The sequence below is a fragment of the Alligator mississippiensis genome, chromosome 6, assembly GCF_030867095.1.
Source record: "Alligator mississippiensis isolate rAllMis1 chromosome 6, rAllMis1, whole genome shotgun sequence".
NCBI classification, from domain to species: Eukaryota; Metazoa; Chordata; order Crocodylia; family Alligatoridae; genus Alligator; species Alligator mississippiensis.
This window is the reverse complement of record NC_081829.1, coordinates 99,572,252-99,708,228: the sequence shown is the minus strand read 5'-3', so window position 1 is coordinate 99,708,228 and position 135,977 is coordinate 99,572,252. Positions and strand designations below refer to the sequence as shown.

Sequence of the window (135,977 nt, the reverse complement as noted above, 5' to 3'; positions counted from 1 at the left end):
GGGTCCTGAGGCCCGAGCTGTCAAGGCTTCACGGGGCCCATGGGGAATACATCATCAGGTAATTCCACGCTCCGCACAGCCAAAGAGGCCAAGCCGACACTAAGTAAGACATATTAATGTACTAAAGACTTAATGAAGTTTGGGGGGGGGACGGGTGTGGAGGGGAAAGTGCTTACTTTATTAGTTTATGGCCGATTAATGGGGAAGGTCATTACAATGATGGAGATAGATTGCTCCCATCAAGATACCACCGTCATCCTCTTCCTTAAGGTAGTGGGGTGCCCCGGTGTTAAGGTTTCCGCCGAGACCTCTGCTCTATGGGGGAAGAGGGGGTCCAAGGTGAGGGGGTCTGGGGTTTGCAAGGGTGGGGGGCCTAGATTTCAGCAGGAGGATGGACGGGATGGAGAGCAAAGGCGAGGCTGGGCTCGCAGAGCGGCCGCGCGAATCAGAACCGGGGAGCTGGGGAAGGGGGAGAGAAAGGAGCCTGGCAAGGCCGCTCTCGGGTGGGATGAATGCCCCAAATGCCAAGACCTGGGATCTCCCGGAAAGGTGGAGGGTCTGCCCCTTGGGTCCGATGAGCCGTGAGGCATCAGCGCCGTGTCGGAGGTGCACGCCAGTGAAGGTGAGGTCCACGCTCCGCTCTCTGGAGACGCGAGAGACGATGGGCACCGGCTGCTGCATCTGGAGAAGGGACAGTCCCGGGACCCCCTCCTGCCTGGATGGGAAGGGCACCATGAGCACAGAGACCCCCAACTCATTCCCCTTTTGCACCGAGAGCTCCCAGGACAACCAGGGGCTTCTCACGGATAGAGACACCCGGGCCAGACCTCTCTGGAGCGAGGACCCCCTCGTACGCCCCATGGCAACAGCGCAGGGAATCCCCGAGTGCCCTGCGGTAATTAGAATTATCCAATAAATCTCTGGCCGCTAATTGGTCGTTACCCTTTAAATCCCTGGGTACAGGGGAGTCATTCTCAGCCGGCACGAGCCAGGCTGCTGAACGGCGTTCGCTGGATCTGCAGGGGGATGAATGCACTGGGAGCATCCTCCAGCTAATGAGGTGCCATTAATTGGCTGGAACAAGGCCCTTCTGCTGGTCTTCACCATTGTCGGTTTAAGCCAATGCTCTTTTTGGCCAGGACGTTCATAGATGGACAACGAGTGATCCACCTGTCTATTCAGGCGTGGGCCAATCAGGGAGCAGAAATAGTGTCATGTGAGTGGAGAGACCAATGGCAGAGCAGATGGGGAAACTGAGGCATGGCGCAGTCGAAGAAGCAACCTGATTTCCAAGTGTGGCTATTGGTTCCCATCCTCCTCCCAGAGCACAAAACCAGATCCCTGCTGCGAGGACTTTCCCAGTGCAGGTGTCCTGACCGGATCGGGAACAGCAAACCCCGCGGCGAGCCAGCGGTGCAAAGGGACTGTCCTTCCTGACCCCTTCCTACAACACCGCCGTGCCCTGAAGCATGCCGCTTGCACCCACCTCTCTGGGCTCACCCGACCCCATCCGTTCACGCCTGCCATCCCATCAAACGTCAGGCCCCTTTGGGATCAGGCCGCACTGGCAGTGCACACGGAGACGCCATGCGGCGTGGTGGGAGACTCATTTACCTTATCTTCTCACGCGCAACATGCCCCGGACATAAAACACGCTGTTTTTTGAAAGGCAGAATGAAAAAATAAAGAAACTCTTTCCTTGTAGTAAGTCAATGAATGGCAGCAGCAAAGGAGCCTGGATTGCTATGGGTTTTACTTAAATTTTTGGCCCCTATAAGGCAGAAATGGCTCTTATCGTATTTCTTACATATAATGTGCACTTCAAAAAATTTGGAGCAGCTGTTTTTTTGGGATAAGAAATCACAGTATTTTATATGCATTTACTGTTGCCTCTACAGAGCAACCCTTTGGGGTCCTCTTATTCATCAAAGTAGGAAAAAGATCTCCAAGCCTGGCTAGGTTTCACCAGAAATGAACCCAATCCCTGATCTGCCTCCTGATTTGGAAGGCCTCCCCAAGTAGGGGAGGATGGATGTAGGTTGCTCGCTGGGCTTATCAGGGCCCTGAAACCATGGTGCCGTCTTGCCCCTTTGCTCTCTGCAGCTTTACGGACCTCACCGTGCCTCCGCGAGTTCAGCACAGTACGGTAAAGGGACCGCGCCAGCTGCAGGGACCGGGGCAAAGCCTTGCCTTTCTGTCCCTTCCCGGCCCAGGACTGGTGCCGTTCTCAGTGGGCGTGTCTACACATTCATTAATGCACCTAAGTTGCTGCACATTTAGTTAGTACCTCTAATAAATTCGCTGCCGAATTTGCCCAGAAGGAAACTTAAAAGGACAATTCCTTGCAGCTCAGTCTCAACCCCATCCTACGATTTCCATCTGCCCCTGGTTAGCCAGACCGAGGTTACTGAGAATTGGGTGATTTGTTCCCATTGCAGATGACCACGGTTTGCATGCCGGCACGCAAGGGGCTGCACATACGAACACGATCCTGCCCCCGGTCCGAACAGACAAAAGGAAGGAGCTGCAAACAGAGTGGTAACCACCAACATATTGATGGACAGTTCATAGGATCAGAGGAAAGTCAGGCTGGAAGGGACCGCACAAGGGCATCTAGTCCAGCCCCTTGAGGGGCTCAGAGGGGGTAGGATCCCCGCTGATAAACCATCACAGCCACGTGCCTGTCCAGCCTGGTCTTGAAACCCTCCAGGGATAGAGATCCCACCACTTCCCTGGGCTCCTGCCCCAATGCTCAGCCACTTTCATAACCAGGATGTTCCTCCTCATCTCCAACCTCAATTTCCAGCTTGAGGTCATTGCTCCTAGTCCCGTGCCCTGCGGCTGCAGAGAAAAGCCCATCTCCACCCTTTCCCGTGCCACTCTCCAGGGATTTGAAGACTGTGATTAAATCCCCACTCAGTCTTCATGACTGTTAATGGGCTACATTCGTCCATCCGGCTGTTCCCTAGTCTGAGGGTAGCAGCAGAGGCCGTGAGCGCTGCCTTGGGTTTAGTGTCACGGGCAGAGGCCGTGAGCGTGGCCGGCTGTCTCCGCTCGGTACGTGCCGGTGGAGACACGGCTCTTTAGATCCCTTGTTCCCTTCCAGGCTCTCATCAATTTTTGAATGATGAATATCCCCTCTAATGAATGGAGGGAAATTGGATTAATGCTGAACACCCGTGCGCTTAAACGGGGCCTGATTAAACCTCCATCTGTGCGGATCCAGCCTCTGACGGGTTTATGGCGACTCGCATTGACGAGCAAGGAGGCAGGAAGGAGGCGCGCGCCCTCCCAGCTCCAGCCTCCCAGGTTTAGCTGCTTTTCCCTTCCCCAAAGCCACAGAAATCCCTGAGCCGTGCCTCAGTTTCCCACCTGCAGCTGATAAGGATGGTGCTTCCTGCCTCCTCCTTTCTGTGTGCTCAGATCAGTGATTCTCAACCGGGGTGCGCGGTGCAATATTAGCCTTCGCAGGTGTCTCGGGGGCTTTTGAAAGGATCCTCTGCCCCGGGTCTCCCCAACCTGAATTCAGTCTCCCTCTCCTGCAAGACCTCTCTGAAGCCAACCTTGGCACAGCTTCTTGAGAGACCAGCCTCTGCCTTGAGACCCTGGCTCTTCGCATCCTAGAGCCGTGGGTCTGGAAGGGACTTGAAGGGGTCACGTCTAGTCCAAACCCTGCCTGAGGCAGGATCAGCCCTGTGCAAACCACCCAGACAAACCCAGCGTCGAAGCTCTGCATGAAACTCTTCTCTGTCCCATAGCACCCCCAAATAGCACAGCAGACTGCTCCGAAACAGACAGTCCCCTTGGACTCGAATACAAGCCGATCCTGAATATAAAACGATCCCCCAATGATTAGATTCTGTATATGGGGAAAAAATGTATAAATGCATTACCATTTTCCAGGTATCAAATCTCATTTTTGGAGCTTTGCCGTGAATTTTTCCCCCTTCCCACTGCTACAGCAGAGGAAATAAATTGGGGCACCAGGCAGACCCTTGCCCTCCAGCTCCTTCCCCTCCCCTCCCTCCTGTTGGGCCCTGCTCTCCCTGAGCACGTGGAAGCGGGGTGGGGGGGATTTGAAAACACTGACTTTGCAATAACCATCTAGGCAAGTAACTATAGGTACCCACAGACTTAGTTCGTCCAGAATTGGTGCATTTTACCTTCCTTTTTTCCCTTTGAAACTGCTACAAGTTGTAGCTCAGATCCTCCATGAATGTGCTTTTAAGCAGCACTTTGGTATCTACTAATATGTAAGTGCAAACTATGCCTGATATTAACCCAAAGCCAAACTGCTCAGGATTTTCTGTATGCAGTAGGTCACTGAGCAGAGCCAACAGCGTTCAAGCCCTGGTGACCCCATAGCTCAGCGCCGCTCGGTAGGTGTGTGTACTCCAGACACCCCCTCCAAAGGAGCCGCGTGTTAATTAGCCTCCCACTGATGTCTGGAACGGGGTGCTCTTGTGACAAGTCCTGGGATCCTCCAAAAATGTATACATAGGTGAGGCGCAAGGGAACCTGGTCCAGCTCCACCTCATCGAATGCAACAGGCTGAAAGAGCAGGTGACAGAGGGATGCCAGGTAGAGGCCATGGCCCTGCTATAGAGGAAGGCAACACCCCCCCGCCCCAGTCCATACCAGTCTGACCAGGGGGCAAATCCCTTCCTGATCCCAATGCAGCATCGGTGCGAGCCCGAGCAGAGGGGAAAGACCCTCTGCCCAGGACCGTGCAAGGTTGGTCCCAGCAGGAGCCCCATCCCTGTCCCCATTATTCTGCATCACCACCATCATCCTCTTTTTCTTCTGAAGAAAAGCTCTGAAAGGCAGGAAAATGGGCCGGGAATAGGCAGCTCCATAAAGAGATCAGCTAAAAGCCCCATGTCTTTAAGCACACTTTTTTTTTGAGAGAGAGAGAGAAACACATGTAGATTTTTCTCCTGGTATTGCAGAAGCAAAGGAGAAGCCGGAGGCAGCTGGTTTTGTTCTGCCAGTTAAATGTCCTTCCATCTCGCTCTCCTCCTTCATCACTGATTTCTTTCCCCCTAAGCATCCGGCCCTTTTAATCCAACGTGTCAGCTTCAGTCCATGGCCAGCCGGTCCCTTCCCCTGTTAAATCACCGCTGGGTTATTGCAGTGTTGACTGGGCTGGCAAGCTGCGCATTTCTTTGAGCGGGCTGACGCGTGATGCACAGTCCCTGGTAATTAAAAGTCACTGCCTGGCTCTGGGGACTGATCAGGAGGAAAGGAGCCAACATGATCTTCCAGCTGCAGGTTCAGATCCAGACTGAGTCAGGGACCATAGTCAAAGCATCTGGCGGTGGTGGGGTAAGAGGAACGGGTCATTCCCAACGCGGCATTGCACCGACCACCCTCAAACCCAGAGGGAGGGTTGCAATAGGAGCAGAAAAGCTGAGATGTTCACAGCCCCCCTCAGATGCCTCTGGCCAGGTCGGGGCCGTGCACAGCTGATGTGCTGTTGCATCTACACCTGCCGTCCCCAGGGACTAGCAAATCCAGCCCCTCTCCCTGCTGCTGGGGTTTCACTGAAGGATGAGGGAAGAGACAATTATTGAGTTCCCACTTTACAGTGCAATGCCTCTGGGATCTGGAAACCTGCTGCACTTCATGTCAAGTCATAGTTTACTTCTCCAGAATGAAGGGGGAGATTTCTCCCTCTGCAGGAGTCGACCTTAATTCAAGGCTACTGGGGATGCTTCATCGAATGGGTCCAGCCTTGGGTGATAGTTCATGAGCCATATTAGTCACATACCCATGCCCAAGGGTCCTGCACCTTCTTCCTTGGGTCTCTGGACAAGGAATAAAGACATTGGGCTCAGCTTGGAGATTTTTAAAGCCAGCCGGGACCATCTCACCCACCTTCCAAAATAGCAGAGGTCTTCCAGTTGCACCCAGTTCCCCCTTCTTGGAGCCCAATAAGCTGCATTCGATTCTCAAGGCATCCGCTCTTGAGGACACCAAGAGATGGAGGATCCACATCTGGTTTCACCCTCGCCATTAAAAACCAAATGTGCCTGATTTCTAATTGGCCTGGCTTTCACTTGCATGCATTGGGCCCTGCTTGCCTTTGGTTGCTAGTTTAAAGATGCCATGAATGCCTGGTGCTTCTCCTTGGGAAGGGAATTAGACACCACGATTGAGTCCCCCCATGCTCTTCCTTTTGAAAAGCCAAACAGGATCGATCCCTTTATATCTTGCATTGTCAGGCATTTTCTCTGGGTCTCAAAGCAGTTTCTAATGCTCGTCACCATCTCCAACCTCTCCATGGTGCCTTTTCCCAGTGGTGGACATGCAAACCCTATGCAGCACTCCAGCATTGCTCTCAGTCTTTATGGCTTTAACAAAACGTGGGGAAATCCAGAAGGGAAGCCGATGAGATTATACAAATCTAGGCACTAGTTTCTAGCTTCCAGAGAGCCTAAAAAACCCCATGCATTCATCTGATGCCAATCTGTTTGCTTGACTCTTGCTGGGATCCAATTATCTAGCAGCTTGGTCTCCCAGGCCTGCTGACTTATGGGTGGAGGCTGAGGGAAATGGGCTTGTTTAGTCTGCAGAAGAGAAGACCGAGGGGGATTGAATAGCAGCCTTCACCTCCCTGCAGGGGGGCTGCGAAGAGGACGGAGCTGGGCTGGTCTCAGCGGGGGCAGATACAGGACAAGGAGCAATGGGCTCAAGCTGCAGCAAGGCAAGTTGAGGTTGGATATTAGGAAGAATTTTCTCATGAGGAGGGTGGTGAAGCACTGGGACAGGTTACCCAGAGAGGTGGTACAATCTCCATCCTTGGAGGTTTTTATGAGCCAGGTAGACAAAGCCTTGGCTGGGATGATGGAGTTGGGGCTGGTCCTGCTTGGAGCAGGGGTTGGACTAGATGTGACCCCCTGAGCTCCCTTCCAGACCTCATTTTCTATGATTTTATGAAGTGGTCGCACCTCCTGAGCTCATCCTGCAGCCAAAAGGAGGTAGAAGCATCCCGGGATCATTGAAAGCAAGAGCCATTCACGCAGCCCTCCCTGATCTGCTCCAGGGAGCTCAAGGCACCGCGCGGTTCACATTTCAGGACCAGGGACAGCCGCACAGCTGGTCTTAATCTAGGGCAAACCATGACCCTTGTCCATGGGAGACGTGTGGTTGTCTTGCCGGGGGCCAGGATTTGACCCCAGCAGGTGGACTTCCCAAGAAGAGAGAGAAAAGTCAGCTCGTTCCCTTGCAAAATAAACCAGGGACACAGGTCGTTTGCAAGCCGCACCTCCAAGATCCAACCCGGCCACCGCAGGACGAAGCAACTGCCAGATGCAATGCCCCCGGCCCACGCTCTGTCTGCCCAAGTGCCACCTCTGATCAGCGCTGCCCGGGATCCTGCTGCCAATCTGCTTTGGCATCGATTTCTCTCTCCCGTCCACGTGAGGCGAGGCTGCAACATCTGCTGAACGGGAAATAGCTTTTAATGAAATGCGCTCGTTGCCGTGATGGACTGTCCCAGCAAGCTTGCTTAATACGGCTCAGGAAGAATTGAAAACAGCCCTTGGATTTCTTTCCATTACATGTATATATAGATATAGATATATATAAAAAATAAGCCAGAGGCATAAACAGATGTGCAGCTGTGTATAGGGCTGGCTTTCCCCTGCCAACTCCACCGGTGAAGTTATTGAAAACAGGCCATTATCAGTGCAGCTGATTGGAGTCCAGCCATTATTGCCGGTCTGATTTCAACCACTCACTTGCTACGGGGTCTGCAACAAGCAGATGTGGATTTGCTTTTGTCGGGGACCCCGCGTCATGGGGGCCTCTGAGGCAGGCTCACCTCCGTGCCCGGGTGGACGGCTAAGGGGCGCTGTGCTGAGTTGGTAATGCATGCCCCAATGCTTATTGCAATGTCCCAGCCTCAGGACTATAAGCTGCTTTGTGTCTATACGGGCCTGCGATCTACTATGGGGATTTCCCAAGTTTCTGGGCTTTGCTGGCTGTCACATAGGGCTGGGAAGGAATTTTTTCCCCCTACTTATGTTGCAAGTGAGGGGTTGCCTTCCTCAGAGGCACTGGGTGCTGGCTGCAGCCCCAGATAGGGATGGGGACTGGGCTGGGCCAATGCTCCTGCTGGGACCCAGACCCAGAGGTCAGGATCGGGTTGATGCCAGCTCTGGGATCAGGCTGAACTTGGTTGGGGGTTGCCTTCTTCTGTAGCAAGGGGGCACAGCCTCTGCCTGGGGTCGCTTGCGCATCTATTAACAACCTTTGCAACAGCAGGATGTTGGTCACCGCAATCCCCTGCTTTCCTGGAGGAAGGGGCAACTGTGCCGTGTTGCTCCGAGGTCGCACGTGGGGTTTGTCTGGGCTGGTTTGGATGGGGCCGATCCTGCCTCAGACAGGGGTTGGAGTAGGTGTGATCTCTGTAGGTCCCTTCCAGCCTCACCTCTCCAGGACTCTGACTCCTTTCCCGCAGATCTGGCCCCATAGCCCACAGCAGGGTGAGGAGGGACTGCATGGCAGGGGGCTGCACGACTGCATCGGCAACTCTTTCCCCTTTGAGCCTTGATTGAACCAATTCTCCAGCCAGGAAAACCTCCAGAGCCCCGCAGTGGAGAGAGGGTGAACCCCTCCGTCATCTGGTGCAGCCTGTCAAGCCGCTTCCAGGGGGGTGAAATCCATCCTGCCCCCTGCTTCCTTCCCTGGCCGCAAAGGGAGGGTCTTTCCTTGCTGGTCCAGTCCGGGGCCTCTCCGGCAAGTGGCTCTGAGGCCTTCATTGACAAGCTTTTTTTTCTGAGCCGGACTTGCTTTTAATCCACACGTGTCCCAATCTCAGCATTCAAGACCTTTTAGTCACCTGCAGAAGACACTGGGTTGCTGGGTCTCTGCCACAACTGGCAGCCTCCATCAAAGTTTTTATTACAGGGAAACAAAGAAACCCTAAAAGAAATCAGAAAGGTGAGTGTTGTTGGCCTTTTCCCAGCTACGGCATCACCTGCGCTTGCTGGAGACCTTTTCCAGGGACACCAGGGATGTTGTCAAGTGCATCATTAGCTGGGTCTGGGTCTCCCAAGGGACAGAGTCTTCCAGCCACTAGCCAAGGTATGTAGCAGCCGAAAAGACCCACTAGCCTTTTGGCCCAACCCAGGAGACGAGGTGATGGTTTGCTGTTCGTCCCATCAGCCCTGTTGCTCTGGCTGAGCAGAGGTTTTATGTCCTTGGACTCAAAAGATAACCAGTGTCGCCCCAGGCAGGTCCCTTCAGAGACGAAGGGCCATGGATCCCAGGCTCGAGTCTCACCAAACCCTTCCTCCAACAGGCCCAAGAGTGGCCAGGTAGTTGCCTGGGCAGTGCCTAATTCACCTCCGGGTGAAGGGCTCAGGGCTAATGCCTCACTTGGCCTCATCCAGCCTTGGTCTCCAGCCCGCACACCTTGCTAGACCCCTGTTCAGCCAGAACGACGGTCTTCCAGAGCCCGGGACCTCTCCACGTTCCCGTTCCTCCTCTGAGAGCAAATTCCCCTTTGCTCATTAGGCTCAAAGTGTCTCAGGATGGGGGGTCCTGCCCGCTCCTTACCCCCCAGCCCAGCGACAAACCAAGGATCTTTGGGGCAAAACCCCAAGGCCTTCAGAAGACAAATCTCACAGGAAATCTCACATCCGCCCAAGGGGGGAGCATTCAAGCCAGGCATTGAAGAGACCGGGCAAGGCAAAGTCTTGGAGGCAGACACTGTCTTTCTCTTCCAAGCCTGTACAGAGCCTAGCGCGCCCATCCGGGTGCTATCACAGTGCAGCGGGCTATGAGGGGTATCTTTGTGGGATGCTACTGATATGTTTCAGCAACTCCATGCCCTTCCCATGTGGGTACAGAAGACCCCCCCACCCCCCCCAACAAGCTGACACCCCCGATCCAACCCTCCCAGATCCTGTAAAGATCCTGCACTTGCCCAAAGGCTTCCCTGCTAGACCCATTCCACAGCCGGGGACCGGGCAGGCCGGGGAATTGGTCTCTAATGGGCTCCGGCAGGGAAAGGATGCACATGCCAAGGCTTCTGCAACCAGTAATGAGAGTCTCAGGTATCCCAGCCCCACAGACCCTCCTCCTCCAGGCAGCACCCGGCACTGGCGCAGCAATAAAAGTGTCAGGGCCGTCTCCTCGTCTGCGGTATTTCGGGAGCGGGCTGCACAGAGGTTAATTATTGCTTCCCTCCTTCCCAATTGAAGATGGATCTGACTGTCAGGAGGGGTGACAGATGAAGACAAAGCGCAGGTACAGCTCCCATGAACTCTGGGCCTGACTATATCATCCTGGAGCAGCTGGGAGTGTGTGCAGCATGGGGGGGGCTGGGCTAAAGCAAATTAACCCCCACCGCTCCGCAGCCAGCCAGCAGGGCTCTGCATTTGCAGGGGAGAGAAGCACATTCGGCTCCAAAAGGATTCGTCGGGCAGATCAAGGAGGCATGGAGTAAGGGGGGACTGGCAGCCTGGTCCCTGCTTTGCTCTGGGATCAAACTCCTTGGGGATCTGAATTAGGAGCAGGTACCGTCAGTGGAGAAAGGGGTCCTGGGGAGGGCGTGACCCCAGGCAGAGGATCAGGCTTCACCACTTTCTCCCCTTTCTCACCTCTTTGGGGAGTCTCTTAATGCCTTGCTGTGAATGCAGCCCCTGGTTCATGGAGGCAGCTGAGTCCCACGCACACATACCTCCTCCCCCCGGCTTCACTTGCCTACCAAACTAGCCCGCCCCTGGAAAACACCGGTGGGGAATCCAGGTTCCTATTCACGAGTATGCATGGTCTCAGCGATGGCCAGGAAGGGCACCGGGCAACCTTCCTATGACCCAAACTCTTCCAAGTTTGACCTGGACCATGCACGGGTCTCTTGGGCAAACCGTGACCTGCTCCCAGCTCGTTCCTGGCTGGAAGCACAGGGGTAGCACCTCCTTTCATAAGCCACTCACGTGCCGCTTTGCACAGCTCTGGCATGGCGGGGGCGTTGAAACCACCCATGCCAGCCAAGCACAGGGAAAGGGAAAGACCCTTGTTACAGGTCCAAATGGAAAGGCCATCTTTCATGTCTTGGCCCCGGCGGAGCTGTGGAACGAAGCTGGCTCAGGTCAGGAGCAACACGACTCCCCCTACAAGAGTTATGTTAACATCGACATTTTTCTGGGGGGTTTTGCCGCTTCGCTGACTTTTTTCTTTACATAGCCATTGCTGAAAGCCTCTATTTTTGGGATGGAAACTCCCATTTTGCCTCAAAAGCCATTTTCTTCCATAAAAAAAAAAATAAAAAATCAATCCATCATCAGAAGGTTTTTGCTGCAAGGCTGGGGGCCTTTCCCTTCTGGCCATCGCTGGCTGCCTAGCACTCGAGCTCCGGGGGATGCCTGGAGCAGGGGCCTGCGTTTGCAGTGCAGACAGGGTCAGCACAGCTCCACATTCCTGCAGCCGGAAGATGGATTCTTTCCTCTCCCTGCGGAGCCCGGCCGGGGTCTGGTTTAGCTCTGGCATGTGCACTGGGGCTAGCCTCAAGGAAACCTGGCAGCCCCATAAGCCATGTCTGTCTTCATTAGGGCCTCAGGGCCGTCCGCTGTGGGTCCTGGGCAAGTCAGATCCCTCCTGCTGCTGCCCCTTCTCTCTAATTAACACCATGCCCTGGTGCCTGGTAGCAGCTGAGCGCTTCATGGGCATGAACGTGGGGTAGGGAAAGTGTTCCCCATGGGCAGCTAAGTGACATGCCCGGGGACATGCAAGGAATCAGTAGCGGAGCAGCAACTTGCGCTCAGCCCGCCCAAATCCTGTGCTAGCACCCTAAAATAGAGCAACCTAGAGAACCACACCAGAGATATGCTGCCTTTCTTGCAAAAAGGGATCCCACAGTGTTTCCCAGCAGAAGGTCACAGTTGCTGCATGGTTAAGAGTGCATTTTGTTGAGGGGGGGACTAGGCCGGACCCGTGGTCTGTGAAAGCCTGGGGCTGGTAGTGGCCAGCCTGTCCCTTGCAAAGGGACCGTGTGTCGCTGGGATCTCAGCCTGGCTAGGAGAGGAGAAAGGCGGCGGTGATGCGAGGTAGGAAACGATCATCCCCTCCCACAAAAAGGACTGCAGCTGTGAGCTTGTGCCCATCCCAGAGGGGAACCAGGAGGCTGAATCCCAACAGTTCCCATGAGCTGATCATATAAAACTAAATCAAACCATCTTCATCCTCTAGGTCTCTTATGCCAGTAATTCAAGCTATTTCATTCCCAACCCTTTTGTAGCCTCTTCCCAGCAGGCCGCAGCTGCCATTGAAGGATCCACAACCAGTTGGAGTTGGAAAAAAAGGGAGTGTTTCATCTAAAAAACATATACGTGGGAAAGGCTCAGCATTTTCACAGCTTTTTTCCCGACCAAAAGGGTCTCCAGTGGGCAGATTCAGTGTCACCGAGCCCGGTCTGTAGCCAGCGGTGATTTCAAACCCATGAGCATGGAAGAGGCTGAAGTCTCCCGGCAGCTAAAAGCCTAGCCCCAACTCCAAGCCCGGCGCGAACAAAGCAGCACTGCCATGGGAGGTTTTCCTTTAGCTTCACTCCAAGTATTGGTTTCAGAGCCAGCTTCACAATGAGCTGTCCTGGGGTGCGATCCTGCAGCTCCTTCTCTCCAGACCAGACCCTAGGCTACCGCGTCCTGTATATCCCCTCCTGGTCCAGCTGGCCCCAGCGCCCGCTGTTCTGCCCCCACCCCGGGAGCCTGTGAGCAGTGTCTGAACCACATAACCCACAAGCTAAAGAGTGACTGTCAAGAGGACGACACTAGACAAGACCGTAACGACCCATGGTCCACGCAGCCAAGTCACTGGACCTGAAAGAAGTGGACAGCCTGAGCCCCATGTACATGGGGAAATCGTGACGTGTACAAGCGCCCCAGGATGGTGGACCCAGGATCACTGCCTTTCCCACTCTCCCTGCTCACATCTGATCACATGTCTGCTATCAAAGGTGGCAAAGCCTTGGCCAAAACTCTCTTTATAAAGCACTAGGGTGTTTGTGACTGGCGTGGGCTGTGCTTTCACCCAGCAGGGGAACCAGGCACCCTTCCAAAACCACCGGAGATGCTTATTTCCAAAGTGCAAGAGAGGGAAAGGGGTTTTTGAACCACACTGACAGGTAACTGAGGCAGGCCTGACTGCCTGAGCTACCTTCTAGATCCCAGAACAGCTCCCTGGAGAAAGCAGGTGGCATGTCTGAGCTTGGGCTGGCGCAGCACACGCGTGCACACACACACGGATCAGAAGGACCTCACCAGAAACCTCCGTCACAACTCCGCGAGTTCACTCCCCGCTCCCAGACGGCCAGCGAATGAACCAAAGTAATTGCTTTCCCATTTGAAAGGCTGCACATCGGAGCTGGAACTTTCCCGTTTTAATAACAGCTCTGTTTCGGGAAGTCACTCAGGCTGCAGAGAGGGCGGCAGCCAGAGAAGTGCCGGAGCCTTTCAAAGTTAATTAAACAGGGTGCCAAAAACCACAGCATGTTTGCAGTCCCCTCACTCGCGCTCTCCAGCAAGCACTGGGCCGGGAGAAGGGGCCGGATTGACGCCCCAAAGTGCTGACATCTTTCTGCTAGAGGTGGGCTGGTTCGACCACAGATTACCAAGTGAGATGCCAGGCTCGCTGGGGGAAATGCTGCCTGAACCATGCAGCTGGTCAGACCGGCCATTGCATCGTGCCACATCTGGGGTCAGGAAGGGATTCCCTCCCGGTCAGACCAGTACACAATGGGTGTGTCTACACACGCGCATTTCCTGCGCAATAACTGAAATTACTGAGCAATACGGGCACGTATCTACACGTGCACGCCCATACTGCACAGTAAATACGGTGACTTACACAGACTTGAACGTAAATTTGATACCTGCATCATGCAGGTATTAAATTAACACCCGTTCAGTAACCCCCGTGTAGACGCCCTTCCTGCACAGTAACACTATATGTGTGGACTACCTTTAGCCCCAAGTTGGTCCGCACACAACTTTATTGCACTTTAATGCCTGCATGTGTAGATGCTGGCCTAGTCCCACTTACTGCACAGTAATTTACTGCGCAGTAAATTTAAGCTGGAGTAAATGCACATGTAGAGACACCCACCGGGGAGGTTTTGCTTTCCTCTGTAGCAGGGGCACGGCTTCTGCCTGGGATCTCTTGAGTATATATTAACACCTCCAGCAGGTAGACATCGGAGGCCATGGTCTCCCTGCTTTCCCTGGGGCAGTGTTGGGTGTGATGTCTGGTGCTGTGTCAGGGTGACTAGTTTTGCCAAGAGGCTGGACACGGGGTTTGTCTGGGCTGGTTTGGACGGGGCTGATCCTGCCCCAGGCAGGGGATGGACTAGACGTGACCTCCGCTGGTCCCTGCCAGCCCCGCAGCTCCGGGATTCTTCACCTTCATTCCCGTGACTTCTCTACCCACACCCGCATCAGACCATGCACGTGTCCCCAAGCTGCCCTGCCTCCGTGTGTCCCTGCTACACCTGGGGAAGATTCAAAAACATGAAACAACATCAAGGAACCTTCAAATTACTGCATTGATTGGAAAACCACTGTACACGGCAAACATATAAGCATAGGAACCTGTACGCAGTTTCCCACCACCCCGCCTCCAGATCCTTATAGGGCCACGGTGCAGTCAGTCATGCATGGTGGGAGGGATATCTTTTATTGAACTAGCTACATGGATTTGGGGCAAGGGAGGAATATTTTTTATTGGACCAGCTGCATTAATTTTTTTGAGGGGGGGATATCTTTTATTAGACCAATTACATGGATTTGGGGAGGGATAGCTTTTACTGGACCAGCTGCATGGATTTGGGGGTGGGGAGGCATATCTTTTATTGGACCAGCTACATGGATTTTTGGCCAGGGGGGAAATCTTATATTGGACCAGCTGCATGGCTGGCATAGTCTTAGCCAAGCTTTCTGCCACAAGCTGATTGCTTCTTTCACAGCCCCCCATTAAAACCTCAGTCTCTTGGGCCGGTTGCACTGTGGGATCATTGCCCCGCGGCTGCCCACACTCACCCTTCGAACTAGAGACTCCTGGGAGACAGCTCACGTGCCCAAGAGGTGACCCCAGGTCGTTTGAGGATGGACAATCCATGCAACAGGGAAACCCACTTTCAAATGCAAGCATTGGCCGGTGTCTTCTGAATCCCCTGTGTGCAGGCCACTTCCCCGAGTTCCCTCCTGGGCTTTGGATGAGGATTCAGAACTACTGCAGACACAACCGGCATCATACATCCAGCAATGCTAACCTGGAGGCATTGCCCCTGGGGATGCCAGGGAGCTGGGACGCTCTTTCCTGACCTGCTGGGAGCCCTGCTCTTTGCATCCGTGAGTGTGGGCACCCTGCCTTCTTGTGCACGGGCACGGACCTGCCGGGCTGCAGAACCCGCGTGCACAGCTGGATCCAGCTGCTCTCTGTGCCTCTGGCATTGAGAGGCCTCCACTCCCCCCAAAACCAGCCAGTGTCTGGATTCGCACCAAAAGCCAGGAGAATCCCACAGTCCCCTGGCCAGATGTTTCTGCCCCCGCTCCATCTCCACCCCATGGTGCAAGGGCTGACGGGGCTTTCAAAGCAGGCCTCTTTGCTGGGGAAGCGTTTCACTCCAGTCCAGCCCCCGAGCGGCTGCAGAGTCCGGGCTGAGGCTCATTACTCAGCGGCCCTGTCCAACCGGGTCCCCCAGCCCTGCACACGGTCACGGTTTCCGCCTGCCACCAGCTCTGTTCCCCATCAGAGGCGGACAGGGGAAGTGCCCTGACTTCCCCCCTCTTCACGGCTGCAGATAACGGAGATGGATCACAGGAGCTTGGGTTGTGTTCAGTGCACTTGGGCCCATCTGCTCTTTCCAAGAGCCTCCCAAGTTTAACCCCTCCGTCCCCACGACCAGCCGCGCTGTAGATGCGGTACGGCAAAGCAAGCCGGGGCGTTAGGGAAGGACAAAGGTTCAACAACAGTCTGCTTGGGCTGGGAGGGACCAAGATGACTACAGTATGTGCAGTTCTTGGCATGTCCCCTTGCCTTACTCGTGAGCAGCTCACTGTGGCCAGGGCAGGTAACAGCTTCCCATCACATGGAGACCGCCAACATCAGGGTCAGACTGATGTGGTATCTGGGGTCCCCTGGGGTCAGGTTGGCACGGCCTGTGGGGGTTTTGCCTCCCTCTGTACCAGTGCATGAAATCACTCCCTCCTAAGTGCAGAACTTTGCACTTGTCATCATTGAACCTCATGAGATTTCTTTTTTGGTCCAATCCTCCGATTTGTCTAGGTCTCTCTATGCGCTGCTGCACCATGCCTTATGCACCAGCTTTTCCAAAACCCTAGGTCCACCCATGAAGGAGCAAGTCCTTCACAGCAAAGAGAAGGATCAATTCACCTAGAAAGTTCACCCCGTGATTTATAAATCACCTTGCTGGAGACTGGACGGTCACCTTGCTGGGGTCTGCTGACCCCAGCTGTCTTTCCTGCCTGGACCTGATGATCTTCTGAGGTCCCTTCCAGCCCCTTACAATCTATGAATCAATTGATGAATCTATATAGGAGCCTCTGCCCCTAAGGGATATGTAGTCACCTCTGGGTGGAGCCGGGCAGCTGTTTCAGGGAAGGAAGAACTGAATGTGGGGAGGCAGACTGCAGATCCCCCAAGCTGGGAGGCAGCCACCAGACTCCTGCCTCCAATTCCTGGGGGAAAGGAGCTTTGCCTGGCAACCACTGAGTCAGAAGGGAGGGTATCGGCCCCGGGGGTCATTGCTTCCACCACCTTGGAGGTCTCCCATCCCAGAGATGACCAGGCCCAGCCTCGCTGAGTTCGTGCAGAACCAGGTAGCTCCAGGGGCTGCAGGTGCAGGCAAGCCGGTCTCGCTGCTGGGTGGCACGTGGGTGCAAAAGTTTCCAAGGCTCCCGGGAGTTTGTGTGCAGCCTTTATGAGGCTCGGATGCTGCGGGGGCTCCAGCTTCTTCCACCTGCCCCTGGCTCTTATGCAGCAGGGGGGTGGGAAGGGTGGACAGCCCCCTCCTTCTCCCCCAGTGCGGGGCAATCACTCAGGCCTCGCCCCCACCGAGGAGATAGCGGGAAACCGGGTGTCAGCAGTGACTGAAGCCAGCGCTCTCGGGGCCTTGCAAGCAGACAGCCAGAGGCCAGGCCAGGTCCTGCTGACAGATTGGGGGTCCCCTCACCCCTGCCCTTTCCTTCATCACCGGACACGAGCTCCAGCCCTTATCTCCCAGCTGCCCGGCCCGCGCGGAGCAGAGCTGCTGAGATGCAGTGCAGGCCCGCGGGGAAGCACTCGCCGAATCCCGCCTGGTAATTGCCATCTCAGCATTAACAACCTGCTCGTTAATTAAGCAGAGAGAATCTCATTCCCAAGGAAGAGGCTTTGGAGCCTCGGGGCCCAGCAGTTGGAGATGCCTTAGAGGCAAGGTTATCAAGTAGGTTCATGGAGGAAAAGGAGGCTCCATGCTCCAAAGTTCACCGCCGCCATGAATGGGACCGTGCGGTGTCCAGTTGTGGGCCCCGCGCTACAGAAATGGGAGAGAGTCCAGCGGAGGGCAACGAAAATGGTTGTGGGGCTGGAGTATGTGACTTTTAAGGAGAGGCGGAGGGAAATGGGCTGATTTAGTCTGCAGAAGAGAAGACAGAGGGGAGACTGAATAGCAGCCTTCACCTCCTCTTACAAGGTCCCTTCCAGCCCTAATGTCTATGAAATCCCTGCAGGGGGGCTGCACAGAGGATGGAGCTGGGCTGTCCTCAGTGGGGGCAGATACAGGACAAGGAGCAATGAGCTCAGGCTGCAGCCAGGGAAGTTGAGGTTGGATATTAGGAAAAACTGTCTCCCCGGGAGGGTGGTGAAGCACTGGAATAGGATACCCAGAGAGTTGGTGCAGTCTCCATCCCTAGAGGTGTTTAAGACCTGGGTAGACAAAGCCGTGTCTGGGATGATGTAGTTGGGGCTGGTCCTGCTTGGAGCAGGGGGTTGGACAAGGTGTGACCTCCCGAGGTCCTTCCACCCCCGTTTCCTACAATTCTGTGCTGATTTCCCCCAGCTGAGAATCCGGCCCACACCCCCTTTCCTGGGCCATCACTGCTCTCTCAATCCTGGTCACACGTCCTTCATGGCCAAATTCACAGCCCTGGTCCTGAACAGCACCACCCTCGAGCCTCTGCCACACAAGATGTGTATTCCACAATTCACTGGTGAATCGCGCAATAAATGTAGACTGGCCCGACGAGCAAAGTAAGTATCAAGCCATAAAAATATCTACCCAGCTATTAAAAGAGCCAACCGGCGACAAAGTGAGCACTTGTCTAAGGACTCTAGAACTGGCTTTAATTTGAATGTGTGGGAAGGCCCTAAGTCTCTTCCCAAGCAGGGGGTGAAATCTCACCCCACAAAGTGCCATGTGAAGCCCAAGTTTAGGTGCTCTGGTGGACTCAGGACCTCAGGGAATGGTAGTTTACTATGGCAGGGCTGCTTTGGGGTGCTAGGCCGTGTGCAAACTGGCTGGGGCTTGCATTTATTATCATTTAGCAGCATTGCAAAGCTGTTCCTGGGCTGGCATGGTATGTAGATACAGGCAGGGGCAGGTCTGTGGGGTGCAGTGCTGCAGTCATCCCCCTCCCCACCCCAACCTTTGATTTCTTGTCCACCCCAAATTTAAAACCAACTGCTGGGGAGAGGGAGAGCAGCAGCATTTCTATTCAGGCCCCACCAAGGGAACCGAACTGACTTTGTGGCTTATTGTAATCTACCCAATTCCTGCTAAACACTTCACTACACAAGGGTTAACGGCCCTCTCTCCTTTTTACTAGTCTTGATGCTCTATAATCAAGCCAGCCTTTCTGCTGTCTGTGAGCTGCTCCTGGTCATGTAGCTCCTATTTCACAGCCCTGCAGACTGGTTTTAACTCTAGAGAAAAACAACAACTCTGGGGAATATTAACTCAAGTATAGAAATGACATTGCATCCAACCCTTCACCGAATGTAAAGATGCTCAAGAAGGCTAGATTTTGATTTATGAATCTGAAAAACAGAGGCAGACATTTCATTGCAATGATCGTACGACTGGTGAAATGTCTTTGGCTTCTTTTTGCCTCGTTTGTCGTGCTTTCGTACAGAATACATGCTAGACCAAAGCAGCGCACATTCCAATAAGGTGATATGTATTTTTTCTTCAATCTTAAACTGAATAATATAGCCCTAGGCCCCCAGCATATCAGTGAAGTGTCTGACTTCTTTTGAACCGGAGAAAAATACGCGTTATTTTATGTGTGATAATGCACCCCATCATCTGCACCCCGCTTTTCAAAGTCCTAGGTCTGTCCATGCGTGCATGCGTGCACACACATCCATGCACACACACATAGTGCTGGACTGGTTTGCTACTCTTCAAACTGGCCCTTAAATTTGAACTGCTTCAACCCCAGCCTTAGCCCAGTGACTCCCCAGCTGTGAAGTCGGCTCTTACAAGCAGGGTGGTGAAGGCCAGGCAGGTTCTGCTGGGCTTGCACTAGATGCAAGGTTACCAGCCCACAGGAATCACATGGGATCACATCCCCAGAAAGATGTCCTACACTGCCCTACACTGCTGTCCTGCCCCATCCACTGATCTGTCTTCATACTCTGTTGAAAACACTCCCCGATACAAGACAATCTCTCCAGGACTCAAGGCACCAAGCCGCGGCAAGCAACACAACTTGGCCTACTACCGTCAAGAGAATATCAAGCTATTACACTGCAGCTGCTAGGCATGTGATGGGTCTTACAGATGCCAATGCCAACACCAGATAGCCATATTTCTCAACAAAGTACCGATTTATCCTAAAAGCACCCAGGCACTGCCCGGGAAACATGGTCCAGGCCATACCATGGTCTGATGTGGCTTTGGCAGCATGCACGGGACGACCTCTTGACAGGCTTTCCCCCCAGATGCTGTTAATACAACTAATGTGGCCTGGCTCCAAAATCCCTCCAAAGCATCAGCTCAGTGTGCAGCAGTGACCAAAAAAACCAATAACCTGTCGGGCGTCATTAAGAAGGCAATTGAAAATAAAGTGGAAAATGCCAATCATGGCATTATACAAATCCATGGGGCACCTGCCTCTTGAATACTGTGTGCCATAGCGGTCCCCGCATCTCAACCAGGATGTGGTGAAATTAGAAAAGGTGCAAAGAAGGGCAGCAAAATGATCAGGGCCCCGGGGCAGGTACCAGACCAGGAGAGACTGAAAAGGCTGGGGGTCTTCCGGGTGGAAAGGAGAAGGCTGAGGGGGGAAGAGGAAAGAGGCTTATAAAACCATGAAGTCTGTGGACCGAGTGACCAGGGTCCTGTTGTCCACCGAGTCCCACAAGACTAGAACCAGGGGCCCTGCTGACATGGTGACAGGTTTAAAATGAACAAGAGAAAGTGCTTTTTTAGGCAATGCATCGTTAACTGGTGGGATTCATCGCCGCAGGAGAGGATGGAGGCAGAGAGCAGTGCCGGGGTCAATGAGGGACCGGATACATTCATGGAGGATCCATCTATTAATAAAGTTGGAGATGGCAGCTCTGGACCAGTAATGGTAGACGCCAGGGAGGGTATTGACCAGGGGAGAGATCACTGGTTCAGTGCTCTCCCACTATAGCAGCCCCTTCTGCCACTGTCAGAGGCCGGATACGGGGCTGGATGGACCATAGATGTGACCCAGTCTGGCCCTGCTGTTGTCCTCCCGTTCTTACGTTCCTAACCAGTCCTTTCCTGAGATCAGATCCCAGTGATGCACGAATCCTCCTTTGGCCCCAATAACCCCCCAGCGTGGGACCCTACTGGGGTCCATCTTATCCCCTCAACACATGTTAAGGAGAAAGTACTGGGCTCCCTGGATCCCGAGACCATCATTATGGTGGGGACAGCTGGTGCCCGAGCAGATGTGACCAAAGCCACCTCCCAGATGTCACCAGGCCTGTACGAGTTAACCAGCTGAAGCCCAAACCAAGCAAAAGAAAAGTAACACAGGTTGGGAGGGTTGCTTGCAAGACCACCGTCCCCTCAGGGGAAGGTGTTTGCCCTCCAAGGTGAAGGCATGGGCTACAAAAGTATGGCTGTCTATGAGCGGAGGACACCTCACCGCTCTCCTCTACTACCACGGGGGTGTCTGACTTGCAGATGCCCTCTCCCCCTTCATACCTGGGAGCAACGTGGCTACGGGCAAGGAATGGAGAAAAGGAAAAACTCTGCATCCAAAGGAAGCCCCGTGCAGCAGAGGGAACTCGTCATTGTGCCACTGCTGTTATCACCACGCGGGGAAAAATAAAGGACAAGCACTTGGTGTTTCAACACCCCCGCACTTCAGATAAGAGAGGGAAGCAGGGCTGCGTGCATGGCTTAATCTCACTAACCCCTTGGGGAAGATAGGAGGGTTGGTCTCCGGCGTCTGGAAGGGATGGTGAGCAACCTATGCATTTTCAGGGATAACATCAGCTCGTCCCTGCTCCCTGCATGGCAGGTGAGCCAGGACGTGTCTCTCTGGAGGCTGGCATCCAGGTTGTAGCCGTAGTGGTCCAGAGGAAAAAGCAATCAGGACTCATAGTCGAGACAATACCTTTTATTAGTCTGCAACTTCGCCACAATGCTACTGCCGAACCTATCCCGGAGCCCTGCTCCCATCGTAGCCGCGGTGGCTCTGGAGAAGCGAGCTGAGGAGGCCACGTGGGAAATTCAGATCTGGCTTCTCCTAAAATTCAGGACGGGGATTGGAGGCTGAGTCAGGACGGAGGGTCAAAGTTTAGGAAGAAATGACACCAGGGTAGTGCATGGGACCAGCTCCATTTGATTCAATATTTCATTTGTTTTCATGACTTGCTTGGATTGCCAGCCTCCCCGAGCCATTTTTTTTGTAATGAACAGGCCTACAAATCAAATATGCAACTATTGTCCCCCTGAAGCCTCAGCTGCAGCAAGGGAGAGGATGGGATGTTTAAAATAGGTTCATAGGAGAGTCGGGCTGGAAGAGACTTCATGTGGGCATCTAGTGCAGCCCCCTGCTCGAGGCAGGACCATCCCTGACTAAACCCCGCCAGCCAAGTGTCTGCTCTTGAAAACCTTCAGGGATGGAGATCCCCCCACTTCTCTAGGCAGCTTGTTGCAATGCTCGACCACCCTCAGTCAGAAGGGTCTTCCTCATCTCCCACCTCAGTTTCCCCTGCTGCAGCTGCATGCCAAATCCTGTCCCCTGCAGCCAGAGAAAAGCCCACCTCCATCCTCTTTGCCATCGCCCTGCAGGGATTTGAAGACTGTGATCAAACCTGCGCCCAGTCTTCCCAGAGGTGCTGGGTGCGGACTGCAGCCCAGGCTGGGCTGTGCCAGTGCTCCTGCTGGGACCAACCCTGGCGGTCCCTGGCTGGAGGGTCTTGCCCCTGCACTCATGCTCAGACCGACGTTGCATTGGGGGGTCAGGAAGGGATTTTACCCTCTGGTCAGACTGGTATGGACTGGGAGGGGTTGCCTTCCTCTGCAGCAGAGGGTCTCCCTATTGTCTATTAACAACCGTTGCAGCAGCAGGACTTTGGCTTCCATGCTTCCCCTTGGCAGGGGCTGGGGGATGCTGGTGTTGTACCGGGGTGATGGTAGGGGTGAGATCATGGGTTGAATAAGACAAGGTTGATCCTGCCTCAAGGCAGGGGGTTGGACTAGATGCAATCATCCAGCCCCGCTGCTCTATGACTTCTACGATAACCCAGCCATGCAAAGCCCTGGGCAGCAGTGAAGGCAGGTGGGGAGTCTGCTCCCTTCCCCACACCTGGGTGCTGTGTACCAGCTCAGCCTGCAAAGACTGTCCTCAGGTGAAGACTCCTGCAGTTGCTCCAGCTTCCCATCCCCAAAGCGTGCAAGAGGCGTGTGCTGCTGCACCTGGGGGTCCTGGCCTGGACTGCACGAGACTCAGCCACGTACTAGAGACCCAGCTGCAGCCTGAGAAGAGGGCACTGGGAAAAGGCAGGGAGTGAAACAGCATCTTTCTCCTTCCAGGGAAAAGAGAAGAAGGACGCAGTGCCTAGACCAGTGATTTTCAACCAGGTGCCTCCTCCTACAAACTAAACTCAAGTTCACAAAAGCTTGTGCTCTCTCTACATACATATTATTTAGTTAGTCTATAAGGGGCATGTCTACCCTTCTCTTGTATTTCACAGCCCTGCTGGCTAAATATTAAACATTAACTCAGGTGAACATAAATTGAGGTGTAGAAATAACTGTCACTGAAGTGTTGCTGCCCTGTCCAGACACTCATGGTGGCTATATTTGTATTATGAATCTGAAGAAAAAATGGATATTGAATTCAAATGATGACAGGACTAATGAAACAGCAGCTTCAAAGTATTTCGTGGGGTTTTTTATCCTGGATCTGCAATACAGCAAATGAGTGCACGTTCCAATCAAGTTGTTTTTGCTTCCATCTTAAACTGAAGAGCATAGCCCTAGGGCCCCAGCATATGAGGAAAGCTTCTAGTTGCTTTTGAACTGGAAATAAATGTGTGATGTTGCATGTGAGGATGCCTCACAATAGCTGCAACCCCTCTTCAAAAGCCTTGATGCCTGGAATCGCATTGCTGGAAAGGGACCTGGGGGTGTCTTAGCCCGAGCCCCGAGCCAGTGCAGGATTCACAGCTAATCCAACCCAGACAGATACCTGGAGCCTCTGCTTGCAAACCTCCACCGCTTTTTCCCTTGCTGCGATACAATATTCGCACCATGCGGTGGGTGCTCACCCACGCTCAGTTCACAAGATAAACCCAGAGATTTCCAATAGGAACCCAAGGCATCCAAAACCCTCCGGCCCCGCTGCGGTCAGCCCGAGTCCTTTGCAACAGAAGAACGGCTCTGGGATTTTTCCGTACCCAAAACCTGAGCAAAAGCTCAGAGCCGGCATTTTCCCAAGGGGGCTTGGACTCTAAAACAAGGCTGGGAATCACTGAGCGAGGCTGAGCTGGGGCACTGCTAGGCAGGTGGGAATAAAGCCTTTAGCCCTCCGGTCTGCTCCACAGCTGAGAGGCCTGTGGCCTGTTTTAGACTGGAGACCTCATACACCTCATCCCGAGGCCCCCCCCAGCCCTGTATTTATTTGGTGGAGAAGCCACATGCTGAGGCTGTGGACGAGGAGGACTCGGGGATATCGTCTCCTGCCCAACTTCCAATAAGTAGCGTTTAGCCAAAGCATCTCAGTCCCAGCTCAAAGTGCCTCCCATTGCTCTGGTTCTGGGCCCACTAGACCCCTGCCGGAGTCACCCAGCACCACAGGGCTTAAAGGCACCTGGAGGTCCCCAAATCCAAGCCCCTAAACTCCTAATCCAGCCCAGATGCCCGGAGCCTCTGCTTGCAGACTCCTGCTAATCTGTCTTCGCTCCATAGGTGTTAACGGCCCTCGCTCCGTTTTTGAGTCGTGATAATCAAGCCATCCTTTCTCCTGTTGTCTGTTCACTACGCGCAATGTCTCTCTCCCTCCTGCATAGTAAACTCAAGTTCACAAAAGCTTGTGCTCTCTCTATATATTATCTAGTTAGCCTATAAGGTGCATATCTACCCTTCTCTTCTTGTATTGCAAAGCCCTACAGACTATTTTTAGCTCAAGGTAAACTAACTCAGGTGTAGAAATAATTGCTGGTGAAGTGCTGGCTGCCCTGTCCAGATGCTCAAGGAGGCTACGTTTTATACCATGTATCTGAATATGAGACAAACTGAACACTAATGATGACATGAGAGAGCAACTTCTGATGATTTCTTGCTTAGTTTGTTGCATTTTTTTTTATTCTTGATGTATAATAAAGCAAATTTTATGTTTCAATAAAGTTATATTTCTTTTTGCTATAATCTTAAATTGAAGAGCATAGCCCTAGGGCCCCAGCATATGAGGAAAGCTTCTAGTTTCTTTTGAACTGGAAATAAATGTGTGGTGTTGCATGTGTGGATGCCTCACAATAGCTGCACCTCCTCTTCAAAAAGCCTACATCTGCCCATGCCTGAAATCACAGACCTGGAGGTCTCTTAGCCAGAGCCCTGAGTCCATGCAGGATTCACAGCTCCTAACCCTGCCCAAAGCCTTTGCTTGCAAACCTTCATGTCTTCCCCAAGCAGCTTGATCAGCCACCCCTACTCCTCCAGGAAGAAAGCTCTTTCCTGCTACCTGCTGCTTCATTGCTGGGCTCTCCAGCCTGCACCGCTGCCTTTCAATCCCACCCCTCCAGGCCAGCTCAGCTCAGGTCCCTGCCAAACTGCACTTGCATGGAGCAGAGCATGTGTGTTGGCTGATAGTTTTATAATAGGCACAACTCTTTGCATTTGGGGGTAGAAAAGGCCACTGGAGTCAGGACCTGGCTAACAAACAAGCCCTCGTATCTCAGGAGCCAGAGATGCCCCTAGCTGCCAATGCACCCTGCACCATTCCCTATAGGGACCGGAGGGCCTCCTGCACCAGCTTTTAAAGCCCCTATACCTGGAGCATGCTCCCTGGGGTAGAGGTGGGCTGGGACAAGGCCAGGGAGGGGCTAGCATTGCACAGCTGGGCTGGCTCAGCTGTAGGCAATCAGCACCTGTTAATGGGTGGGAGCTGACTGCTGTGGCTGTGTCCCCTATAAATCTATTGCATCTGGTGAAGAAAGGGTTAAAGTAGGTGATGTTTTGGGGGGTGACTGGTGCATAGCACTGTGGGAGCCCCATGGCTGTGGGGTTTCACTCTAGCTGGTAGTGGGGGGTTGGGGAGTTAGGAGCTAGTTATTCAGGCTGATAGCAGAGGCAGCGTCCTGCTTTCTGGCTGTGTATGGGGGGGTCTTATGCATGGGGCTGGGGAACCTGGGGTGTGATTCCCATCCGTGACACCCCAAAAAGGAGTCAGCCGGGCTCTGTGCAGGCGGCTGCTGGGCACAGACAGCCCCCATGCTTCTCCCCAGCTGGGCCCTTGCTACCCCAGGCTCCCCTGGTCCCGGGCAGACCCCTGCCAGACCCTGACCCGGCCATGTAGGCATTACGTGACACCAGCAAGGGGGTCTGCTCCAAGCAGCTGCTCCGGCTCCCCCAGCGTCTCTCAGGGCCCGCCGGGATAGCGCTCATTAAAGAAGACCCAACTGCATCCAGAGCGCGTGTGTCTGTGCGGTGACTAATATTGGGAGCTGGCGAATGGTTATTAAACTCCCCTCTCCTGGCTTCTCATTGAATAATGAATTGGGTGTCGCGGCACGGGGCTGCTTATTAAAACCCAGCGGCACGTACCCGGTGGCTGCGTTATTGGAAGCGAGGCCAGCGAGAGAGGGGGGTTTCCATTATACTCGGCGCAGGGAAGAGACGGGGCCATCAGCTCCCCAGGTTGGGTCACATCAATGGAGCAGTCCCGGTGGGCGGTGGGGGGGCTGTGCCTCGGGGTACGAGCCCGCTGCAGGACACCTGGGGCCCATCCTGGCTCTGCCACAGATGCCCCATACCACCTTGGGCGAGTTGCTTAATTTCAGCATGCCTCAGTTTACCCCACTTGTAAAGCAGGGGGTGGCATTCCCATCCCTTGCAGGGAAAATAAGCAGTCGGAGACCTTGCAAGGAGAGGTGCTGTCTAATGAGCTGGCTCCCTGTTTAGCAGGAAGGGCAAGCCCATGAGAGCTGGAGAGAGGCCGTGTTGGGTGAGCATTTGAGGTCCTGGAGCTCCTTGCCTTTGAGGATACGCAAGCACTTTACCACCGGGCATGGAATTAACCCCAGAGCCTTCACAGCAAGGGAGGAAGAACGAGCAGCCCCACTTTGCAAATGGGGAAACTGAGGCATGCCTCAGCTTCAGCTACCCTTACAGCTAAAGCACAGGCTGTCTAGACAGGTGGAGCCTGCTTTGCCCTCTCCCCGCCTTACCCGTCGTCCCTCCACCCCTGGCATTTCTAGCTGTGCCCTCCCAAATTGCACGCTGGTGCTGGGCACCTCCCAGAAGGATCCAGGATGGCACCAGCACTGGAAAGCTGTGTTGAGCTCCCGAATCTCCCCAGGCTGGGAGCATCGTGGGGAGGGGTGGGGGTCTGCATCTGGCAGCCTCTAGGCTTGCTTTCTCAACAGGTTTCTGTTGTGATATCTCGGGGGCTTCTGGCTGGGAGTGAGGGGAGCCCAGAGCCTGTCCAACCCTAACGAGGGAGCACAGGGGTTTTGATGCTCGGCCACTTTCCCCTTGCAATGGGGAAGTCTTTCTTCATGCACCGTAGCGGCTTCCAGCCCCGGTGCCCTGCCCTGAAGGGACCCCAGGGACAGGCTACATCTGCCACACTGCAGAACATGACGGGGACACGTCCCCGTGGCATGTGCCCACTCTGCTGCTAACTGCATGGACTGGGCATGCATGCCCTGGCACCAGCCATCCGGGACACATTGAGTAGGGAGCATAGGATCATAAGGAAGTCGGGCTGGGAGAGACTTCACAAGGCCATGTAGTCCATCCGCCTGCTCAAGGCAAGATCCCCCCTGGCTAAACCATCCCAGGAAGTGTCCATCCAACCAGCTCCTGAAAACTTTGAGGGATGGAGATCCCACCACTTCTCTGTGGTCCTGCCTGACCACTCTCGTGGGAAGTTCCTCCTCATCTGCAGCTTTCACTGAACATCTGGTTCACTGAACATCTGGTTCCTCCTCGTCACCAGCTTTCACTGAACATCTGGTTCCCTTAACATCTGGTTCACTTCCTCTGCTGCAGCTGGAGGCCATTGCTCCTAGACCTCTCCCCTACGACCACAGAGAAAAGCCCATCTCCATCCTCTCTGCCATCGCCCTTCAGGGACCTGGCGATGACTGTGATCAACTCCCCCCCCAGCCTTCTCTCCTCCAGATTCACTAACCCTAGGTCTTTCAGCCTGCCTCTATCAGTCCTGCCTCCCAGGCCGCTAATCATTTGTGTTGTCCTGAGCTGGACTTTTTCCAAACTATCCGTGTCCTTCACGAAGTGCGAGGCCCCACAGCTGGACACAGGACTCCAGGTGAGGCCTCCCCGGTGCTGAATAAAGGGGAAGAATCAGTGCCCTGGATTTGCACGGGGCACTCCTGTTAACACAACCCAGGAGGCTGTTGGTTTTTATTGCAAGAAGAGCACTGCTGGCTCCTATTCAGCTCAGGGTCCCCTGCCACCCCCAGGCTTCCTCTGCAATGCTGCAGCCCAGCTAGTCGTTCCCCCGCTGGATTTGTGCAGGAGGTTATTCCATACCCAGTCCCTGTTCAAGCCCATCTGGTTGATTTTGGACCGTTTCTCCAGTCTCTCCAGGTCATTCTGGGTCCCAGCCCTGCCCTGCAAAGCATCTGCAACCACACTCAGCTTGGCAATGGGCTGAGTGAGCTGTTTGAATCTGCAGCCTCTTGCTTTCCCGGTGCAGACCTTATGGAAACCCAGTGCCCCGTAAGCCCCCAAAGCAGGGTTTAGGCCACCCTGCACCACACCAGCGATAGTAGAGGGTGACAGAGGGGCTGCTAAACCTGAGCAGCAGCCCAGGGGTTCTCCAGGCTGCAGCTTTGTATGGATAGGACACATCCACGGGACATCGAGGCAGGTCCATCCTATGATACAGCCACCAGCTTGATAGCCCGCTTCATGCAGGGGCCCTGCGGGGACACAACAGGGACCCCTGGCCTGGCACCACTGCCCCAGGCTGCAGGATTGGTCGGCGGGGGGGACCTGGAGCTGGCCGGCCGGCCGCAAAGGGCCAGCTCGGACGGTCCAGTGCCGTGCGGGGCTTTTGTCAGCAGGTGGCGGCATTCAGCGGCCATGGGCTTCTGTCCCACCCGGCCTTTCAGTCTCCGTCTGCTTCGTTCTTGGCCAAACTTCCCTGCCAAATGTATTGGGATTGCACTGAGAAACCACAGCACCACCAGCAGCCTTTTGGGGGCTGGTTTGGGGCCCTCGAAGCTCGGGTTTTCAGCTAGATTTCAGCTGGGCTTTTGCTTTTCCTATAAATCTCTGCCCACCCCCCGAAAAACGAAAAAGCCAACTAAAAACTTGACATTTCCTGAGGACTTTTCCCTGAGACAAAAAAAAACAAAACAGACTTTCCTCGCTGTCAGCCCCTTCGAAGTGCAGTACGTCGCACGGCCCCGGTCCGCTCTGGTCCCGGGCGCGTTGGGACCACTGATGATCTCCAGGCAAAGGCAGGTGCATTGAAAGGATTCAAAACCCTGGGTGATCTGGTTCCAGCTGGGTCACAGTCTCTGCCCATCTCTGGCCCGAGCTTGCCCCTACGATGGCATTTCACTGTCGGTGCTCAGGGGCAAAGATGGGATGTTCCCCCCCCCCCCGAAAGCAGAAGGCAGGACCTTTGTGCTGGGAAGAAGCTGACATGTTCCCCATCCCCGCCTGACCCCGGCCCCTGACATCATTACACCATCTGGATGGAGCTGTTTCTCTGGCTGCTGTCATGGGTTGGCAATGCTGAGCACGCTGTGGACTGACCCTGCTGCTGGCCTGCACTGGAGCGATCCAGGCTGGGTGGGAGGGTTGTTGCAGCCGGAGACACGAGGCACATAACGGAGGTGGCGCAGGCAGGTCCAGGGGCTCGGAGCATCTCCTGGTGTCCTGCAGGCCCATTCAAGCACATTAAGCAATGCAAACCTGCCTGGGAAGGATAGTCCCCATGTTCCTGTGCCCCGGCAGGGCTCAGCTTCTGTGCTGATAACAGCCTGGCGAACGAAGCCGCCTGGGAGGGTCCCCGTCCAAGGAGCTCAAGCCCCCTGGCACAGCAGGGAGTCCAGAGGCATGCGAGCAGCAGCAAAGCAAGCGCGGGGCAGCTCAGTGCCGAAAGGGTTAATGGGAGCATCTGCACAGCCAGCCCCAGCCGCCTGCTGAACCAGCATCTTACCCCGGAGCAACAAATCGCCTTAATTAAGGCCGGTGGCAGTGACTGATTCTGGACAGCGAGCCCAGCCTCCGGGGCTCTTCCTTTGTAAGCGGGTTGAGCGCATTTCAGCAGGAGAGAGGATTTCTCTTGTGTCCCCCGTCCCCCCCAAGCAACCAGCAGCCCCCTGCCAGTGCAGAGACGTGGGGCAGCTGGCCACAGGCCCGCGACCCCGCTGCAAAACACCTGCTCGGAGACACGGCCACCCAAACTGGGCCCCTCAGAGCCTTGCAAGCCTGTCTCTGGTCCCCCCCCCGTATGGATTCGCGGCCGCCACGTGCTGTTCATGCTTTGCCAGCCTTTAGCGTGCTGCAAATGTGGGGCTCATCCTCCGCTTCCTCCAAGGCACTGGGTTCTGGCTGCAGCCCAGGCTGGGGATGGGGCTGGGGATGGGCTGTGCCCATGCTCCTGCTGGGACTCAACCCCGCAGGGTCCTGGCTAGAGGCTCAGATTAATGCTGCACTGGGGGCAGGAAGGGATTGTCCCCCCCGGTCCGATTGCTATGGACTGGGGTAGTGGGGGTCACGGCCTTTGGCTGGGCTCTCTCTTTGCAGCAGCTGCGGTCCCCCTGCTTTTCCATGTGATGTCCGGTGCTATGTCAGGGCTTGTGGTAGTTTTATGAAGAGTTTTGATTATGGATGGTTTGGGCAGGGCTGGACTAGATGTGACCTCCACGGACCCCTTCCAGCCCCACGGCTCTGGAGTCTGTGATCCCCAAGGGTGGCATCCGGGGCGCATGCTCCAGCTGGACTTTTCCCCCACTGGGTGCACTGGGCGACCGGGACCACCTCTTCGCTTGCAGATGCAGCAAAGAGGCTGCAAGCTCCTTCCAGGAGACAGCGCTTGCCCTTGTTTTCATTCGCTTTAGCCTGGTTGCAAAGCGTGTCTCCGCTCCCTGGACACCCAGCCCCAGCAAGGACCTGCAGACATCACAGACTGGGCTGCACATCCCGTGGGAGCAGCCAGAGGCCCCCGTTACTTCTGAGTGACTCTGGGAAGGGGCAGGAGTGACGTCTATCGCTGCCCCCTGCTACCCTGTTGGCTTCTAATAACCCCCTGGCATGGCTGTCTTCCCATCCCTGCAGCCCACGCAGACCGGTGGTAGCGCGGGGGGGTGCAGACTGCGTTCCCCCAGCCTATCACAGGGAAACTGAGGCACAGAGCGGCAAAGAGACTTGCCTAAGGTCCCACAGGGAGTCTGTGGCAGAGAAGGTGCCCCAAGCCCTAGGCAATGCCCAAACCGCTAGAGCTTCATAGTTTCATAGTCGTTAGGGGCTGGGAGGGACCTTGCAGATCATCGGGTCCTGCCCCCCTTCCACTCCAGCCCCAGCCCTGGGTCTAACTATTTTAAGCTGGGTCCTTGCCCAGCTCCATGCCCTCCCCGGCTGGCTCTCTCCAGCTTCTCCACACCCCGAACCGCCAATATTATTGCTATTAAACACATCTGAGAGCCTGGAGCGAGGCCTGGGAAAGGCGGGCGGAGATGGAGGGCAGGTTTCTCCATCCACCCCAAGGCTCATCATGACAGGGAGGCAAAAAGCTCTCGCTGGGCAACCCCCCGGCCCAGTAAATGTCCCCTTGTTCCAGCTCCCTGCACTGGGGCAGCTCCCACCGAAACCAAGGGCATCAGTTTTGAATCCAGCCACGGGTTTCGGGAGGTCCAAACCCTCTGGCCAGGCCCCAGATGGTAGCGGGTCTTTGTCACAGCCACCGTGGTGGGCAAAGACCTCCAGAGCGAATGGCACTGTCGCTGGGGGGAAAATCGTGGAGGGCTGTAGCTGGGGGGAGACCCACAGCTGCATAGACTGGAATAAACTGGGAGGCACTGGTGGCGCTGTGCTGCTCCCCTAAACCACGGCTCCTGGCCCAAAAGCCACCTCCGTGAAACCAAAACCATGGGGGAGCAGGAGGGAGGTGCACGGCCACGCTGACCCACACGTGGCCCGTGTTCGGTGCCCCACGGCCGCGCTGACCTGCAGCCGCTGTTGACTTTGGCCCGAGGAGCGGGACGAGGGCTGGCCCAGCCTCCATGGCTGCAGGCCTCCTCTCCGCCTGCCAGCGCTGAACAAAACCCTTTTATTTGCCAGGTCGTGGCTCTCAGCCGGCACTTGAGACCAGAAGTGAGGGGGGAAAGCAGCTGAGAACAGCCCGACGTCCAGGCCCATGTCTGACGCAGGTGGCAAGCCAGGCCCTTGCCAAATGCCGGAGGGTGCCAACCCGGCCCCTCCTCTGAGGCCAACGGGGCTGCTCTGGGGCTGCTCCACGCCTGCTAAGCTCAGGATTTGGCCTGGGGCTTGGCCTTGCACCCTTCCAGTGACCTGTGGCAAGGCTCGAGTGGCCGCTGTCCACTGCGAGTCTTTTCTTAATGTGTGATTGGCATAAAGCCCCAGCTCCCGGAGTCAGGGGATGTCCTAAAAAAATCCTTCTCCGCTTGCTTTAAAAGTCAGCGTGTTTCCCTCTTTCCTGGTTGTGGGGGAAAAGCTTGACCCCGGTGCCCCCTCAGGGCTGGAAGATCCCCATGCAGCTTGGTTTTACTCAAATCTTATGGTTTTTAAGTGATTGTTTGGGGCCGGTGGGGTTGGCGGTGCAGAGAGAGGCCCCTCACGGCTGCTGGAAGGCAGGAGCTCGGGTCGTGCGAATGTGCAGCACCTTCATTTTACGTCTCACGCCAGCCCTGTCCAGGGCACGGGTCTCAGCCCAGCTCCGAGGAGCAAACTCCCCCTGCATCCCAGTCGGAGGGACGTAGCTGGGGTTGGGGGCACTGGGAGCCCTGGACTCTTGTACCGGAGGGGGCTGTAGGTCAGGGCGGAGGTGCACCAGCTGAGCCCCGCAGGCAAGGGAGACTGGGGTTGGGATTGAGACTGTGGATCAGGAACGAGGAGCTGATTTCCAACAGCGCAGGTCTCTGTTACAGCTGGCCATCACCCGTGCTCTCATCCTCTCCTTTCCCCGGCTCCAACTCCCCGTGAAACGTCTCTGCCAAGCTGTGAGCAGGGCATCGCGCTTCCTCCGAAGCAGGCACGCTGCATGGCCAGCTAGATCCCAGGGAGCACCCCGAGGCCTGTCATCCAAGGTCTTCCCACAAAATAAACCCCACTCTCTCCTCCCACCGTGGTTTCAGGCCCCTGGCAGACAGCAAACTCAGGCAGACGTTGCCGCATCGATCCCCTGAGCTGTTCCAGGCATCTCCTTGTCTCGTTTCTCGCCTCCTCATTTTTGCTTTTAACTGAAAACTGAGTTTCCAAAGACCAATTGAACCCCCCAGGGAAGGAAGCAGAGCGCCATGCCGCCCTGCACTGGCTCCATCTCACCTCTGGCCCGGCTCAGTGGATAAGAGCACACATAACACATCGTCCAGATAGTTTGTCTGCAAGGATCGCCCACGACTGCGGAGCACCGGTGACCCCTTCTCTCTCTAACGCGGGCTCACCCCCAAATTGCCCGCCTGTTTCCTGAGCTCCGGGGATGTCTCCTTGACTCTGCTGAAAACCTTGTTGTCTGGAAGCAAGTCTGCAAAGACGTCCGGCTGCTGCAGTGAAAAGCAAAGCCAACCTCTCACAAGCAGGGAGGTCCGTCTCCAGCTTGCAAAGACCGCACCTTGCCATCCTGCGATTCTCAAGGGCTCCAGATGTTCAATGCAGCCAGAGGTTTAGGACTTAACAAAGTCTGGCACCACTTCTCAGACACTTCTTCTTCGTGGAGGTTGGATACTTCACCGCCAAGCCCCACAATATTCACTGGGACATACACACGCGCCATCCTGACCCACGCGGAGGGATACAAACCCACGTGTGCTGCTCAAGTGGCATTCACTTCTGAACCCCTCCCGTCCCCCGCATGCCACATGCCACCCTTCGCTTCCTATCCCACACGCCTCTGTACAGCTCCTGCACGGTCACAAACCGCTGCCATCCTCGGCCCAGCACTGGGCACTGGGGCTGCTTCGGGGACAGTGCTGGAGGCTGGTCTGGATGCGTCCCGGGGTCCCTCTGCAAGGGAAGAAAACCCACACATACAAAGAAGGGGGGGGTGGAAAAATCCTTTAATACCCTGGGGAGACTCACATCGTGGTGCTTCTGTACAATGTGGTGGCAGACCAGGAGAAGGGGATCTTACACCACCAGCACCCTGTTAAAACTCAGCCCCCGGGGTCTCCGGGATTGGGATCGCAGCGGTGCAGTAGCTGGGGGAGCAGAGCTGGACACCAGGGCCAGGAGGGAGGAAATGTTTCTCCCATCCCATGAAAAAGCTCAAGAATTCCAAAAACCCCAAATCGGGCCAGAAAAGCAACATTTCTTTGCAGTCTAAAAATAATCAAAAGCACTCAGGGTGGGTCCAGCCAAGGGCTCTGCTGCCAGCGCGACCTTTCTGAAAGTATAATTAGCTTAATTGGGAAATGCCAGCCCCTCTGTAGCTGGGCAGCAAGCGCTGTCCACGTGGAGATGACTTCAGCCAAGCGCTTGACAACTGAGACTGTTTTTCCCCAAATGCTCCGGAGTCGAAGCCGCGCGGAAACCACGAGAAGCGTTGGGGTTTAGACAAATGCGTGTTTTCAGCATTAAAAATAACCTCCCAGCCCAGCTCAGCTGGAAACGCGGAAGCTGCTTGGCCCGGGGCATGTCAGTCCTTGCTGGTTAGCGGAGGGATTCTCAACCGGGGACGCCGTGAGGGCCGTGGAAGGGCGTTGCTCAGGGTCATCAGTCACTGCGAGTGTGCAAACCCCTCCACCGGATTCACCAGGTCAGCCCAGAGGTTGCAGACAGGAATCCAGAGAGTCACACCCCTCCTGCCCTCTGTGTCATGTCGGAGGTCTTTGCAACAGAAGAAAGGCTCTAGTGTTTTTCCGCAGCCAAGAAAGCAAAGAGCTGGCCTTATCTGAGTGGGCCTGGAGTCTACCAAGGGATGCCTGGAGTCTAAAAAAGGTTGAGAACCACCATGTTCCTCTGCTTTGCCAGATCCTGCATGCCGCTCCCATCTGATCACCCCTCCCGGGCAGGCTTCCAGCAGGTCCTTCGCACGGCACATCCGTGGTAGTGAGCCTCCCCTATGCTCGCTTCCAGTTGTGCTGGCTGACGGAGGCTCTTCGTCTTGGGGATGTGGTTTCATGCTTCTCCCAAGCCATTTGTTCTTGGGGGTGGCCAAAAAGCACCGCTGGGCCTGCTCTCTCCATACCCGATTTGGGAGCGGGATGGGGAAGCAATGGCTTGGCCTCTCTGGACTCCCTGTGGATGTGCCTTGCACAGCTGAGACCCTGCCCGGGGTGTCCCTGATGCCTGGGCACCAGCTCCACCCAAGCCCCCAAATCAATAGCATTCCCCCCTCCCTCCTGTTGCCCCCTTCACCCAGCAAAGGGGTGCGTCGAAAAATGACCCCCCAGAAGGACCATGCAGAGGAGTTTTGAGCCGGGGGGTCAGCTGGTGAGATCCCCCCATACTTCCCCACCGAGGTCCGGGGAAATGCTCCGGTGCAGGCAGCCTGGGCGGTGAGGAGGAGGCAAGCCCAGCACCCCCCGGGAGCTGCTAGTAGTAGTCCTCCGGCTCCTCGCTGTCCACGTAATCCTCCGGCCCCGGGCGGGGGTTTGGCAGGAGCAGCCCCGTCATGTTGAGCTGATCTGAAAGTGCAGCACAGACACCGCGGCCGATGGGCCCATCTCCTCTCCGCTGCATGGGACCAGCACCCTTGCCCTCCCACCTTGCTGCCTCCATCCCGCAGCTTGTGGGCAGGTGATCAAACACCTGCCCCGGGGAAGATCCAGGGGGGTTTTGCAACTCTGGACCCAGACCGCCAGGTGCCACCCACCCACGGTGAGCTGTGGTCAAGGGGGTTAATTCGTGCATGCTATGAAATGGCATCAGCTCTTTCATCCTGGCGGGTCCCCAGGCCTGGTGTCAGGTGCTGCAGAGGGTGGTGTAGGAACCCTGCCCCCCTCGCCCATAGGGACGATGCTCAAATTCCCTGCCTACCAGGGGGTCATTTGGGGCATCAGGGAGTTAAGCCCAAAAGTAGGAGGGTTGACTGGCTTTACCCCTTCTTCCTACGACTTGGCCAAAAGGCACCCTGTACTCTCCAGAGCCTGGCATCGCCTCTTGCTAGTGGATAACAACCTAATACTGCTGCCGGCTAAAGCAGCTGTTCCCTTATTCCCATGTGGCGGACGCCCCACTGACTGCCCTGCCCCACGACCCCCCGCAACAAGCCCCCTCGACTGGGAAAGCCTCGCTTACCCGGCGTGAGCACCGTCAGGCTGGCGAGCGCCATCGCCTGCCCAACCTTGTTGCGGGCGAAGCAGCGGTAGGTGCCCTCGTCCGTCACCCGCACGGCTTGGATCTGGAGCCACGCGGTCACCTCGTACTTCTGGGGGCCGCCCCGAAACTGCAGGGAGATGCCGTGGGGTAACGTCAGCAGGGCGTTATGCCGAGCTGTAGGGCCTAGGCCCCTTTTGCATCGGAGCGACTGGAGGAAAACTCCCCCGGTGTCAGGACAGTCTCCTAAGGCTGCTGGAGCATGCACTGTGATGGTGCATCCAACTGGCGTTTTGGGTGCCATCCAACTTAGGGTTATATTGGGCAGTTTTCTCTATCACCACCTCACTTCTCTCCAAAAGAAAACCCAGAATTTCTTTTCCTGAAACAGGAGACCCCTATTCTGTGACTGCAGGAGTCCACCGTAAGGGACTGGAGGGACCCCTTGCCCCTTTTTTGCCCTGCTTCTCCCAGATCCACCGTCTGCTCCCAGGAGCAGCTCGGTCTGGTCACAACGACGAGCACGGGAGAGAAGAGGGATAGTGAGGGCCAGTTTCAAGGGACCTGAGATGCATGGGCCAGGGATCACACCCAGAGCTAATAAGACAACCCTAGGAAACGACCATGGTCATAGGTCATGCCTCCGTTTCCGTGCTCCCTACTCAGTTGGCCAAGAGATCGTTATCCCAGAGAAATGGGCAAGAGTATGGACAGCTATACCTGGGCTGTATCAAACTCCCCCGCACAAAAGCAGAGGGGTGGGAGTCCAGGACTTGTCCCCAACCCTGAGGACAGGCTCCGAGGGGCCTGGGACCTCATCACTGCTGGACGTGGCTGCTCTCGGTCACGTTGCCCGCCTGCTGATATCCCGAGACACCAGTGTCTAGTTCAGAGGAGCTTGTTTGGACTTCACTTGTACTTCTCCAGATAAAATAAAAGCCCCCAGAGTCAACCTTGGGGTAACACCAGGAGACAGCAGGAAGCTCCCCTGGGTGTGCATGAGCCAAGCCCTGCAGCTGCCAGGCCCCGGACAGCGCTCTAAGGAAGCACAACCTCCCTTGGCGTGCACACAGGACCAGCGCTATCCCCGGTGCAACTCAGCAGGGCTCCCCCCACGGGGGCTTTTAGCTCGTGGGCATCACCCGAATGGGAACTGCCACCCAAGCAGAGCCCCAGGCCAGGGGCAGGTCTGTGGGCAACAGCTACACATCCGCTTCCCACCAACGATGCCCTCCGCATCGAGCTTCTGCTATGGGTATTCCCAGGCTTCTGGGCTTTGCTGGTTGCCCCCCGTCCCACACTTTCTGCTCCGTTTTAAGCCTCCCCCAGAGGCGCTGGGTACCCAGGCTGGGGTACCAATGCTCCTGCTGGCACCAACCCCACAGGGTCCTGGCTGGAGGGTCTTGCCCCTGCGCTCAGGCTCAAACCGATGCCACATTTGGGGTCAGGAAGAGATTTCCGTCCTGCTCAGATTGGTATGGATTTAGGGTGGCAGGGTTCGTCCTCCTCTCTAGCAGGTCTCCTGAGCATCCATTAACAACCTTTTACAGAGGCAGGACCCTGGCCACTGCAGTGCCCCTGCTTTTCCTGCTGTGATGTCTTGGTGGTGGCAGGGCTGATGGGAGTTTTCCAAAGAGTTTACATGATGGGTTTGTCCGGGCTGGTTTGCACAGGGCTGATCCTGCTTCAGGCAGGGCTTGGACTAGACGGGACCCTGCGGCTCTGTGCTTCTGTGATTTTGCTACCAACGTCTGCAGGGGTCTAAGCAGCACGGCCGCTCCGGTTGTTGAAGGGTAACAGCCTCCTACTGCTGGGGAAGCAGCTGGGACACACACACACACACACACACACACACACACACACACACACACACACACACACACACACACACACTCTTCCCTGGACTGATTTGGCAGACCTAGGAGATTAGGATACAAGAGGCTCCCTCTAGCGGCCCGGTGAAGGCAGTGGTACCAGCACGGTGAAGGCACTGGTACCAGCACCAAGGCCGGAGCGTCTGGAAGAGGCAGGTGAAGGGGGATAATATGATGCTGAGGGAGCAAAGGGGATGCAGAGAGCCATTCCCCAAAGCCAGCTCTTCCCTGCGTGGCCCTGTCAACGTCCCGGTACCCAAACCCTTGCAGCCGGCCAGGAAAGGAGCTTCTGGCAGCGAGCAGAAAAACAACCCAAATGCTTTTCAGATGTGGAGATCTCTGGCATTCACAAGGGACCAGGAAAGCCCTAGCCGGCTGCCTCGTGACGCCCGGTTCTCCCGCAGGACATGCAGTAGCTGCGCCGGGAAGGCCCCTCCGCAGACCCGCGCACCTGAGCTGCAGCCAGGAAACTGCACTGCCTGACGGTGCCCGGGAACTGTCCCCGAGCCCACCCTGCAACACCGGCCCCCCACCCGTCTGCACGTGCCGCCAATGAGCCAGGGCCTCTGCGGCCAATATGAGCCTCGTTAAAAAAAAAAAAGCCGTTAGCATTTTCTGCTGCTCGCTTGTACAATTTAGGCCAGGCAGGGGGGGAGAGGGGGGTGGGATGGAAAAGTACATTTCCTTCAGTCCCCATAGCTGCTTCCTCTTCTCCTTTCTCCTTACTTTACAGCATCCTAGAGCTGTGGGGCTGGCAGGGACTGGGGGGGGTCACGTCTCGTCCAACCCCTGCCTGAGGCAGGATCAGCCCTGTGCAAACCACCCAGACAAACCCATTGTCTAATCTCTTAATGAGACGACCATCAACCCTGACACAACGCAAGAAATCACACCTGAACCTGCCACAGGGACGCAGGGGGACCGTGGTCTACACTGCAGAATATCCCCGCCGCAGACCACAGGCCTGAGCCCCCACTGTATTTTTTCCCCTAATAAAACCCCAGCTTGCTACCTCCACGTTATAGGGCTTCATTCATGCAACCACGAGCCTGCATGCAAGGGGGAAAAGGGCTAGAAAGATGCTCTCCCCTGACTTCAGACCCTGAGCATCTGCACGCCGCAGGCTAATGGCAAAGAAGGACAGAGACACCCGTAGTTAACAGCACAACCATTTTCGTTGCCCTCCAATTTGCCCACATCCTTTCTGCAGTGGATGCAGCGCTCCAGGGATCCGGCTTGAACCTTGCTATGCCCAGGCCTTCTCAGTCCCTCTGGCCCATGGCTACACTTGAGCACACTTTGGCCCACAGTGCCTGCAGGCCAAGTGAGGAGCACTGAGATAGCCGACGTCCTACATCCCAGCCGGGATTCAGGGGAACCACTTCAGCGGGAGTCAAGCCCATGCCCGGACCCCGTGCCCCTTCCCCCCAGAAAAAGCTCCTCTTTCTGGAGCTGAGTTGCATTGAACTCTGACCGCGCTTTCTCTCCCAAACCATAATTTCCCCCTGCAGCCTTCCTGCCGACCCCGCCGTCGGGCTTCTCCAGCCTGCAGCTTCCGAGTCATCATCTTTTAATAGATGGGTGCGACGCAGCCGCCTGCCCGCCTGTCTCCTGGGGCTGTCGAGGTGGCACTTAGGGCAGGATCTCAGCCAGCTGCGAACCCTCCCTGGATGTCAGACACACAGGAGCTGCTTGAGGGTGCAGCTGGACGGACTGCGGTGTCTACAGACCCTCCCACCCGCCTGCAGATTTCTATTTTTCAGTTAAAAACACTAACTCAGGTGTAGAAATAGCTGTCAGCCAAGTGCTGGATGCATTCTCCAGGCCCTCAAAGAGACTTGATTTGGTTTTACAAACCTGATTAGGAGATGTTCATTTAAGTGGGTGCTTCTACACGTGCATTCATGTTCTTTTCCTAATGCGCATTAAGTTTAGTACTTCCAATGTGAGGTGCTAAATAAATGCACATTAGGTAGCCTTAATGCACAGTATTGAAAACACATGTTTTTTAAGTGATGCTTAATGCTCAGTTGCCTATTTTACTGTGCATTCACACCATTGCAAAATTGTATTTTTTATGTGACACTTTAATGCGCAGTAAAATAGGCTACTGCGCATTAAAGAGCGTGTGTAGACATGCCCAGCGTTTGATAACAGGGCCGAATGAAACAGCAGCTTTGGACTATTATTGCCCTAGTGCACTGTGTTTTTTATGTGTTTTTTCATATATAACAGGGTAAATAAATGTGCATTTCTATAACGCTGTATTTGTGTTTGCTTCTTTCTTGAACTGAGTGTTACAGCCCTAAGCAGGCCCCTGGCGTCTTAGGAAAGCTTCTAGTTTGTTTTTTAACTGAAGAAAAAATAGGTCATGTTATATGGGATGACACAGCTCATCGCCTACACCCTGCCTTTATAAGGGCCTGGATCCAGCCCTTGCCTCCGAGACGCTAAGAGTCGGGGCGTTCTTTGAGGACCGCGCGCCCCACCGCCCCCGCAGCCCCTCACCTGGACGGAGATGTGGGGGTCATCCCCCGGGAGCAGCATCTCCGCGCCGTCTTTCCTCCACTCGATGGACGCCATGGGGTAGGCGAAGACCTCGCAGCCGAAGATGACGTCCTGCCCGGTGACGTTCCAGATGTCGTAGGGAGGGGACAGGATCTGGGGCTCTGCGGGGGCATGGGGGAGAGGGGAGAAGTGGTCAGGAGCCAGCCCAACCCTCACGGGCCCCTGTGACCCCCGTGGCCAGGAGCTCACGGGCTCTATCCCACCGTGGTTGGGTCCCGTGCCCACCTGGCAATCTTGCTAGGTGCCCCCCGCGCCCCTCCCCAATTGCACCCTGCAGCCATGGGACTCTCACGGCCACGCAGTGCTTACAGGCTCCTCTGCCCCATCCATGCATCCCAGGACCCACAGCCCCCTGGCATGGACCGGGCAGGAAAGCACATCTCCAGGGGTCTTTCCTGGCCTCCCGTGACACTGCAGGGACCCAGGGCTGTGGCGGGGACAGGCTAAGACTGGCGGCACGGCGCCAGGAGCAGGGGAGCCAGCGGGGCCGATTAGCAGCTGCCAGGAGCGGGCACGTCCCCCCAGCAGCCGGCAGGCCATCCCAAGGAGGCACTTGATTTGAACAGCCGTGGAGCCCGCGACAGGAGGCGAGAGCCGGTGCCTGGGGCCCCGGGATCCAGCAAAACAGCTGGGCTGGGTTGTTAACGCTGCGTCGAGGCAGTGACAGGCCCGGGGGTGCAAGGGGCGGCATGGTGGGGGCTGCCACGTCTGGCAGCTGGCACAGGGCATGGAGGGAGGTGCAGCGGGGACCTGGGAGGGTCTGGCCCTTGCCACCCTCGGTGGCCAGGAGAACAGCGTTTGTCCCTCTTCTTTCCCATCTTTGCAAACTCCCCCCGACTTGATCTCCAAACTCGGGTACCCCAATCCTTCGTCCTTTCCTTCATGCTTGTTCCCCACCTTCCCCAGGGCCCCTGATTCAGCCGTCTGATGCACCAGCGCATATCCAACGGGAGGCAAAGGAGCTAGCGCCATCGGGCACGGCAGCTGCTGACATTAGGTTCCAGAGTCAACGCTGCGGCACCAAAAGTGGCCAGAGCCCTCTGCTTCTCCAGGGCATTGAGCCAAGCAGCTCAGCGGAGGTTTCCTCCCCAAGAAGAAGAAGGTCAAACTCCCAAGGGGTTTTAATGCAAGCCAACTGTGCAGCAAATACTGGAATGGGAGGGAAGCAAAGCTCCCCCAGGCTGCAGCATGGACTGGGAGCCGGGATTCGCCCTAGAAACAGGGAGGCTTGTCCTTCCCGAGCGGGTCTAGGCCCTTTGCTACGGGTGCAACAAGCAGGCCTGGCTTGGCCCGACCCCGCAGCTCCTTGCTGGCTTCCAAGCGAGGTCTGTGCCAGGTAGAGCCAGCTCCGGACCATTTGGCTTCCTCCAAAACCTGCCCCAAGAGCAGAGCAGGATGAAACCCTCAGGAAGCCACACAGCTGGATGGAGCTGAGCCACGTTCTCCCCCGGCTGGAGGAGGGGGAAGAGCTGGAGGGGACGACACGGAGCCGGGGCTGTTTGCAAAGACGAGCAGAGGGAAAGCTATCAGCTCTGTCTGGAACGAAGCTGTCCGGAGGCCAAGACGGCACTGGCAGCCCCGCATACAGTGTCCAGCTGCTCCCGGCTCGTGCTGTCCTGGCTGCCCTGGGCAGGGCTTGTGGCATTACAGCCAAGCAGCAGGGACCTGGGACAGGGCTTCAACTCTGCCAGGGCCTTCTCAGGGGTCCCGGCCTGGGCAGGTCACCTCTCCAAGGTGGGCTCCTCCACCTGCCTGTGCCTGCCTTGTCTGCTGGGGTTGGCACCTCCTCGGCGGGGGCAGGACAGCCTCCCCGGGTGTGTGCAAGGGGGCACATGCACATGTGTGTGTGTACGTACTCAGAGCCTCGCACAATGCAATTTGTGGGTGCTACTGAAGTACAGCTCATGCCTCTTGCGGCCCCTCCATGAAGGACATGGACCAATGTCTTGAAGTCGCAGCAAAGCAGGTTTCGATGGAGATCAGGAAACATTTCTGCATGCACTGCTGCTGCAGCCCGGGCTGGGGATGGGGCTGGGCTGCGCCAATGCTCCTGCCTGCACCCACCCCGCAGGGTCCCGGCTGGAGGGTCGTGCCCCTGCGCTCTGGGGGCAGAAAGGGATTTGCCCCCTGCTCAGACTGGGTTGCACTGGGGGGGTTTGCCTTCCTCTGCTGCAGGGGCACGGCCTGGCCTGGGGTCTCTCCACACCCCCCACCCCCGGCAGCAGCAGGATGCTGGTGCCCGCGGCCCCCCTGTATCCTGGGGGAAGGGGTGATGCCTGGGACTGTGTCATGTGGCTCCGAGGTCTGACACGGGGTTTGTCTGGGCTGGTTTGAACAGGGCTGATCCTGCCTTGGGCTGGATGTGACCCTGCAGCTCCCCGCCCACCCCACGGCGCTGGGATTTCATGCAGCAGCTCAAGCAGAAGATGCTGCATCGGGGGCAGAGCCACTCTCCGGCTTATGGAGCAGATCCACTTCGTGGACCCCAGGCTCTGCCTCCCGTGAGCCCAGGAGCCCCTGCAGCTACGGACAGCCCCACATTCGGGGCTCACGAGGGCAGGGTCAGCCCGGACTCTACCTGCTTCGCAGGGCCCCTCGTGGGCCACGGAGAGGTTGGCCTGGGGCTGGGCCCGCGCCGCCTCCTGGAACCGGCAGATCTGGGCGTAGGTCTTGCCGTCGGAGCCGCACAGGGCCTGGGCGGAGAGGCAGGTGCACTGGGGCTCGGGCACCTCTCCGCGCCGCAGGTCCCCGGCGTCCAGCTGGCACTCCAGGTGGTCCCCGCACCGCCCGTAGAAGTGGTTGGTGTTGTCCAGGTCGCAGATCTGCCCCTCCAGGTTGGCACACTCCCAACAGCAGTCGCAGGCGTCCCGGACCAGCCCGGCCAGGCAGCCACGCGGTGCCGGGCAGTCCTCGGGGCGGCAGGTCGTGCAGCCCTCCCCTTCCTCCAGCAACCGCTGCCAGCCCCGCTGCAGGTAGTCGGGCACGCTGGGCAGTGCCAGGGTCCCAGGCAGGGACAGCAAGAGGAAGAGGAGCAGCAAGCAGGCCCGGTGGGCGGCTCCGGACATGGTCACCAGCTCTGGGGGTCTCCGAGCACGGACGCCACCATAACCAGACCCCCTGGCTGCCGTGGCCGCCGGGCCCTCCGAGCTGGATGGAGCTGCGAGGGAGAAAGAGCTGCATTACTGGGCCGGGTTTTGGAGGCCCCCCCTTTCCGCTCCATGTGCCGGGGGGCATTAAGCCAAGCTGAAAGGCTCTGCTCCCCCATGCAGGTTTCCCAGACACCGGCGCGGCTGAGCACGGGAGCAGCTCGGTGCATGAATGAAGAGGGGTCTTCCCGGCCAGTCCAGCTGCAATGGGATGGGCGGACAGCGGAGGGTCTCCCCCCACCCCTGGGGCATCCCGCCCCCCGCCCGGCTCTGCCAGCGCGGTGCAAAGGCCAACAAGGGACCCGGGTTTACCCAAAGGCTGGGGACAGAGCCCAGGTGTCCTCACGCCCAGCCCCTTCGCTCTGACCACTCGGGCACACTCCCCTCCCTGGCTGGGAGGCAGGACCCCGGGGGTCCAGGCCCCTGCTGCTCCGGCCCCCCAGCCCCCCGGAGCACAGCGCAGCGCCTACCTCGGTGCGGCTCCGGCGATGCCTCTTGCAGCGGGTCGGCCCGGGGCGGGAGCGCTGATGTCAGCGTGAAATGTGACTCCTCCGCCCCTGCCCTCCCCTTGGCCGGCCCCAGCCAGCTGCACCGGGGGGCTGGGGCAAGAGGGGGCAGCTGGCACTGGGGGCAGGCCCTGCAGGGGAGGCTTTGCAGGGCTGGGAGGGAAAGAAGCCGGGGGTCTGGGGCAATCCCTTGGGACGAGGGGACGAGCTGATGATGGGGGCAATGCACCCAGGAGGCCTGGTACCCAGAGCTGGCCGGGGCATAGCCATCCCGGAGAGAGGAGTCCGGTGCCAGCCCCCACGCAGCCTCCTCCCAGCTCCGTTTGGGTCCAGCAGGACCCGGCTCTGGGTAAACTGAGGCAAGCCAGAGCTGAGCTGGGCTAGCGGCCAGGTGGGCTCTGGGCAAGGGAGAAGTCGGGGCTCAGGTCTGGGCTTAGCGAGCACCCAGGAAGGAGGGGATGCAGGCGGGGAGATGCATGTTTCTGCCCCCCAGCTCGGGGCATGGGGAAGGTTTTCCCTGAAGCCCCCCAGGCCGGGTCTCCGCGCCGCGCTGCGCCGCGCTGCAGGCCTGCCCCGAAAGCAGCCCCCGCCTGGGCCTCCCGCTCCGGCCTGCGCCCTTTGCAAGCCAGGGGCTTTTCCCGCCAGCTCTGCACGCCGGCCCCTTCCTCCCCTCCCGCGGCTTGGCCAGACACTGCCTTTCCTCTGGCCTGAACCTGCAGAGCCCCCCTCCTGCTTCCCATCCTGCCTCGCACTCCTGCTGCTCACACAGACAATTCGGGGGGCTCGAGGGCAGTGCCCGTGTCTGGCTGGAGCCTCAGAGCAGCCCCCATCCCGCTCCAAAATGAGGAGAAGCAGTGCAGTCCATTAGTGGGAGCAGCCAGTGAGACCCTGCTCCGTGCCTCAGTTTCACCACCTGCATAATGGGTATGAATGGGAGAGATGCTACAGTGACTCCGGTCAGCAGCTCGCAGGTCCCAGAGCTCATTTGGCATCGGGCTCTGAGCTTGGGAGAGGATGAAAGGGAAAGGAGGATGGGGAGAGAGGGAGGTCTGGGGTCCAGGCTCCTACACAAGCTTTATTCTCCAGCCAAAGCCAGCCCGTGACAGCCCCCCGGGGACGGACAGCTCAGAGCCACGTCCCCCCCAGCGGCTCGTCTTCCCGTGTCCTACGTGCCAAGGACAGCCCCAAAGGAAGCAGCCCCCGGCATCGCCCCCGCCCCTGCCCCCAGGATACAGGGAGGCTGCTGCCGGGGGCTTGTGGATGCTGCAGAGAGCCCAGGCCCAGGCCGTGCCCCTGCTGCAGAGGAAGGCAACCCCCCCCAGTGCAACCAGTCTCTGAGCAGGGGGGGAATCCCTTCCTGCCCCAGTGCAGTGTGGGGCTGAGCCTGAGCACGGGCACGACCCTCCAGCCAGGACCCACAGCCAGACTCTGCAGCCGGGACCTTCCGTGTCGCCAGAAACAGTTGTTTCTTTCCAGTCCGTGCCCTGTTCCTGCAGGCACCGGCCTGTCCCACCCCAGAAGCAGCTGCATTTCCACCAGGGGTGAACGGGGCCTTTGCAGCGATGGGCTGTATGATCAAACCACAAACCCTGTCTCCCCAGTTGCAAACCCATACCGCACCAGCAGGTCGGGCCCAGGGTCTTATCCCCGTCACCGAGAAAATTCAGTGCCATGCTTTACCCCTTGCATGATGTCAGGGGGCTGGGAGGTGTCATGGGGACATATAAGACCAGACCTGTGCAGGGATGGAGGGGCATGCATGGAGATGTATGTGGCTGGCTACACGCATGACCCCAGAGCCTTGTGTGCAAGTTCAAACCTGGCCCTGGCAGCAGATCCAGCAGCCAGAGCTGGAGGAGAAAGCCCTAGGGATGGGCAGAAAACTTGAGCATCCGATGGCAGTCAGATATTCTCAGCAGACAGGTCCAAGCTCCTGTTTTCACCCCATAGAGTTGACATTGCGTCACCTTGTACGAAGGGCCCAGATAGCTTCTAGCATCTGGGCTGGTGGCGGCAAGGCTGGCGGGGCTGCAGGGGCCGGATCTTAGCTGGGCTTCGGAAAGACGTGTTACGGGCGAGGGTGGAGAGGCTGCATGGCCTGCTCGAATGGGCACGGGCAACCTGTAGCGACCGCCGGCTTCAATAAATACAGTGGAGAAAGACAAGACTCTGCTGCCTTGGTGCAGAGCCATGTGGATGGACTGGATGTGTTCGAGTCGGCAGGCCTGGACGAGCTGTGTCCAAGAGTACTGAAAGAATTGGCCGGTGTCGTAGCAGAGCCACTGGCACGGCTGTTTGGGCGCTCGGGAAGCTTGGGGCAGGTCCCGGAGGACTGGAAAAGGACCAACGTGGTCTCTATTTTCAAGAAGGGGAGGAAGGAGGATCCGAGTAATTACAGGCCAGTCGGTCTCACCTCCAGCCTTGGAAAGGTCTTTGAAAAGATTATGAAGGATCATATTTGTGGGAGTCCAGCGGGAAAAATAATGCAGCAGGGCAACCAGCATGGATTTGTAGCAGGTAGATCACGCCTGACCAGTCCGGTTTCGTTTTATGCCAGGGTCACAAAATGCTTGGATGCAGCAGTAGAGGTGGATGTCGTTTTCTTGGATTTTAGCAAGGCCTTCGATACGGTATCTCATCCTAGTCTCATAAATCAATGAAGAGGCCGTGACGTAGATGTTTACGTGGTCTGGTGGGTGGTGAATTGGCTTAGCGGTTGCAGCCAGACAGTGGTAGTAGACAGGTCGGTATCGATGTGGAAGGGTGTGGGCAGTGGGGTCCCACAGGGCTCGGTCCTTGGACCTGTACTCTTCAATGTCTTCATCAGCGACTGGGACGTGGGTGAGAAGTGTGCTCTGTCCAAGTCTGCGGACAATACTAGATTGTGGGGTGAAGGGCACGCTCCAGAGGGCAGGGAGCGACTGCAGGCAGACCGGGACAGGTTAGAGAAGTGGGCAGTACACAACAGGATGCAGCGCAACAAGGACACGTGCAGAGCGCCGCACCGAGGGCGCAAACATATCCATCGCACCGACTGGGTGGGAGCGACCCTCTCGGCAGCACAGGAGTGGAAAGGGATCTCGGAGTCGTCGTGGATCCAAGGTGAACATGAGTCGGCAGTGTGACGAAATCATCAGCAAAGCTACCCGCACTTTATCACGCATCATCAGATACACGACGAATAGATCCAGGGAGGTGATGCTTCCCCCGCAATTGGTCAGGCCGCAGTAGATTCATAGATTCATAGATGTTAGGGTCGGAAGGGACCTCAATAGATCATCGAGTCCGACCCCCTGCATAGGCAGGAAAGAGTGCTGGGTCTAGATGACCCCAGCTAGATGCTTATCCAACCTCCTCTTGAAGACCCCCAGGGTAGGGGAGAGCACCACCTCCCTTGGGAGCCCGTTCCAGACCTTGGCCACTCGAACTGTGAAGAAGTTTTTCCTAATGTCCAGTCTAAATCTGCTCTCTGCTAGCTTGTGGCCATTGTTTCTTGTAACCCCCGGGGGCGCCTTGGTGAATAAATACTCACCAATTCCCTTCTGTGCCCCCGTGATGAACTTATAGGCGGCCACAAGGTCACCTCTCAACCTTCTCTTGCGGAGGCTGAAAAGGTCCAGTTTCTCTAGTCTCTCCTCGTAGGGCTTGGTCTGCAGGCCCTTGACCATACGAGCTGCCCTTCTCTGGACCCTCTCCAGGTTATCCGCATCCCTATTGAAGTGTGGCGCCCAGAACTGCACGCAGTACTCCAACTGCGGTCTGACCAGCGCCCGATAGAGGGGAAGTATCACCTCCTTGGACCTATTCGTTATGCATCTGCTGATGCACGATAAAGTGCCATTGGCTTTTCTGATGGCTTCGTCACACTGCCGGTTCATGTTCATCTTGGAGTCCACTAGGACTCCAAGATGTAGGAATCAGTAGGATCCAAGATGTAAGATGCAGTAGGAGCACTGCATCCAGTTTTAAGCACCGCACTTCAAGAAGGGTGTGGATAGACTCGAGAGGATCCAGAGGAGGCCACTCGTATGGTCAGGGGCTCGCTGGACAAGCCCTACGAGGAGAGATTGAGGGACCTGCACCTCTTCAGCCTCTGCAAGAGACAGCTCAGAGGGGATCTTGTGGCTGCATACAAATTCATCGGGGGATGCAGCAAGGGATCAAAGATGCTCTGTTCACCAGGGCGCTTCTTGGGGTAACAAGGAGCAGTGGTCACAGACTGACAGAGTAGATTCAGGCTAGGTGTCAGGACAAACATCTTCGCGGTGAGAGTGGCCAAAATTTGGCTTGGGCTGCCGAGGGAGGTGGTGCTCTCCCCTACCTTGGGGTCTTTCAGACAAGGCTTGATAGGCACCTGGTGGGGGTCATGTGACCCCAGCGCTCTTTCCTGCCCAGGCAGGGGCTCGGACTCGATGATCTGTTGAGATCCCGTCCGACCCGAGCATCTATGGATCTATAAACACCAGTGGACTTTATGGTGGAGCAGCAGACGACTTCAACAGTCCCTTGGTCTCTCTCGCTAAATAAGGGACCATCTCCCAACTCCCATTTTCTCAGCGCCTGTAATTAGGGAGCATCTATACATTAGCACTATGAGGATACAAACAAAGGCCCCTGGATTGGACCCCAAAAGTAGACGATGTCCCCCTGAGGGGCGATGCAGTGGCCATGCAGAGCGGGCGCCCTGGGACACCCCCCCTTGCCATGCAGGGGGTCGGGCCAGGCCCAGCCGCCCCTGCAGCCTGCTCTTGTCATCACGGGCTGGGGCGAGATGGCGCCAGACTAAACAACAGCCCCCCGGGCCCTGTCCCCATCCCCTGCCTCCCCCCCTGCACCCCAGCTGCTGCAGCCGGATCTCCGGGGGGTATCCTATATCCGGAGGGGGGCAAGTGGGGCCGAGCTCGCTTGAAAGACGGAGCCGGTCTGGAGGGCGAAGGAGCGTGGAGGTAGCACTGGTGCTTCCAGCATGGCCGCAGCACCCCCAGGCACCCCGAAATCCAGCTCAGGGGCTCGGCAGCCCCTTCCCCTTGGTTCGCACCCCCCTGCCGGGAGCAGCCGGGCCCCTCGCTGCCTGCCGGGAGCCGGCTGGGCCGGGAGCCAGGGAGGGGAAGGCGGGAAGCGGCAGGCGTGTTAATGGCAGAGCAGCTGGCAGCAGCTGGAGGGACCCCCCTTCTCCCCCCTCCCCGGTGTTTTGTCTGGCGGCGGCAGGGAGTTGTCCCCCCCTGGCCTAGGAGACCACCCTCCCCTTCAATGGGACGCTGTTGGGTTTCCCCCCCACCCCCAGCTTGCATTCATGCCCCCTCCCAGGATCTGCTCCCGTGCACGCACACCCTGCCGGGCTCCCCATTCTCCTGGGCCAGGCCTTTGGCCCCGGACTGGTGGACCTGGAGGCACCTGGCCGTGGCCAGGTCCTGATGGAGGCCCCGGCTCTAAAGGGTTACCGCTCCTCACTCCCACCCGGGACCCCTCCGGCGTTTTCCATCCGACTCCGTCCAAACCCAAGAGCAATAAAAACCGGAGCCAGGAGCTAAAACCGGAGCCCATGGGAGGCGGCGGCGGGGCTGGGGGGAGCAGACGGGACCCCCTGCCCGGGAGAGGGAATAAGCCTCCTTCTGTCTGGCAGCCGGGCCCTGCCGGCTTGCGCCCGCTGCCAGCTTTCATGCCTCGGCCGCGCGCCAGGGCTGCGGGTGCCGGCGGGGAGCAGGCCGGGGGGGCACCGCTGGGGGGTCATGGGGCTGGCAGCCCCCGCCGCTCCCGGCTGCTGCATCTCAAGCGGCTCCGGCCTCTGCTTTCCAGGCCCCGGTGTCTCCCCTGCCCCTGGCGCCAGCTCCCCGCATGCACCCCTCCCCCCCCCGTCTTTGCAAAGGGCACCCCAGGCAAGCCGGTGGCCCTCCGGGCGCAGCGTGACCCAGGGAGCACCCGTTTGCTCCCTGCTTGCTCTGGGTGCCGGACGGCCGGTCAGTCCTGCAGAGACCTGGGGGATCTCGTGACAGCCCAGCTCCCTCTCTGCCCACACCAGTGGGGCACTCTCTGCTGCCCCCCTTTGCACAGCAACCTGGGGGGGGGTGGGATCCCTCTTCTCCAGAGGGGAAACTGAGGCACAGAGAGGGCACTGCCCATGCCAGAGCCCCCCAGGACAGATAGCACCCAACCAGCAGCTCTTTCCCCAACCCTCCTGCCTCTGCACCTTGCTCCCTCCAGCCGAGCCCCCAGCCTGTGCCCTGGTGCATGTGCCCAGCCTTGTGCCACACGTGCATGCACTCCCACACATGCATGTACAGAACACACACATGCACGTAGATATGCATTCATGGAAGTACAGGCACACACATGCATGCACGCACACAGGCATGCGGCAGGGCGGAAGAGCCCAGTGCAAGAGGCAGACCCCATGCAGAGAAGCCCCCCAGGCCGCCTCATCTCTGCCCCACAGGGTGGGGGGCACGGTAGCTCCCTCTGAAGCCGGCTGCTACCCCCGGCAGCTGCAGATCTGGACCCCGCAGCACTCTTCCTCCCTCCGGCGCCTGGGGAGGAAACAGCTGCGGGGGCTGGCTGGCTTCGGGGCCCCTTCCCTGAGCTAAGGCCGTGAGCAGGAGGGGGGCCCATGAGCCAAAACCTGGGTCCCAACAGCAGCTGCCGGGGTGAGATGACGCTGGCCTCATGCATTGCCAGCACAAAGCACTGAGCTGAGCCCAGAGCAGGTGCCCCTTAACCCACAGTGCCTGAGATGGGGCAGCGGAGCCAAGGGCAGAGGACTGGGGCTGTGTCTGCACACGTGCACACACACATGCACACACATGAGGTCTCTCCCATGTGCAGCACTGTCACTGCCAGCTCCCAGACCGGGGAAACTGAGGCATGGGATGGAGGCATGACTCAGGCCCAGGCTGGGAACATGCCCGGACCTGTGCTCAGGCCACGAAACTCCAGCCTGGCCATGCAGACAAGGACACACATGAGCACACACATATACCTGCAGATGTGTGCACACACATGCACACACAAATATGCGCACTAACATATACCTGCACATATGCACACACACATACCCACAAATAGGCTCATACACATACATACCCACAAATGTGCACGCGCACACACATACACACAATATGCACATACACACACACACACACACTAATATGCACACATACACATAGACCCGCATATACATGCACATACACGCACACATACCCACAAATACACACATATGCATATGCCCATTAATATGTGTACACACATATACCGGCAAATATGCACACACACATACCTGCAGACATGTGCACATGCACACATATGAACACACCCGCATATGTACATGCAGAAGTGGAGAGCCATACAGACACCCACAAACACGCAGACACGCCCGTGCAGGCGTACAGAGCTCTATCCCTATACGCACATGCCCATGCCCGTGCCCATGCCCTGTGCACGCGTGCACGCTCCTGCACCCCGCACCTGTATGTCTCCCCCCCACCCTTGCACCTCCTGGCTGCAAAGAGAGGCCGGAGCTGGGGCCTCGTCCCTGTCCCGTGCACCAGGCCAGCCGGGAGCTGGTCCCCACCCGGCCAGGGGATGAAGTCAGCGCAGGATGACGCACACCCCGGCCGCCCTTGACCTGAGCTGACCCCGCAGCTCCGGTCACCACTGGCTCCAGGCCTCAGCTCTCCGGGCAGACGCCAGCCCAAGGCCAGCAGATGCTGGAGGCAGCCTGGAGTCCTTGTGCACGTGGTACCCCCCTGGGCGGCTCTGGGCAGAGCTCAGCAGGTTCCCGGATGGTGCCCTTGTTCCCCATCTTCCCCCTGGGGGCTCCTGTCAACCAGGGGCCTTTGTGAGCCCCAGATTTAACCCTTTGTGCACTGCAAGCTGCTCCCCCCTCCCCTTGCTGCACATCCTTCACCCCCGCCCCGGGCAGGGAACCCAGAGACCCCCCTGAAACGAGCCATCCATCCTGCCCCAGCCAGGAACCTGGTACCCCCAGCTCCTGCGTGCCCAAGGTCCCTGCTTTGGGTGCAGTGCCCCAGTGCTAGGCTCCACATTGCAAGCCCCTGCCCTAACCCCTAGAGCCAAGCAGGGCCGAGCCAGGAGGGGCTGGGGCTGGACTAGCTCTGGGCTGCTACAGCCGCGTAGGGACTGGCTGTGCTGCCAGCTAGCAGAGGTTTGCCAGCTGGTAAGCGGGTTTCGGGTACCGTCCTGTGGCTGTGGCTGTGTGCGTGTGCGTGTACATGTGTGCGCATGTATGTATGTGTGTATGGCTATGCACGTGTCTGTGTGTTCATGTGTAGGAATGTGTGCGCGTGTACAAGGCCAGCTTAACGTATAGGCAAACTAGGCACATGCCCAGGGCCCTAAGTGAAGAAGGGGCCCAGTTGTGCTTATTTTACATATTATCATTATTGAGTGAAAAAAGTAATATAAATATACAGTATTCAGTAGGGGCCCACGAGTTTGTTTGCCTAGGGCCCACTAAAGGGTTAATCCAGCCCTGCGCGTGTACATGTGTGGGTACGGTTATGCATATGTCTGTGCATGTGTGTGTGCATGCGTGTGTATATGTGCGTATGTGTAGGCTTGTGTGTGCACGTGCGTCTGTGGGCATGTGTGTATATGCACATATATGCATGTGTGTGTACGTGTGTGGGTACACATGAATTTGTGCACGTGTGTGCATGCACATGTGTGTGCATGTGCAAGTGTGTGCATGTGTGTGTGCGTATGCTTGTGCATGTGTGTGTGTGTGTGGGCTTCCAGGGCCCACCGATGGGGCCCCTGCACCCAGCCAGCGGCCGGGAGGGGAGGTGGGGGGAGCCAGCAGCTGGCAGCGCTAGGCCCAGGCGAAGTGGCCTCTGCCCCCGGTCACGCTGCCCCAGGGATGTGTGCTGCCTCCTCGCGGGGAAAAGTGTGCTCCCTTGCACAGACAGACCCATGGACGCACCCCCGAGCCCCCAGCCATGGGGCAGCAGGGTCCCACAGGGCCCAGCACTCCTGATTCAGGGCTGGGGCTGGGGTCTGCAGCTTCAGAGCCTGCTTTGCCCTCGAGGAAGCTGCCCTGGGGCCATGCCCCGCCGAGCTGGGGTGCTCCAGGGCTCAGGGCACCCCCGCGGCCTCCCTCCACGCTGCCCCAGGTCTAGAGGTCCCGGAGCCAGCTCCAATTTTTGGCAAATCCAGGCCCAGCCTGAGCAGCCGCACCTGCTCCCAAGTGCCAGGTAAACCCCAGGTAGATCCAGGCTCCTGGCAGCTGCCAGGGCAGAATAAGGACCCTTAATTAAGGCAAGGCAAAGACCCCTGCCCGCAGCCATCCACCTGCCCCCCCATATGATCCCAGAGTTGGGGGGTGGGGAGTAGGGACAAGCTGGTCCCCCCCACAGGAGGCTGCTCATTATCCGGCGTCGTTAAAGAGCAATTAGATGGAAATGAAGCCGAGAACGAGTATTGATTAGCTCATTAAGGCCGGGGGGAGCAGGCTCTGTCGATAGGAACCGCAGCCCCTCGCCCCATTATCCCCCAAGGTTAAAGCCTGCGGTCGCGGCGGGGGGGCTCATTAAAGATCCCGCAGACCGATCGATGCGGCTTAATTGCTGCCAAGTGTGGGAGCTCAACTCCCCCCGAAATGAAGGATGGCGCAAGGAGGGGTGTCCCATGCACCCAGGCATCCCTGCCGGGGAGGCATCAGTGCTTCCTTTACAGTGGGGAAACTGAGGCACGTAAGGCTGGAAGGGAGCTGGGGCAGCTCCCTGCATTTCCCCTCTGGTTAGGATGAGCTGGAGCTGGCTTTGCTCTTGGGGAGGAGAAGACAGCACCCGATCTCCCCCCAGTGCAGCCGGGGCCCTGGCCGCAGGGATGGGTGCGGGGAGCTGGCTGAAGGATCCAGGGTCCGGGTCTGGGGAACCGAACCCCCCCAGCATGGTGCTCCCCCCATCAGCCCAGCAGTTAAGTGGCAGTAATGAGGCAGGACCCGCAGCTCGGAGCTGGGCCCGAGCCCCCCGGGAGGTGTCGAAGCTCAGCCTCCCCGTAAGGCAATCCCTCCCTCGAGGCTCCTAATGCGGGCACGGGGTTTTGCAAGGGGGGCTCTGACGCCGGGTCTCTGCATGGCCCCTCGAGCCACCCGGAGCCCCCGGAGCCGTGGCTTGACGCAGGCCCTTGGGACGCAGATCACATCCCGGAGCCCCCAACAGCTCTGACCAGCTCCGCAAGGTCCCTCCAGCAGCTGCCTCTAGGGCCCCTGCTTCCAGCCCTGCGCCCTTCCCTGACACCGATCCGGGCCCCGAGCTCCATGCACGGAGGTCCTCAGACCCCACGGACGCCTCCCCAGGGGCCAAACTGGGGGTACCCCGTAGCCGGCAGCCGCAGGTAGCTCCAGGTGTGGTGGCTGCAGCTCAGCCCTCCGTTCCCCTGCCCCGCAACACCATGACATCCGTCTGCTCCTACCCCGGGGGAAGCGGGCAAGGGCAGGGAGCAGGGTGGGGGCAATCCCAGGCAGTGAGCGCTGCAGGGGTCTCGGAGCCCGGGGCTGGCTGGGGATAGTCGAGCAACTGCTGAAAGCTGCCGTGGTCTGGAGGCGGCGCCAGGGGAGTTGTGCGAGATGAGCTGGCAGGTCTCTGCCCACGCAAGCCTGCGTCTTGCTCTGGTCTCTCAGTGGAGGCGCAGAGGTGCATGAGCCATAGAGACCCCCCACACAGGGGGATGCTGCCCAGGGCTTGTCCCTGGGGGGAAGAGAGGACGTCCCTGCCTCCCGGGGTGGTTACAGCTGTCTCTGGCGGGCTCCTTGTGGCCTGCGCCCGACGGCCCTGGCCCACTGCCTCAGCCCTCCGTCCATCCCTCTATTCCCACACGCACTCATCCACCCTCATACCTGCTCACCCATCCATCCCCATACACACTCATCTGTCCCTCCATCCCTCCCCACATGCACTCATCCCTCCCTCCCCATATCCATCCGTCCATCTATGTATCCTCATATGCACTCATGCCTCCATCCATCCCCTGCATCCCCATACACTCTCATCCATCCATCCATCCCCATAGGCACTCATCCATCCCTCCCTATATCCATCCCTCCATCCAGCCAGCCATCCAGCCAGCCATATATGCGCACGTTCCTCCATCCATCCCTCTATCCCCATATACACTCATCCATACATCCCCATATCTATCTATCTGGCTGGCTGGCTGGCAGTCCATCCATCCCCAGGTGCACTCATCCATGCCTTCCCATATCCATCCATCCACCCTCATATATACTCATCCCTCCGTCCATCCCCATACATACTCATCTATCTATCTATCTATCTATCTATCTATCTATCTATCTATCTATCTATCTCCATACCTACCCCTTTGTCTGTCTATCACCACTCCCCATACGTACTCACCTATCTCTATCTCTCTCCCCACCCCTTCTTCTCCCACTCAGCCAACCCATCCTCACCACCCTTGCCACAACACGGGTTCGATCCACCCCTGGATGAACAGGTGCAATTGCTCCCCACCTGTGACCCGCTGGCGCAGCCCCTTCCTCTAATGCCCCCGACCCCTCACCCAAGGACGCCGGGTCGTGCCGCGGGCGCAGGCGAGCGAGGGAGGATGCTTCCTCCCTCCGCGGTGGAGATCTCTCGCGTTCCGGGCTGATCCTGCTCAATTACAGCATAATAAAACACATAATAAAAACCTAATTCATTTTTCCCGAGCGCCCCGTCTCCCGGCAGCTTGGCAAGCGATTAAAAATTTGTCTTCATTTTTCTGGCAAGAGCCTTGTACCTTTTCATCTTTAATTTATGAGAGCGCGATGGCAATTGACAGGGTTTATTGCGCAGCAGGCTCCTACATTATTTATCCCCACCCCCACCCCCCCATTGATGGCTCGTCACGGAGATGCGCAATATGCTCCGGCCGAGGCGGGGGGCTGGGATGGGGGGATGCACCTGTCTTGCTCCAGGCCCAAAGGTGCAAGGGGCCTGATCTCAAGGAGTTTGGATGCTGGGGAAGGTGACTTTGGGGTTGGGCGTGGAGGGGAGAGTCTTGCCCCCATCCCGTGCTACTCTGCATTGCAAACTGCCTGCACTCGTGGGTGCTAAGGAGCTGGCAGAGAGTCTCATTTAGGCACCAAAACCCTACCGAGATGCTCCACTGGGGGAATGGATGCTGGGAGGTGCTGGTTTCTGAGCTGCCTGAACTGGGAGTATCTTTCATGGGGGATGCAGCTGGTCCCTGGTCCCTCACCCAGCAGCACCAGGCAGAGGTTAGTCCAGCTCCTGGCAGCACCTTACTCACCCGCTCTAAATATTTGCATAATATTGAAGAAAATTGCTATCCGGTCGCCTCGGGCGTGTGACTCTGGTCCTGGCCCCTGATTGGATGGCATGCTGCTTGCCATCAATGAACGAACCAACTTTGGGGATAATTGTTTTGTCTGAAGTTGTGACCGCTGGCAGCTCATGAAACCAGCCCAAGGGGCCGGCATCTGGCAGGCCAGCCTGGGGGGCTCTGGTTACAACGCACACTTCCCCCACCAAAAACATCAGCTGCTTTATTGACCTAGGCTGCTTTATTGACCATATTCTCCTGCAAAGAAGGCGCATTTCCCTCCCAAAGAACCAGCTGCTGAAACATTGCAATGCGTGTTATATGCCAGAAATACGGTAAGTACAATTTCTGCCGGAAAGCGGAAGTCAAGTCTGTAAGCTGCTTACCGGGAGCAGAACAAAGAGCCGGCGCCACTCCCCGCTTACTGCGAGGGAAAATCCTCCTTTCCTCCTTCTACCTTCCCAGGACACGGGGCGGCTGACATTCAGGGTTGTGCTGTATACGAGAGAATACGGTAGACCGTGTTGAGCGTGTACACTTCTCACTGCTGAACTCACCCTGAACCCCTGCCCTCAGGGGTCTAACCACTAGGCCAGACCGCCGCTGACCCGCTGTCTCACCCCAGGAGGCTTCGCCAGGTCCCCCAGGGCCCACCTACACTTCGGGTGACCGCCAGCCCAGCTGCTGTGTCTAGGAGGGGTTCAGTAAGGGTGGTTTTTGCTCCATAGCAAGCTAAATAAATCCTGCATCCTGCCCATCCTGGGCTTCTCTCGTAGGGCACCGGCATGGCGTTAGCTGACTCTGTGGGATCATGTGGCTCCACAAGCAGCCCTGGATGTGACCCTGCAGCTCCCTGCCCACCCCGCGGCGCTGGGATTTCTAAGACCTTCCATCCAGGCTGGCGAAGGGTCCGCGTGAGGCTCCGTGGGTCCCGGCCAAGGCAGTTCAGGTGTCTCTGGAGGTCCGGCAGGGGTAAGAAGTGCAGAGGTGGAGGGGATTGTAAAGGGGGCGCAGGGACCTTTGGATGCAGGGATGTCCCCCTAGCCATGCCCGGTTCCCCGTCTGCCCCTTTCGGGACTCTCCGTCTCATGCTCTTCCTCTTTCTCAGCACAGCATCGACGCTGGGCGCCTCCAGCCCCAACCCTTCCTCGGCTTTCAGCCTTTTTGGCTTTGCTTTTCTTTCTCTAGCTGAGACCCCACCTCCGACCCATTTCGGACCTCAGCCCCGCAGCGGAGGGTGCCCTGCCCGAAGCCTCCTCTGCCCCTTCATCCTCCTGTGGGAAACTACAGCAAAAATGCAAGCAACTGCTTTAACCTCAGACTCTCAAAGTCCCCTCACCTCCCCTGGTGGGTAGCACAGCACTGCCCCCCCCTCTTCTCTGGCCTAAGAGGGTTGCAACACACGCATGCCATGGCATGTCAGGGCTGACATGTGTGTGGGTCCCGTGTGCAACCTTGGGTGATGGCTGGGTGCAGGGTGCCCTCTGCTGGGGAGTTGCCTCTTCTGCAGGGGTTGGGGGGGGCAGCTGGACAGGGCTCCCCCAACCCCACCTGGCAGCAGAGTTAGGGTTAGGGTTAGGGTTAGTAGCTAGTAAGGAGCCCCAGGGCCTGGTTAGGCATGTAGGGGCTGCACAGGTGTCCTAGCACTGCTGGCAGGCAGGTGGATACGGGGGCAGCCCAGGGCTGAGACCGGGAGAAGCTTCTTTCTTTGGGGTCTGCAGCTTCTCAGGAAGGGGTTTGAGGGGCATGTAACAGGGGCCAAACTCTGAGCCCGCAGTCCCTGCTATACGTTGCCTATATGGTACAATTGACTGGCGAATCGCGCAATACATTTCGACCGGCCCCACGTGCAAAGTGATTATCACGCCATAAAAATGGCCGTCCAGCTAGAAAAAGAGCCGACCGGCTATTAAGCGGGGGCTTGAAAATGTGCAAGACCTCTAGAGCTGGTTTCTAGCTGGCTTGAAGTCAAAGGTGGGGCAGGGCCGGAGAGCAAGGGCTGCAGAGCCCGAGGTAACAAGGTGCCAGCTAATTAAGTGTCTAACAGGCTTGCTGAGGTGGGAACTGGAGCCGGATCCAGGCTTGGGGAAACAATGCAGAGAACGGAGGAACTGAGTAGGCCCCGAGAGCTGGAGCTGGGAGCAGTCAGCAGAGAGGAGCAGAGGCCTGGGGTGAGCTTAGAGCAGTGAGGTTCATGGGGTTCAACAAGGACAAGTGCAAAGTCCTGCACCGAGGAGGGAGCGATCCACTGCACCGGTGCAGGCTGGGGGTGCAGCTCTGCAGAAAAGGACCTGGGGGACAGGGGACCAGAAGCTGAACAGGAGCCAGCAGTGCGCCCTTGGTGCCAAGAAGGCGACCGGCATCCTGGGTTGCATTGGTAGGAGCGGTGCCCACAGACGGAGGGACGTGATCCTTCCCCGCCATTCAGGACTGGGGAGGCCACATCTGGAGTGCTGTGTCCAGCTGTGGGATCCTTGAGATCCTTTCAAGGGCACCGCAAAGGGAAAAGTCAGCAAACGCTCCACGCAAGGACGAGTCCTACCGCGGCTCACTGAGTCTCGGACAGCTGCAGAGCCCAGTCCTTGAGACCCGTCGGCAGAGGTTACCAGGCCACAGACTGGGATTCCTCTAGCGTCCTTCCTCTGCTCTCTCTTGCTTCAAGGGTGATTCACGTTATTGCCGGACGGCCTATTTCGGGCACCGTGGGCCTAAAGGTGGAGAACCACGGACAGAGAGAGCAGCACCCCAGCCGGGCTTGTTTGCATTTGGGTTTTGCTTTCTGTTGCTAGCAAGCTGGGCCATGCCTGTCTTGCAGAGGGAGGCTGTACTGTGTTTCCTCCTGTGCCGGATTTTAAACCCCGCACCCCTAGGCTTTTACCCCCAGAGGACCACCCCCCACAGAGGGGAAACTGAGGCAGCTGGCAGGAGAGGTCCCCGCCCCAGGCCCCCAAGCAAAGCCTGGACTCCATGCCCCAGAGGGTGGGGGATGTCTGCAACCACCTGCCCATGCACAGCAGCCCACCCCTCTCTAGCAACCCCCCAAAGCACAGCGGCTGGCACTGGCATGAGGGTGGGAGCAGCTGCCGGTGCCGGCTACCCTCTGGGAAGCCCGAGCCCAGGATCCCGGTGCCGTGGAGCTCCGTCTCTCTCCAAATGCCCAGCTCCACCCTAGCAAGTGCCCGTGCAAGGGAGCCCCCCGCGCCAGGCTGCAGCCCATCGGGGGTGGGATGGTTAGGGTTAACCCTCCCCACTCCAAGAAAGTGATGCAGCCATAAGAGATGCAAAATAGACTCTTTATTGGGTCAGGACTGCCCGGTTAAAGCTAGTGGGAGCCGGCGTGGGCTCCTGGCGCCAGCCTCTGACGAGCCAGGGCCAGGCCCGGCAGTCACAGCGGCCCCGGGCAGTGGGCGGATGCCTTGTTGCACAAGGAGTATTAAAGCTTTGCAGTCTTGGAGCGGCAGGGAGCGGAGATCTGGCAGTGGAGGGGGCGGGGGAGTGGGGGGGGGTCGCCACGCCAGGCACATGCGTGTGAGCAGACCATGCCCGCGCCATTCCTGTAGGGCCTATGGTAAACAAGGCGCTGGGCAGTGCTCGGGCTGCGGGGATAACATCCCTGCAAACCTCTGACAAAGGGGAAATGAATGTCTCATCGCCTTAGCAGCCACCCCATAATAACCCGCGGTATTTCCCCTGGTTTGGCGCAAGTTTCCGCTCCGGCTGAGCCAGGGCCCGGCCGGGAAAGAGGCTTTGACATGTTGAGATCCCAAGCACGTGAGCAGGGCAGGGAGGGGCACCCCGTCCTTCCCGCAGAGGGGAAACCGAGGCACGGCTTTGCGCTCAGCCCCCAAGCGGGGCACGCTCCCTGAGGTCGGGGTGGCGGGATTTGAAATGACTCGTTTCTGGCTGAGATTGTGTAACCGCCCCCCCCACAACGCACAGAAATCCAGATGCACGGGGATCCCAGCGTCCAGTTTATCTGACGCCCTGAAAAGCCCCCAAGAGCCCAGGCCGCTGTCCTGAGATTAAAGGATGCGACTTGCTCTGGGGTGGAGCCAGGGATTAGCGGCTGACCTGGAAAAACCCGCAGCAGCTGGCGCTGGCTTAGCAGGCCAGGAGGGGGTCCGGGTGGCATGGGCCAGCTCCTGCAACCCCTCGCCCTGCAGAGCTGAGCGGACGTTACGGCCCAGGGGGTCTGAGCCAGAAGCCCCCGGGGCTGCGGGGACAGGGCCCAGCCAGGATCCGGGTTTGGGAGGATGCCCTGGCCTGAGTGGGGCAAAAGGGGGCACCCCCAGATGTGGTCCAGCCAGGCCAGCTACAGCCCCCTGACCCTGAGAGCCCCCAGCCCACCCACCCTGCCACTGCACACACGGGAGCAACCAGCACAGAAGAGCCAAGGAGGAAGCAGGGTGCTGGAGGGAGGGGTCTGGCACACCGGCCCCCGGACGCCTGGGTCCTCCCGAGCCGGGCACAGGGTCACAGGCCCTTGTTGAAGTACACAATCTCCGTGCGGGGGCTCTTCTCCCGCACCCGTGCCTGCACCTCGGGCTCCAAGCGGCTCACGCGCATCGAGCTGGAGGGGGCAGACAGAGAGGGCGGTGAGCGCCAGGCCCGGGACCACCCTGGGGGGGACCCACCCGCCGGCCACCGTGCCCAGGTACAGCTCCGCTCCAGTGAGCCGGCTCTGAGGAGGGCCACGGCGGCTTGGTGCACACGCATGTGCACACATGTGCCCTACCTTTTCTGCGGGAAGAGGGCGCAGCACAGCGGCGTCGCGAAGACCAAGCTGCCGAGGGAGAGATGAGGCGGGGGGATGTGAGGGCTGGTGGTCCCTGGCAGCTGCCTCAGGGAGGGCAGGAACCCTGAGATCCCCGGGTTGAAGCTCAGGCCTCCCTCCGCCACTGACTGCCCATGGACCCTTGGGCAAGTCCCTTTGCTTCCAGCCACGGGAGATCCCCCACAAGCCGGTGCCCCCTGCAGTGGGGGTCCCGCCAGCCTGTTGGCACCAGGCAGGGCCCCGGCTCTGGTGGCAGGAGAGTGACAGGACCTTGTCCGGGCCCCCCCCCCAGGGAACAGATGCTTTCTGCTCCTGTGCCCAGGGTCACTCACCAGAGCCCCACCAGCCCCACTTGCAGGGGCGCGTTCATCCAGGGGTAACGCTGTGGGGAAACAGAGGCAGCGGGTCAGCACAGGCAGTTTCGGGGCGGGGGTCGGAGGCTCCTGGGAGCCCCCAGCCCCGGGGGAGGCCGCTGAGGGCCACAAGGGGCACATACCTTGAGGAAGGCTCTCTTCTCCAGCGCATTCATGATCACGGGGGGGATGGCTGTGGGGTTGGGGAGACCAAGGCGTGAGCCAGCTGCACCCGGGGGAAGCTGAGGCTTCCAGAGAGACTAGGAGGGGACGGGGGGACTCACCCATGGCAGGGGCGGCCATGCCAATGCGGGACACAACCACCTGGGCGATCGCCTGGCGGGCAGCCGCCCGCGACTCCCCCAGCCGGTTCCCGTCCTCGTCCAGGATGGGGATCCCCAGCTTGAGCTCCCTGCGAGGGACAGACCGGGGCCGGTCACACCGATGGGGTGGGGTGGGGACCGCCAGGCTGCTGAGCCACCTGCATGCTCCAGGGCTGCCTCCGCGGGGGTCAGGAAGGAGCAGGGGCTGGGCACGGGGGGCTTACCTCTGCCTCATCAAGGGGATGTTGATGCAGTTCGCGGCAGCCACGGCCGCAAAGGGCACAAAGCGGCCTATGATGGGCGGCAAGTGCTGGAGAGACGGGGGGGAGGAGGCGTGTGAGGACAGGGGGTGGTGCCTAGTGATTTAAACCAGGGGCCTGGAGACCTGACCACCCTCCCTGGCTCTGAGTGACCTCAGCACCTCCCCGGCCTCAGTTCTTCGTCTGTAAAATGGGGCTAATGATGCGTCAGAGCCCCTGCGTACAGCTGAGTGCCGCAGGGCCCCAATTCGGTCCCCAGCCACCCCCAGCCAGATCTGCAGCGAGGCACCAGGGCTGCCGGGGCTGTCTCTGGGGGCACGGCAGCGTGGCATCGCCGGCCAAGGCAAGCAGCTGCCCGGTCCCTGCCCACTCCCAGCCCAGGCAGGCTCCGCGAGGGCCCTGTCTGCCCCGGGGCAGCTCCCCTACCTTGGTGAGGGACTTGAGCCCCAGCGCCGTCACCACCGCACCCGTGGTGGCACTCACGTAGGCCGTGCCCAGCTGCCTGCAGGAGGAACAGGAGCCGGTGACGGGCAGGGGCTAGGGCTCTGTGCCCCCACCCCAGAGCAGTGCCAGGGCTGCCTCCAGCCAAGGGCATCGGTGCCCCCATGCTGGGAGCAGCCCCGCACCCCTGCCAGCTGCCCACGGGTGCCGGGGTCCCTTACCCGGTGGTGATGGGGGCATCGCCACTGCGGTTGGTGTAGTTCACGATGGCGTTGAATGACTGGTTCACCCACTGCCAGAAGAGCACTGCTGGCGTGGTCCTGCGAGGACAGAGAGTGGTCAGGGCACGGGCTGGGAGGAGAGCGAGGCCTGGCCGGGGACAGGGCGCACAGGGGATCCCACCAGGCAGGCAAGGGGGGGCCGGGGCAAGAGAAGCTGGCAGGGGGCACACATGCCTGTAGAAGGTGAGCATGCAGCCCGTGATGGTCATGTTCATGGGCACCTGCGCCGACATGCGCCCGACCAACACCATCTTCTCGCCCGTGTCGGGGTGGAAAGCCGAGTCGTAGATGTACTTCGCCCGCCACAGCTGGTCCTCGGTCACGCCTGCGGACACCTTCCCGGCCCTGTCAGGACCAGAGCACAGGAAAGGGGTCAGGGCACGGAGGCCTGTCTACACCAGGGCAGGGGGCAGGGTGTGCGGGCCTGTCTACACCAGGGCAGGGGGCAGGGTGTGCGGGCCTGTCTATGACAAGGCAGGGGACAGGGTGTGGAGGCCTGTTACACCAGGGCAGGGGGCAGGAGGCAGGGTGTGGAGGCCTGTCTATGCCAGGGCAGGGGGCAAAGACCTGTCTACACCAGGGCAGGGGGCAGGCTGGGGGTCCGTCTATGCCAGGGCAGAGGGCAGGGCGCAGAGGCCTGTCTACACCAGGACAGGGGGCAGTTCCCCCCACCCGGCGATCCAGAGGACGGTGGTCCCCATCCCTTGCCCCCAGGGGGAGGGCACCTGTAATCCTGGACCAGCCGGCGGGCTTCCTCCAGCGTGGCGCCCGACAGCAGCAGGTTGCGGGGGTCGGTGACCATGAAGAAGTGCCGGGCGCGCCCGGCGAAGGTGCTCTGGTCCCATCGCGGCTCCCGGAGGTCGATGTGGGGGGGCAGTGTCCCTGCCATGCTCTGGGGGGCACGGGCACCGTCAGCCCCTTCTCCCGCCCGGCGGTCCAGGAGCAGGGGCCGGGGAGCCGGGGCGGTGCCGGAGGAGGCAGGGCTTGGCCCGGGAGAGCTGCGCCGGCGCCAGCCCAGCCCCACGCCATGGGGACACGCGCTTTTTCCATCGTCACCGCGGCAACGGGGAAAATAACTCCGACCTGCCCCTCCCTGCGGTCCCCCCCCTGCAGCCCACAGCTGGGTGCGCGCAGGGCCAGCCCCAGCCCCGGGCACCGTGCAGGGCTCTTGCCCCAGCCCCAGCCCCAAATCCCCCTGGGGTCAGGGGCTGGATTGCCCTTGCCCTTGCCCTCGCCCTTGCCCAGCCCGGGCAGGCGGTGCAGGACCCCCGCACCCACCGCCGCGCTGCCTGTCCGTGGAGCCGGGGGCCAGGCCGGGACAGGCGGAGCTGGAGCTGCAGCGCCCTCCCCTCCCCGCCCGGGCCGCCTGGCACGAGTTGGCCGGTCTCAGCCCCGAGGGAGGGGCCGAGCACGGGCACGCGCACACGCACGGGTGCACAGGCACACGGGCACACACAAGGCCTAGCACGTTTACACAGGCACAAAAAGCGTGCGCACATGCACACAAACAAGCACACTTATGCATACACACGTGGCTCTCTCTCATGTATGCACAGCCACACGTGCGCGCACACATGAATGCATGCATGCACACAGACACCCCCTAGCATGTATGCGCAGCCATGAGTGCAAACACACATGCACACACAGCCCCCTAGCATGTATGCACAGTCACAAGTGCACACGCGCACATGCATGCATACACACACACACAAACACACACCCCCCGTAGCATGTATGCACAGCCATGAGTGCAAACACACATGCACACACACACCGTAGCATACATGCACAGCCTCAAGTGCACACACATGCACACACACATACACACCCACACACACCCTAGCATGTGTGCACAGCCATGGGTGTGCACACACATGCACAACCTAGCACATATGTACAGGCACAAGTGCACGTGCACACACATACATATACACACACAGACAAGGCCTAGCATGTATGCACAGGCACAAGTGCACATGGACATACACACACACACTGCCTACCATGTATGCACAGGCATGCACACAAGTGCATGCATACACACACACAAACACACACCCTAGCCCCCACCCACAGGCCTTCACACAACCACAAACCTTAGCATGTGCACATGGGCAGGCACACACACACACACACACACACACACACACCCCCAACACGCATGCATGGGTACACACCCTAGCATGTATGCACAGGCATGAGCTCGCACACACACCTTAGCAGACACACCCTGCACACTCTCACATGCTGTCTCATGCACGTGCACACACGTACCCCTACGCTCTGTGCCCGGGTCTCTGTGCTCTGCCTGAGCTGCCATCACCAATCCTGTCCCCAGTGGAGCTGGGGTCTTGATCTGTGCTGCTGTCCCTGACGCCAACCTCCAAGTCCCATCAGCCTCAGTTTTCCTACCTGCACAATGGGCCCAAAACCAGCCCGCACTCAGTGAGACTCTCCAGGAGGGGCCTGGAAGGACGGGGCCTCACCCCAGGGCCAAGTGCAGGATGGTGGGTGCCTGGTTTCAGTATCTTCCACCCCAGCAGGGCCAGGAAAAGATGAGGGAGGACTGATGTGGGGCTCACGCAGCTTCTGGGGGGACCCGCCAGCCCATGACCCGCGGCCTGCGGGGTCAGGAGCCCCCTGCTAAGCCGCCGGGATGTCCTGCAGCGCCAGTGTGGCAGGCGTCCATGGATCTGGGTCACCCCCCCACCCCACAGCCCGGGGGACGCCGAATTAAGTTTCCAGCTGGCTGCTTCCAGCTTGGCAGGGCGCTGGGCCTGCTCCCCCGGGACCCCTGCCCAGCCGGGGGGCCCTGACCGCCCACCCCCACCCCTGGCACGGACAAGGCCCCGCCAGCCCGGGCCCTGCCCCCAGCCCCGCTCGGATCTCGTGCCCGGCAGCTGCGTGGCACCTGAAACCAGCCCCGTATCAGGTTCTCGGCGCCCGGGACCGCACATGGCGGCAGCCCCTGGGGACGTGGCGGCGATGGGGGGGCCGTGACCTCAGGGCCTCGGCCTTCTCCAGGCCTGGACACCTGGGTTTTCTTGCTGCCTCCGGGAGTGGGGGAATAGAGAGGGTCAAAGTTGGGGGGCAGGAGGGAGCCCCGACTCCTGGGGTCTCTCCCGGGCACTGGTACCCCATGGGACCTCACAGCTTGCAGCCAGCCGGCCCTTGAACACGGTAAGGACACGCATGACAGGGAGGGGAACCCCATGCCCCCCCCCAGCTCACCTGCCAGCCTGTGTCACACACCTGGGCAAGGCTGAGTGGCAGCTGCCCTGGCCTATAGGGCACCGGGGCCCGGCTGAGCTGGCCTATCCCTGTGGGGCGGTGGGTGGGGGGCAGCTCCGACGCCGGGTGCCCCTTTGCCAGGTAAGGCGACTGCACCATGGAGGCAGGTGAGGGGCTGGCAGGGCTGGGGTGCCCTGCCCGGGGGAGGGAGGGGGGTTTGGAGCTGCCCCCCCCCCCCCCCCCCCGGGGGCAATTGCAGCCAGCTGCACCCCTGAGAGCGGGGCCGGGGGAGCTGTCCGCAGTGCTGCAGGGTGATGGGGTGATGGGGGTGTCCTGGCCCTGGCACGGGGGGGATGGAGCCGTGTCTCCGGTGGCAGGGCCGGCATCACTTATTCATGGAGGTCAGGGCATGGGGCACGGCGCTAGCTGGCGGGGGAGGACTCTCAGCCCCTCTTCCCCGCAACCCCCCTGGGGCTAACAGCTACCCCGGGGGAGCAGGGGGCACGGGTGGGCACCAGCACCCACCAGAGGCCTGATCCTGACTCCAGAGGGTGGGAGCTTAGTCCAGGCTCCTCATCCCACCTGGACTAGTCTCCCCAACCCCCGAAATGCCTCCATCTCCTGGCAGCCCCGGCCCCCGATCCCAGATCCCCGGCCCCGTTCACTTGGGCTCCCCTCCCCGCCGGTGTCCTGTTTCCGACGCCGCATTAATTTGCACGTATCGAGCGCTGCGCCGGCTATTATTCCCCTCCCCTCTGGGCCGGGGGGAGCCGTATCTCCCGGCGTCTTTGTCTGGGGGGTGCTAACGAGGCTTGATGCTGCTTTAGGGCTTCGCACCCGCCGGACATGAGAAGCTGGCCAGGCCCCGCACGAGCTTCGCGGACGCCACGGCTGGGACCCAACCTGGCCCGGCGGCACACGCGGCCTGGGGGTCCCTGACGCCCGCCCCGGTGGGAGAGCCATGCCCCCGCACACCTGGGATCTCTGGCAGGAGGAGACCTGAAGGGCCAAGATGTAACCGCACTCCCCGACGCCGCCGGGACCCAGAGCGGGGCGCGTCTCTGCCCTCCCCGACCCCATCATAGACCGCCCCGGATGCCTCGGAGCCGCCCCACCAGCCATGGCCAACGGTGTGGGGCCGGGGCTCCCGGACGGGATGTACCCGTCGTCTCTGCACAGCTCGGTGAGCGAAGCCAGCACCGCCACCCGCTACCTGCTCAGCAAGCACAGCCGCCTGGCCAACGGGCACGCGCGGGGCCTGCGCGCCAGCTCGCCCATGGGCCGCGTCATCCTCATCAACTCGCCCATCGAAGGTGCGTGTCCGTCCCCCCGGGAGACCCTCGCCCCCTTCCCAGGCCTCTGCACGTGGCTGCGGGGTGGGAGGCGACCGTGGCACCTGGGTTGGGGCCGTGTGCCCGTCCGTGCCGGCAGGGTCCGGGGGTCACCTCCTGGCCAGGTTGAGCGGGAAGCTGGGAGCCTGGACGCCTGGCTCCTGGCTCGGTGACGGAGGGTGTTTGCTGGGCAGCGAGACCCCCCATGCCGCTGCTTCTCCGTGCTGCGCGCAAGGTCCGTGTCCCGTACGAGACCAGACGCCTGGGTTCATCCTGGGCCTCAGTTTCCCCATCCCCAGCATGGGAGTGCTAGCCCCTGTGCCTCCTTGGGGAGCATCACCCTACCGAAGCCTTTATGTCGGACCGGGGTCACCCGATGCTTCCCATCAGACATCCCTGTCTCCTGATGCTGAACCCTTTGCTGAACTTGACCTGTGTGGACTGACACACGGCAGCCTCCGGGTCTGCTTCGGGCTTGGATTGGGAAATCCCAACCCCAGCAAGTGGGCCAGACTGAGTCTCTTGGCAGGGGAGTGGTGAAAAATAGGTTGTTTTTTGGGTTAAAAACCTCTTTGCAAAGCCATGGAGGCCTCAGACTGATGTCAGGGACCAGCCTGGGAAAACCCAGCCCATCTGCACTGGGAAACGCATCCTTTCCACATGCTCAGTAGCCGCTATACCAGGGGTGGGCAAAATGCAACCCAGGGGCCAGATGCAACCCACCAGGCCATTCAATCTGATCCATGGGGCCCCTAATAAATTTAGAAAATTAATATTTATCTGCCCTGGGCTGCCTGTCATGCGGCTCTCGATGGTTTGTCAAAATAATTGCCCGCCCCTGCGCTATATCCCCGCTGACTCCATCCACGCTGAACGAGGGTCTCTCAGCCTCCGTGCCCAGGATGTGGTGGTGGACGGGTCATTTTCAGCCTGGAAGGAGGTGGGCAGTGGTGTCCCGCAGGGGTCGGTCCTTGGACCGGTGTTATTTAATGTCTTCATCAGCGATTTGGACGAGGGTCTGGAGAGCACCCTGTGCAAGTTCGCAGATGACACCAAGTTCTGGGACGAAGTTAACACACCGGAGGGCAGGGAGCGGGTACAGGCAGATCTGGACAGGTTGGAGCAATGGGCACAACGATATAGGATGCAATGCCACAAAGACAAATGCAAGGTGCTGCACCTGGAGCGGGTCCAGAGGAGGCCACTCGCATGATTAGCGGCCTCCGTGCAAGACCCTACGAGGAGAGGTTGAGGGATCTGCAGCCTTCACAAGAGACAGCTGAGGGGTGATCTTGTAGCAGCCTATAAGTTTATCAAGGGAGGACAACAGAGAGTTGGAGATGCCCTATTTACCAGGCCACCCCTAGGAGTAACTCGGAAAAATAGGTGCAAACTAGTGGAGGGTAGATTCAGGTTAGACATTAGGAAGAAATCTCCCAGCCGTGGGCGGATCTAGGATCTTGAAAAGGGGGGTGCAGATGGAGCAATGCGTCATCCCACGTCACACAACACTTATTTTCCTCCGCTGAAAAAGAAACGGGATGTTTTACCCACATGCCGGGGTTTCGGCCTGTATTATTTAGTTTAAGTTTGAAGCGAGAACAAATAGAGCTGCACTGGACGGTGCTCTGATTTCTTATATGAAAAGGACTTCCCCTGTCCCGGGCTGCTGAGGAAATCACCCCCCAAAAGTTAGGCACTGTCACCTGTGCCGCTAAGCTGGGCGCATGCCAGCTGGTCACGTGTCACGTGTGTCATTGCCGTGTCTCCGCAGCCAACAGCGACGAGAGCGACATAATTAATGCCATCACGGTGGAGAAGAGCACGGATGGGAAGCTGGGGTTCAGCGTGCGCGGCGGCTCTGAGCACGGCCTGGGCATCTTCGTTAGCAAGGTCGAGGACGGCAGCGCAGCCGGTGAGTGCAGGCACCCAGTGCCCTCCCCGGGGGGCACCCCACGTCCCAGCATGCACTGCTCTGTCGCACACAGACTATAAGGATGGAGTCCAGGAGTGTGCCACCGCTCTGCTTCGTGGCCCTGGTCATTTCACGTCCCAGCCTTTTGCCTCGGTTTCCCCCCTCTGTAAAATGGGTACAGTGATGCTGACACACACTGCAGAAGGAGGCTCCGGGGTCTGTGCCTGGAGAGCTCTGGCCATGGGCACAGGGCAGGAGGTGCTGCTTGGGGAAAAGGGGGCCAAGGAGCCCAAATTATTCCAACCGGGGTTCAGTGCATCCATGGGGGTGCAGCCAGCAAGGGGGTGGGCAGAGCTGGCTGTGACGGCCATGGGCATGATGCCCGAGGTGGCACCTGAGACCTCGAGTCCCCCCTGCTCCTCCTCGGACCCGGACGCACACCCCTTGCCCCCGGATCTCAGCCCCTGCTCCCCCACTCCCAGAGCTGGCGGGGCTGTGCGTCGGGGACAAGATCACGGAGGTGAACAGCATCAGCCTGGAGAGCATCACCATGGGCAGCGCCGTCAAGGTGCTGACGGGCAACAACCGACTGCGCATGGTGGTGCGGCGCATGGGCAAGGTGCCCGGCATCAAGTTCTCCAAGGAGAAGACGGCCTGGTGAGCGCAGGTGCCCTCGGCCCTGGGGTTGGGAGCGAAGGGCACTGGCGCGCCGCGGTGGGCACAGGTGCTCACAGGCGCTCCCGGCAGGGTGGACGTGGTGAACCGGCGCCTGATCGTGGAGCGCAGCGGGTCGACGCCGTCCGACAGCAGCTCAGAGGACGGGCTGCGGCGCATCGTGCACCTGTACACCACCTCCGACGACTACTGCCTGGGCTTCAACATCCGCGGCGGCCGCGAGTTCGGCCTGGGCATCTACGTCTCCAAGTATGTCCCGCTGGCATCGCCCTGGGGCTTCCCTGCGCTGTCTGAGCCCCCCGGGGCTGCCCCGGCCCCACGGAAAGCAGGGGGAATGCAAAGCGTGTCCACCCGAAGTGGGGTGGGTAATGAGGGGTGGAGCCTGGCATGGGCAGCTGGCCCTTTAAGACCAGAGCATGCTGGGAGCTGTAGTTTTTGTGCTTGGAGGGGGGTGGTCAGCTGTCCAAGTGTCATGTGACTGCTAAATGGGGACTGGATGAAAGGGGTGTCTAGATGGGTGGGGGAAGGCGGTGTGGATGCATGCATGCTATAGGGCGCACGGGGTTGGACTTTGCAGCTGGCTCTTCCCGGCCACGTCCGTGCATGGGTCGTGTCCTTCACCAGGCCTGCCCCCGCTCTGTGCACAGCTGGGGGAAGGGGATGGAGAGAAATCACGGCCTCTGGCCTGGGGCAAGCCGGGTGCTTGGCTGCCAGGGCAGGGGAGATCCCCGGGACCCCCTTGAAACGGGTCCTGGGTGCCCCGAGCAAAAGCAGCGGCTGGCCGAGAGCGTCCGGCCGTGCTCAGGGAGGGCTCCGTGGCCTCGTGGGCCAAGCCCCCCGCGCTGTGCTCGGCAGGGTGGACCCCGGCGGGCTGGCGGAGCAGAACGGCATCCGCGTGGGAGACCAAGTCCTTGCAGCCAACGGAGTCAAGTTCGAAGACATCAGCCATAGCAAGGCAGTGGAAGTGCTAAAGGGGCAGACGCACATCATGCTCACCATCAGGGTAGCCTGCGAGCCGGTCCCGCCGGCATGCGGAGAGGCCGGGACCCGCGCGGCGGTGCCCGGGCCGTGCCGGGAGCCGTGCCCGGAGCCCGGCGGGGACAGGGGGATTGGGTTTCAGCCCGGGCGGGCGGGGGACAGCATGCATTATTCACGGCCACGCGGGGCTGGGATCGGGTTCGCCTCAAAGGTGCCATCTGGGGCCTTCACCGCTTCTCTCTCCGACCGCCGCAGGAGACCGGGCGCTTCCCCGCCTACAAGGAGATGGTGGCCGAGTACTGCTGGCTCAACAGATGTAAGCGCCCCGTGGCCCGTGGTGCGGGGAGCCAGGACCCTGCGAGGCTGGCAGTACAGGGCCCATGACCCTGTGGGGTCCTGGCGGGAGGGTCTCGCCCCCGCGCTCCCAGTGGGGAGGAAGGGATTTCCCGCCTGCTCAGACTGGTTTGCACTGGGGGGGGACACGGGGCGACTGGTTTTGCTCCGCGGTCGGAGCCGGCATCGCCCCACGGCTCCGTGCTTTCCCCCGCCAGTGGCCAACGGGCAGCTGCAGCAGCTGTCCCAGGCCTCGGAGACCAGCTCCTCCGTCTCGTCCTACTCCTCGGGCACGGCCTTCGGCGCCCTCAACGGGCTGGCGGCGCCCGGCCACGTGGACGTGGGCATCTCCACGGAGGACGGGCCGCAGCGGAGCCGGCGGCGCGAGCGGGAGTGGGCCGAGACGGCCATCCAGACGGACCCGCCGGGCGCCGAGACGTGGCGCACGGTGCGGCCCCCGGAGCTGCTGCGGGACACGGCCATCCGGGCCGAGGCCGCCCGCGAGCCCTTCCTGGCCCGGAGGCGCCGGCCCGGCCACGGCCCGGCGGACTCGCCCAAGACGGCCCTGCTGCTGGCGCTCGGCCGGCCCCGCCAGCCCATCAAGCGCTCCCAGAGTTACCTCACCGTCTGCGGTACGTGCCCGCCGGCCCCCACGCCCAGCCCCGGCCCCACTGGGAAGGAGGGAGAGGGCTGTCCAACATGGCCGCCTCAGGAGAGATGGCTGGGACGGGGTTGGGGAATGTCCAAGATGGCTGCCTATGAGGGGGTGGGGTGGCCAAGGTGGCTGTCTAACGAGAGGTGTGGCCAAGACGGTGGTTGGGGGATGGCCAAGATGGCTGCCCACGGGAAGAGGTAGCCAAGATGGTTGCTCGTGGCAGAGTAGCCAAGATGGCTGCCTGAGGGGTATGTGGCCAAGATGGCTGCTCGTGGCAGAGTAGCCAGGATGGCTGCCTGAGAGGTATGTGGCCAAGATGGCTGCTCATGGGAAGGGGATAGCCAAGATGGCCACCTGAAGGGTGCGTGGCCAAGATGACTGCCCATGGGAGGGTGGCCAAGATGGTGGTCGGGGCATAGCCAAGATAGCTGCCTACAGGAAGAGGTAGCCAAGATGGCTGCTCGTGGCAGAGTAGCCAAGATGGCTGCCTGAGGGGTATGCAGTTAAGATGGCTGCCCATGGGAACGGGATAGCCAAGATGGCTGCCTGAGTGGTGCATGGCCAAGATGGCTGCTCATGGAAGGGTGGCCAAGATGGCAGATGGGGGGGATAGCCAAGATGGCCGCCTGAGGGGTGCATGGCCCAGGTGGCCGTCCACAGGAGAGTGGCCAAGATGGCTGCCCATGGTGGAGTAGCTGAGATGGCTGCCCAAGGGGTATGTGACCAAGATGACTGCCCATGGAAGGGTGGCCAAGATGGCGACAGGGAGGTAACCAAGATGGCTGCCCACGGGAAGGGGATAGCCAAGTTGGCTGCCCATGGCAGAGTAGCCAAGATGGCTGCCTGAGGGGTGTGTGGCCCAAATGGCTGCCCACGGGAGGATGGCCAAGGTGGCAATTCAAGGGTAACCAAGATGGCTGCTCAAGGGAGGGTGGCCAAGATGGCGGCGGGGGGGTAAGCAAGATGGCTGCCTGAGGGGTGTGCGGCCCAGGTGGGGGTAACCAAGCCGGCGGGCGGGGCGCGCGTGGCCGTGGGGGGAGCCCAGCCCAGCCCAGCCCAGGTCGCTGCCCCCGCAGAGGAGAAGAGGAAGAAGGAGAAGCCGGCGGGGCCGGGGGAGAAGCCGGGGCTGCAGCGCTCCAAGACGCTGGTCAACCTCTTCCTGCGCGGCGGCTGGGCGGGCCGGCAGAGCTGGACGCTGGGCGACGAGGAGCCGGGGGCGCGGGCCCGGTCCCCGGGGCACGAGCCCAACAGAGGTACGGGGGGCTCAGGGGGTGAGAGTCCCCCCGCGGGGGGGAGATGCGTGGGCTCTGCCCTGGGCCGTGTCCAGCCCACGTGGGGAAACCGAGGCAGGGAGATGAGGTGGGGTCACCACTGCCTCCCTCTGGGGCAGCCCCCCGGGGCCATCGACCCTGGGCCCCCCGGGCAGGGGGAGTCCGCAGCCTGCGCTGACGTGGGCCCTCCGCTTGCAGCCAGCCCCGTGCAGAAATCCGTGAGCCGGAGCCTGAAACGGGGTAAGACGGGGAGGGGGCGCTTGTGTGTGCACACGGGGATCTGTGCAGGGACGTGTGTGCATGCATGTGGGTGCGTGCTTGCAGTTCCAGGGGCTGCACCCCTGAGCCCCGCGCACGTGGGGCCCTGACCGCGTGGCTGCTTGCAGGCAGAGGCCCCCGCGCCAGCGTCCTGAGCGCCCCCAGCCCACAGAGCACGGGCGCCGAGGCCGAGAGCCGCCTGCTCCTCATCCGCGACATGGCCACCAAGCTGCTCGGCGAAGACGAGGTGGCCGCTGTGCTGCGCCACTGCACCCAGGTGAGTGTGTGGGCACGTGTGTGAACGTGCCCGCGGTGCCTGTGGGAGAGCATGGCACAAGTCTGCACACTTTATGCACGCAGCACCCGGGTGACAGCATGCGCGCGCACACACACAGTGCCTTGGGGGAGAGCCATGGGCACACACCTGCCTGTGGGCCCCAGATGGGAGCGCAGGCACATGTACGCATGCACACGCAGCACTCGGGTGAGTGCAGGCCTACGTGTGCACGCATGCACAGCACCCGCATCACGAGCACCTAGGCATGTTCAAGCTACACGTGTGCGTGCTCTCGTGCACTCTGCGCCCCGGTAATGAGTGTCTGAGGGGATGGGGGGCTTTAACACGACCCAGATTGCCCCTCCCCAGGGCCCTTCCGAGTGCACAGACCTGCCCCGTTCCCAACCCCGCTGCCCACGGCCCCAGGACCCGCTCCAGGCTGAGGGGCCGGCTGGGCCAGGCACACCCAGAGCCCACAGTCGTGCCTGCTCTAACCACTGGGTCCTACTGCCCTGGGCAGTAACTGGGCCCCCAATCATGCATCAGGGGGGTGGGAGTCTCTTGCCTCTCCAAAGCCACCTCCTCTCGCCGGGTGCTGCAACACCAGCCCTACCCCCCACCCCAGAGGTGGCTGCAGTCCAGGGTCTGACGTGGCCTGCCCCCCCTCCTCCCGCAGTACGTCCACGAGGGCTGCGTGGAGGACCTGGTGCGGCCACTTCTGGCCATCCTGGACCGGCCTGAGAAGCTTCTCCTCCTGCGGGACGTCAGGTGAGTGACAGGGGTGCAGCCATCGGCGGGGGGTGCCGCGGGAGGGGGTCTCTCTCCCTGATTCAGCAAGCGGTTCAGGACCGGGACCCTTGGGCAGAGAATCCCACCTCCAGACACTACTTATGCAGCTGCCCTAGTGTAGACGAACCCCAGGAGCCATTTCCAACCCCCCCCTTTCCAAAGAAGTCAAGCTGACCAGATCCTCAGGGAGTCGCATCGTGCCCGGCCCCCTGTGCCAGGCTGAATCGGCGCTGTCTGGACCATCCTAGCCAAGGGGAAGATCCCGTCCTAACCCCAAATACAGCACCAGACTGACCCTGAGCAGAGGGCCAAGACCCTCCAGCCCGGACCCTGCGGGGTTGGAGCCAGCAGGAGCATTAGCACAGCCCAGGCCCATCCCCAGCCTGGGCTGCAGCCAGAGCCCAGCGCCTCCAACGGAGGCGAAACAAAAGCCTTGCATTAAAAGGAAGAAAAAAACCCCTCTGTAAACTTATCCCGGCTGCTTTCATCCGCTTTCCGAGCCAAGCCAGGTGCGGAGCTCTGCTTCCCACTCCTTCCCCGGGCGTCTCTCCCACGGCCGCCCGGCTCTAGCAGAGAAGACGTTTCCCCCGATCTCCACTCGAAACCTGCTTTGCTGCAGCTTCATGTCCCCCCCTCCCGCCGGCTTGCAGCACGAGAGCACAGGTGCTTTCCCTCTTCTCCGTGGCAGCCCTCCAGGTACGTGCAGGCTGCTTGCACGCAGACTCTTGCACGTGCCCGGGTCTCCCAGCCTGGCCCCGTACAGCTGCCTCCCAAGCTCTTTCCCATTTCTGTCGCCCATCTCCGGACCCTCTCCACATCCCGTTTTAATTGCAGATTAGCGCACATAACCCCTAAACAGTGCCGAGGAGAGGCACAATCACCTCCTGTGTCTTGCATCTAGTGCTCCTATTGAGCATGTTTGCAGAGGTCTGCCCTGGGCCGGGGGCTGTTCAGCGCGTGCAGCCATGACTTGGACGCCGGCACAGAAAGCTTCTGGTGTGAGTCTGCAGACGACATGAGACGGGGCAGGACGCGAACCTGCTGGAGGATGCTGGTGCCACCCAGACGGAGCTGGACACATGGGGCAGCCGGGCTGGGGCCAGCAAGACAAAGCGCACGGTGCTTCAAATGCAAGGTGCTACATCTCGAGGCGAACCCTGAAAACACGAGATATACAAGAGGTGACGCCTGGCGGGACGGCCGCACCGCGGGGAAGGAGCTGGGAGCATGCCGGGGAATCGCAGCCCCTGCACGAGGATGCAGCAGGGGCAACATGGTTTTGGTTGCATCGATGCAAGCGTCAGGGCGTGCCGTGGGAGGTGATGGCACCTCTCTGCCCGGCACTGGTCAGGCTCCTCTGCGACCCGGTGCGGTCCTGGGCTCCAGAAAAAGGACGTGGAGACGTTGGCGAGGATGGAGAGGCAACGAGGGGGATGATCGAGGGCTCGGAAGGCGAGAGGCCAGACGAGCCGGGCACGTCCGGCTGGCGGAAAAGGCGCTGAAGAGGGGACCCGAGAGCAGTGCGCCGACCGGCCGGGCTGCCAGAGAGCAGAGGGAAAGCCCCGTCCTCGCTGCAGACGGAGGACGCGGAGCCACGGCTTGAACTTGCAGCAAAGTAGGTTTGGACGGAGATCAGGAAACACTTCACTGCTAGTGGGGGACATGTCGGGGCAGGGGGCCTCCAGCGCCGGGGGAGTCAAGGAGAGGGGACGGGCACCGGTGCAGGGTGATCGCAGCCTCCCCCAGAGGCGCTGGGATGGGGCTGGGCTGTGCCAATGCTCCTGCCGGCACCAACCCCGCCGGGGCCTGCCTGGGGGGTCTTGCCCCGCGCTCGGGCTCAGACCAGCACTGCACTGGGGCAGGAGGGGATTTCCCCCTGCTCAGACTGGTTGCACTGGGGGGGTTTGCCTTCCTCTGCAGCGGGGGCCCGGCCTGGCCTGGGATCTCTTTGAGTGCACTGGTGTCTGGGCAAAGGGCCTTGGAGTTGTGCAACAGGGTCACTGCGTAGTTTCAGGAACGGGTTCAACAAGGACTTGTCCGGAGGGGTTCGGACAGAGCTGATCCTGCCTCAAGCAGGGGTTGGACCAGATCCGACCCCCGCAGCTCCCTGCCGGCCGCGCGGCGCTGGGATTCAAGGAAAACCACGTGCACCTTTTGCATGGTTGCATCACACTGCAGACTTGTGCTGACTTGGTGACCCACCGGGCCCCCAGACCCGTCTCTGGGGTGCTGCTGTCCAGAGCAGCTCACCCAGTTTGTAGACGTATTGTTGATTTATTCTTTCCAAGATGCGGCCCCCTGCATTCGTCAGCAGCAAACTCCATCCCATTTGCTCCAGCTCGGCTTTCCCATCTATGGAGACCTTCCTGTAGCACGCCTCCATCCTCCGGCATCTCCACCGTCCTTCCCAGCATCATGCCCTCTGCAAACTCACTCCAGAAGCGTTGCATGCCAGCATCCAAATCATTAATACGTGCGCTGAACTGCCGTTGGCCCAAGGCAGACCTCGGGGGATCCCACTCCAGATCTCTTGGCATTCGGACATGGATCCACTTATAATTGCCCTCTGCTTGCGACTATTGAGCCAGTTGTCTGTCCACCTTGTAGCAGTTCTCTCCGGTCCATCTGCCTCCAGCCTGCTTACGAGACGGGTGTGCGGGACCTTGTCAAAAGCCTGGCGAGAGTCCAGATGCACTCTCTCCACTGCATCCCCTTCGTCCACCGGCGTAGTCCTGCGTCCAAGAACCAGACCAAGCTTGTCTGCCACGATTTGTTCTTAGCAGGTCCACGCTGGCTGCTCACGATCAGGTGCTTGCAGTTGGGCTTCACCATTGAGGGGAAGCAACCGGCTTATAGTTCCTGGATCCTCCAGGTTACCTGTTGTTGAGAAGTGCTATGTTGGCCCCTGGCTAGTCTAGGGTTGGGTATCTAACCGCTCAAGGTTTGCTCCATTGAGCGGTCGCATATCAATCAAAAAATGTGGGGAAAAAATTGCCAATAGATCCAAGTAAAATACAGAAAAAGCAGAAATTTTCCATTAAGAAATCATAGAAAATTTGGGTTGGAAGGGACCTCAGGAGGTCACATCTGGTGCAACCTCCTGCCCTGCTCCAAGCAGGAGCAGCCGCGACTACATCATCCCAGCCAAGGCTTTGTCTAGCTGCGTCTTAGACTTTCAAGGATGCAGATCCCCCCACCTCTCTGGGTGACCTGTCCCAGTGCTTTACTGCCCTCCTTGTGAGAGAGTTTTTCCTAATATCCAACCTCAACGTCCCTTGCTGCAGCTGGAGCCCACTGCTCCTTGTCCTGTCATCTGCCCCCACTGAAAACAGCCCAGCCCCATCCTCTTTGCAGCCCCCCTGCAGGGAGGTGAAGGCTGCTATTCAATCCCCCTCGGTCTTCTCTTCTGCAGACTCAATCAGTCCAGGTCCCTCCGCCTCTCCTCACCAGTCCTGTCCTCCAGCCCACAACCACTGCCATTGCCCTTCACTGGACTCTCTCCAACGTGTCCACATCCTTTCTGTCGTGGGGGCCACAGCTGGACACAGGACTCCAGATGTGGCCTCCCCGGTGCTGAATAGAGGGAAGGATCACTGCCCTCCATCCACCGACACCGCTCCTACCCATGCATTTAGTTCAGTAGCCACCAGAAAGGAGCTGGACTGAGGTGACTAATACGTTAAAACACAGTAAAAAATCATGTTTCAAGCAAGACAACTACAAAAAAAGTGTAGGGCTTGTTTGTAAAACTGTTATAACTTTGACCAGTCAAAAAAACCATGCAGTCGGTTGCCCGGCTCGCCCCACCCTGTGCCAGTTTTCTGGGACCTCGCCCATCTCCCGCAACTGGGCCTATCTTATCACCAAAGGCTCGGAGACCCTGTCCGCCGGTTCCTCCGCCCTGGGATGGTGCCTATCTGGCCCCGCTGCCTTGCACTCATTTGCACGGCTCCGAAGGTCTCTGACAGCGTCTCCCCCATCTCAGCCCCCGGCCTGTCCCCTTCCTTGCCTCTATAACTCTCATTAGCCACCTGGTTGGTGACAATTGAGGAAAGTAGCTGCTTTCCCAGCTCCTGCTCAGAGCTTGCCCTGCGTGGCACCCCGGGGCTCTCTCTCCTGAGCTGCTATCTACAGACCCCCACCCCTTGCGGCCTCATCGCCTTTGCCCCCCGGATTTAGCCCGTGCCAGCTCTGGCTGTGTCCTGCCCCGCATCCCTTTGCTGTAGTCAAGAAACACGAGAAAGTCACGAGCTGGAATTTTTCCAACCTTGAGTCTCAAATGGGACGCGCGACACAGAGGGTCGTGGCCGGAGGGTCTCGCTGCTCCGCTCAGTCAGCCCCAATCGCTGCACTGGGGGTCCCCCCTGCTCAGATCGGCACTGACTTCGGGGGTTTTGCCTTCCTCTGCAGTGGGGTGGGGGCACGGCCGCTGCCCAGGCTCTCTCGGGGTGCTGATTGGGGCAGGGGGCTGGACTGGATGCGACCGCCCAAGGGCCCTGCCTGCTCCACTTGTTCCCAAGACACCCCTACCCGCAAACCCTCGACTCGCCCCTGCCGCTGCAGTGCGTTATGGGATACTTGCAGCCGCGTTCCACCCCAGAGGCAGCCGCATTTCCTGTGGCCGCGCTGACCGCCTCTCTCCCCCCGGCAGGAGCGTGGTCGCCCCCACCGACCTGGGCCGTTTCGACAGCATGGTGATGCCGCTGGAGCTGGAGGCTTACGACGCCCTGAAGAGCAGAACAGGTATGGGGAGACCCCCCCCAGCCCTGAGGTGCCCAGCTTCCCCCAGCCTAGACACGCGGGGTCAGGGCCCTGGTCCGGCCAGCAGCCCCGTGCCCGCCAGGTGTTGGGCACAGAGGCGAGCTGGGGGTGTCTGTGTCTTCACGGGAGCATCATCGGGACCCCCCCAACCCCAGAGCCCACCCTAACCCTACTCTCGCCGCCCACAGTGAGGTCACCCGCGCTCCGCCCGGCGCAGCACGACGTGCCCCCGCGCCGACACCTCATCACGCCCGTGCCTGGTCAGTGCCCGATGCCCCCCCGTCCCAACCCCAGGGGCTTCCAGATTGGGGTGGGGGGAGGCTGGGGCAGGGCCAGTTTGGGGTCCGGGGTCTCCCCAATTGATCCTGGAAGCTGGGAAGTGGTAAGGCTCCAGGGGAAGGGCAGTGTCGGGGTTCAAGGGAGGGGATGGGGGGTCTGGGGATGCCTCCCTTCATGGCACGCCCCCCCACCTGCAGACTCCCGGGGTGGCTTCCTGCTGCGGTCGCTGGACCCGCTGGAGGCGGAGGCGGCGGCACTGTCAGCGGGGCTGGAGCGGCTGCGGCTGGCCCCCGAGCGGCGTCGGCCCCACAGCCGCACCTACACACCGCTGCCCGACGTGCCCGTGGACGCCTACGCCACCCCCAGTGCCCCGGCCGAGCCGCCCGGGGCCCCCCGCGCCCGCCCCAACTGGCTGCTCACCGAGGCCCCCCCCACCCCAGCACCAGGCGGGGGCCCGGAGCAAGGCGACGGGCGCCCGGGCAAGGGCCGGCCACGGACAGCCCGCTCCAGCCGTGGCCGGGCCACGGGGACGCCCGCCAGTGCGGAGCCCGGCCGGGACGCGCAGTACTCGGTAGTGAGCAAGGCTCGCCGCACGCGGCCCCCACTAGCCCGGCTGTTCGCCGACGGCAAAGGGGGCCTGGAGCCGGCCCACAACGGCCCCAGCGAGGCGCCGGAGCCCCAGTACGAGCTGCGCACCGTCCGCGTCTCCAAACGCAAGCAGTCGCTGGGTGAGTGTTGCTGAAGGCGCTGGTGCTGGCTGCAGCCCTGGGGATGGGGCTGGGCTCCTGCTGGCACCCACCCCAGCCTGCTCCAGTGCAGGGGATCGCTCCCTCCTCCGTGCAGGACTTTGCACTGGTCCGGGGGGGTTGTTGCGTGGTCTGGTTTGCACAGGGGCTTGGACTGGATGCAACCTCTGCAAGTCCCGTGGCTCTAGGATGCTGCATTGCGCGCCAGGCTACGGCGCGGGTGGTGCATGAGGAGTCCAGTGGGCACCTAAGGGGAGCCTGGCAGGATGTGTTCGCCCCATCTCTAGCAAGGGGCTCCCCCTGGCTAACACCCCTTGCCACCCCTGCAGGGATCAGCATCTCGGGCGGGATCGAGTCCAAGCTGCAGCCGATGGTGAAGATCGAGAAGATCTTCCCCGGGGGCGCAGCCTTCTTGAGCGGAGGCCTGCAGGTACCAGGGTGGGCACCAGGCTGGGCAGGGGTGGGGGGCAAGTCAGAGCATCCCTCCCACCTGCCCCCCGCCCCGCTCTCTGCACCCGCCAGGCCGGCTACGAGGTGGTGTCGGTGGACGGCGAGAGCCTGCAGAACGTGACGCACGGGCGCGCCGTGGACATCATCCGCCAGGCCTACCGCAACAAGGCGCGCGACCCCATGCAGCTCGTGGTGAAGGTGCCCAAGGAGCCCGGGGACTGAAGGGCCGGGGGGGCCCGTCTCCCCCGGCCCCGAACCGCGAGGCAACGGCCCGGAGCCGGCTCGACCGGAGCGTGGCCCAGGCAACAAGGGGTCGAAGGCCAGGACCGTGCGTCCACCGTGCCGGAGGACCGAGCGTGTTCCCAGCTCGTTGCGGCGAGTTGTGCCCGTTCTCAGACGCAGCGGGGGCCCGCAACAGCAGGCAGGGGCGCAGCGCCCCCCACGTGCTACGGAGACGACCCCAGAGAAGCGAGGATAAAAGCCCTACTACTGCTGCAGTAGACTGAGCCACGTCGAGGCTGCCGTCTTCCTCGAGCCCAGCCGGACGGGGGTGCCAGGGCTGCCCCCCCCCACCCCACCCCGTCAACTCACGACACCGCTCGGGGTACAAACACAGCGGGTTTATTGGCGCCCTCAGTCTGTACAAACGCGGATGCGGTCGGGAATAAATGTACAAAACCCCAGGCCCGTGGTGCCGGGGGGGTGCTTTGGTCTGATGCCGGCCCGGGTGGGCACTGCTACGCCAAGGGGGCGGGGAGGAAACCCCCTCCCTGGACTGAGTGGCTCGGGCGGGGGCGAAGGAAACAGCCCCTCTCTCAGCCAGATCCCAGGGGACTGGAGGGGCATCTCCCATGTGCCCGGGGCTGGGGGGACAGCCAGGACCCAGTGCCAGCGGGGGCTGGCCCGGCCACCCTCCCAGCCCGGGGGTCACACACGGGCGGCTTGCCCGACTGGAGCGGAGCTGTGAAAGGCGCCCGAGAGCCAGGGGAGCCAGGGCGGGTGGGGTGGGAGCAGAGCCCTATAGTGCAGCCGGTGCCAGGCCTGGGGCGGGGGCACCGAGCACGGGCTGGGACCCCACCCCACGCCCAGGACCGCCCTGAGCACACGGCAAAGGGGGGGAAATCGAGGTAGAAGGGGGCATCTGGGCAGTGGGAGAAGGCACTGGCAAGACATCTCAGCTACGCGGAGCCGAGGGGCTCAGGGGTCCGACCGGGGCGAGGGGTGGGGCAGGCAGGCAGGCGGAGAGGTCGGGGGCAGTTTCTGTAGGTCCTACAAAAATAGAGTCATTTCACACAGCATAGAAACCAACCTCCCCCTGCCGCACGCACCGGAGGGGCCCTACGCTCCAGCTCGGGAGCTCGGGGAGCCCCTTGCTCACCCCCACCCCCGAGCATGGAGCCGGCTCCCCGCCCCGGCGAGGGCTCCCAGGCGCGGGTCAGATCTGGGTGGCGGCGATCTCCTCGAGGCGCAGCGCGGGGCCGGGGCCGGGGCCGGGACCGGGGGGGCCGAGGCGGCGCTCGAGCTGGCGGTTGCGGCGGTACATGTGCACGTAGTGCTGCTGCAAGCGGCGCTGGTAGCGCAGCACCTCGTCCTTCTCGGCCTGCCAGGTGCAGCGCTCGGCCTCGAAGGCCTGGCGCTCCTCCCGGCCCCGGCGCCGCTCGGCCTCCAGCTCGGCCCGCAGCCGCTCGGCCCGGCGCCGCAGGGACTCGGGCGCCTCGGGGCCCGGCGCCGGCTCGGCGCTCCGCAGCGCGGCCAGCTCGCGCTCCAGCCGCCCGGCCTGCAGCCGCAGGCGCTCTGCCTCGGCTTGCCGGCGCCCCAGCTCCTGCCCGCAGCGCTCCAGCTCCAGCGCCTTGGCCCGCACCGCCTCCCGCAGCTCGCGGGCGCCCGCCTCGCCCGCCTGCAGCCCGGCCCGCGCCTCCCGCAGCTGCGCCCGCAGCCCCAGCAGCTCCGTGCCCCGCTGCGCCGCCTCGCCCGCCGCCTCCTTCAGCTGCTGCTTCAGCAGGGAGATCTCGCCCGCCTTCTGGCACACCTGCGGAGAGCCGGGAGTCAGGCGGGGCGGGGCCGGGCGCGGGTGCCGGGGGGCCGCCGGGGGGCCACCGGGGGCCGTGCGCTCACCTCCCACTGCGTCTCCTCCAGGCGCGGGGCCAGCTGGGCCTGCTGGCGCTCCAGGGCGGCGCAGCGCGTCTCCAGCAGCTCGCGTTCCTGCAGCAGCTGGGCGAAGTCATCCTGCAGCTGCCGCTTCTCCTGCGTCAGCTGCAGCACCTGCAGCTGCAGCACCTGCTGCGCCCGGCGCCCCCGGCCCGCCTGCCGCGCCACCAGCTCCGCCGCACCGCCTGCCGCCGGCTCCCCCAGCACCTGTGGGGCGGCAGCGGTGGTGGGGGAGGCAGGAGGGTGCTGGTGCCTGCCCGCCCCTCGTGCCCCAGAGCTGGGCGCAACACTGCGGTGCCCCAGAGGCCAGCTCCCAGCATGCCTTGCTCCCCCAGACATGGGCACTCGGAGTAGCGCCAGCTCCCAGCATGCACTACTCCCTCAGGCATGTGCACCCCCAGCATTGCAGCCTGCCCCAACCAGCTCCCAGCATGCACTGCTTCCCCATACATGGGTACCCTAGTGGTGTGGCTCACCCCCACCAGCTCCCAGCATGCACTGCTTCTCCATACACGAGTACCCTAGTGGTGTGGCTCACCCCCACCAGCTCCCAGCATGCACTGCTTCTCCATACACGAGTACCCTAGTGGTGTGGCTCACCCCCACCAGCTCCCAGCATGCACTGCTTCTCCATACACGAGTACCCTAGTGGTGTGGCTCACCCCCACCAGCTCCCAGCATGCACTGCTTCCCCATACATAGGTACCCTAGTGGTGTGGCTCACCCCGGCCAGCTCCCAGCATGCACTGCTTCCTCATACACGAGTACCCTAGTGGTGTGGCTCACCCCGGCCAGCTCCCAGCATGCACTGCTTCCCCATACACGAGTACCCTAGTGGTGTGGCTCACCCCCACCAGCTCCCAGCATGCACTGCTTCCCCATACACAGGTACCCTAGTGGTGTAGCTCACCCCAACCAGCTCCCAGCATGCACTGCTTCCCCATACATGGGTACCCTAGTGGTGTGGCTCACCCCAACCGGCTCCCAGCATGCACTGCTTCCCCATACACGAGTACCCTAGTGGTGTGGATCACCCCAGCCAACTCCCAGCATGCACTGCTTTCCCATACATAGGTACCCTAGTGGTGTGGCTCACCCCCACCAGCTCCCAGCATGCACTGCTCCCCCCGATGCGCCGGCTCCCCGCATGCCCAGCGCCACCTCCATGACGCACTGGGGTGGACGCCACCCGTGCCCGCTGGGTACCTGCCCACCGGCACCCTCTTCCTCCAGGCTCTCCCGCAGCCGCCGCAGCTCGGCCTCCCGCTCCCGCAGCTTCTCCTCCAGCTCCCGCACCAGCAGGACCTCGTCGCCACTGCCCGGCGAGCGCCCGCGGGACCCGCCGTCCGAGGAGGGGGCCCCGCGGCCGCTCAGCGAGCCCGAGCTCTTGCTGGACGACGAGCGCCCGCTGTCCGAGGCCCAGGGCCCGGGCAGACCCCGCGCGCCCAGCCCGTCCGGCGCACCGTGGCCCGGCGTGGCACCGGGCGGCTCGGCGTGGCTGCCCCCGGTGCTGTAGGTGGGCAGGCTGGACAGGGAGTTCCTCCCCGAGTCCGACAGGGTCCCCGAGTGGGCGCTGTGGCGGCAGCTGTGGGGACCCCCCGGCTTCTCGAAGAGCTGGGCCAAGCTGGCCTGGCTGTCGGACAGCGCCGGACCGCCCGGGCTCCGGCCCTTGGGCACCACCGGCTTGAAGGCCGTGGGGCGGATCAGCGTCTTCTCCACGTTCTGCAAAGCAGACATGGGGCATGGCCGTGGAGGCAGAGCCCACGGGTCCCCACGCTGCCACAGTGCACCCCCCGGGGCCGGTCTGGATGGAGCAAACAGCCACCCGCGTGCTCCCGAGCCGGGGTCCAGACGGCGCCGTCTCGCTCACCTTCTCCAGCCGCCCCGAGACAGGCACCAACTTGGGGGGGGGCCCGCGGAGGCTGCCCCCGCGCGGCTCCTCGGCATCGCTGCAGGGGCTGGCGGGGGACTTCTTGGGGCGCAGGCTGAGCAGCAGCGGGTCCTGGGAGCCCCAAGGGCCTGGGCCCGGGGGCGCCGGCCGGGCTGGGACGAAGCCGGTGGCCTGGCCGGGCCGGTCGTGGCAGGGCCGGCCAGCGAGGAGGCTGCCCACGCTGCCCATGGCACCACGGCGCGGGCGCGCACCGGGCTCAGGGCTGGGCTCGACGATGGCCATGGCGGGGGGCGCGGGCACCTCGCTGGCGGCCTGCGGGGAGAAAACAGGGCCCATTGGGATGGCGCGCGGAGACCCCCTGCATCGTCCTTGCCCCCGGGACATGGGGGGGCCATGGCCGCCACCGTCCTGCTGCTGCCAGGGGGGCGGCCATGGACGCTGCAGAGGAAGGCAAAACCCCCCAGTGCAAGCCGGTCTCCCGGCCCCATTCACAGCTGCTCATCCCCCAAACTCCTCTTGGGGAAGCAAAAGTCAAAGGTCAGAGGTCAGAGCTGGGCTCATGGCTTCTCCCCCCCACACCCCAATCCCAGCCGCCGCCTCCTCCCCGGTCTCCTGCCCGGGCCTGGAGCAGAGGCCAACAGCGCAGGCACGCGGGCCTGGCACCGGCTTAGCACCACGGCGGGGCCCCGGCACGGCCCGCGGCCCCGGGTGGCCTGTCCTGCCGGCGCCCCTCGCTCCTGACCCACAGCCCCCCAACCCGCAGCCCCCTACCCCCCAGCCCTGCTGGCACCCCTCGCTCCCGACCTGCAGCACCTTGTCCCGGGTGCCCCTCACTCCCGACCTGCAGCCCCCTGCCCCCCCCAGCCCTGCTGGTGCCCCCCACTCCTGACCCGCAGCCCCTGCCCCCCCACCCCTGGTGCTGGGCTCCTCCATGCTGCAGCCGGGCCGCGCCGCCTCCTCCTCCTCCAGCCGCTGCTCCGGTCCCGGCTCCTCCCCGCGGTCCGCCTCCTCCTCCTCCCCTCCCCTTCCCTTCCCTCCCACCAGAAGCCAGGCTTCCCGCCTCTGCAACATGGGCCTCAGTTTCCCCATCTGCAAAATGGGCACAGGCTCAGAACAGACCCGCGCTGCCTGGGCCACAGCCCTTTGCACCAGGCCAGCAACTCTGATCTTTTTTGGCTGGCTGAAAAGGAGTGGAGACTGAGAGCCAGCCCCGTGCCCAATGGCAGTGGGGGAGCATAAGACCGGATCTCTCTATGTGATCGATACCCTGCCACCCACCTTTACAGATCTAGAGGCCAAAGGGAGTGTCCTGCCCAATAGCCATCGATAGATGGATCCTGCTCAAGTCTGTCCGGCCTTGTTGACCCAGCTCTGCTCTCTGCCACCTCCTGCAGCGAGGAGTCCCACCAGTGAAGGACGTGCACATATGGAGGAAACCTCCAGACCGCCCTGGTCCTTTTAGGAGAAGCCTGCTCAGCTCCAGGTCTCTCTCAACGAGACTACAGCGCTCGATCAAGCTGCCCCAGGCCATGTGTGACCCCCTGCCCAATTTACCATGGAGGGAAAGACCCTGGAGGTGGTCAAGGACCTCCCCAACCCCAGTTGGTGCGAACTCAAGCTGCTTCGGCACAACTTCATTCACCGCCGTCTCCAGGAGGACACCCAGATCCAGGCCTGCAAGGCAGTCGCTGCTGCCCGCCGCTCCGGATGCCCATCGCGGGTGACGTGCCCGAGCGACACGGAGCCGGCAGGGAAGGTGCAGGAGGTGGCTGAGCCTCTGCTGCTGGGCACTGGGACAGACACAGGCTCAGCCCCAGGGCATGCGGCATCCCAGCACCTCTGGGCCTCAGAGCCGGGTGTGAGAACACCCACCCCGTCCTCCCGGCACAGGACCACAGCATCTAGCGCCCGCGCCAGGTCACAGAGTCAAACAACTGGGGCTGGACGGGGATCACATCTAGTCCAACCTCCTGCTCCAAGCAGGACCAGCCCAACTACATCATCCCAGCCAACACTTTATCTACCCAAGTCTTAAACTCCTCCAAGGATGGAGACTGCACCACATCCCTGTTTCCAGGGCTTAACCACCCTCCTCATGAGCAACTATTTCCTAATATCCAACCTCAACGTCCCTTGCTGCAGCTTGAGCCCATTGCTCCTTGTCCTGTATCTGCCCCCACTGAGACCAGCCCAGCTCCGTCCTCTTTGCAGCCCCCCTGCAGGGAGGTGAAGGCTGCTAGTCAATCCCCCTCGGTCTTCTCTTCTCCAGACTCAATCAGCCCATTTCCCTCAGCCTCCCCTCACCAGTCCTGTCCCCCAGCCCACAACCATTTCCATTGCCCTCCGCTGGACTCTCGCCAACGTGTCCACATCCTTTCTGCAGTGGGGGCCACAGCTGGACACAGGACTCCAGATGTGGCCTCCCCAGTGCTGAGGGGAAAAATCACGTCCCTGCAGCTGCTGGCCCCGCTCCTACCCACGCAGCCCAGGATGCCGGTCACCTAGGAAATGACCTGCTGGGTGGCACGGAAGTGGAAAAGGATCTGGTAGTCCTAGTGGACTCCAAGATGAACATGAGTCGGCAGTGTGACGAAGCCATCAGAAAAGCCAATGGCACTTTATCGTGCATCAGCAGATGCATGACAAATAGGTCCAGGGAGGTGATACTTCCCCTCTATCGGGCGCTGGTCAGACCGCAGTTGGAGTACTGCGTTCAATTCTGGGTGCCGCACTTCAAGAGAGATGTGGAGAACCTGGACAGGGTCCAGAGAAGGGCCACTCGTATGGTCAAGGGCCTGCAGACCAAGCCCTACGAGGAGAGACTGGGGCACCTGGACCTTTTCAGCCTCCGCAAGAGAAGGTTGAGAGGTGACCTTGTGGCTGCCTTTAAGTTCATCACGGGGGCACAGAAGGGAATTGGTGAGGATTTATTCACCAAGGCGCCCCCAGGGGTTACAAGAAATAATGGCCACAAGCTAGCAGAGAGATTTATCCTGGACATTAGGAAGAACTTCTTCACAGTTCGAGTGGCCAAGGTCTGGAACAGGCTCCCAAGGGAGGTGGTGCTCTCCCCTACCCTGGGGGTCTTCAAGAGGAGGTTAGACGAGTATCTAGCTGGGGTCATCTAGACCCAGCACTCTTTCCTGCTTATGCAGGGGGTCGGACTCGATGATCTATTGAGGTCCCTTCCGACCCTAACTTCTATGAATCTATGGTGACAAGGGCACACTGCTGGCTCCTGTTCAGCTTCTTGCCCCCTGTCCCCCGGGTCCTTTTCTGCAGAGCTGCTGCCCAGCCCGTCGCCCCCCACCTGCACCGGTGCAGGGGATCGCTCCTCCTCAGTGCAGGACTTTGCACTTGTCCTTGTTGAACCTCCTGAGATTTCTCTTGGTCCAACCCTCCCGTTTATCCAGGTCACTCTGAATCCTAGCCCCACCTTCCAGCGTATCTACTACACCCCCCAGCTTGGTGGCACCTGGGGCTCCTGCCTGTGGGAAGGACTCAGCGCAAACCCCAAAAATCAAAGGAAATTGTGAACGAAGGCAACAGTCACCCACTCCAAAGCCAGGCACCCCCAGCCTTGCTGCTCTGGGTCCTCTCTCCCCTGGGCACGGCATAAACTCAAGCTGCTTCTTCATGCTACTGATCTACCCAAGAGGAGCTCAGACCTGCAGACAGGGCCTCTGTGATGCCTGCCTGGGCCCACCGGGATGGAGCTGCTCCTGGACCCCTTCCCATCTCTGCTTGTCCCCTTCCCCCCCCCAGGCCCATCACACCAAAGGAACAGGGACCAGGGCCGCGCCCTGGGCTGGAGCTGAGTGCCCGCAGCGCTGGTGCTGGCTGTACTGCAACCCCGTGACAACACACCATGACTACGGGCCATGGACTGAAACCCAGGACCACTCCCGTCCCTTTGAGAACAAGACACAGAGGCACTTGGTTTCCTTGTCAGTTTTTCCTGAGCACGGGGAGCTGACAGATGACAGGGGACAGCAGCAGAGGCAGTCGCACCAGAGCTCAACTGCCTACAGCCCTGGTAACATGGCTGCACAAACCCCGTCTCCGGCTGGGGGAGAAAGAAGCCCCTTGCCCTGGAGCAGCTGGGGGCTCTTTCCCCATCTGTGGATGTGGGGCAAGGATGGACCCCGGCAAGCAGTGTCCGATTGCTGGTGAATTCGCCCCTCCTGGATTGCTGGTGAATTCCTTCCTCTCCCAGTCCACAGGTGCTCCCAAACCACCCCAGGGTGGAAGGCACAGTTACTCTTGTAATAACCATCTGAGCCTACAGGCTCCGGAAGAGGACACCCCCTGGGAACCGGTCCCAAGCTGATGGTGCCTGGCATGGTGAGGCAGCCCTGAGGTGTGAAGGAGAAGAGGCATTCATACCCCGCAAAGGCGGCCCTGCCAGTGCTCCCCACCCCCAGCCTCCCACTGCTCTTCCCCTCCTGGAGGCCAGGGAGAGAAGGTACCCAACAAGGCAGCAGCTTCGTGACACCACGTCCGCAAGAGGTGAGCAGAGATGCCCCCACGCCAGGCTGACCTGGACACCAGGAAAGCAGCGCTGCTGGGGGGATGGATCTGTTCCCCAACCCGCGCCAATAGCTGCTTGCAGCCCAGTCAGCATTCAGTCAAAGTCTTGGGGAATGGGAGAAATGTCCCGTCTCCATCCCCACATCTGGCATGTGGTTCTCCAGGGCACAGCTCCAGGGGGGGCATCAGCGATGGGTCTCCCCCACCACACTCCGGGTCTCAGCTGTTGTTAGGAAGCACCCCAGTCCTGGCTGGCTTCTCCTCCTGAGAGCCAAGGGGGCTGCGATCTGTGGGAGCCCAGGCCGCAGCCCCAAGACACAGCAGAGCCCTGGTGACAGGCTGCTTTGGCACGAAGTCGCAACACCAGGTGCAACACTCCTCTCCCCTCCAGCTTGAACAGGCCGGCATGGGCACGGTGCTCAGGCAAGGATGATGCCCAAGAAGCCAGGCTCATGGGTCCTTGGAGGACCCACTGCCTTTGGGCGCAGTCACCTTGGGGGCTTTCGCCTTGTGCGCTGTTGCCTTGGGGGCTGGCTCCTTGGGCGCCGTCGCCTTGGGGGCTGGCTCCTTGGGGGCCGTCGCCTTGGGGGCCATCGCCTTGGGGGCCGGCTCCTTGGGGGCCGGCTCCTTGGGGGCCGGCTCCTTGGGGGCCGTCGCCTTGGGGGCCGGCTCCTTGGGGGCCGGATCCTCGGGGGCTGTCGCCTTGGGGGCCGGATCCTCGGGGGCTGTTGCCTTGGGGGCTGGCTCCTCTGTTTTCTCGACCTTGACCTTCTTGAGCTTAGCCTTGCCCTTGGCGAGGCCCGAGAAGGTGAGGGAAGTCTTGCTGAAGTCCAGCGGGAAGATGCCCACATCGCCGTCGAAGCGGTTCTTGGACACCTGCAAGTACCGCTTGCCCGGCCCCGACCTCAGCTTCCGGTCCTGGAGGATCAGCACGTTGTCAGCCTCCTGGCTGGCCTGGGGGTGAGACAGACAAATAGGGGGCTGGCTGGGGACTGTGGGGTCACACCCTACAGGCCCCGTGAGCCTGATGAACCCTCCCCATGCTGACCAAGCTTCAGCCACCTGCTGCATCGCAGGAATGCAGCTGCTTCTGGGGTGGAATATGCCTTTAAAAAGAGCACCTCATAAAACCACCCGGCAGCAGGCAGGAAGCATGTCGTCGTCGCACCCCAGCCCAAATGCACTGAACCCTACAGGCAGGATGAATGCAGTTCACTCCTTCAGAGCTGGGCCCGGGGCCTCGGAGAAAGGACACCAGATCTCTGAAGACCCAGAACGAAGGGAGTGGGGGTGTCTGAGCCTGACCGGGACTTCCCCATCTCCTGCCGACTGCCTCTGCATCTACTCACCAGTGTGACCTACCCCATGGGGCATGACCTTGGTGTTATTAGGGGCTGTTGAGGGCATATTCCACCCCAGAAGTGGCTGCAGGGAAGGGCAGGAGCTTTGCCTCCCCGGCACCTGTTCCAAGGGGCACAGCAGGGCTCTTCCATGCTCAGGGCTTTCCCGGGGAGGGGGGCCATGGACAGCGCTGTAAGGCTGCACCGCGGCCACTCGCCGCCACACCCAGGCTGTTATGCCCCCGGCCCCGCACACCCATACAGACTGCTCTGCCCGGGCCCCAGAGGCAGGGCAGGACCTCGGCCTCGCTTACCTTGGCAGAGCCGAAGATGGAAGCCGTCTGCAGCTCCCGCTCATCGTCCTCCTTGCGAGGGTGGATGACCAGCGTCACGTGGCATGAGTTGTCCGTGGCAAACTTGCGGAAGGCACCCACAATGTAGTCCTGCGAAGCCAGCCTGTGGGAGGGAAGAGGAAGGGGAAGGTCAGGGGCTCCCAGTGCCAGCCCTGGCTCTACGACACCCCTGACCCAGTCACTCAGCTGTGGCATAGATCGGGGGCACTGGGAACATGGACCAAGGAGCGCCTCCTGACACCAGCCCCTAGTGACAGTGGGAATCACAGCCCCGACTTACTCCAGAGCCCCGGGGACAAGTTCACCGCTTCCGCCTGGGCTCCCACAACCGGTCAGAGCTGACGGGGGCAGAACCCAGGAGTCCAGGTGGCCAAATGCCTGCTGGGACAGGCTGTGCCCCATCCTTTTCAGACAGCAGAGGCCTTTAGCAGGACAAGACTCAGGGGTCTGGGGAAGGAGCCTAGAGTCTCCCCAGTGCCCGTTGACCACATCCCAGACCAAGTGATCAGAGCAGCAGGCAGGGCCAGGCCCCTGCGGTCAGGATGGGCCCCGCACTGACCATACCCAAGGCAATTACCCCCTGCACTTCAGCCCCTGCCTCGAACAGGACTGAGCTGGGGGCTGGGCTGGCAAGGGGGGTGCGGGACATAGCAACGCCAGCTGACGATCTGACCCCGGGAACACATCCTTCAGCTCAGGCTGGACCGGCACCAGGCGGGGTAGCAAGGGGTACATCATGCAGGCAATGCCCAGAAAAGGTGGGAGCCAGCGGGGGTCAAAGGTGACACCGGAGGGAGGACGGGTCCCAGGAAGGAAGCGATGCGGCAGGGATGCACCTGTCTGCTGAGAGCTGCTCGTGCCCCATCATGAACTGCAGGTTGTCGATGACGACGTGGACGATGTCATACATGTACACGGCGTGCAGCATGGTGTCGATCACAGCCCTGCGGGAGCACACCAAGCCCCTCAGCCTCTGCTGCCAACCAACCGGGTGGGCTTCGAGTCCCACCCGCACAGCTCCCACCCTTAGGAAGGGGAGTTTCATCCTGCGCTGCAGAGACTGGGGCCTCACTAAGCTCCATAGCCCTGACCACTCACCATTCACACCGATCTGTTCCCCCTGGGCACAAGCCTTGTGCTGGCACAGACCTTGCAAAGCCCCCTGCACACATACAGATCCCCCCAGGATCCTCTGCACCCACAAGAACAGCCAGGTATGAATAAGTCACTCAGGCTGGACACCAGGTCTGCAAGCGCTGCAGCAAGGAGGGTCCGGAGCCACCTCCCAGGAGAAGTGTTAGCAGGTTATCTACAGAAGCAGTCTGTGTCTAAGGTGCTACCCTGCCTTGCCTGACACAGCCAGGATAGCAGGAAACTAAACTGAAGTGAGGCCAGCTCCAGAAACCCCTTCCCCTCCTTGTACCCGGGAAGCACACGACAGCCAACGCCCCAAGCGCAGGGGTCTGAGCGCCCCTCACTTGAGGCTCTGCTGCCCGTGGAAGGTCATGAAGTAGAGCGGCAGGTCCTCGAAGCGATCGGCCCACTCGTCGTACTGGTCCAGCTCCTCTTCGAGGCGCTGGGTCGCAAACTGCGTCAGCATCACCTTGGCCAGGCGCACGTTGCTGATCTCAAAGCTGCCCCACAGCGTGTTCACGCCCTGCATGCAGAGGTCCAGTGCGTACTCACTGATGAAGGTAGTCTTCCCGCTGCCCGTCGGACCTGTCCACGGGGTGGGGAGGGGAGGTTAGCTGAGGAGACGTGCCCCCTGCCCCTCCCCAACAAAGGCACTGCAGCACCCCTGCACAGCAAGGGAGACTCCTCACTGGAGACTGCTGAAGAGCCTGCGGAAGACCAGGACTCACTAAGACCTAACAGGCGTTTCCTATAACGCAAACCCAGGGCCAGGGGGTGAGGGTGGGGGTAGGGCACCCTGGGTCTGTGCTGGGGGTGGGATCACTCGACTCCCAAGGCCCCTTCGTCAAACTGTTTGTACAGGACAAGGGGCCCAACCACCTCAGCAGAGGGTCTGGCATCTCCTGCTTGCTTTCAACGGGAGACAGCTGGTCCCCGAGCAAGTCCAGCAGCCTCCTGCAGAGTGAGTGAGTGTGAGTGAAAGAGAGAGAGAGAGAGTGTAAGCATAAGAGCGAGAGAGAGCAAGAGAGTGTAAGCGTGAGCGAGAGCGTGAGGTGGGGGCTATGCTTTCCCTCCCCGCTCCGGCCGCTCACCCGTGAAGACGGTGAGCTCCCCTTTGCGGTGGCCCTTGAGAAACTTGTTGAGGTCGGGGAAGCGAGTCCACTTGACCCCGGCCACCTGCTCCACGTTGGCCAGCTCGCTGAAGACCTCGTCCCGCAGCTGGCGGAAGGAGACGATGGACTTGTGGCTCGCCGGCAGGGCCGACTGCAGCACCTTGGCCAGGCTGATGCCCCGGTTGAGCGCCTCCAGCGGCCCCGGCTGCTGGTCGCCGGGCTGCACCAGGGAGCAGCGCTTGGGGTTCAGCTTGCGGGCGAAGAGCTTGGCGGCCTCCCAGGAGCGCAGGTCCTCGCCCAGCCACAGCGTGATGCGCTTGAACTGCTCCAGGTAGGGCAGCAGGGCCGGGGGCAGGCAGGCGGGGCCGCGGGGCAGCGCCAGGCTGGGCAGCCCCGTGGCTTGGGCCACGGCCAGGGCGTCCAGCTCGCGGCCCGTCAGCACCACCTCCACGTCGCGGCGGCCGACGAGCGGCAGCCCGAAGAGATTGCGGTAGGCCCCGGGGCGGGGCAGCGTGGTCTCCTCCCAGCCCTCGGCCGCCAGCAGCTTGAGCCCCAGCAGCCCGTGGGGGCCGAACCAGGGGAAGACGAGGGCGCGGGTGGGCGGCAGGTAGCGCACGCCGAAGCGCTTCAGGGTGGCGTCCGACACCTGCGAACACAAGCACGGGCGTTTCCCGGGTCAGCCCGCAGGTGCGCGCCAGCTCCGCCGGGACCTCCTCCTGCCCCCGAAGCGATTACCTTGCCCAGGCCGAAGGCGGCGCGCGTCTCGGCCGCGTCGGGCAGGTCGGCCAGGGGCAGGGCCCGGTCCCAGAGGCGCCGCGCGTCCTCCCGGTCCCGCTGGTGCTCGGGGTCGGGGGGCGGCGGCGCGGCCGGGCCCAGCTCGACGCCGGCCTGGAAGTCCTGCCACGAGCCCTCGGCGGCGCTGGCCGGGCACACGAAGCAGCCCGTGGTCTTGTCGAGGTAGAGGCTGGCGGGCGCGGGCGCGAAGGGGCTGGGCGTGCGCAGGCAGCTGTAGCCCTCCTGGAAGGGCAGGCCGCGCGCGCGCAGGTACTGCCGGATCTCGGCCGCGCCCGTCGGGCCCGGCCCCAGCGGGTCCTCGGCGGCCGCGCGCCGCCCCGCACTGCCGGCGCCCGCCAAGCGCAGCCCGGCCCGCGGCCCCCAGGCCAGCGCCAGCGCCAGCAGCCGCCGCCTCGGCCCCGCGGGCAGCGCCATGCCGGCTACCCGCCACCCACGTGCGGCGCCCAGGAGCGCGCCATGCCCGCCATCCCGGAAGCACAACAGCCGCGCGCCGCTGCCCGGTGAGGGGGGGGAGCCCTTCCGGGGTCAAGCAGGAAGTGTGGCAGAGCAAGCCCGGAAGCGCAACTGCCTCGTGCCACTTCCGGGCCGGGTCGAGCGGAGTGCTTCCGGGTGAGGCGGGGGGGTGGCGGAAGTGGCGCCGCCATGACGGGCCGCGGGACGCCGAGCCGCTTCCTCGCCAGCGTGCTGCGCAACGGCCTGGGCCGCTACGTGTGCCAGCTGCAGCGCCTCAGCCTCGTCCTCAGCCCGGCCTCGCCCAGCTCGCGCGGCGCCAGGTACGCCGGACCCGCGTGACCCCGTCGTTCCCCCCGTCCGGGGGCCACGTGACCCCTGACGTCACGGGGCGCTGGTGCTAATGCCCTCGAGCGTGGCGGCCTGCACGTGACCCGTGCCCTCGTGCCCTTTGACCTTCTCCCAGCAGCATGGGGGGGATGGGGAGTGTGACCCCCTCCCCTCCCCCAGGTGGATGCACTTGGCCCCTGACCTCCCACAGCGACCGGGGCAGCGGGTGTGCGAACCCTGACCACGCGCGCCCCGCTCCTCTCCCCGCAGGGACTACGTGGAGGAGAAGGTGGTGGATTTCGCCAGGTACAACCCGGGCATCGCCGTGTACGTGAACCCCAAGGACTGCCAAGGCCCCACCGTAGTGGCCGAGTATTGTGAGTAGGCGCCGCGCCGTTGCCACGTTCAACATGGGTTGTGGGGGGGCGGGGTTGGGGAGCCCCACGGCCGCGTCGCCCGCGTGGCCCTCGACGCAAGCGCGCGGAGGGGCCGGACGAAAGGCCCCGGACCCAGAAGCCGGGCGCTCCTTGTCCTGGCAGTGAACGGCGCCGTGCGGGAGGAGTCCGTCGCCAACCAGACGGCCGAGGACATCGCCCAGCTCATCGGCAAGCTGGCCAACCAGTCCGGCCTGGAGATCGTCCGCATCCGCAAGCCTTTCCACACCAACCACCCCAGCATCCAGGGCCAGTGGCACCCCTTCACCAACAAGCCCAGCGGGCTAGGCCTGCAGACCCTGCGCCGCGTGCACCGGCCGGGCTTCCCGCCCCCGGAATAAACCACGCAGCGCAGGGCTGGACTCCGTGTGCACGCGTGTGGGAAGCGGGGCGTGTTGTCTGATCGAGGGGGGGCGCAGAGGACTGGCCCACCTGGCCCCTGCCGCGCCGCACCCCAGAGCCAGCTGCGTGTCAGGGCCGGGAACGTCTCTTGCTGAGAGAGGGGGCACGCTGCGTGCCCTCGGGCCACGTCCACTGTTTCCTTTCTAGCCCTTGCTGCCTCTCTCCTATCTCGGCTCTTCCCTCTCTCCTCCTCCGGAGTCTGGGGTTTGACCCCCCCCACGCACCCCTATGCTCCAGCACCGCAGGGGTACAGCCCAGTCCCATCCCAGGGGGCGTGGCTGGGGGCAGGCAGCCCCCACAGCGTGCCCGCGCCATTTAGGACAGGAGGTAGTGAAGTGCTCCAACCCCCGTAAACCTCCAGGACAGGCAGGGCCCTCAGAGCTGGGCAAAACGCCGGGGTTTGCCCATGCCCCTCGAGGGAGGGGGCAGGTTTCCCTGCCTCAGGCCAGCCTGGTACCGGCAAGGAAAGCCCGGCCCAGCTAAGCCCCAAGCACCTGCCTTAGCACCCGGCAGCCTTTGTCGCCCTGACTGACCCCTGGCACAAAGGGACCCATTTCCCCCACTCGCTGTGGGCACAGCCTGGCCTGCCAGCTCCCCCCCTCCTCCTGGGACCCAGGGGGCTCTGCAGCTGGCACTGGGCAGACTCCCAGGGGCAATAGGCTCCAGGGCTTTTCCAGTCCCCCCCCCGAACAACCTTCCCCACTGGGCTTCACAGTCCCTGCCCCAGAAGCCAGGGGGTTGGAGAGCGGCCCAGGGCAGGTGGCTGCAGCCCTGGTGACCGGAAGGTGGGGGGACGGCGTGCCAGGGGCTCCTTGCCCAGCTGTCCTTCCCCCTGCACTTTCTGGTGCTGAGTGACTCCTGCTTGTACCTTGTGATTTCCTGCCCCAAGGCTGGGGATGCCAATCGTGCCCCCTGGGCCTTCACCAACTCGTTAACAGGCACCTCCTCCCACTCAGCCCATCTGTATCAGCCCTGAAGACGCTGGGACTGCGTCCGAATTGGGCTGTCCTGTTAACTGTGTCCGTGCCAGCCCCAGGTGTGGCCTGCAGACCCCGTCTTGGCCTCCCAGGAGGAGTTGCTGGATTTCCCTTTGCCAATGATACCACCCCCACCCTGGCCTATACTGTGGTTCCTTTATGTACAGCACCTTGCGCTCGTCTCCACTGTGATGGGCAGGACGCCCAGGCCCAACCCCCATAGGCACAGAAAACAAGGAGAGGCTGCAGACGTGGTGAGAAGAGGGAGAAGCCAAGGCACCCGCCTGGTGCACAGGGAGGGGGAAGCCTAGAGAGGCAGCAGCAAGATGGTGCTTCTTGGGCACGGAGGGCTGCCAGGAGGGGCAGACGTGGGAGTGCCAGGTGCAGGCCTGAGGTGGGGACACAGTGGTGACCTGCTGGGAGACCCCAGCACTGGCACAGCCCAGATTGGGGACACGGACCCCCATTCCCCTTCCTGAGCTCTACGCAGGGGCTGGCAGTAGCTGGCACAGGGCTTTGTTTGAGACCCCAGGCCCGAGCCCCCAACTCTGCAGCAGACCCCACCTGACATGAGAGAAGCCCTGAGCCCCCGGGGATGGGCTGCCTGCCCCGACACCGAGGCCTGTTAACCCTTCGCACACGGGCTGGGCACGGCCTCAACCCTGCAGCGACTCCGAGGAGACCTCCCCAGCCCCTTCTTGGCTGCCAGGCTGGGTCAGAGCAAGCGACGCTGGCTGGTCCAGACACATCCGCATTTATTGCTGACGAGGAGACAGGGCCTGCTGGGGTCCCCCGAGGATGTCTGCCGGCCCCCTCCTGCACTCGCAGACCGTGGCATGGCCCCCTCCCCTCCCTCGGGCCCTCTTGTCCCAGGCAGGGCCCTGACGGCCCAGGGCAGGGAGTGAGCAGCACCGCGCTGGGCAGGAGGGTCCCACGCTGCGGCCCCTCAGTGCTGTCCTCTCTTCGGGCTCCGGCCCTGCGCCCACCGGGGCCTCCGCACTCGGGGCCCAGGCCCTGCTGGTCCACGGAGGCGGCCGGCTCCCAGCCCAGCACCAGCCTGCGGGGAGATGAGGCACTGAGTGTCGGAGGAGGCAGTGCCGGACACGCGGGGCAGTGCTTCACTTCCTGTCCCAAATATGCCAGTACTATCCCCCCCCCCCGCAAGGTAATTTGTGGGGCAGAAGCCATATGGGACATTTTCCCCCTCCCCAGGATTTGATCCCGTGGCAGATTGACCCCCAAGGGCCTGGAGGACACTACCCTGGGAGAAGAGTAGCCACATGACAGCTACCCCGGGGGAACTCACCGGGGGTTTAGCCACTCCTGCCTCCCTGAGGGCACTGAATAGCACTGTGCTCACCCCACTTACCTCCCCCGCACCCACGGCTCTACCCACCTCTGCTCAGCCGAGCCGCCTCCCGGCTCTCCCGCAGCTTGGCGGCCCCGGCCTGGCACCCAGCTCTGGCCCCAGCACAGTCACCCCCCTCCCCACGGGTCCTCTCCCACTGTCCGCCGGCCGCCCCGGGCTTGTAGAGAGCAACTCAAGTCTCCTTAGTGTCCGGCGACCAGTCTGGGAACACCCCGGGGGGCAGCGGGGGCCGGCGCCCGAGCCAGGGGGGGCCTGGGGGGCCCCTAGACGGAGCTCTCGTCCGGCTTCTCCACCAGCTGCGAGTGCTTGCGCTTCTCCAGGATCTTGCTGAGCTCCTCGGCGAAGGAGCTGGGGCACAGGGGCGCGGCGGTGCTGGGCTCGTCCTGCTGCCGCAGCAGCATGTAGCTGTTGCCGTTCATCTTGCGCAGGACGCTGGGCAGCGCCGACAGCCCGTTGGGCGTCTCGGCGGGCGGCGGGGGCGGCGGAGGTGGAGGGGGCGCGGGCGGCGGCGCCTCGCCAGGGATGATCTGCAAGCAGCCGTCGTCCCTCGCCGCGTCCCGGCTCTTGGCCAGGCAGCCGGCCGACACCGTCTGCAGCTCCACCGTGGCCGCCCGTGGGTCACCCAGCACGTACTTGCCGCGGCGGCGCTGGAGGCAGGCCACGTAGAGCAGCACGGTGCTGAGCACGAGGCACAGCCCGCCCAGCACGGTGATGGCCGCGATGTAGAGGAAGCGCGGGTCGGGCAAGGCCTGGCCAGCGGCACGGGGCACGAGGGGCGCCGAGGGCATCGGCGGGGACAAGGGCGGCGTGGGCAGCACAGCCAGGGCGTAGGCGGCCAGCAGCGAGTGCAGCCCGTTCTCCTCGGCATAGCAGGCATAGTCCCCGCTGTGCTCGGGCAGGGTGCCCGTCACCAGCAGCCCGTCCACACCCACGCGGAAGTGGGTGCCCGGCGTGGCCGCCACGGACCCGTTCACCCGCCACACGGCCCGCGCCAGGTTGGAGGGCTGGTCGCAGGGCAGCAGCACGTCGTCCCCGCGCAGCACCCTCCGCGTCTTCCGCGCTGCCACGGCTGCAGGGAGAGCAGCGGGGGTCAGGGTCACCTCACGGGATGGGAAGACCCTGGATGGGACTCGGGGGGTGCCATGGGTGGGAAGCCCGCCTGCTGCCCCAGAGGTGCTCTCTGAAGCTGGCCGGGGTCCTGGAGGCACCCAGATGCCTGGGTTCCTCCCCTGGGGTCACAACCTGCTCCGTGACCTTGGCCCAGGCATGGGGGCTGGTGGGGCCCGGGGGCACAAGGCACTGGTGGGGAGCACAGCTGGCATGTGGGGTGGGGTGGGGTGGGCAGGGGCGCCCCCAGGGCAAGGGCCTGATACTGGGACAAGCCTCACCCGGGTTGGAGTCGTTCCCGCAGCCCTCATTGCCGCGCTGCACATCCTGCACCAGCCGCGCCCTGCGGGACACAAGGGCTGGCATCAGCCCCATGCGGTGGGCATGGGCCCCGCAGGCACGCACCTGTGGGGGGGACACACACACATACACACGCCATACACGCACCTGTGCATACACATGCCTGCCTGCACACATGCAAGCACAGACACGTATATGCATGCACATTTACATACACTACCAACACGTGCCCACACATATGCATGCCCACACATGCACATGTGTATGGACACCTGCGTGCCCACACACATACATGTGAATGCGCATGCATGCCCACATCTACATGTGCATACATGCATGCCTACCCATCTGTGCACACACATATGCACATGCATGCCCACACACACACACACGAGTAAACATATGCCCACATACATAGTTGCACACACATGCATGCTTACACATGCCCACATACACATAAGCACACACGAGTGACCCCAACACACCAGCCCCAAGTAGGGGGCTGACGAGCGTGCCATGCCCGCCCCCCCTCCCCAGCAGAAAGCCCCCCTGGGACGAGATGAGAGTTGGGGCTCCAGGCCAACACCCCTCACCCCCAGCCCTGGGACCAGGGCATCCATGGGCCTCCAGCTGGCCGCCCAAGGGGGGCTGCATGTCGGGAGCGAGGAGCACCACTCCAGGAGAACCACCCCCCCATGCCCGGTACCTGTGGGGGGCACCATCCAGGTGGGCGCAGCGGGCACCGTCCCAGGCGCAGTACGGGTCCCGGGCCAGGACACACTCGTAGCAGGAGCCGTAGCGGGCGCAGGCAGCCAGGGGCAGCTGCACGACGCCGTCAGCCGCCCCCACGTACACGCTCCGCTGCAGGCACGGGCAGGTGCCCATCAGCATGGCCCCGGCCCCCCGGCACCAGGGGGGCCGAGAGCCTGGACTCCTGGGCCCTTTTGGGATAGGAGGGACGCCTCCCTCCTAGGACTGTTCCTGCCCCCCGGGGCCGCCCCTCACCTGGACCTGGGAGATCACCAGGTTCTCCACGGGCTGCGGGTCCTTGAAGACCTGGAGCTCCTCGATGATGTGGACGCTGGAACCCACGACCACGGCCCGATGCAACCAGCCATCACCTGGCGGGAGGCAGACCGGGGCTGGTCGGGGTGGGCCAGGGCCACGTGGGGGGGGGTGTTTAACCCTTTGTGCCAGGCCCTGACCCAAAGGCGGGTGCCCCCCCCAGCAGCCCCAGGCATCCCAGCCGCTGCCCGAGGACTGAGAGCAGAAAGGACCGGGGTCATGGGGCTGGGGGCAAGGTCGCAGCGAAACCGGGGTGGGCAGGAGCCCCATGCCTGAAGAGGGGGGCGGGGGGCTGCAGGTTGGGAGTGAGGGGCACCGGCAGGGCCGAGGAGGGTCCCCAGGGGCCACCCCTCCGTCTCACCGGTGCCCAGGAAGAGCACGTCGTAGAGGAGCCCGTCCAGCGCGGGCACGCGGTCGGCGACCACGCGGGTGTAGCGCGCGCCCTTCTTGAGCAGCAGCGGGGCACCGCCGGCCGGCCCCACCTCCTCCCACACCAGCGGGTGAAGCTTCACGAAGTCCAGCACCACGTTGGGCAGGTCCTGCGAGGAGTTGAAGCCGCCGTGGCGCACCCGGGCCGTGATGCACTGCGCGGACGAGGCCGAGGCCGCGGGTCAGCCGGGGAACGGCCCGTGGCCCTGAGGCCACCGCTTCCGCTGGAAGCTAACAGCCCCTAATAACAGCAGCCTGGGCCGGGCTCGGGAGCCCCCCAGACCCGCCATGCCCACCCCCAGCCCGGCAGTCACTTACGGCGCCAGGCCGGGGCTCGGGCACCTCTCCCTCGTAGCGGGCCCACTTGCGGGCGGCGTCCTGGTACTCCATGTAGGGCCCGTCGAAGGCTCGCTGCAGCGCCGAGAGGTCGTAGCGGCACACGGCCGACACCTCCATGCTGCGCCTAGAACGCGCCCGCGGGTCAGGGGCTGGGTCCGCACGCCGGAGCACTGTCTACACTAGGGCTCGGGAAGCCGGGAGGCAACGGCGCGCTCCCCGCACCCGGCTTGGGGGATGCAGATCCTGGTGGGGGGGTTACAGGGCCTGGGGGGGTCCTGCAGCTCCATGCCTCTCAGTTGCCTCTAAGGCATGGAGCAGCTCCATGCTCTAACCACTAGGCTCAAGTCCTTGCTGCTGCCCCTTTAATTTAACCCCACACCCTCCCCCCACTCAGGGACTCCCCAAATCTGGGGAGAGGGGAGGGTTTCTTTAACGAGTGTGCCAGCTAACGAGCATCTCCATGGAAACGCCCTCCTCCCGGGGCCCAGGCTGGCACAGATGCCACGGCGCTATAAATACCGGCGCCCCTGCCGCGCGGCTATAGACACAGGCGGGCTAATTAGCCGGGGAACAATTCATTCACATTCACACCGACAGGAAATGCCGCTTCCTCCTTCTCGTGCCAAGGGGCCGCGGGCCAGGGATGCCCGGGCAGCGCCAGCCGCCCCGGCCGGGGCAGAGGTTCCTGCTGGCTCTGGGTCCGGCTGCCACCCCTGCCGCAGCGTTTGCCCGCCGGGCTACGGTGAAACCCCACGTCCACCTTCTGCCGGCCGCAGCCCCCGACCCCGTGGCCCGCGCTCACCATTGCGGCACCAGCGTGAAGGCGGCGTAGAAGACGGTGTTGGGCCAGGCGCCGCCGTCCAGGCTGCAGACGCTCTGCAGGAGCTCGTAGTAGGGCACGTAGCAGGCCAGCCGCGCCTTCAGGAACGTGGTCCACTTGCGCTGGAGGATCTTCTGGCCGCCCGCGTCCCCCTGCGGCGGGAGAGCCGAGCCGTGAGCCCGTGCCCGGCTCAGTCCCCGCTGGCGCCCCTGTCCGTGCCCCGGGACAGGGAGGAGGAACGGGGGGCTCACCTTGCACACCCGAGCCACCCGGGCGACGCGGGCGGCCTGGCCCTTGCCGAAGAGCGCGGCGCCCTCCTCGCCCGCCCGCTCCGTGAAGAAGAAGTAGATCTTGTCGTCGTCGCCCACGGGGCTGCGCTCGCTCTCCCGCACCAGCGCCGAGGACACGAACTCAGCATCTGTGCCCGGCGGCGGGGGTCAGCGGCCGTGTGCGGGGCAGGGGCGGGAGGGGAAGGGGTCTCAGCTCCCACCCAGCAGGGCACAGCCCCATGCCTCAGTTTCCCCCGCAGGGTGGTTCTCGGCATGCACGGGCTGGCGTCTGAGCTGGGTCGCCCCAGCCCTGAGTGGAGCAGACCCCGTCTCCCCCAGGTGAGGCCTGGAAGGGTCTGTTTAGGCATGACCTATGACCCTGGGTCCATATGACCCCCGAGGGCAGCATGTTCTTCCCGCACGGGGAGGGGGCCAGGCACTCAGCGGGACCAAGGTCATGCTAATCCCACCCCCTCCGTGTAAAGCCTCCCGGCTCATGAGAGGCGAGCGGCTCTGCACCCCCCAGAAGTGGGCGCGGCGGGGGCCGGGGAGCGCTCACCGTCCAGCCAGTGCAAGGGGGACTCCTCGGTCTTGAGCGGGCGCTGGTGGAGGTTGCGGCGGACATCGGGCAGGCTGCGAAACTCGTAGCGCGTGGCTGTGTAGAGCCCACCGTCTGCCGCCGGCGGGGGAGCCGTGAGCACCCATGCACGCCCCTACCCACACCCCCAGCTCCCCCTGGGCACCCACGACCTCTCCACCTGGCGTGCATCCACAATGCCCGGGGGGTCCGGGGTGTTTGGGGGCCCCCCACCCAGGTGCCCGGAGCTTACCCACGATGAGGCCAGTGTAGCCGCGGGCAGGGTCATACGGGCACTTCTCCTTGCCCTCCTCCAAGAGGCCCGGCAGCACAAACCGGTCGGCGTGCTGCGGAGAGAAGGGGGCAGAGGGGGGTTATTCTGGCCAAGACAGGGGTGTGCGTGGGGGGGAGGTGAGCTGCCCCCATGCAAGCTGGGGACTCGCTCCCATAAGGACATATAATACGGGGCGTCACAGCTGGGTCCGTCTTGCCCAGTGCCCGCGGCACTCACGATGGCGGCGCAGAGCGGGTGGAAGGCGTACGTGCCGCAGGCGTACAGGTGGGTGCCGTTCAGCCGCTGCAGGAACCGCACGTGGTTGAAGCACTCGGTCTGCGAAAGGGAGACACGGGGTCATGGCAGGGGGACCCGGGCACCGCGACCCGGGCACCGCCGTGGCCCCCCAGCCCCGCCGCGGCCCCCGCCCCGTGCCAAGCACCTTGTTGTTCTTGCCCTTCTTGAGGCAGTCGGCTTGTTTCTCCAGGGACGCTTCCCACTGGATCTGCGGGGGCAAAGGGCAGCGTGACCCAGAAGGCAGGAGACGTCCCATCCCCTCCCTGCCGCCCCGTGAAAGCCCCTTCTCTGTACGTCGTTACTGAGACGAACATCCACGACCGGGGCTGGGACCCCCGGGAACCAGACAGCTGCCACGCCACGGGATCCTCACCGTGCGGTGCGAGCCGTCGCTGATGGCACTGGCGTTGAGGGCGAAGATGGCACCGCGGGCGCCCACGTAGAGGATGCCCCGTTCGTCCTCCAGCAGCAGCGTGGTGTAGTTGTGGGCACCGGCGCCGAAGCGCTGGACATGGGAGAGCTCTGGGGGGAGAGGAGGGGGCATGGGGTAGGGTTAGGACACACACACACACACACACACACACATATACATGTATGCATGCACACACACATATGCATGCACACACACACGCATGTGTGCACCCACACATGCACATCCATGAATACACATGCACACACATACACACGTGCACACATAAGTGCACACGCGCACCCACACATACATTTACATGCATGCATATGCACACGCACATACACTTATGCATGCACATATGTGCATAAACACATGTGCATGCACATATGCATACATGCTCCCATGCCCACATACACGCACACACCCCTGCCACCCCTATAACAGTTTGTCCCGTCCATCCCCTTATGTTGGCAACAGGGGCTCTGCGGCCAGTACCGTGAACCTCCTCCCCCACTGACAACCTAAACCCACTTTGGGGGGGTCAGTGTCAGCCCCACCCAAGCCACCGGGGCCGGGGAGGCAGGACTGGGGAGGACAGGCTGGAAGACCGAGGGTGACTGAGTCTGGAGAAGAGAAGATGACGGGATTTGATCACAGTCCCCAAATCCCCCGAGGGCGATACAGAGAGGATGGAAATGGGCTGTTCCCTGTGGCCGCAGGGGACAGGACTAGGAGCAATGGCCCCCAGCTGCAGCAGGGGAAACTGAGGCTGGAGACGAGGAGGAACCTCCTGGGAACAGCAGAGGGATGACAGCGAGAGCATCACACGGACACGGGAGCCTTCGTGTCGGCTCACGTGCCGCTGCCGGGTCACCCTGGGGCCAGTTCAAGGGCCAGTCGTCCCACTGGGGTTGGCCCTGGTCCAACCAGCCCGGCGGTCCAAATTGCTGGTGAATCCAGCACAACTTGTGACCAAAGCAGACGCCCTTGCCCCGGGGTCTTCCCAGGGCAAAAAGTGGCGTGAACTGACACCCAAACAAGTCACGGTGTAAAGAAGGGAGAGACAGGAAGAGCCGGGCCTGGCCTCGGCTCCGACACCGCCTGCCTCTCACCACGGACAGGTCACTTCACTCAGCCTCGGGAGCAGGGGCCGGCTGAGAAACCACAGCAAGTTTTGTAGGAAAAGCTGCTTTCGCTTCTCCCCGGCCTTGCTGCCCAAAACACCCCCCGGCCTTTCTTTCCACTTCCCGCCCAGCGAATGCACCAAAACTCCCCGCGATGAACCCGACGCGGCACAAAGGGCATTTCTTGCTGCCAAAAAGTTTTCTAAGTGGGGTCTATTAAGCCATTTTTCCCGCTGAGAAAAACGCTCCCCAGCTCCCGCGAGGAAGACCAGTGGGTGTTTGTAACGCGGATCTCTCCAGCCGTGCGGCGAAGGGGACGAATGAGGGGACACTTCAGAGGGTCCCAATTGCTATCCAGCTGGCTCGGCAGGGAGTTTTCCCCGACTATTAAAATCTCTCTGTGGATGCGGGAACTATTCGTGCCCATGTCCTGCTGGAACGTATCACATCCGTGTCCTTCTGCCGAGGAAAAGGAGCTCCCCGGGGTGGGCTGCAGGGATGGGACCCCTCGTGAACCCCATCCGAGCAAGGCACGATGGCTGGGACCTCCTGTAGCCTTGGCGGGCCAAGGCTGGGCCCTGCGGGGTTTAAACTTTGCCTGCCCCCCAACCGCATACATGCTCCTCTTCTTGCCAACAGGCCCGTGATTTCCCCCCTCCCTCCACGGCTCGCAGCCAGGGAGATAATGGGCCCCTGGGGCAACGGCAGTGGCTTCTTGGCACAAGGACCCTCCTTCCCGGACAAAAAAAGACCACCGCAGAGGCCACCGCGTGGGAACAGCAGCTGGGCCGGGGCCAGCAGGCGTCCGCGGAAAGCAGCCAGCCAACAAAGAGCCGGGAGACGAAGGGGGAAGCTGCCCGAGGGGCCCCGCCAGACTTTGCCGGGGCAGGAGGAGCCCGTCCGGTCTGGGGCGAGGGGGTCGGGGGCTGCCCGCGAGGAGCCGGACAGGAGACGTGCACCTGGAGCCTCCCGGACAGGACATGGGATTGCACCACGGGGTCGGCGGCCAACAGGGATCAACCCGTCCAGCTGCATGGGCATCCCAGGGACACATGCAAGGTGAGCAGAGGGAGCTAGAAGCCAAGGGGCACGGGACAGGTGCCTGCGATGCCCTCCCCGTCTCTGGCTCCCTCCTCTGCAGAGACTGGGTCCCCGGCAGCCCCCAGCGCTGCCCCGTCGGCTCCGATCCCACGTTCCAGCCAGATCGCATCCGCTCGCTGCATCCTGGACGCGGTCCCGGGACCGGCCCCTGGAACGAATGTGCTGGCACGGGGGCCTGGGAACTGGGGAGGGGAGCCAGCGGGACTGCTCCCCCCCGTCTCGAGGGGACGCTGGCAGCCACGTCCCGGGCCTCGGCGCCGGGGCGTGGAGCTTTGTTCCCGGAGCAGAGCTGCTTTTGTGCCCGATGGGTTTTGCAACCCCGGGGGGGCAGGAGCACGGGTGCACAAGGGGGTGGCAAGCAAGGCTGCGGGGGCGTTTAGCCCCAAATACTGCTCGGCCTCTGCCAGCTCACTCGGAGAGCCTCTCCCCAGTCTCCCGGATGGATCTGGAAGGGGAGACCACGAGCAGATGCTGGAGCGATGGTGTTACGGGTCCGGGGGCACCGCCAATGCAGGGCACGTGTCCACGCTACCAGCTGGATCCTGCTGGCCTCGGGGAACACGGGGGCAGCGGGGTGAGCCCAGGTCCATGGCTAGCCATGCCCAGGCGCCAGCTCGGGCACCAAGCCCAGGCTGGAGGCACGCGGGATTAACTCTGGTTAGAAGAAGCCCGAGCTTTTTGACGGGGGTGAGGGGTCTCGGGGTGCAAGGGAGGCAGAGGCTGCGGGGGGAAACGATGCCCTGATGGAAACCCCTGGCTGTGGCAATGACAGCCCTCGTCTTTACAGCGTGTTGCAAGGGTCAGCTCCTCCAGGCAGAGCTCAGCCGCCGTCCCCCGGAGCCAACGAGGGACGGGAAAGACCGAGACCCCCCCGGGATCCAACATCGCCAACCTGGGCTGATCCCTGAGCCGCCAACAACCAGCCAGTCCTGCCCCCACGCACACGGACGCTTTTAAGGGATGCACGAGGCTTTCCGAGAGGGCGTCGAGCCCTCCTGCCCCGCTCCAGTTCCTCTGCAGCAGAAGGACGGATTTAGTACTTTTCGAGTAACCAAAATAGGAACGAAAGCTCAGAGCCGGCATTTTCCAAGCAGGGCTAGAGCCTAATGAGGCCGAGAACAGCGATTCTCTGCGGTTCACTTGGACCAGGACCCCGACCTGTCCCACGCGTCACGATGTGCTGCCCCCAGCCTCTTCCTCGGTGAGCTCTGCCACGGCCTTCGCTCACCCCAGCAAATCCTCAAGCCACGGGGCGGCAGGGAGCTGAGGGGTTGCATCCAGCCCAACCCCTGCCTGAAGCAGGTTCAGCCCCGTCCAAACCCGCCCAGACAAACCCATCATCTAAACTCTTTGTACGACGACTGTCAACCCTGACACAGCCCCAGGCATCACACCCGACCCTGCCGCAGGCGAAGCCGGGGGCTTCGGCTGCCAACGTCTTGCTCCTAGAAAAACGTGACAATAAATGCTCCAGAGACCCCGGCCCAAGCCGTGCTCCCGCTGCGGGCTCTGCGGCCACTACCGCTCCGTGCCGGGGAGACACGCTACACGCGTGCCAGGATGAGTTTATCTCCAGTACAATGGCGAGAACTTCGTTACCTTTGTAGGTGATGGTCAGCCTCGGCGTGGCGTCCAAGTCCGGGGCGGAGCGCCGAGAGGGGTAGCCCACGGCCACGGCAGCAGACAGGGCCAGCAGGAGATGGGCCACGTGTCTTCTCATCCTCCTCGGGGGGCCACGATGGCGGCCACGTGGACGCAGAGCCGGTGTCTGAGCAGGCAGGGAAGGTCCCGCTGGCTCCTCGGGGGCTCACGGCGCCCCGCAATCGCGGCTCTGCAACGCAGAACAGAAGGGAAACTGAGGCAACGTGGCAATGCTGCACGACACGCCTCCCCGCACCGGCCCCTGCTCCGCTCGTTCCTCCCGCTCCCAGGCTCAGCTTAATTGCAAAAGCAGAGATGACGGAAGCTCCAGCAGGAATCGGGCTCCGCCGACCCCCGGAAACCTGCTCTCCTCATCAAACCCCGGGCGCACGCACGGCTCCGAGAGGACCGGGATGGAGCCGTGCCGCCTCCGCAGGGCAGGGTGCAAGGCTGCACCCCGCTCACACGCTGCTCTCCGTGGCCCCTCTCGCACCCTCCAGTTCACGGACCCTACGGGCAGAGCCCCGAAGGGGCTGGCTCAAGGGATTGGGGCCCCCGATGCAACCAGGACCCCGCTCTGCCGCCATTCAGGGAGAGAGAGAGACAAAGCGAGGCGGACCAGGCTGGGCCCGCTCCAGCCTCCGGCATCGGCCCTGCCGCGCAGGGCACAGCCTCTGTCCAGGCACCCACGAAACCCCCCACGCTGTTGCATCACTTCCTTCCTCTTGGACGCCATCCCATCACTTGCTCCTGGGAGCTACTATGTCGCTACCTTCCTCCAGGAAGTGATTACATCACAGCTTCCTAGAAGCCATGACATCACTTCCTTCTTCCTGGCAGTTAATACATCCTTTCCTCTGGAGATCCACTCCATCGCTTAAACATTAACGTCACTTCCTCCTGGAAGCTATTGCATCACTTCCTTCCCCCTGGAGGAAGGAAGTGATGCTATTGCTCCCAGAAGGAAGTGACGTTAATGTTTTCCCGGAGGAAGGAAGCGATGGAGTGGATCTCCAAAGGAAACGTGTATTAACTGCCAGGAAGAAGGAAGTGATGTCATGGCTTCTAGGAAGATGTGATGCAATCGCTTCCAGGAGGAAGGTAGTGACATAGTAGCTCCCAGAAGGAAGTGATGGGATAGCTTCCAAAAGGAAGGAAGTGATGTAATAGCTCCCAGGAGCAAGTGACGGGATAGCTTCCAGCAGGAAGTGATGCAATAGCTTCCAGCAGGAGGCTTAAAACCCCTGACACATGGAGCAGCAGCAGAGGAAAATATCCCCTCCCGGCCCCGTGTGGCAACCAGCACAGCCCAGAAGCCTGGGAAATTCCCCCAAACCGGGGTTCGGTGCCCTGCACGGACTCACCAAGGTGCCCGGGGCAAAGGGTATAACAAAATCCCGAGTGCTCGGGGACCCGCAGCTGGAAGCGGGGACAGAGGGGCTGACGCCGGGCTGCTCCGTGCCAGGAAACCCAAGGAATTTGCTGAGCGGGGAACACCATCGCAGCAGCCGCCGCACCGCTGCCACCCACCCACCAGCCTTCCTCCGGCGAGGACCAGCTGCCTCTGCCCACGCGCCAGTTGGTGCCAGCTCTCTGGCACGGCCCACCGTGCTGGCAGGCCCCACAGGCTGCCGGCAGGCTCCGGGGACCACCCGGCACCCCGTGCACGGGGGTGGATGTTTGCAAACTGGAGCCCGCGTGCTCAAACCGTGCAAACATCGATGCAACCGTGGGTCCAACTCTCCCGGGTCAGCTGGAGCTGAATCGGCAGAGCTGGGCGCACAGGGTGCAGCGGCGGTGTGGGGAGGAGAAGGGAACAAGTCCAAAGCCAAAGTCACACTGCCTCGTGACCCGGGGTGGGAACGCGGGGCCCGTCCGCGATGCTGGCTGCTCTCAAAGCTTTCTGGTGCTATGTGAACATTGCATGTGCAGCTCCCTGGCGTGCTGAGCAAAGGTGGTGGGAGACGGACCACAGGGCCAGCTGCAGAGAGGCGGACACGGGTCTCCAGTGACCACATCCGACCGGACCTCCGCCAGCTGCCCGGAGAGAGCGTCCCCCTGCCCGAGGCCTTGCAGGGAGGAGACGTGGTCTCTGCAAAATCCGGGCTACAACTTTTCCGTCCTTCCTTTGCTCGGGGCTGCTTTCCCTCCCGCGGCGTGGAGAACGGAGGACGTGGTCCCACGGGAATAGCTGATCACAGTCTCCTGCCGGAGCTGCCGGAGGGGGGGAAGGAGGGAGCGAGCCAGCGGCGCTCCAAAGCCGACACCAAAGGGCTCTTCTGGCCGTGGCTTCTCACCTAAAAAGGAAGGGAAGGAAGAGGAGCGCGGGCGGCCACGCTCGGCTGGCCCGAGGGGGAGCAAGACGCAGGGAGCTCGGGACGTCAGCGCTGTCCGCTCCGGGGGGGAGAGTCCAACCGAGCGTTGGCGGCGTTATCAGGCTGAGAAATCGGTAGAAGCCAAGGGTGAGGGAGGCAGGCCGCACACACGCACATACACATGCACACACAGACGCACATGCACACAGATATACCCATGCATGTGTCTATATATACATACACACATGCACCCACACAAACACCTATATACATGCACACACACGCATGTATATAAGCACATGCACACACACAAACATGCGCACACACGCACGCGTGTATATATGCACATGCACACATACATGTACACTCATGCTCACACATACACATGCACACGCGCGCGTGTATATATGCACATGCACACATACATGTACACTGATGCGCACACATACACATGCACACGCGCGTGTATATATGCACATGCACACATACATGTACACTCATGCTCACACACACATGCACACGCGCACGTGTATATATGCACATGCACACATACATGTACACTCATGCTCACACACACATGCACACACGTGCATGTATATATGCACATGCACACAAACACATGTACACATGCTCACACATACACACATTTACATGCACACATATATACACATACACATGCATATGAACAAATATACATGTGCACACATGCTCACACACACACACATATACACACACACACACACACACATACACACACATTCATGCACGCAAACAAACACATATGCACATGCACACAGGTATATACACATACAAACATGAACACACACATATGTGCACACACATTCATGCACATGTACACAAATACACACAGAGGCACATGCAGGTGTCCAGCCCAGGGCGAGTCCCTGACGCGGGGACACAACCTAACCCTGAGGAACCTCGGCCTGCCAAGTGGGTCAGACCCTGGCTCCCCATCGGGCCCTTCTGCTGCTCGCTCTGCAATGCTTCCTTCCACCCCGCCAGCTTCCCTCCCTACTGCTTTCGGGCAGGGGCCCCAGGGGCCGGGCAGGTACACACTGAAGCTCCTTGCAGCCCCTCTACCAAACCTCCTGGGTGCCTTGGAAGAGCGGAGGAAGAGACACGCAGATGATAGGTTAATAAGTAGGGTTTCCGGGGGGGTGACACTGAACAGGACCTCCAGAGAGCACCCGCTGCCCCTTGAACATATCCAAGGAGCTGCCTAGTGAAACTCTACCTTGAAATGCTCACGGAGGAATGAGCCGAAGGCAGCCCCCCCCCGGTTCCTTGTGGATGGAGAGTCCAGCCAGGGCTGGGGCGTGCAGGAAAGAAAAGAGGTGGGGGCCGAAAAATGCAGCCAGAACCTCAGCAAAAGCTAAAAGCCAGGGCCGGTGTCCGCAGGGAGAGGAAAACCGGGGTGGAAAACAGAGCCCGGAGCATGTGGAGAATCGCTCTCCTGGCTGCCGGGCTCCGAAAGCAGCGCCAGATGTTTTCCATTTCCCTACCTCCTCCAACAGCCCCCCGCGAGACGGATGCCCCCTTGCAGGAGACAGCATCTGTTTCCACGGCGGCTCTGTCTGGCGCAGTCTCCCCGTCCCCCTCCGCCATTAACATGCTGCTCCCGATAACCGGAGCGTCGCATCTTTGCAGCGGTCACGGGCGCGGAGATGGAGGGAGGGGGAGGGGAGGGGGGGGGTCTCACGATGAAGGGAGCTGCTGGAAGCAGCTGGGAAGCCGGGGGCTTCAAGGGGGGGGTCGAGGACGCCGGGAAAGCAAGGCCTAATGAAGAGCAGAAGGCGAGCGGATGCGCCAGGCCACGTGCCTGCTGTCCCTGGCGTTCTCCCGCTGCCCTTGAACTCCTCTTTCACAAGCTGTCACGGGCACGATTGCCGCCGTCTCCGGCAAGTCCTGCTCCCTGGGTCTGGCTCAAAATCAGCAACACGCCGGCGGTCCGCTCTGTATCCGGCTGAGCCAGCTGGATCTCCTACCCCACGGACTGAGGCTGCAATGGAGATCATGAGCTGATGGGGCCAGGGGAAGCCCGTTCCCAGCCTCCCACGAGGATCAGTTTAGGCCTCCGGCGCAAACGTTTAGCAAGCCAGGAGAAAGGAAACCTGAACCGCTGGCCACGGCAAGGACTGGGCAGCTGGAAAACCCTGGTTAACTCGCTGACCGGCAGCGACTGGTCACGACTGCCAGGGCGACACCGCCGGTTTCCAGTGCCGCTTGCTGGTCAGAGCTTCCCAAAGGGGCCGGTCCGTACCCGATCTATACTGATGTCCCACACTCTGAGGAGCTGGCTGGTTTGCTGCCGTATTTTCTCTACACACAACATGCATGTTTTCCCCCCAGAATAAGGCCGCACTAAGCAGGGAAGCTGATTTTCTGCACAGGATAGACGCGCCCTTCCTGCCCCGTAATACAGCAGCTGTGGCACTACTATCCAGGCAGCCGAGGGAGTCAATTGACTTAATGGCCCATTGTTCTTCACTCCAAAGGGGTTAACAACCATCTTTCCTTTTAACTATCTCAATGTTCCCCTAATGAAGAGAAGAGTACCTTTCTCAGGGCAATTTTGCTGCCTGGTCTCTCCTGTTTCACGGCCCTGGAGACTCTTTAGCTCTTTTCAGAACCACAGCTCTACCCATGCAGACCAGTCCCCAGCAGCACCCAGTGTTTCAGCATTAGTTAAGCAGGAAAGGGAGGGTGAATGAGCCGAGCTGAAGATGCGGGTTTGTTCCTTTTCTATACAGCCGTAACTCTGGGAAAATCTTTTTTTCCTTCCTCTGCCTCCCCAGAGACAGGATCACTCCCCAGCCTCGCTACCTCGAAACAGCAGCCTTTTAGCAGGTGAATTTAACCCCTAGCGCCGTGCTAACTCACTCGCAGCACCCACTCTCCGACCCTCCAGGCCATGCCCCCCAAGCCCTCTCCATTGCTCAAGCTGGCACTGAAATGCCAAGGCCAAATCCTGACGTTTCTCCTCGGTTATCCCTGCAACCTACAGCCGCTTCTTCTGTCCCCAAAGGCAGGATGAGCTGCACGAGAGACCAGTGCCTTTGAACCCCGGCCAGGACAGGACGCAGGGGGGGCTGTTGGCAGCGCTCAGCAAAGCCAAGATGAAATCATAGGGGAGGCAGCATCCCGGGATGGAGCACCAAGCGAGCAGATGCTGCGGCAAGCCTTGAAAGGGCCCCTTGTTCCTTGGCCAAGACCATCAAGGATGCACTGAGCATAGGAGCAGTGCGGGAACCACCCGTGGCCTTGATCCCAGCGCCAGCCAGCCTAGGCCAGACCACGCAGGACGTGGAAAGAGCGCCTCGTGACTGGGTTTGCTCCCGGGATGAAGGTCCACCTCGGGACAGCATCGCATGGTAGAGTTGGAGCCCGGCTCCAGGGACAGCGCCGCATGGCTGGGCCCAGGGCTTTGCCCAGGGTGATGGTGCAGAGGCAGGAAAACCACGGGAGCAACACCCGCTCGGAGAGACACGGCTGTCCATCCGGCAGCGCTCCTGGGCAGCCGATCACATCCATGCCGCCTCCAGAGGGTACCGGCACAGGCCTGATCCTGCCCCAGATAGGCAGGGAGGAGGGAAGCAGTGGCTCAGATCCACTGCTGGAGCCTGGATGAAGTGCCGCGTGTTAACACGGCTTCTGGCTACATGCACGTAGCCGAGAGGCGAGAAGTACCTCCCCGGAGCCCAGGACGCACTGGAGACGCGCGCAGCCGAAGGGGCTGGGTACGTGCACCAAGTGCCCGCGGCACCCGCTCTGTCCCTGCCAAGGTGCCCATAACCCAGCCACCCCCACCCGCCCCCGGCAGCTCCGGCGCTGGTAACGAGCCGTTTTACAAGGCTGAGTCTGCCAAGAGACGCGTCCTGCACCCCGGCCTGCTTTCCCCTCTCGGCAAGAGCTGCAGTATCTTGTGCGTTGTCCGTGTGCCCACCGGTCTCCTTGCAGGCCACCAAGTCAGGCTATCGAGCAAGCGAAGAGCATCTCGACACCAAGAAATAAAATCCCTGCTGTCCCCAGGACAGTGTTTCCAACCGGCGCAGCCCGCACGCGAGGAAGGGAGGTATTAAGAGGCCATTATTCACTCCATACATCTCACGCCTTTTTATGACCGGCTTTTGCTTTTAAATATCCCATTTAGGCTCTAATGAAGCCTCATCTCCCCTAAGCTGTTCAGCGCCAAGCCCGTCGCAGCCCGATTCACGCCAGCCAGAGCTGCCTGCTCGTTTGGAAGGGACTAATGAGAACAAAGAGACGGTCCAGTGCCTCTGAATAGAAAACTGCTTGATAAAGCCCCCGGTGCAAGTTTGTTTGCTTAGGATCTTGCACATACAAACCGAAATGCCTGGGCCCTCTGGAAAGCTGTTCAAACATGCTTACGGGCTGCAGACAGTTCCCGCAAGAGCAAATATTTCATCAGATAGAGAGGGGGGGAAAAAACCCCCAAGAGGAAATGAGCGGGGATGCCGGGCTGGAGGGATGGCACTCAAAGGAAGGATGGTTTTGCAACCTCTTCTTGGGATAACAGTGCTGGCCACTTCCCAAGCAACAGGATCCTAAAGAAGCGGAGCTGGAAGGGACTAGTCCAGCCCCCTGCCCGAGGCAGGTTCAGCCCCGTGCAAGCCAGCCCAGACACATCCATCATGCAAACCCTTCGTAAAACCAACGTCAACCCTGACACAACACCAGACGTCACACCCGGCCCTGCCGCGGGGAAAGCTGGCGGGGGCCACGGCCGCCAGCATCCTACTTCTATAAAAGGTTGTTACTAGAGGCTCCAGGGATCCCAGGCAGCGGTCGGGCCCTGCTGCAAAAGAAGGCAAAACCCCCCGGTCCTGGCCAGGGAGGAAAATTTCTTCCTGATCCCCATATAGCATTGGTCCGACTCTGAGCACAGGGGCAAGACCAGCAGGAGCATTGGCCCAGCCCCGTCCCCAGCACCTCTAGGGGAAGATTAAACCCCTCCCAACACATGGTGCAGAAAGGGGAGAAGGGGGCAACCAGCACAGCCCAGAAACCTGGGTCACCCACCGCAGAGCATGGCATCGCTGCACCGAAATCATCCCCCACCTGTGTGTGTGCATGCTTTCCTTGAACACCCTCAGCGATGGAGAGGCCACCCCTTCCCTGGCGTCTCTCCCGTGCCCTCCTGGCTTTCATAGATTCATAGATGTTAGGGTTGGAAGGGACCTCAATAGATCATCCAGTCCGACCCCCTGCATAAGCAGGAAAGAGTGCTGGGTCTAGATGACCCCAGCTAGATACCCATCTAACCTCCTCTTGAAGACCCCCAGGGTAGGGGGGGGGTAGGGGGCTTTAGCAGCGAAGAAGCTTTTCCCGTCATCCAACCTAACCCTGCTTTGCTGCAACATCAAGCCACGGCTCCGCGTCCCGTTCTCTGCAGCGAGAGGGGAAAGGTGTTTTCCCTCTGCTCGAGGGCAGCCCTTCAGGTAGGCGCCAACTGCTCTCAAGTCCCCTCTTCGGCGCCTTTCCCGCCAGCCGAACGCGCCCAGCTCCTCCAGCCTCTCCCCGTCCGACTTGCTTTCCAAGCCCTTGAACATTTTTGTCACCTGCGAGCGTCTGGCATTTCGCAGGTCGGCTTCCTAGCAATAAGAGGAACGACAAGCCTCGTCTAGGGTTATCCTCATGGGCGCACTAGTCCTGGAACAGAGGTGGTCACAACAGCACACTAGGACGCTGCTCCAACACCAGCGTCCTGTTATTCCCCAGGGAGCAGCGTTGTCTGGAGTGAAATCACGAGGCGCCAGAGGACAACCCCCCCCCGGCTCACGCCGTAACCTCCGACGAGCCCCAAGCCACAACCCGTGCCGACTCTGCTCAACACGCTTCGACGTGAAGGATTTGGGATGCTTATGTGACGGTAACGAAGCGAGATAACGAAATTGCTGCCCCCGTGGAGAGGAGGAGAAACCAGGCTGCGGTATTCCCCAAGAATCCCTCCAGCCTGCATCGACATGCCACGGAGACGCACGTGATCCTCCCGGGCGTGGATGAGGGTTAAGGAGAGAAATGCACGGAGAAAGAGAATCGGCTCGTGCATCTCCGCACCCAGCAGAGGAATGGCTCTGCGGTAGCTGGAAGCCTCCTCAAATGGGTGCAAGTCACCGTGTCAGCCGCTGCCTCTCTCCAGAAGGCGCTAGCGAGAGCAGACAGCGCGCAGCGAGGCTTCAAGGGGTTGAAGAGCATTAAAAAATAATACCAGTGGTCACAGTGAGAGTAACCGGGCCGTGGACAACGCTGATGCCAGGCCAGGGAGCCTGGAGGTGATGGGCCCTGCTACACCTTCAAACCCAAGTTGGGTAGAAACCCGCTCCGGAGTTGTTACACATTTCCAAGCACTCATTTTACAGCTGGCTGCCTCTTTTTATAGCCATTTTTATATCACATGATAATTACTTTGCACATGTGGCCGGTCTACATTTATTGCGTGATTCATCAGTTCGGCGTGTGGTCATTACTTTGCATGCATGGCCCATCTACATTTATTGTGCGATTCACCGGCTCATTGTGGAATCTACTTTGCATGTATGGTCCACCCACATTTATTGCACAATTCATCAGTTCAGTGTGTGATCGCTACTTTGCATACGTGGCCTGTCTACATTTATCGCACAATTCACCAGCTCATTGTGGGATCATTACTTTGCATGCATGACCCATCCACATTTATTGCACGATTCATCAGTTTAGCGTGTGATCATTACTTTGCATGCGTGGCCTGTCTACATTTATTGCGCGATTCACCAGTTAATGGCATCATATATGTAACGTGTAGTAGGGACCCATGAGAACGTCACTCTCCAAGCCATGGGCTTGCCCAAACTGGCTCAGACCAAGGGTCCCCCCGGCCCTGGCCCCCGCACTGTGGCCAGCTGCACCAGAAGAGGGAGACAAAGGGGGCAAAGGCACATTGTGGCTTCCTCACTCCGTGGCTCCAGTGTCAGAGGCCACGAAAGGATCCAGACCGTCATAATGACACAGGCTTTCTACACACCAGTGCAGCCTGGTGACATTGCCCCATGCCCGGCAGGGTCTCGCTGCCCTCCCCACCCATGCCCGTGTGGTTCCAGTCCCCACTTCCATTGCTCCCAGTGGGACAGCGGCTGCAACTTCCCCAGCCACACTGGACAATGGGCTCTGAGGCTTCCAGCATTTTGCTACGGGTAAGAGCAAAGAAAGGGCACAGAGCTGACCTGGCCACCATGAAAAACCCAGCTAAAGCCTATAAAAAGCATCAATCTACTGCCTTAGGAGGTGGCCCAACATCCCAGAGCAGACTGGGCAGGAAGGAAACCCCACCAAGGGGTAGTTTGCAACATCCACTGGGTTCACAGCCCAAAAGCGAGCCTCGAATGCAAGCCAGAGCTGGCACGACCCGGGCCCCCTTTGACCCTTCAGTCTCCCTTTAGTCAACCGAGCCCAAGACTCTTCCTCAAGAGACCAGTCTTCCTCCCCGTCTCCCACAGCCGACCGGGTTTTGTTTCTGGTTCCTGTTGAAACACCTCTCATCGTATTTCTTGCATATAGTGCACGCTAACTCCCAGCAGCAGCTGGGTTTTGGGGGGAAAGTACGTGTTGTATGCAAGGAAATATGGTATGGAGTGAAATATAGGGAAGTATGGTATTCTCCTCGGCCCAGTCACCCCGAACGCCAGCCCTGCATCGCTCAGACGCACCATGTGTCCTCGCAGCAACCAGCATTTCCCTGCCACGGAGCCCAACCAGGATCTCCAGTACCAGGGACACACCACCCCCTCCATCGCCAACGCCACCCCATCGGAGGAGGGACGGTTTTGGCAGCTATTTGGCCGTTGATGGCCCCACGGAGGCCAGACTCTGCCCATCCTGCTACTTCCAGCCACGCAGACGTGGATCTCGGGAGTGCCTATTAACAACCTTTGCAGCAGCAGGACGTTAGTGGCCGCAGCTCCCCTGCTTCCCCCGGGGCAGGGTCAATTGTACAGTTCTGCTACGAGGTCGGACAACGGATGCATCTGGGCTGGTTTGGACGGGGCTCATCCTGCCTCGGGCAGAGGACGGGCCAGACGTGACTTCTGGAGATCCCTGCCAGCCCCACTAGCGCACACAGCACACGCGTAGGTCTCCAGGCTACTTCATACCCATCAGCTTAAGTACGCGCTTCAGGGCTTTGCTGCGTTGGCTTGAAAACCCCTGGCCTGAAACCTGGAGGGGTTACCACCTCGCTCCGGACGCTGGCAGACGAGCCTCGTTAAATTTCCCAGGTCCTACAGTTTAACGAGCTGTTGCTCCATTACCGCCACGTCCACGCCAGCCTCCAGGAGATGCAGAGGGGGCATTTGCTCCCAAGCCTTTGCACATCGCTGGTCGTTAGGAAGCTCCTCATTAGCTCCGAGTGATGGGTTCAGACGGTTCCCTCCCATCCACGGGTTGCTCCGGATAAGGCTTGAACTTTCCCCCTTTGGAGCCGTTTATAAATCCCCTTCCCGCAGAGCAAGGGAAGAGCTTGTTTCCCTTTGCAAAGCGCACGGAGGTGGGGAGGTGCCTCGGTGGGAAATGCGAACACTAGACCCTTAGCCAACTACCCTGCTTAAGTGCACGGCCTCCAAGCTGCACCACGCAACAGTGCAGATGCTGCTAGATCCTCCACCAGGCATATAACCTTCTGCCCCCAACACGCACATGCCCCTGGGCTGTGACAGGGCAGATCCCCTTTGCTCCCTGCTCCACCCAAAGTTTAAAGCCAGCAGTGGCAGTGGCATTTCTACTCAGGCAGCACTGAGGGAGTCCCTTGACTTCATGCCTCATTATCATCTACCCGATTCCTGCTAAACTCTTCACTCTACCAGCTTTACCAGCCCTCTCTTCCTTTTAACAGCCAGCCTTTCTTCTGCCTTTCTGCTGCCCGTTGGCTGCTCCTGGTCACAAAGCTCCCATTTCACAGTCCTGCAGACTGTTTTTAACTCACTCCAATGAAGTTACATTTGTTTTTGTGCCAACCTTAAAATGAATAATCCAGCCTGAGGCCCCTGGCATTTTAGTAGAGCTTCTAGTTTCTTTTTAACTGGAGGAAAAAATACATGTCGTTTTATACGGGATGACACACTCGCCATCTGCACCCCACATTGTAAAATCCTAGACCTGCCCATGCTACCTCGGGGTCCAGTCCCTCTGTGCCCAGCACTAACAGATGACCAGATCCAAGCCCTGTCCCCTGCCAGGGACCAGCCCAGGAGGCAGAGCTCGCCTTCCCCAAAACAGGCTCCGAACTCTGTTTGCCTGTTGCTCCCTCCTTTAAAAAGCGATTGGGCAGTGCAGACCCCACAGCCTGTTATCGCAAAGCAAACGCTGCCGGGCAAGCAACAGCAATTAAAATTTAACCAGCCCAGGCAGCCGGAGCCCAAGACAAGCTGGTTTAAAGGGTGTTAACCACAAATGAACGGGGCGGGAGTCATGAGGGAGAGGCCCATTACTTCTCCCCTCCTGCCAGACCCATGATATCCACCTGCTGCGAGATCTGCTTCGGTTGGGCTACGACTACCCCTGCTTCCAAGTCCTGTTTTCCCCAAAATCAGCTTGTGGCTTTGTCTAGAAGGACAACTGGCCAATGAGCCGTAAATGCTGGTTAATCTGTTACCAGGACACGAGGGAGGAACCCTGGGATTTTATTTTTTACGAGCATGGGAAGTGAAATCATCCTCGACCTGTCGCAATCGGCAACACGGTTTTCCTTCCCCAGGGGAGAGAGGGTAAAATAGCGTATCGTCTTGCACACAACACACACCTTTTCCCCCAAAACCCAGGTGGTGGAAATAGCAGCGTGCATTATAGGGGAGAGATACTGCGCGAGCAGACTCTGCCTCTTCCTGGCTGCAAACAAAACCAAAATCTGCTCCGATTCACTGGAAATGGAGCAATGAGCAGGCCCAGCTCCCTCGCCGCTACGACTCAATGACTTCTTACAAGGAAAGGTCTTTCCTTCTTCGTTCTGCCTTTCAGAAACAAGGTGCGGACTATATGCCGGCGCATGTTGTATACGAGACAATACAGTAAATCCTGCTGCTGGCAGAGGATCCTCCTGGCAGAGGCCTGGGGAGAGCTGGTCGCAGGCAGCAGCAGAAAGAGGGCACGTTGTAGACGTGCTGGCCTGGCAAGCTAGGAGGATGACTACCCAGCCACTGGTCCTTCTCCCACTTCCGTGCCTCCATCTTCTTCCCAGTAGGTGCCCATCACCCTGATCCATGCCACTACAACTAAATCCTCACCCAGCCTGATCGCAGAATCAGAGCCGTGGGGCTGGAAAGGACGTGCAGGATAACCCTGTGCAAACCAGTCCAGACAAACCCCGTGCCCGACCTCTGAGCAATATGGTACGGTCACCCCTGACACAGCCCCACGCATCACCCTCGCCCTTGCCCCCGGGAAAGCGATGCACTAAGGGCGCAGGCTGCGTGGAGCGAAGGCGCCTCGTTAGCGCAGGAGGGAAAAGGGTCGGTAGGAGCAGCAGACCTGCCCCATGGCTGTGGACACCGTGGTGGGGATTGGCTTTTGTGCCTCCGCCTGTCGTCCAGAAGCAGCTTGATGAACATCGGCGTCTCGCTGGCTTTTGTAAGAGGTCTGACAACGTGCCCTGGTCCCTTCCTGCAGACAGGAGCTCTTCAGGGAGGCAGAACGGGCCCCCGTCTCCCCCGACTGCGCCCCCAGATCCCACCTTTTGCTCCACTCAGAGAAGGGCGAGGTGAGAAGTTTGCACCTTTTGCAAACGTACCAAGATCTCCCCCCGCCGGCAGAGACACGGGCTTTCGGCTCGGCGTCTAGCTGTATTTATTCTTTTAAAACAGCTTTTAAATCCGAAGCGAGGATTGAAAAACCAAGCCTGGGGGGAAAAAAAACAGGCTGACGGGGGGCGTCAGCTGGTAGAAGTCAGGAGGCCTGTGCTGTAAGTTTAACGGTGTCAAGCTTTAAGAGGAAATCTGCTCCCAAACACCGGTCCCTGCTTGTGGGCCCACGTTTCTACACCGCTGCGGTTGGGAAGATCAGGGCAACGGCAGCCCGTGGAAACGCAGCCCCTTGCGCAGAGAGACCCTGGTTGGGAAAACGTTCAGGAGTCCGGGAATATAATCTCTTCCCCAGCATCTCCGGAGAAGATGGGTACGAGCGCAGCTCGAGTAACGCCAGGTGCTCGTGAACGTTATGGGGTCTCTGCACTTATGCTTGGGGACACAGTTTCAGGACAGAGTCAGGAAGCCCGTGACATCCGTGGCTACCCCTCGATGCAGCCACACGTAGCCCCCGCTCACCTGGTACATCATGAAGCACTGCTGATTTCCCCGGGGGGTTGCCGAGCTGCTCCAGCCAGGAAGGAGCTATGCCCCAGTGGGAAGTTTGAGCCTCCTACCATCCACTGCAGGTCAAAATCCAGCTTTCCTCCCTCCCGAGGACACGGTCTGCCCTGAACACAGTCCACTTAGATTTAAAGATTAACTGTCTTAAGTCTGGACCTCGCCTGCTGGCATGTCCCAGTTCTCACAAGCGGTTCTCCCCACGGTTTCATAACAGAGGGCTGGCTCGGCTTGGGGCGAGCGGTACTGGGTTACCAGCCTAAGGGTGCAGACATCACCCATCCCTCGTGTACGCAGACCACGCATGGAGACCCACTGGCATCTCTCCCCACCAAAAAAACCCTCAGCTGTGGCCTGAACTGAACTACAAATACAGATATCATTTTCCGACTGCTTGGTTTTGACTCCCAGGTCCCTCACATGTGTAGCCAGACCAAGCTATAGCAAGCTATGGTGCTGAAGAGCAGTGCAGGAGAAAGGGGCCTCGTGACTCCTGGATGACCCAATAAGAAAGAGAAAAAGAAAAAAAAACCCCCACACACTAACGAGCAGGATGAGTGTGAAAACAGCAGCTGAAAACCCTAAGGACGAATGTCAAAGTGAGAACTCCCTCGTGAGACGGAGATCACAAGAAGCGAAGTGCCGAGGTGTCAGCTTGGCAAGCGAAACAAGTGGAAATGAGCATCTCCAGAGCGAGAGAGAAGCAGCAGCATGAGATGGAGGGGGGGGGGGGCTCACTATAAATACAGGAGACCAGGCTCTGGTCGAGACCTCGGGCAGTGGGGATAATGTATGGTGTCTCTACCTGTTGTGGTTGGAAAGTGGAAAAAAAATGTCGCCATTAGAGCAGAGAGGCAGTGGGAGAGATGCCCAGGGCAAGAGTGGACTCCCCATCCCTGCAGGGTCCAAGGGGAGGCTGGACGGACACTGGTGGGGGCTGCCCTCGGCGTAGCGATGCCCGTGCTCTGCTGTGGGGACCTCCCAGGCTTCTGCACTTCGCTGCTTTTCCTGTGGCAAGTTCAGCTGTGATGGCTTGTGCTCCGTCAGGGTTGACCGGGTCGGTTAGCTAAGAGTTTGGACGATGAATTTATCCGGGCTGGTTTGAACAGGGCTGATCCTGCCTCAGGCAGGGGGTTGGACTAGATGTTATCTCCGCAGGTCCCTTCCAGCCCTAGGATCTAAGATCTCTCTCAAGAACGAGCTTCACAAAGTTGAACCGACTTAATCAGACCAGCTGGTGCACGGCCCGACGACAACGAACCTTTCTGAGCTTTCAGCACCACACGCAGATCTGAGCTATTTTTTCTGCGTCACCTGGAAGACGGCTTGTTAGCGTCAGCTTTCCAAAACGCCCAGCCCCCAGCAGCCGGGCTATCAACAGCAACCAGATACCACCGGAGAAAACACTCTGCGTGCCTCAGAGCAACACCTGCCAACTCTCCACAGCCTTGTTAATCTTAAGGAATCTCTTTTGACGGCCAAGACAACCTTAGGGTCCCTCTCACCTTCGTGAAAATCATCTCCCCCGGGGCAGGAAAGGCGTTCGATCCCGTGGAGTGGGCCCCAGGCTCAGGACTCTCCTTCCAATGCTTTCCAACTCAGGAGCTCTCCCGAACCTGGAGCTCAACTCCAACCAGAAGCAGCGCTTCTTCCCACCGCACTGCGGGCACTGCTAAGCCTGCCCCCTCTCCACCTTTGGCACCGGTATCGAATCTACATTAGATTGTGTGGCTTGAAAGCATGCCAAGATATTCAGGCAGCTCAAAAGCATTGCAAAACCAGCTTGTGTGCCAACGACACACTCGACACTTCAGAGAAGTTCCAATCAAGCATTAGCCGGCACTTGCGTCCAACACTGAAGTCTCTTCCTGCCATCGAGCGCATTTAGAAATCCCCCCACTCCTCCCATTCCAGCTGATGAAACTCATTTCATTTAATCCAGTAGAAAGTAATTCAATCAGAACAGTCCCCCAACGCTGATTAACCAGAGAACAGGATTCAGACGCATGGGAATGCCTTCGACTAAAAATATTCCCCCAGGCTAAGCCACGGTCTTTGGTGAAGAAACAGTAAACATGCAATCTTTGTCAACGGATTTCCCTCTCCGTGTGATATGTCATGATACAAGTCATTCAAGTCTTGCACTGTGTATAGTAAGAGATGTCGTTTCTTTTCAGGGACTCAAAAGAGAGCAAGTCCCCTTTCGCTTATCCTAACTAGAAAGGTAAGAAACCTAGAAGCAAACTAAAATGTCTTCCAGACTTATAAAAACTAAAAGGACCTCAATTTTCCCTGCATCTTATTCATAGATTGCAAGGCTGGAAGAGACCTTGGATGATCATCGGGTCCAGCCCCCTGCACCAGGCCAGAACAGGAAATGCTAATTGTGGACAAGGAAACTTGCACTCAGCTTTGAAGTGGTTCCCATCAAGGCAACCCTAGCTGGAAGATCCAATGTGGCCTGCACTGAACATAGTTTCAGCAGTACTCAGTGCATTACAAGCTGCTTCTTCTTTCCTATGAGCCCTGAGGACCCACACCCTATTGCTAGGTCCTTGTATGAATGTGTTGGCAGAGATCTCAGAAAACAGCGTTCGAATGGAGCTAGACATGATCTAGATACGTGGGGTGAGTCTCCCCATCCGGATCAACAAAGAGATGAGATAAAGGCTGCACCATTCGCACGTGCAGGTGGGAAACTGAGGCAGTGTGCACCAGTCCCTTGGAGCTGCATCCAGTGCCTTCAACCCCAAGGCCAGACTCAAACCAGCTGCTTTTCCCAGTCGCACTCGTTGTTCCCCAATCATCTTAAACTACAGGGATCACGTGGGCAGCGGGCAACTGTGCGGATGGCTCCTCTCAGGTAGAAAGCACTTCATTTCAGAGACTCCCCCATGCCACCTGGCCAGTAGAAGGGATTTTGGACAGGGGAAGATGGCTTTAGAGTACCGAATTCATCCAGCCAAGCCTGCACAAGCTATAAAACCAAGAAACAGCAATATCTACACAGGCAAGAATCAGCTCGGGGACGTCTCAGGGGCTTGTCTGAACCAGGAACCATCTGCCAGGCTTTAAATTGTATTTAAGCTCAAAAGACAAGCCAAGAAGGAGTCCCAAAGCTGCAGCACATGATCCATCGGCTGCCCTGTATGGCAGACGGATCCATCCCCCGACGGCACCTGTGCGGGGCACGGTTTTCATGGAGAAAGGCTGAAGGCTTCGACATAAATAAAAGAGTCATCAGCTCGGGAAAGCGCCACTCAAAAGTGCCTTAACGACCTCCCCCATGAATGCCGGATGCAGCATCTGACGCAGACACTGCCCATTAACGAGTCAGCACCACGGTTCAAGGCGTTCTAATTGCATGCAGATTTGCAGAGCAAGGTGCGACCTTTGCAGGCCCTGCCACCTCCTCTGGGGTCCCCGGCCAGCGGAAGGGTGAGGGGTCACCGGTCCCGCTCTGCTCAGCTCCGTGCACCAACAACACACGATTTTGCTCCCCGGAGAGGCTGTGGGGCCCTCTCATGTCTCTCCCGCTCCGACGCGTGAACAGTCCTTATCCTCCACAACGCACGAGTTATGTGTGCATCTCTGCTGCGTGCTACGCGTGCGGAAGAGCACAAACGAAGTCCAAGACAGGCACAGCAGGAGATGCAGGACCAGGGAGGATGCATTTGAAGCGGACAAGAATACCAGCCCTCTGGAGCCTTTGCAAACAGAGCTGGGGAAAAGCCAACCAAGCCGAGCCTTCCCATGACCAGACCCCATCTCCTGTCGCTGATACCCACGAGCCCTGCCCCGGTCCAGGGCTGAGGAGCAATTCACCCTTTCCTTTCACCCTGCTCGTCCAAGGTGCAGCCCCGGGAGCTTGCAGTCATCGGGCTGCGATGAGTCATTTCCTCTGGGCTTCCTCACCGTGCTTTCCCCATCACCCCCTCGGACTTCATAAATCTCTTGTGTTCTTAACTATCCATTCAGAACGAGAGCTAAGCCAAAGTTAGCAGAAGCCTCCACTGGTTTTGGGGGAGCTGACCCCCCCAGGGCTTGATTTGCTGAAGTCCTGAGAGCACAGCTCCAATGCTATCCGCCTGCACCTGGGAGAGCTCTGGACTCCTAAGTGGCTCCAGGTGTCGGCTGATATCAAACCTCAGCAGATAACAAATGCACACCTGGCAGCCGCCTGCAACCAGCTGGGTGGAAGCGATTCGCCTGGCATTGCTCAGGGTAGAGGCAGGGTGGACTCCCGTTCCCAGGACAAGGCTCGCCTCTCCTGAATCCCCCAGCTCTCGACTCTTGCAAACAGCAATGCAGAGGGCTCAGATCTCAGACTCCTTCCCCATGCACCACCCTGTCCCGTGCATTGACTGAGGCTGGGGAAGATGGGAAAGAGTAAACTACTGTCCTTACTCGCACAATCCCATCACACGCAGACACCAGGATGCCCGGCGATGGACTCACGGACCATCTACAACACTCGAGCAATTGAACATATTTAACGAGGTTACCGGTTCACGGAGTAGGTTACTGCCCATGAAAGCTTATGCCCCTCTGAACGAGTTGGTCTCCAAGGGCAGGCACACACACAACACCTAGAACAGTCGAAATGCACTCCAGATGGACTCAGACAGACATACGAGCTTGTTAAAACCAACTTAAATCCACCTGGAGTGGTTCAGAAGCTTTCTTGGAACATCAAGTCCCCATTTGAGCTGGTTACAACAAGCACTGGAGACGGTCCTCCAGACATCCCACACTGCACTGTCCCACCCAGCCACAACCTGGCTGCTCTGGGATGCAACCAGAACTCTACTGCCCACAGGGTTTTTTTAGCCTTATGTTGGCACTTTTTATCCATGACCCTCCTCGCGCCACTTGGTCAGTCAAAGTCTAATCGGCAGCTGTGTCCTCACTGCCTACTCGACCGCAGCCCCACATTGTGCCCCCACAAACCCCCAGGATCCAAAAAAGCATGGGTCCAAGCAAGCCCCGCCCAGCACACTGCAGATCCCAGCCATCTGCAATCTCCTGAAGTTTGCTGAACACAAGTTTAAGAGAGGAGGGAAAGCAGGAAAATGAAAACACCCCCAGCCGCAAGCCAACCACCCCCGATGTCGGAGCCACAGCCCTGCACACGCCGTCGGGAACGGTGCCCGACCAGGCGCATTTTGGACGGGTTTGATTGTCACGTCTGTCTGCACCCTTTGGTGCTGGCGTGCCTTGTCTGACTTGAGACTAACATGGAAAAACTCTCTCTGAGGACTTTAATGCACAATGCTTTGCTTCTCGTATATGGCCCGCTGCTCCTGCCACGCTGCATAGCCAGCAGGTCCATAAATGCTGGGAGTTCAGGTCTGAAGGGCCTTTGAAATGCACGCCCGAGCTGAAAGAAGAGCCGGGGCATCTCTCACATCAGAGATCTGCCCAGACGAGACTAAAGCCACAGGGCAGCAGAGATCTTCCACAAAGCAAAGCAGGGTCTGGAGGGTTTGCGGGGCAGAAAGCTGGCTTGGACGAACGAGCCGTCGCGACAGAAAACGGTCCAAGTTGCTGGAGTGGGATTTTGGAAGCAAAATCATGGGGAGGTCACGTCGGCGGGAGGCAGGATCAGCCCTGTCCAAACCATCCCAGACCAGCGCTCGCCCAGCCTCACCTGCCACAGGTAAAGCAGGGGGGACGAGGGCGCTGCCGACGTCCCACCGCCGAAAGGGTGGTGCAGACGGGCACAAGGATGCCACTTGCTCCAATCCAGGCCGTGCTGTGGTCCAGTTAAGACCGTTTCACTTGACCCAAACCAAAATGAGTTTGGTTTCTTTTTCCGGAGATGTTCGATTCAAGAAAGCTGGAGATTTTGCCTTTGTCCCATTTGGGGGGGGGGGGCCGGGGAGACCCTTTGAAGTCTCGAACACTTCCCTGAGACAGGAAAGCCAGACCCCGAGGCAGACCATCCCTCCTCAGATCCCTTTGGAGGCGGTCCAAGCCTCCGATTAAAATCAGCCAGGGACTGGAGGGAGGTGGCAGCTCTGGCATTTCAAGGAGAGGGGGACGAGGACTGGATGCTCCTCTCCGCGTGTCGCTGGCAGCTGGTTTGCAACGCCAAGCGGGACCCCCCTCCGGAAGGGAGGGCGCCGCGGGATCAAAGCGGAGCGTGGCAGGAGAAGGCAAGGAAACAAAACACCCGGACTATCTCCCGCTACATCTGCCCCTTCCTCCTCCCCGCGTGAAGCCTGGAAGAGCAGACAGAGAGGCTGGGCCGCCTGCGATGAGAGGTCAATTAAGCAGCCCGTGCAGAAGGACGCCGCAGCGAAAGGCCTCGCTCCCACAGAAATACAGGGGAGTTGAGTGTTTGGCAACTTTTTAAAATATCTGCCCTTATATATACACAGAGATCTCAGCTAGCAGTGTCCCTCCCAAAAAGCAACAGGTAAATCGCACGCGATCCCACCCATCGATTGGGGGTCGGACTAGACGACCGATGGCGGTCTCTTCCACCCTACTCCTCGACGTGCATTTGCATCCACGCCTCCCAATGAGGCACGCACCAGGTTTTGAAAAGGCAGAATGAAAAGAAGATCGTCTTCCTTTTCACCAACCTGGTCAGAAGCAGTTTCCTCCTTGAAGACGTGCGCTCTTATTTTTGGTGCGCGTGGTACGTGAGTAAATACGGTAATCATCGGCGCAGAGCCCAGAGGGGATCTCTTTGCTCTCTGAAAGGAGCAAACCCTGGTCAGTCCTAATGGGCAAAGGGCCACAGTCTCCTCCTCACCGCCAGGCTCCAGCATCCCGTGTCTCTCAAAGCTGCTGCTCCTGGAGTCACGTTATTCCACAAAACGCTCGGCAGGAGCTAGGGAAACAAGACGGGCTCCTACGCTTTCACGACAGCAAGGAAATAAACCTTGAAAAGGGAAAGCGAACGGCTCAAAGTGGCCAAGATGAATCAGACCCAGACTCCACGGAGAACCTGGGCTCTCCAGCGTTCGCCAGCAGTCAACCGGAGGGGACCGAGCAAGGCTTTGAAACGGCTCTCAGGCCAAAAGCTGAGCTAACACTTGGCACGTCTCATGCCGAAGCAGGGAGACGTGAGCCTTTCTATTCTTTTCAGGCTAATGCTGCCCCTGGCCTGGCAGGCACGACGTCCTCCAGCCAACACGGACGGGGAAAGCAGGATGCATTCGGCCGGGCTCGGAGGACAAGATCCCGACCTGCAAACCCGCTCCGTTAGCTGCCCTGGGCAACTCGAGGGAGATTTCCCAGTCCTGGAGTGCAAAGGAACGAGACTTTGCTAAACCCAGGGCAGTCTGGGTTTCAAGGGAACTTATAGCCCCCCAGCCCGGGCTCTGGTGCCCTCCAGCTCCCCAAATTGCCCGCAGCCTCCCTCCTGCCAGCCAGCCCACCCCACCCCACACTTGGTAACGAGCCCAGTCACCCCCGGGGGGTATAACAGACCCCAAAAGCAGCTCCAGGCTGAAAGAGGCAGGGAGGTGCAGAGCGGGTCCCTCTCTCCATACCGGCTGGAGAGCTCATCCCTTTCCCCCAGGCCAGGGGACGACAGGCCAAGCTGACCCGGCTCCTGTCCCACCGCTCTCGCTGCAAACCACCTTCCCACTGCAGGGCGCCGTTCAGGGCCGCGGGCCTGTGATCAGCCAGGATCGTGTGCAATTTCCATGCAGACAGGAGGAGATTTGTGGGGTCTGCCCCAGCAGCCTCCGAAACCCCAACAGAGCCGGACCGAGGGCAAAGGACCACCCCTGAGCTGGGCCATGTGGTCCGATGCCCCTTTCCTCCGAGCACGTGTCCGACCCCATGCAAACCACGGATGTATAAAGGGGCACGATGATGCTTTCTGTATCATTCCCAATTCCCTTCTTCACCATCCCTAACATTGAGCTTGCCTTTCTGACCGCTGCTGCCAGGGGCCTCCCGCTCCGACCAGGCATCGGGAGCAACGCGGGGCTATCGCAGCAGCAGAAAACCGAGCGTTTCCTCCCTCCAAACATGCCGGTTGCTCTTCCCTTCTGGTGTCACGATGCACATCGGGCTCAGCTGGGTGGTGTGTCCTGGCACAACCCGCCACCCCTACGGATCCACGCTCAAGCAACTGGGTCTTACCAGTGAAGCCACGCGTCCCTCCCACGTCTAAGCCCACGTGGCCCGGTCCTTCGGGAGAACCCACCTGCCTTCGGGGCACGTGTGAGGAGCTGCAGGAAGGCACCGGAGGACTATTTAGCTTGTGTCCTCCCTGCCAAGAGGACAAGCCTACGAGCTTAGCACCTAAGGAGAAGGGCATAACTATCCTGACGTCAGCACGCGGAGGCGGCCCACCCACGGGGGCCACGGTCTGCACCCCGGGCCAGCACGTGGAAAGGGGCGAATATAATCACCAGGAGTTTCAAACCGGAGGTTTTTGCCGTTTCAAGCCAGCGCAGAAGCGCCAGGCTGGAGGGGGGCTTCCTCTCCCGGTCTGCTCGGGCATTAGCTCCTGACCCCCGGGGCCAAGGCAAAGTTGCCCGACAAGCCGGCATTCGTCTTTCCTTTCAAACACTGCGGCGGCGTTTGTCATAACACACTGTACGCGATCCACGGCTCAGCCTTAAAAGGCTTTGTGGCTCCAGTCCTTTGTTTCCCCGAGAGAAGACTCATTTTAGCAATTAGCTCGGGCGAAGCAGAGCTCCGGTTTAAAGGGGCTCCTCGCAGCCCGGTTTCCAAGCTAATTTCCTGCCCAAGAGGTTAGCAAATTCCCCAGCATTTCAGCTCCTTCTGCCCTTTCGTTTGTTGTCGCTACTTCTGCTCGTGTTACATTTCGCTGGGCTCGAACAATGACGGGCAATGAAGTCAGCCTTGTGTTTGCTGGGAACTCGTTTTTTCTCCCCGTTTCCTCCAGGCAGCGAGGTTTGGGTTTCAAAGATATTTCTTTACTGTGTTTGTCTGCTTCTACCACCCACGTAATCCCTCCCCTGAGCACCTCGCCGATAGGAACGGGTTCATCCCTGCAAGGTAGGGAAGTATTAGCCCCATTTTACAGGTGGGAAAACAGAGCGACACGCGAGGCACGCAGGAGCCCTGGAAATGACGCCAGCTCCCCCGTCACGGCCCAGTGATTTAGCCGCAAGGCAGGCCTGTTTTCTTTTTTATTTATTTAAAGATAAACCATCTCTTTAAACAAATCCAGCGCAAACAGCAATAAAAGCATTTTTCTGTTTTTGGGCTTGACATTTAGCGAGCTGTGTTTATTCACTCCCACTCACCATTTAACTTTTGGGTCCTATTAAAGGTGCTGTCCCCTTTTCACCCCACTTTCCAGTCGAATATGACAAAAGGCCAAGATTTGCATTTTTTTTTTTAAACCCCTGCCCGGCCCTTTGCGTCCCGAGAAGCTCCCCGCGCGTGCTCAGCTGCGTTTGTGTAGGGCCTATATGAAAGTCAGTCCCGCTCCCTTTCTCGCCGTGAGCCCTTTGGCCATTTAAAAAGAGAAATCAGAAATTTTCTCAGTGGGAAAACACAGCACAAGGCTGAGTCTGAGAGAGGCTTTCTGGGCATCGTCCTACCCCCGGCTCCTCTCTGGATTTGGAGCGTGTGGTTGTGATCGGTGGGCACAAAGAGAAGAGAAACCGGGTCCCATGTGGCTGGTAAAACCAGCAAGAGAGGAGAGGATCCCAAATCCACGGAGAGGCCGGCCGGCCGCCGGAAGGAGACAGACAGCTTTCACCTTTGCACACTGATCATGGCAATTAGTCATCCCCAGGGTGAGCCTTTGCACAGACTCCGGCACGAGGGGAAGGGCAAACCGCCCCGCGGTCCCTGCCACCCCGCCGCTCCGGTTTCCAGAGGGGGAGAAAAGGATGTCTCCTCTCCCGACACGCGCGCCGATGCCCACGCCGGTACTCGGGGGCTCTGTGCCACCCCTTCCCACGCAGCCACTGCCACCTACCACCTCCGAAAGCCAGGCACAATATTACCGCCGTCCCCACGGGGCGTCCGACCTGCCTCCCCGAGAGGCTGCCAGCCCCTCTCTGCAAACCCTCCAGGATTTTAAACCCCCCGAGCCCCGAAGGCCAGCTGCCCTGCTAGGATCGCCTACTCGCACGCGGCGACAGAGGAAGCGAACGTGACCCAGGCGACGCAGCGATCTTACCGAAAGCTCCTGCTTGTTCCCTTCGACCTGCCAAAGTTGCAGAATCAACCTCACGGCGACCAGAGCCCGCCAACGCTCCCGAAAGGAGCAGGGGGAATAAAGACGCTGAGCCCAAAGCCACAAAGAAAAATGTCCGAGTTGCCACAACACGAGCGCTGCGAGCCTCCAGCATCGAAATGCGAGAGGTGCATTCGAGCGGGGCCTCTTTCTCCAGGCGGAGACGAGCAGGGACCCGCTGGCTGAACGTGGAGCTGCCCACGGGGACCCGGCAGCAACCCAGGAGGCGGTAGCCCCTGTCCTCCCGCTCAAAGTCCAGAAGAGTTCAGCCTGGGGGGGTCTTGAATTTGGACCCAAAACAGAAGGCAGCAAAGCAGGGGGCAGGTGGGAAAGCCGCCCCCCTCCCCGGTCCCTTCGGGGCTGGATGTCCCTAGGGCGGGCTTGAAAATGCAAAGGGGGGATGCCCAAAGGGGGGATGCAGCCCGGGTCCCCAGCGCTCACCTGCAGCTGCAGCCGGAGGCGGTCGGCGGCCGAGGAGCGGAGCTCCGCGCTGCCACCTGCCGGCCCCTGCCCGGGAGAGGGGCGGGGAGCCGGGCTGCGGCCGGAGGAGGGACCGCGACCACCCCCGAGGATGCCCGAGGCAGCTCAGCCCCCCCACCTGCACGCTCAGTGCAAGGCAAGGATGCTCAGAGCATCCCCTCCTGCACCACCCGGTCCCCCGTGCCCGGCAGGTTTGCCCACCTTTGGGCACCCGGTCACCTGCGCCGAACGGCCTCGTGCCCAGAGCGGCCCCCGCACGCTGCGAGCACCCCGGTCTGGCCACCGCTGTCCGGGAGCCGTGGGGCTACCACCTCCGCCTCCCCGGTGCGGCACCCCCAGCAAGGTGCGGCCCCCCCCCAGCACCGCGAAGGGCCCACCTGCCCGGCCATTCGTGCCTTCACCTTAGCCGGAGTCTTGCTCGGCACCGGGGGCAGGTACGAGTCGCTCTCCTGGGCCCTTCGCAGCATTTCTTTGTCCTCGGTGGAATTTGCGGCTCCTCCCAGTTCAGGATCAGCTGCTGGTTTCATTCCTGTGTTTACTTCCTCCTCCAGGCTTTCCAACTAGCTCCGATCCCTCCTTTCATCCCAAGTGGCAGGCTTCGCGGCCCTCTGCTCTGCCAGCCTGTTTTGCTCCGCACGACGCTCCGACGCATCCCGCCGATGGAGGCGAGGCGCCGGCGTGGCCTCCTGCGGGCATCCTCCACGCTGGGTCGGCCGGGTCCGTTTGCGTAGGGACAGGTCGTCTTTATGCACCCGGCTGAAGCCTTGGCCACGCGTGGGTTTTGTTTCCTCGTCTCTCGAGCTGTCCCATTGATTGCCGGAGGAGAGACAGAGGTCTCTGGCCGCGGCGAATGTATTTAGCGGGGGCTAGTTAGGCTTGGGGAGTCGTCCCACGGGGTTGCTCGGTGTCGTTCCACGGAGAAACAGGAGCCTTGTCCACCTCTTGTGACCCAACAGCGCCTTGCCCGGGGGTACGGTTGGGGCTTCGATGGGGGGTATAGGGCGAACGCCTTCCCCACCTGCTTGGAGAGCTTTAAAACACTTTGGATCTTGGTTCGAGATGGAGGGGAAGCTGCAGACCTGCAGAAGCCAGTGGCAAAATGCTCATCTGACCCAGGCCAGGGGGTGAAGGTGCTGGCACCCAGCCTGGCCCTCCAGCACAGCCTGAAGGGCCAGGGGCGAGGGGTGCTCGTGCCCCCGGCCACCCTCGGAGGAAGGAAGGGAGCCTCCCTGGCCGTCAGCCTGGGCATCCGCACGCCACCTCCCCGAGCTCCCGTTCCTTTCCCTCTTGGAAAATAAGCATCTCCCCTCCTCTCCCGCCCACTCCGCTGCAAGCCAGGAAATCAGACACCTACACGCGGCGTGTTTATCCCGGTGCCGGAGCTCGAGATGGCAGATCCAAACATTAACCAGGTCAAACGGGATGATTCAGCCCTAGCCGACGGGCTCAGGGCAGGAGCCACGGGGCGTTTGCATTTGCTCCTCGATGCCGGTAAGGGCGACTATCCACCTCCCATCCTCTCTCTCCGGCTGGTGCCCACCATGGCTCCGGGTGTTGCCCCATCACCAATGCAGCATCCGCCGAATCCTACGTCCTGTCCTAAACTGCTGCGTAGCTGTGAAGCAAGCCATTTAGAAAGGCAAAGGGGCAATGGGTTTTGGGGCCATGAAACAGGCCTCGGACAGGGGCAGGGGTGGGGGTTTTGTTAAACAGGCATATTCTAGCCTATTAAAAGCACTCTCTCCCTCTCGATGGGTTCAGGTATTTCCCAGGGTAGGGCAAACAGCCCAGACCAGGACATGGAGGACCAGAAACGTCCTGTGATTGCACCGGCCGTGGGGCGCTCGCAGAAATCAGCGGTGGAATCAGAAATGACTGAACAAAACAAAACAAGGCTGCGATGGATCGAGACATGTCTGCGTTGCAAATCCCCATGCCTGGCCCGTGGGCACGTGAGCAAAGACCCATGCATCGTCCCCGCCGAGCATCGCCTCGGCTGCAGCACCCCGGCCCCGCTGCGTTTCATCAGGTCTCGGGCTCCAGGGCCGCAGCGGCCAGTGGCAAAATGCTTGTGGACTTCACCTGACCCAGGCCACAAGTGCTGGCCTTCAGCCGCAGCCCCCGCCTCCCGCCTCCTTATTGGGGGCAGCAGATTTGCTTTGGGGTTTTGCACGTCTAGCTGGCGTGTCGCACTCACAGGCTCGGGTCAGTCACGCTAGGGCTGGGAAAAGCCAGGGCAGGGACGGGGAACTTTTCCCCTCCCTCTGCAGCCCAAAGCAGGAGTCGGGTCTTGGGACCAGCTGGTCTCAGCCCTCTCCCCCATCCTCCTCGTGGCAGGAGCCGGGGCACTAAGGGCCCCTGGTGTTTTGGGGGGGCTCCCACCCGGTGGAAAGGGATCCGAGGCAGCATTCAGGCCCCGGGGGAAGGTCAGATGTCAGCAACCCGGGTCCAAGCCGTGCGGGTGCAGGTGCCAAGCGTCCTCTGCACTGCACCAGCTCCGCTGTGGGGCAGATTGGGAACAGCCAGTTTAGCTGCAGGGAGCGGGAGGGACGTCCCCCTTTGCAAGCCTGGTTTCCCTCTGCCTCTCTCCTCCGCTCTGCCCTAATTGTGCCGACTCAGCTGGCAGCCGCCCCGGTCCCTGCGAGCTGGAGGAGCTGCTTTTCCCGTCTGCAGCCAAGGGATTTGCTGGAACGAGGAAGCCCTGCCCTCCGATTGCCACATCCGTGAACTCTGCCCCTGTAGCAGGATCCCAGCCTGACCCAGGTCTGCTGCTAGCTGGGGGGCAAAGGTGCACGGGCCGGAGGCCGCGGCCTGCCCTGACCGGCAGGTGACACGCGCCTACCCCTGGCCGGAGAGGCAGGGTTCAAGGGGAGAGGGTGTTGCAACGGTGCCACGAGACCAGCCCTGTCCTGCAAGGACCCCCCAGCCAGAGTTTCACCCCAATGCCCTGGCACACGCAGCACCCAGCTGGACAGCGCCCGCCACGGCCCCGCACCAATATTTCTTCGTGCTACTGCAACCGTCCCCTTTAGTTAAAGGCACCGGCAAGGACACCGCAGGGCAGCCGATTGCCATGGAAACCGCAGCATCCTTCAGGTGGTCGCACTCGCTCTTCGCAGGCACCTTGAAAGCTATTTCTGGCCTGGCGCTCGGACCAGCTTCTGGACTACTCGAGTTGCGGGTTATTTCACCCCCTTTTTTCAGGGGGGGTCCTTAGGGAGTAGAGCGATGCCCCAAAAGGCCGTGAATGGGAGCGGAGAGAGATTGCTCGCAGCTCGCTTGACTCAACTGTGCATGGGAGCATCGGTTTGCTCCAAACCCCCCCGAAAAACCTTCCGTTTGACTCTTTGCACAGCAGCCAGCCATAATAGGGAGCAGTACCAGCTGCCCCCCTCCAGCCCAGGGGAAGTGGTGACGGCCCTGCAGTCTGGCACTAGCAGAATTCGTCTCCTGCATCGTCGGCGTTTCACCGGCGCCCGGAGCGCAGTGATGGTGAAAATAGCAGCGTCCTGCGTCAGAGCCAGACAACATCAGTGCTAGGTGCTGTCCATCTTCTGGCTCGACGACCTAACACCCTCCACCGGCGACTCTCCATCCAAACCCCAGGGTGCCAGGAGATCCTTTGAAGGGTGCCGCAGGGCACCACGCAGTATTTGCCCAGCGAAGGGCTCTGATACACATTTAAGTTCAAGC

The 135,977-nt window shown here is 60.4% G+C and overlaps 7 protein-coding genes across 20 annotated transcripts; 2 read left to right on the top strand and 5 right to left on the bottom strand.

The window, feature by feature from the left end:
- Positions 1-33,911: 33,911 nt before the first annotated feature.
- Positions 33,912-44,741, bottom strand: KAZALD1 (Kazal type serine peptidase inhibitor domain 1). 2 transcript variants are annotated; one of them, XM_014610438.3, is made up of 5 exons: positions 44,189-44,741; positions 43,151-43,729; positions 40,513-40,673; positions 36,113-36,260; positions 33,912-35,499 (listed from the first exon to the last, which is right to left on the bottom strand). In XM_014610438.3, the coding sequence occupies exons 2-5, from the start codon at positions 43,635-43,637 to the stop codon at positions 35,408-35,410; spliced, it is 888 nt and encodes a 295-aa protein (XP_014465924.2). In that variant the 5' UTR covers positions 43,638-43,729; positions 44,189-44,741; the 3' UTR covers positions 33,912-35,407. The 2 variants fall into 2 exon arrangements, with proteins under 2 accessions (XP_014465924.2, XP_019354772.2); XM_019499227.2 differs by lacking the exon at positions 44,189-44,741 and adding an exon at positions 44,031-44,182.
- Positions 44,742-56,770: 12,029 nt separating this feature from the next.
- On the bottom strand, positions 56,771-64,345 carry SFXN3 (sideroflexin 3). Of its 2 annotated transcripts, XM_059730217.1 has the most exons (11): positions 64,238-64,345; positions 63,685-63,851; positions 63,134-63,304; positions 62,900-62,998; positions 62,664-62,739; positions 62,202-62,287; positions 61,939-62,066; positions 61,798-61,847; positions 61,634-61,683; positions 61,263-61,310; positions 56,771-57,022 (listed from the first exon to the last, which is right to left on the bottom strand). In XM_059730217.1, exons 2-11 carry the CDS (start codon positions 63,846-63,848, stop codon positions 56,893-56,895), a joined length of 1,002 nt encoding a protein of 333 aa, XP_059586200.1. In that variant the 5' UTR covers positions 63,849-63,851; positions 64,238-64,345; the 3' UTR covers positions 56,771-56,892. The 2 variants fall into 2 exon arrangements, with proteins under 2 accessions (XP_059586200.1, XP_019354774.1); XM_019499229.2 differs by lacking the exons at positions 56,771-57,022; positions 64,238-64,345 and adding an exon at positions 60,910-61,097 and having other exon boundaries at positions 63,685-64,019.
- A 2,604-nt stretch (positions 64,346-66,949) lies between these two features.
- Positions 66,950-81,594, top strand: PDZD7 (PDZ domain containing 7). 5 transcript variants are annotated; one of them, XM_059730212.1, is made up of 16 exons: positions 66,953-67,506; positions 69,299-69,439; positions 69,922-70,096; positions 70,187-70,363; positions 70,970-71,117; positions 71,348-71,408; positions 71,644-72,057; positions 73,157-73,333; positions 73,550-73,591; positions 73,738-73,886; positions 74,563-74,654; positions 79,327-79,418; positions 79,625-79,696; positions 79,913-80,443; positions 80,791-80,891; positions 80,984-81,594. In XM_059730212.1, the coding sequence occupies exons 1-16, from the start codon at positions 67,314-67,316 to the stop codon at positions 81,131-81,133; spliced, it is 2,715 nt and encodes a 904-aa protein (XP_059586195.1). In that variant the 5' UTR covers positions 66,953-67,313; the 3' UTR covers positions 81,134-81,594. The 5 variants fall into 5 exon arrangements, 4 of the variants coding, with proteins under 4 accessions (XP_059586197.1, XP_059586198.1, XP_059586195.1 ...); XM_059730213.1 differs by lacking the exon at positions 73,550-73,591; XR_009463155.1 differs by lacking the exons at positions 79,327-79,418; positions 79,625-79,696; positions 79,913-80,443; positions 80,791-80,891; positions 80,984-81,594 and adding exons at positions 75,577-76,290; positions 76,964-77,053 and having other exon boundaries at positions 66,950-67,506.
- Positions 81,517-85,941, bottom strand: LZTS2 (leucine zipper tumor suppressor 2). Its single transcript, XM_059730216.1, has 5 exons — positions 85,862-85,941; positions 84,930-85,262; positions 84,266-84,781; positions 83,027-83,266; positions 81,517-82,940 (listed from the first exon to the last, which is right to left on the bottom strand). The coding sequence occupies exons 2-5, from the start codon at positions 85,230-85,232 to the stop codon at positions 82,347-82,349; spliced, it is 1,653 nt and encodes a 550-aa protein (XP_059586199.1). The 5' UTR covers positions 85,233-85,262; positions 85,862-85,941; the 3' UTR covers positions 81,517-82,346.
- A 2,945-nt stretch (positions 85,942-88,886) lies between these two features.
- Positions 88,887-94,749, bottom strand: TWNK (twinkle mtDNA helicase). Its single transcript, XM_014595645.3, has 6 exons — positions 94,155-94,749; positions 93,399-94,065; positions 92,652-92,892; positions 92,010-92,117; positions 91,135-91,276; positions 88,887-90,434 (listed from the first exon to the last, which is right to left on the bottom strand). Exons 1-6 carry the CDS (start codon positions 94,626-94,628, stop codon positions 89,931-89,933), a joined length of 2,136 nt encoding a protein of 711 aa, XP_014451131.3. The 5' UTR covers positions 94,629-94,749; the 3' UTR covers positions 88,887-89,930.
- A 61-nt stretch (positions 94,750-94,810) lies between these two features.
- MRPL43 (mitochondrial ribosomal protein L43) lies at positions 94,811-95,784 on the top strand. The gene is made up of 3 exons (XM_006277476.4): positions 94,811-94,987; positions 95,265-95,371; positions 95,534-95,784. Exons 1-3 carry the CDS (start codon positions 94,857-94,859, stop codon positions 95,767-95,769), a joined length of 474 nt encoding a protein of 157 aa, XP_006277538.1. The 5' UTR covers positions 94,811-94,856; the 3' UTR covers positions 95,770-95,784.
- A 1,761-nt stretch (positions 95,785-97,545) lies between these two features.
- On the bottom strand, positions 97,546-133,555 carry SEMA4G (semaphorin 4G). Of its 8 annotated transcripts, XM_019486036.2 has the most exons (17): positions 111,770-112,000; positions 109,902-110,228; positions 107,890-108,121; positions 104,027-104,175; positions 103,799-103,861; positions 103,594-103,692; positions 103,336-103,429; positions 103,065-103,178; positions 102,488-102,654; positions 102,219-102,388; positions 101,396-101,540; positions 101,010-101,232; positions 100,589-100,704; positions 100,290-100,444; positions 99,565-99,626; positions 98,204-99,245; positions 97,546-97,864 (listed from the first exon to the last, which is right to left on the bottom strand). In XM_019486036.2, the coding sequence occupies exons 3-16, from the start codon at positions 108,008-108,010 to the stop codon at positions 98,440-98,442; spliced, it is 2,484 nt and encodes an 827-aa protein (XP_019341581.1). In that variant the 5' UTR covers positions 108,011-108,121; positions 109,902-110,228; positions 111,770-112,000; the 3' UTR covers positions 97,546-97,864; positions 98,204-98,439. The 8 variants fall into 8 exon arrangements, with proteins under 8 accessions (XP_019341581.1, XP_019341582.1, XP_019341577.1 ...); XM_019486037.2 differs by lacking the exons at positions 109,902-110,228; positions 111,770-112,000 and adding an exon at positions 132,662-133,555; XM_019486032.2 differs by lacking the exons at positions 109,902-110,228; positions 111,770-112,000 and adding an exon at positions 132,686-133,555.
- Positions 133,556-135,977: the final 2,422 nt, after the last annotated feature.

Excerpts from the sequence above, each read along its gene's own strand:
- KAZALD1 (XM_014610438.3), bottom strand. The coding sequence starts at position 43,637 with ATGTCCGGAGCCGCCCACCGGGCCTGCTTGCTGCTCCTCTTCCTCTTG. Across the intron at positions 36,261-40,512 it reads ACCCCCACATCTCCGTCCAG|TTTCGGGGCGGCCCCCAGAA; the intron begins GTGAGGGGCTGC and ends ATCTCCCTGCAG. Across the intron at positions 35,500-36,112 it reads CCTGACGGTGCTCACGCCGG|ATCAGCTCAACATGACGGGG; the intron begins GTAAGCGAGGCT and ends CTGCACTTTCAG.
- SFXN3 (XM_059730217.1), bottom strand. The coding sequence starts at position 63,848 with ATGGCAGGGACACTGCCCCCCCACATCGACCTCCGGGAGCCGCGATGG. Across the intron at positions 62,740-62,899 it reads GATGCCCCCATCACCACCGG|GCAGCTGGGCACGGCCTACG; the intron begins GTAAGGGACCCC and ends TTCCTCCTGCAG. Across the intron at positions 61,684-61,797 it reads AGAAGAGAGCCTTCCTCAAG|CGTTACCCCTGGATGAACGC; the intron begins GTATGTGCCCCT and ends GTTTCCCCACAG.
- PDZD7 (XM_059730212.1), top strand. The coding sequence starts at position 67,314 with ATGGCCAACGGTGTGGGGCCGGGGCTCCCGGACGGGATGTACCCGTCG. Across the intron at positions 73,334-73,549 it reads GGGGCACGAGCCCAACAGAG|CCAGCCCCGTGCAGAAATCC; the intron begins GTACGGGGGGCT and ends CTCCGCTTGCAG. Across the intron at positions 73,887-74,562 it reads TGCTGCGCCACTGCACCCAG|TACGTCCACGAGGGCTGCGT; the intron begins GTGAGTGTGTGG and ends CTCCTCCCGCAG.
- LZTS2 (XM_059730216.1), bottom strand. The coding sequence starts at position 85,232 with ATGGCCATCGTCGAGCCCAGCCCTGAGCCCGGTGCGCGCCCGCGCCGT. Across the intron at positions 84,782-84,929 it reads TCTCGGGGCGGCTGGAGAAG|AACGTGGAGAAGACGCTGAT; the intron begins GTGAGCGAGACG and ends TCTGCTTTGCAG. Across the intron at positions 83,267-84,265 it reads AAGAGGGTGCCGGTGGGCAG|GTGCTGGGGGAGCCGGCGGC; the intron begins GTACCCAGCGGG and ends GCCGCCCCACAG.
- TWNK (XM_014595645.3), bottom strand. The coding sequence starts at position 94,628 with ATGGCGCTGCCCGCGGGGCCGAGGCGGCGGCTGCTGGCGCTGGCGCTG. Across the intron at positions 94,066-94,154 it reads CCGCCTTCGGCCTGGGCAAG|GTGTCGGACGCCACCCTGAA; the intron begins GTAATCGCTTCG and ends TTGTGTTCGCAG. Across the intron at positions 92,893-93,398 it reads GGAGCTCACCGTCTTCACGG|GTCCGACGGGCAGCGGGAAG; the intron begins GTGAGCGGCCGG and ends CCCCGTGGACAG.
- MRPL43 (XM_006277476.4), top strand. The coding sequence starts at position 94,857 with ATGACGGGCCGCGGGACGCCGAGCCGCTTCCTCGCCAGCGTGCTGCGC. Across the intron at positions 94,988-95,264 it reads CCCAGCTCGCGCGGCGCCAG|GGACTACGTGGAGGAGAAGG; the intron begins GTACGCCGGACC and ends CTCTCCCCGCAG. Across the intron at positions 95,372-95,533 it reads CACCGTAGTGGCCGAGTATT|TGAACGGCGCCGTGCGGGAG; the intron begins GTGAGTAGGCGC and ends TTGTCCTGGCAG.
- SEMA4G (XM_019486037.2), bottom strand. The coding sequence starts at position 108,010 with ATGAGAAGACACGTGGCCCATCTCCTGCTGGCCCTGTCTGCTGCCGTG. Across the intron at positions 103,693-103,798 it reads AGAAGGGCAAGAACAACAAG|ACCGAGTGCTTCAACCACGT; the intron begins GTGCTTGGCACG and ends TCCCTTTCGCAG. Across the intron at positions 102,389-102,487 it reads GGGTGGCTCGGGTGTGCAAG|GGGGACGCGGGCGGCCAGAA; the intron begins GTGAGCCCCCCG and ends CTCCCGCCGCAG.